Source organism: Carcharhinus amblyrhynchos, chromosome 4 (assembly GCF_965287045.1).
Source record: "Carcharhinus amblyrhynchos chromosome 4, sCarAmb.v2.hapA, whole genome shotgun sequence".
Taxonomy (NCBI): domain Eukaryota; kingdom Metazoa; phylum Chordata; class Chondrichthyes; order Carcharhiniformes; family Carcharhinidae; genus Carcharhinus; species Carcharhinus amblyrhynchos.
The window spans coordinates 77,759,975-77,881,870 of record NC_137327.1 but is presented as its reverse complement, the minus strand read 5'-3'; the positions used below and the strand labels follow the sequence as shown (position 1 = coordinate 77,881,870).

Below are 121,896 nucleotides of genomic sequence, written 5' to 3'. Positions count from 1 at the left end.
AGCATATGAGGCAGACAACGTTGGCCAAGTCACATGAGTATGTACCATGTACCTGGTCGGTGGTGTTCTCATGTGTGATGGTGGTATCCATGTTGATGATCCGACGTGTCTTGCAGAAGTTGTTGTGGCAGGGTTGTGTGGTCGCTTGTGGTGTCATGGTCGCTGTTCTCCTGAAGGCTGGGCAGTTTGCTGTGGACAATGATCTGTTTGAGGTTGGGCGGTTATTTGAAGGCAAGTAGTGAGGGTATAGGGATGGCCTTGCAAGATGTTCGTTGTCATCAATGACATGTTGAAGGCTCCGAAGAAGATGTCATAGTTTCTTCGCTCCAGGGAAGTACTGGACAACAAAGGGTACTCTGTCATGTCCCGTGTTCATCTTCTGAGGATGTCAGTGCAGTTTTGCGTTGTGGCATGTCAGAACTGTCGATTGATGAGTTGAGCTCCATATTCCATTCATACGAGGGCGTCTTTCAGTGCCTCAGGTGCATTCCTCATCACCTGAGCAGATCCTGTGTATATGGAGGTCTTGTCCATAGGAGATGGCTTCTTTAACGTGTTTAGGGTGGAAGCAGGAGAAGTGGAGCATCGTGAGGCTATCTGGGGACTTGTGGTACAGTGAAATGCTGAGGTGACTGTCGTTGATGGAGATGTGTGTGTCCAAGAATGCAACCAATTCCAGAGTAGTCCATGGTGAGTCTGATGATGTCATGATGTAGTCTTTTCAGTGATTCTTTGCCCTAAGTCCAAAGTAAGAAAATGTTGTTGATGTATCTGGCAGTGGGCATTGAAATTAGAACAAAATTTTGTATAAAGCCACTGAACACAGTAAAAATGAAATAGGAATTTAGATTGAATTATTCTTATCGAAATGTTCTTCTCTCCTAAAGTACTGTCAGAGTGGGTTTGGTTCCACAGGAATTACCAGAAAGATAATAGCACATATGGAAACATAACCCAGCATGAATTATTGTCATCAGAAATGGGGAAGAAAGAATTGATTTTAATAGGCTGTATTTAATGTTTCCCTCTTTTGGGTGTTTATAATAAATCTGTGCAACTATGGGACAAATTGCCTGTATATTCTTAGCAAGGTTTTCACATAACAAAATATTCTAATATGCTTTGCCGGAAGAGTGTGAGTTCCATTCACAAGGGTTTCATTCCCATGAATTCTTGCATGTACAAAATTGCAAACAGTGAACCTACATATATACAGAGCTGGCACAAGTGCAAGTGCTCTTTCTGCCTGGGAATGACATGTAGAGGTGAAAATTTAACATTCTAAATTGTGGATGAGTGGAGTTTTGGGGCCGCAAACCACAACTACATGTACAATTATGTTCACTTGGATAATGAAATTTGTGATGGAATGGAGATGAATAATGGGAGTTGATTGTACACCCTAGTTTCCTGGATGAACACAGCTTCAACAACATTCAAGGAGCTTGATGCCTAAGGACAAAGCAGCCCGCTTAATCACAAATCTATTCACTGCCATTGTAGCTACAGGATGTACTGCAGTAACTTGCCAAGGTTCCTTTGGCAGCATCTTCCAAACCCATGACCTCTCCCATCAAAACGGACAAGGGCAACAGGTGAATAGGGACATGACCTTCAAGCTGCCCTCCACGTCCCACACCAATTGGCTTGGAATTATATCAATGTTCTTTCCTTGTCACTGAAACTCACTCCCTAGCAGCACTACCTACCTTCGAAGAGTTCAAGAAGCTTGCTCACCGCCACCTTCTACAAATCAATTAGGGAGAGCAATAAATGCTGTTCTAAACGATGCTCACTTTCCATGGATGCAGTAACAAAAGAAAGAAAATGCTGTGAATGCTTGGTGCTGCAGCATCTATCAGGAGAGTTAACATTTCAGCTCAATGAGCTTTGTAACCACAAAACTGGGAAGTGCATGTGAAGAAGCGTATATGCTAAAAATGTAAGTATTCTGTTCAAAATAATTTTTACACTCCTGGGCTATGAAGCTGAATAGCTAAACATTGGACATTACAGGCACAACACTCAGAAAACTTAGGGAGTGACTAACACTTGTTTAACCAAGATAATACCCAAGAAGTCAAACCTTGTATCAGCGTTATAATGTCCAAATTCACCTTTAGATTATTTGTACTACTGCAGTAAAGCAATAAAGTGTGAACTTTGGTCCAAATAACCTTTTCATTTTGCAGATAGGAATGATTTGCTAATAGGAATGATTGGATAAAGTCAATGCACTTGCCAAATTAAGGACATTACGTTGAGGAAATCTGTGCCCCTAATTTAAAAAATAAAGAATTTCTTAACCTAGTTCCTCTGATGATTAGGGATGTGGCCTCAGGTCTTGACACATCTGAAGGCGTTACCTAAATATTTCATGTACAATGTTACAATACACTAGCATGGGTCAACCCTGTTCGACTACCAAACAAAACAAATTTCTGAACTGGCTCCAATGTCAACATATTTTGGAAGGTGGAATGCTGACTTTCTACTAAATATAGCCTTCCCAACAAGCTACATAGGGATAATGTATCCCGTTTAGATTAGTCAAATATCCTTGAGATGTCTCTTTGTATCTGATTAGATATTTTGGGAGCTACTTCAGATTTACTGCATTCTTTATCAATAATTGCAAATCACTCCCAAATTCCATTCTAAGATACAGCTACATGTGCATTAATCAGTTTTACATTTGTGATTATTTTATACTGAAGATGCTATATACATGTGAACAGATGGTAAAATGAGCTTGACACACAAGTCACTGATATACAGGATTGCTTTTGGCAGCAAGCAGTAAGATTCTTTTCTATTTGCTGTTGTGGCAACAAGAGAATGTCTAAAAATCCTGCAGAGAGTAACTCATCTCCTGATTCCCTAAAGAATACAGGAATAGGGCCTGGGTGGGGTTGTGGTTGGTGCAGACTTGATGCACCGAATGGCCTTCTTCTGCACTCATCTCAAGGCACAAATCAAGAATGTGATGGAATACTCTCCACCTGTCTGGATAATTGCAGCTCCCACAAAATTCAAGAAGTTTAACATCATCCAGGACAAAGCAGCCTGCTTGATTAGCACCTCATCCACCACCGCCAACATTCATTCCCTCCACTGCTTACACATCATGGCAGCAATCTGTGCTGTCTGTAGAAGGAACTGCAGCACAGTGGCACAGTTGTTAGCACTGCTGCCTCACAGCGCCATCCTCACAGTTTGCAGATTCTCCCCGTGTCTCCGTGGGTTTCCTCTAGGTGTTCCAGTTTCCTCCCACAGTCCAAAGATGTGAGGGTTAGGTTGATTGACCATGCTAAATTGCCCCTTAGTGTCAGGGGGATTAGGAGGGCAAATATGTGGGGTTATGGGGATAGCGCCTGGGTGGGAATGTTGTCGTTGCAGGCTTGATGGACTAAATGGTCTCCTCCTTCACTATAGATTTTATGAACTCACCAAGGTGCCTTGAACAACACCTTCCCTACCCACAACTGTACCACCTAGAGGGGCAAGGTCACCACCTGTAAGTTCCCCTCCAAGCCCCACACCAACCTGACTGAGAAGTATATTCCTATTATCGCATATTATATTCCATATTACCGTGAGGCAGCATGGTAGCACATGGTTGGCTCTGCTGCTTCACTGCGCCAGGGACCTGGGTTCGATTCCTGGCTTAGGTCACTGTCTGTGTAGAGTTTGCACCTTCTCCCCATATTCGTGTGGGTGTCCTCTGGGTGGTCTGGTTTCCTTCCACATTCCGAAAGACGTGCTGGTTAGGTGCATTGACTCAAACAGGAGCTGGAATGTGGTGACTTCCACAGTAACTTCATTGCAGTGTTAATGTAAACCTTACTTGTGACTAATAAATAAACTTCTTCCTTTACAGTCGCTGGTCAAAATCCTGAAATTTCCTCCCGAACAAACTGTGGGTGTACTTTCCTGCAGTGGTTCAGGAAGGCAGCTCACTACCACTTTCTCAAGGAACAATTCGGAATGGGAACAAAGCTGCTGGCCTAGTCAGCGATATCCATGCCCTGTGAAATAATTTTTTCGAAAGCTTCTGTTACATTACTTGAAGTTGTTCCTTGACGTCAGACTCCACTTCAGCCATATGCTCTTGGTCATCTCCAAAGAATGGCAAGGCACCCCCTCATGGGCCCTTCCCCTGGCCTGGCCATGGCAGGCATCTAAATGTTAGACATCACAGCATTATAAGTAGTTAATTCTAACAGTGTGATATGCTAATAAGACACAATATATATAATCACAGGAAGTGATGCAATGTCTCATGATTTTTCTCTCTCATCTTCAATCTTGTGATTAAGATGTATTCATTGTTAGAAATGTTGCAATAAATTTTGCATTTTCCTTACTTCAGCAGACTTTGCAAATATTTGCACAATTAGACAAAGAATATTACATGGTGAAAGAACAAATTTGGAAAAGTCTCTGCCTCCAAGCAGATCACAGGTTTCAATCAAGCAGCCCTGGGGCTGAAATGGCACTGAATATTTACCAGATATTGTACTGAATTGTGCCACGTGCAAAGCTGAGTTAACCCTTATATGGTGACAAAGAACTGCGAGTCAACTTGTTGGCACAATAATATTTATTCGCACAACAATTGATATTAATCACCCACACAATCAATACTAAGTTATTTACAGAGTACTAAAGTTCAAGTTCAATACTAGGCCTTTTATGTGACTGGCAAGTACGCAGGCAGATATTGGTCTTTATCTGCGTGTTGGTTTTCATAGTTCTCGGTGTAGTATAGTCCTTCAGTTTGGTCTGATACTCTAGCTCTGGTCTCCCTTCTGTCGTTGGTATGGTGGTTCTCCTCATAGTGGTAGCTGCTGATGGTGGTCACCATTGTTGTTGTTCTTGAGAGAGAGAGATAGAGAGCGCGATCTTTCCATGATGCAGCACCTTTTATCTCTCATTGGTTTTGCACCCTTTTTTGGTTATTGCCAATCAATCGATCAGGGCTTGGTCACTCTGATCAATAGAGTTCAATCAGGTGCTGCAACACCAATCTCTGGGTGTGTACCCAACAGTAAGAAGTCTCACAACACCAGGTTAAAGTCCAACAGTGTTAAAATAAACCTGTTGGACTTTAATTGGTGTTGTGAGACTTCTTACTGTGCTTACCCCAGTCCAATGCCGGCATCTCCACATCATGTGTACCCAATGGCCATGTCTGTAGGTGCTAGAGGCACACAGGCCACATACCTCCCTCCCAAATAAGGAGTTAAGGCACCCTGTGTTTGATAAACAACTCTGTTTGACCAGAAAGTGTCTATTGTCTTTGAGATGGCCTATTTCCTGTGTATTCGGTAGTCTGGAGCTGCAACCTGTTTATCTTTGTCATTTAAGGCTGCAACCTGTCTGTTTCTGTACTTGGCCAATTACGATGTGGAGATGCTGACTCAACTGGGATCTTGGGTTCATGTCACACTATCTGTAACCCCCATGACTTGCCTGAACTTGCAACATCTCACTTACTGTCCTGTGTGGAGACAATATACATCTTTTTAACCTATGCTTAATGCTATCTCCACTCACATTGTCTGCACCTTTAAGACACTTTAACTGGTGTTGTGAGACTTCTTACTGTCTTGGCCAATTATCCCAGTGAACTTTGTAAATTGCCATCTTAGGTGGCCTGTTTGGCCACATACTGAATTGGCCATGTGCAAAATTGAGTGGCAAACAGGTCAACACTCTGTTATATACAATGGGTGGCTGTAGAGATGATATACTAGACAGGCAAGGAATTGATGCAGGGAAAGGCATGGATAATTAAGTCACAAAAGCACCCTGTGTGATGGGAAAAATCACAGGTCTGAAAATTGTCCTAGCAAAGAGGATGTTGGTGGGGTTTTCGAGGTGGCCAGGTATAGCCAAAATTTCAAACAATACAAGACTCATGAAGCCAGTGTCTCAGTTTGAAGGCAGAACCTTTATTTTGACCAGTGGCCGCTAGGAGAAATCACCAAAGTGTTGGGCAACTCCCGAGATGGAATGGCTGGACCTATACAATGAATTCTGACGTATACAATTCAAAACAGATCAATTATAGGTTTTCTTATCAATTACTTCTGCCTTTCATTAGCATTAAATCAATCATCTTCAATATACATAAATCAACAATAATACCTATCATATACTTTAGGCAATCGATCTTACCTTCTGGCATAATGGTATTTCATTTATTTGTAAAATCCGGAAGCTAGCTCCTGTCTTGGCCAACCCCACTTCCTGTGTTGCCTAGTAATCTCAGATGCTAGCCACAAAGTTCAAATGAACATTCCCATGAGGTCCCCTATAGGTTACTGCCAAACCAGGTTAACACATGACTTCATGTCTGGGCATGCATCCATCTTATCTGGACAGTGAATAAGCCCAATTCATGAAATTTAATTAAGTGTTCTGAAAGTCTGCTGATAAAACCTTGCATATTCCCAAGGCTTCAATATTCTCTTAGAATATAGCTCTGTCCTAAGCCTTTCACCATTATACTTTGCCACAATCTGTCTTTGGCCATAATGAACAATGATTCTTAAAGATACATTAATATTTTAAAATATCAGCATATATCAGCAAGCTGGCATGGTGGCACAGTGGTTAGCACTGCTTTCTCACAGCACCAGGGTCCCAGGTTCAATTTCAGCCTCAGGTCTTTGTCTGTGTAGAGTTTGCATGTTCTCCCTGTATCTGCATGGTTTTCCTCAGGGTGCTCTGGTTTCCTCCCAGTCCAAAGATGTGTGGGTTAGGTTGATTAATCATTCTGAATTGACCCTCGTGTCAGGGGGACTAGCTAGGGTAAATGCATGGGGTTTTGGGAAGAGGGCCTGGGGGGCATTGTGGTTAGTATAGACTTGATGGGTTAGGATTACTGTACTGTAGGGATTCTATTCTATGAATAGAACCGATGTGTTTTAAATCATAATCATTTGTTCAATCTCTTGCCGCATTTTATATGTGTGTAAACTGCTTTCTTGTTAGCTTTTAATTCTGTTTTAAAGTCATTTAACTCAATGCTGGTAGTTCTGTCAGTGCTTTAATGTCTAATAGTTTAAAAATCTTTACTAAACTATTAAGATTTTTCCCTTACAGAGGCCAAATGCCATTTTTTCAGAAAGAAAGGTCACATTGGACCCTATAGACAGAAGAAGCCTGTACAGTATGAGCAAAAAAGGTGGTAAGATCCATGAAATAGAAGGTATCAATGATGTGGGAATGCTGTTCCTTGGAGAGATTGAGGGACCAAGTGGAGTGCTGATATCCTGGTAGAACGAAACAAGATGACTATGCTTCAGGTGAGACACATTTGTAGCAGTATTGGTTCTTTCTGATACTGAACTGTGGCTGGAAAAAGGTTCTCTTTAGCCATCAGGCATATAACTACACAAGAGGTGTAGAACTTGTGGTTATGGTACAACTAAATGCAACCCTTCAATATACAGATATAGAAATTACTGAAACCATAAATGTGATACTGAACCAGAGTAGTTCACTCTTAAGCAGGAAAGCCTGATTTTCATCTGATTTGCAGAGAAGAGGAATTGGGAAGCTGAGAAGATCACCCTAAAATCTTCAAAACTGTATTTCCACAATCTTCACTGGACTAGGAAAACTGAATGCAGCATACCATGTAATATCCAGTGTTGTTATTTATACTCAGAGAAGTTGCTCATCCATTCTTGCCAAAGGTAAAGAAAGTGATTGCCTCCATGTTGAAGCAACTTCACCTGTGACAGAACCAACAAGCTCATGCTTGGAAATGGTCTGAATGCCAAAATCCAACAGATCTATCTGAATTTTTGTAGATCTTACCCAACTGAAGTAAGTTGTCAAACCCAAAGTTCTTGTTATGTTGTCTGTGAACAACAGCATAGTAAATTTGGGAAAGGGTTCAATCTTCACAAAGCTAGATGCTAATTACGTTTTTGGCAACTACCTCTCGATGAAGAGTCTATGTTGCTTACACCTTCAGTACACCACTGGAGAGGTTTTGTTTCAAACATCAGCACCAGAAATCTTTCAGAGGACGCTGTCAACCACCTCGAAGGACTGGCAGCATGTCAAATGAACGATGTCCTGTTTGATGGATCCGCTCAGACAGAACATGATGCCTAAAGGAAGCAAGGACTTACACGCAATGTTATGATATGGCAAGTGGTAATCGCTGGGCTAAATAAATCCCAAAGGAAAACTTGATCAAGCTATGAGAACGATGTACAATGTATGTTATTACAAGAAATTATGTGCACTGAAGTCAGGAGTAAAAATTCCAATACCACTTTTGGAGATTTAATAAATGAGATTTTTTGAGTTAGTGAATGATTTATTAAATTTATATTTATTAAATCTACCATATAGTGCAAGAAACAATATTTTTCACTGTATCCCAATACATCAGGCAATAATAAATCAAATCAAGTTTTGATGATCCCTCTTTTTTCAATTAGTTGAACTTTTTTAATACCCAATTTAATCCAAAGTCCTATTCAAAGTCTCAAAAAGTGAGACATTTCAGATCCAAGCTGACAAGACAGGCTCACCACTTCCTGTCTTGGGCTTGATCTACATGATCCAAGCTGTTTGGAGCAGGCATTGCACTGCCTCCAAGGATTGATTTTATTTGCATCTTAGCCAAAAGGCCCAGATGTTGCTTTAAAAAATTGCTTGAAATGAAGTCTCAATTTAACTTCATGATTTCAACCAAGTGTAGGACGCAAAAACTATATTTGATCTTAGCCAAAAAGTTTTTAATTAGAATCATAGAAACCCAAAAGTACAGGAGGCCATCGGGCCCTTTGAGTCTGCACCAACCACAATCTCACCCAGGCCCTAGCCCCATATCCCTACACATTTACCTACTAATCTAAGCATCTCAGGACACTAAGGGTCAATTTAGCATGGCCAATCAACCTAACGTGCACATCTTTGGACTGTGGGAGGAAACCCATGCAGACACAAGGTGACTGTGCAAACTCCACACAGACAGTGACCCAAACTGGGAATCAAACCCAAGTCCCTGAAGCTGTGAAGCAGCAGTGCTAACCACCATGCCGCCTATCAGTTGATTACTATTTCAAAATAGTTGAGGCTCCAGTGTTTGGTGAGGGCCAGTTGTCCCCTTTATAGGTTCCCAGCACCTGACCTTTCATCTTTTGATTGATAGGCCTTGCACAGTGACGTCAGCACATCCGCCCGCCCCACCGTCATCGACGTGCATGCGTAGAGTGGGTTCCGCCCCGCAATCCCATTCCTCCGGGGAGCACTGGCTGCGACGATAGGTTCCGGGTGTACGACAGAGCGATCACAACCACTGGCGGGGCAGTGAGGAGAAGGTGAGCTGCTGCTTGTATTCGGGTTGAAGGCCTAAGGTAAGGAGTAGCTACCGATGTTACAGTGCAGGCATAAAGCTTTGCTTTTAATAAAATGCGTTTGTGGGTGAGATCCGGGATTGAAGCTGGTGCTGGCTCCAATTCCTGGAAATAAACAGGAGGTTCAAACGGAGTTGGATGAAAACAACAGGGTAAAGCAGGGGAAATTAATGAGAATGAATGCTATGGTCAAAAATATTTTACATAAGAGAGTATCAATAAATTGATTTACAAGAACTACAGTAAAAAAACTGCAAAATAGAATGATTTGTACGTAAGAAATTAGTCCAAAATTGTGCGGGTTAGGTTGGTTGGCCATTGCTAAAAATTGCCCCTTAGTGTCCTGAGATGTGTATGTTGGAGACATTAACGGGTAAATGTGTAGGGATATGGGGGTTGGGCCTGGGTGAGATTGTGGTTGGTGCAGACTCGATGGGTCAAATTGCCTCTTTTTGCACAGTACGAATTCTATGATTCTAAGCACACATTGACAAATCACACAGATGATGTTTTTAAATTAAGTGTTGAAGCAAAGCTAGTATTGTAAGAGTTCATGTACACATTGGATTGTTTACTACGTAGTGATATTGAAAGGACAATGTTATAATGCAGGAAAATACCCTAAGTCTCCATAGAAATACAATCAAACAAATATTAGTATGAGGTAAAGAAGTGGTCATTGAAAGGCTGACTAGATGCTTGGTGTGAGGGTTAGGCTTTAAGGAGGATCTTAAGAGAGAGAGAAATAAATTGATTGCTTAATGTATTAAGTTTCAGACTTTACAGCCAAGCTGGCTAAATCTGAGCCATGGGATTGTGAGGGCAGGGGAGATGATGTGCTAAAAGGCCATAGTTTCAGGAATGCAGGATTTTGGAAGAGGTGTAAGACTGGACGAAATGTCAAAGACAAGGAGTGAAAAGCAAATGAGGGATTTGGACACAAAGGTCAGAAGTTTAAATTCAAGACGGTGGTCCAAATGAAAATGCAGATCAGGAGCATATAGTCGTTGAATGAATGGAACTTAGCGCAGCACAGGACACAGGCAGAGCTTAGATTCAGTCAAGTTTTTGAAAGGCTGAGGATTGAAATAATCGAGTTTGATTTTAAAAGTATGTATGATGGGTCTAAACTTGGTAGGCACCAGTGGGAGTGAAGATAGTGATATTTATGTGGAAATAACCTGCATCTGTATAGCATTTGTAACATAGTGAAGTTACTTTAAATAGACAAAGATCTATTCAGGTTGGAAGCTTAGCTCAAGGTTGTAGAAAGTCTGGTTCAGGTTGAATGGTGGCAGGATCGGGTAGTGCCAACAGTCCAGAGAAATCATTGTGTGGCATGAGTTGAAGACAATGTTTATGTTGCCAATAGTTCATTCAAGGAAATTATGATTCACCATTTGAGGATGGTACAGTGGTTGGCACTGCTGCCTCACAGCATCAGGGACGGGGTTTGATTCCTGGCTTGGGTTACGGTGCAAACTCACTTAGACATTCTCCTGTGTCTGCATGGGTTTCCACCGGATGCTCCGGTTTGCTCCCACAGTCCAAAGATGTGTTAGTTAGGTGGATTGGCCACGCTAAATTTCCCTTTAGTGTCGGGGGAATTAGCTAGGATAAATGCATGGAGTTATGGGGATAGGGCCTGGGTGGGATTGTGGTCGATGCAGACTCAATGGGCTGAATGGCCTCCTTCTGCACTGTAGGATTCTATGAACCATGAACTAGATGTCAGACAGTCAGACTGACAACACCAAGCCATTGGTGGGATCAAGAGAAGATCTTATGAGATTGAGCTATCATGTCAAAAGCAGACATGTAGAACCTAAGGTTATGTTTCTGAATGATGTCACTAATACTAGGAGGTGAAATAAGGAATATATCCTTGATAGATTCTAGATGTCATCGTCAGTGGTTGAAATTGAGAATGATGTCTGTCAGGTTTGATGAGTCTACAGTTGATCGGGAGCCCAGTTCAGCATCCACAAGTTCTTCTGCGGTTAGGGCAGAAGGGAGTGAAATTTGCAACCCCAGCTTGGTTTCTTTCTCCTTCCTCTGCCACCGCCATTCTATCTCCCCTCAAGTTGCCATCGCGCCTTGATGGAGCAGGTGGAACCACAATAAATAATCTATAGCCTTCTCTTTCCAGTTAGTGGTGTTGATGCCTCTGTGCTTTAGCATGGCTTTGAGCATTTCCTTATACCTTTTCCTTTGGCTGCCCTTTGAATATTGGTCAGTGGTGAGCTGGGAGAAGAGAGCTTGCCGAGGGAGGTGGTTTCCAGACATCCAAACGCAATGGCCTGTCCGTTGGAGTTGGTTCTGTGATAGCTGGACTTCGATGCTAGTAGTTGTAGCTTTATGGAGGATATTAGTGGAGATCCGCCCATTTGATGTCCAGGATTTAATGCAAGCACTGCTGATGAAATCTCTCAAGAATCTTAAAGTGGTATTGATTGTCTGGGTTTCTCTGCAGGAAAGAAGGGTGGTCAACAACAATAGCCTTATAAACCAGGACCCTGAATATAATAGTGTGAAGGTGGGAAGAAAAGCCATTGCAGGAAATTATTTATAATGACTGGATAGGTAAGAATGGGATGATGGCAGTCTTCATGCTTTGTTGAAAGTGAGGACAAAGAACGTAAGAACTAGGAGCAGGCGTAGGCTATTTGGCCCCTCGAGCTTGCTAAAGAGAGGGTTTTAAGATGATGATTAGCAGATGACCAACAAAGCCTGGTGTTACCTTTGCAGGGTGTTTCTAACTGAGAAACATAAATAAGTATTTAACAATTACAATGCAACCTCATTTTATTTTCCCTATGTTGTTGTGTAGAAGGAAGCCTATGATTTTCAGCTATCTATTTGCTGTTCCCTCCTGGAGATTCATATGTGTGGCTGTACTCCTATTGACCATTGTTCATAAGTCTTGATATGATCTTTGCTGCACTTCTCAATTAAAGAGTGGACTGCTCCCTTACGGGATCTCTACACGGCAACGCCTCTGATAGTGCACCGCACACCAGTTTCAGCCTGGATTATGTGCTCATGTTTGGACTTATTATTGAACCCACACACTAGTGACTCAGGCAAAGGGATAATCAAATGCATTGAGATGATAATGACTTTGCATTTTGTCAGAGCACTGTGTACATGGCTTTGTGGTGAGACATTTTATAGAATTTTTCTATAGTTTTTTAATAATATAGTTGGTGTATGCAAAGAAACTACGCAGGTGGCTTTGTGGTAAAAGGATATTTCTGTAGAACTTTATTATAGTGAGCGCTTGTAATATATATGTAATGTCTGGGGGAATTGCGGTGTATAATTGTGTGTTCTGGTGAGAAATATTTTGAAGTATATCAGGCTAGAAGGAAAATTGTGTGGTTTAGATTATTTAAATCTGATCATATATACTCAGGAATGAATAATAGGCTCGTCTATAATTGAGCAGCTTTGAAAAAACATCTGATAGTATTCTCACTTACAGCGAGTTGCTGATTTATGTTTAAAGTTTATTTATTAATGTCACAGGTAAGCTTACATTAATATTTCAGTGAAATTACTGTGAAAATCCCCTAGTCACCACATTCCCGTGCCTGTTTAGGTGCACTGCAGGAGAATTTAGCATAGCCAATGCACTTAACCAGCATGTCTTTCCGAAAACGGGAGAAAACCGGAGCACCCAGAGGAAACACGTGCAGACACGGGGGGGAACGTGCAGACTCTGCCCAGACCATGACTCAAGGCCTGAATAAAACCCGGGTCTCTGGCGCTGTGAGGCAGCAGTGCTAACCTTTGTGCCACCCTGACATTTAGATAACCACTTTTTTATTGATTATATAAGTTAAATAGTGGTAGTGATATTTTTGGGATCAAACTGTAATTATGCCATGTTTTCGTGGTAAACATTAATCCATTTCCCAACCTTCCCTTCAAGTGGTTTTTGGGAGAGGGAAAAGGGCAGGAGTGAGCCAGGCAGGAAGAAAGTTTAAAGGTAGACAAAATTAAAAGATGGCCTCTAACTTATTATAATGGTGCATTTTATTGTGATAATTGTATTGTTAATTTTCATCCAAACAACAATCATGGAAAAGTCATCCTTTATGATTCTCCTTATGACTTATCTCTTTGACCAGAAACTTGAATGGCTCAGTTGGTAGCAAGCCTGTCTGAGTTGGAAGGTCCTGGTTTCAAGTCCTACTCTCAAGACTTGTTGGTTACAGATTGATCATTCACACGGCTCAAAGTAAATTGTTAATCAGTCTGCAAAATCCTTGCAGTGCTCCACACTATTTGCCAAGGAGAGAAAATAGCGTAACGTTGTATGAAACAACTTTAATCACGCCCTACTATTTCTCGATGTTGCCCAGTGTAACATTTTGTTTCTTAATAAACTTACACTGTGAAGTATCTTGGAACATTTTGTTGCATTAAAGGTGCTGTACGCAAGAACGTAAGAGAAATACAGCCCATCAAGCCTGCTCTGCCATTCTGTATGATGATGGCTGATCTTTGACTTCACTTTCCTGCCCAAGAAACTCAACAATCTGTCTAATTCCAGACTTAAATATAATTAACACTGGGGCATTCACAGCCTTCTGGGATAAAGAATTCCAAAGATTCAGAACCCTTTGAGTGAAGAGATCCCTCCTCATCTCCGTCCCTAAATGATCAATCATTACCTTGACACTGTGCTCTCATTGATTCCCCAGACAGGGAAAACAGCCTCTCAGAGTCTACTTCGTTATGGCCTTTCAGAATCTTCTATGTTTCAATGAGATCACCTCTCATTCTTCTAAACTCCAAAGAAGGTGGCCAGATTTACTCAACCTCTCATCATAGGATAACCCTCTCAACTTCAGTACCAATCTAGGAAACCTTGTTGTCAAATGTTTGTTCTGAATTTCATAGTAGGCTTGCATATGCATAGATTTCTACAAACTATCTTTAGAACATTTGCTCAATTTATTGTAAGGACAAGTAATGTCTGTGGAGTGTAGAGGAAGGCATTGTTTGCTAGATCTTGTCTTCCCTGGAGCTATTTAGAAGCTTTAGTTGTGGTTTTTTTATCTGATTACCCATTTATCCTTGCTATTTACATTTCCAGTGATGTGAAGACCAAAGAAGAACGGGCGGGAAAGGCAAAATGAATTCCATCACCATATCTGTGGAGGGAATGACCTGCAACTCCTGCGTGCAGTCCATTGAGCAACAAATTGGAAAATTACAAGGGGTCGGCAAAATAAAGGTGGCTATTGTATAGTTTGTTGAGTGCAACTACTTTCTTCCCCCCATGTTTTGGAGGATTTTGGTAAAATGTGATAAGTATTTGAAATAGAGGAAGATGCATAACTACGGAAGAGACTGTGGGATAAGGTTTGGATTGGATTTGATTGCTCCAACATGAGCTGATACAGCAAGGATAGACTGAATGATTGCAGTCTGTGCTATGAACTTGTACACTTCTAAAGGTTCTTTTGAATTCCACTTTTAAGTGCTGGTTTGCCTTTCTGTGCCTGTAATAGATGAAGTCATGCTACCTTTCCATAGAAGAGAACAGTGACCTTGGCGTTGATGCATGAACCGTCATTTCTTTAGTGCCTTTTTCTCTCTGACCTTTTGAAAACCATGCAACTAAGTTTTTTTGATTTATATGACGTCCTGACCCTTGTGACTTAGAATAGTTCTTAGAATAATAACTCACCATTTGTATTTGTCTTTAATTGAGCACTATTAGGAATAGCATTCCAAAGTCCCCTTAGATCTTTGAGAACAAAGCAAATATCCTTGCTGACTAGTACACTGAGTGCAAAAAGTTATGATTTACAAAAAAAAAATTCTCTATTGTTTTTAATGGAAATGGCATTGTGAATCCAGACTTTTGTGATCAGTCAGGTCAGTACAGGAGAAATTGAAAGTGTTTTGAACAATAATACCTAAAAATGTCAGGGACAGTTAGCTATGTAAAAAGCCTGAGGGCGGGGTGACATTAGAATTTATTACAGGCTTTCTTTAAATACTGAATCCAAAGTTGCTGGTAAGATCTTAACAATTGGTGTTTGAAAAAATTGATTTGATTTGTACTTTGGCCATGAAATTCTCAGATAATCAACTGCAAGCTATGCCTTCAACAGTCTAATCATTGTGCTTCAGAGTCTGCACTGATTGGTGCTTTTAGTATTAAAAATTAACCAAAAACCCTATGAAGCCTGTTGAATGGGAACATAGAAGCTCAAAGAAGATAACTCAAGTTTCACTTTTGTGCTTCCTTAAGCCAGTTGAACTACTTATTTAAGTTGCCGACAAAGGAATCTATATGCTGGAAATCTAGAGTGATAAACACACAAGTCCTGAAATGCATTGAGCTGTATCTAAAAGAAAATGCATTAAGATTTCAGGTTCAATCCCTCATTAGAACTAAACAAAAGAGTTATTGAGTGGCCTTTGGTTAAAAAAAAAGCTTGAAACCATTATAATGTATTTTAAACAGGCAAGCTCTGTGCTGTTGAAACTACTGCAGGATTACTGGTAATGGGTGAATATTTAATCTCAAATTCAGTTATCTAACTGGCCGGGTAGGGGGACATGGTTATTATCAGGGCTGGTCTCCTTTGGTGTACTTGAATCTATGGCAAACGTAGCAACAGGAAAATGGTCAGGGAAGGTGTCAATCAGCAGATTAGCTGCATTCATTCTAACAGCAAGAGATTTTGCTGTGTGTGAAACAAATTTTTGCTTTATTATCTTTATCTTAATATATTTGAATTACCTCTAGAATTGAAGTGGAGATAAAATGTCGCCCTCCAGTTTTAAAAAGGAAAAAATGTGATTATTCATTTACAGTAGGTTAATGTCATGGATCCTTTAGCGATAATAACCAAGATATGTAAAGTTTACAAAAACAGAAAATGCTGGAAAAATTGCAGCAAGTCTGACAGCATCTGTGGAGAGAACAGAGCTAACATTTCAAGTCTGGATGACTCTTCATCAAAGCCTACATTCAGCCTGCAAGCTGTCTTCAACAGTCACATAATGTCTTTCAGTTCCGTGGAAAGATTTAAAATTAATGCAGAATCTTATTTTTGACAATGAATGTAGGACACACTGATTAGTTTCAAATGAATGTGATGTTTAGCAATAGATCAGTTGCTCCTGAAAGATCAGTATTGATTTGTTTCTTGTGAAGTCCTGTATATTGCCACACTTTAAGAATGTAGTTATTAGTTCAGATGGTGGTCATTTCCTTATGTTTAAACAGTATAAGTAGCTGCTGGTTTAGTAAATAAACTCTCTAGGAGATGGATAATCAGATCAAATGGAGTATTAGTGGTATAGAGTTACAGGAGTTTCTTTCCTATTCAAATGGCAGTGGCCTGTTTCTTATCATATCTTTTCTAATGTTGCAATGATTCTACATATATTGATGCATAATAAAATAGTGTGTTTCAAATCATTATCTTAGCTGAATTGCTGTAGGCCCAAGATTCCACACTTGACCTATGGTGCTGTTGCTATTGTGCAGTTAACATGATGTGGAGATGCTGCTGTTGGACTGAAGTGGGCACAGTAAGTAGTCTCACAACACCAGGTTGAAGTCCAACAGGTTTATTTGGTATCACAAGCTTTCGGAGCGTTGCTCTTTCTCACCTGGTGAAGGAGCAGCGCTCCGTGATATCAAATAAACCTGTTGAACTTTAACCTGGTGTTGTGAGAATTATTACTGTGTAGTTAACAGTTGGAGGAATGTAAGTTTCTTGATTTTTTTTTTTAATCATCATCTTCAGTGAAGTTCCTTCATGTGGTGTTTTTTCTTGTGTCCACTCACTCAAATGTCATTCCTAAGGTCAGGAATATTGCTGGTTGCGGTACTGAACCCATATCAAACCTCTCCTTGTTAGAATATAAAGGTAGGCATTTGACTGTTGACACAATAATTGTTCAGAATCCTGAATGTGTAAACTCTGGCTAAGTCCTACATTGCTTTGTTAATTATTTAAAAAGTGATATTCCATCTCAACTATGCATCCAGTGAAAATTCAGTCACTTTAACCGCCTGGATGAGATAATGCAGTCACAGCAAACAAAATTTTATTTAAAAGAGATTAAGTGCATGTGGGGCAATGTTTCTCTTGTATTTTATCCTACTAATCCCTCTAATCTACATATATCATGGCACGCTAAGGGGCAATTTAGCATGGCCAATCCACCTAATCTGCACATTCTTGGACTGTGGGAGCAAAGCAAAGCATCTGGAGGAAACCCATGCAGACGCGGGCAGAATGTTCAAGCTCCTCAAGGCTGAAATCAGACTGGGGTCCTTAGTGCTATGAGGTATTGGTGCTAATCGCTGTGCCACTGTGTTCTTGGCATTAAGTGGGCAGTTCAAGGAAAAATGGTGCTCCCTGCTGGAAATTGAATTTGTTGGTTGAGAATAGGATTGGTCTTATCTGATACGTGTCCTGAATAAATAAGTTGTCACCTGTTAGTTATGCTCACTTGTGAAGAATGGCCATGTGATTAAAGTCAAAGACAATATTTTCATTGTAAAAATGTCTTTCTCTGCTGAAAAATGAGGTGAAAACAACCTGCTACTTTTTGAACTGTACTCCATGCATAAATGGAGGGAGAAAAGAGAGAAACACAAGGACCTGCCTGCATTTTATCACCATATCTGGGCTCTAATGCAAATGCTTTAACTTAACTGAAAGTGGCAACGCGGTGGATAAGGTAGTCAAGAAGGCATTCGGAATGCTTGTCTTCATTGGCCAGGACATTGAGTTTAAAAATTGGCAAATCTTGTTGCAGCTTTATAGAACCTTAGTTAGGCCACACTTAGAATATAGTGTTCAATTTTGGTCACCACACTACCAGAAGAATGTGGAGGCTTTGGAGAGGATACAGAAAAGATTTACCAGGATGTTGCCTGGTATGGAGGGCATTAGCTACGAGGAGAGGTTGGAAAAACTTGGTTTGTTCTCACTGGAACGATGGAGGTTGAGGTGCAATCTGACATAAGTTTACAAGATTATGAGGGGCATGGACAGAGTGGATAGTCAGAAGCTTTTTCCCAGGATGGAAGGGTCAATTACTAGGAGGCATAGGTTCAAGGTGTGAGCGGCAAGGTTTAAAGGAGATATATGATGCAGGTTTTTTACACAGAGGGTGGTGGATGCCTGGAACTCGCTGTCAGGGGAGGTAGTGGAAGCAGATACAATAGTGACTTTTAAGGGTCATCTTGTCAAATACATGAATAAGATGGAAATAGGGAGACATGGTCCCCAGAAGAGTAAGGGCTTTAGTTCAGTTGGGCAGCATGGTTGGTGCAGGCATGGAGGGCTGAAGGTTCTGTTCTTGTGCTGTAATTTTCTTTGTTCCTTATTTTTAAGGCTGACATCTTTTCTAACTATTAAGATTTTCCATGAACAATCAAATAAGTTCCATTTCCCTTTCCGTCGACTACAAATTGCATACCTTGCACTCACATGATCTCTGACTGCCAAGAAACTGATTTTGATTCTCTGTCTCAGTTTGGCTTGAGTTGTTCTCTGTGTAGCTTGTGGCTTTTAAAATAGCAGGTTCTGTGACTTTATAGGTGAAGGAATTATTCCATTTCCATGGTTTAAATTGATCTTTGCTCCTATTTTTCTGTCAACTATTTCCTTTGACAAGTATTGTGCCACTCTTTGTTCCTTTTCAATATTATAAGCATTCCACTTTATACCTATAACCTGAAAAGATTGCCGTTACAATTAAAATGAAAGTATTTCCAAATTGTTTTGATTTGTTTTGTTGAAGGAGCACCACAAATCAAATGCTGCATCTTTATTTGCAGCATTCCCTGAATGAACATCATTATGTCAGAATTAGTTTATGTAAAGGTTACTCTGACTTTCACGCTTTATTCAGTGTTTGTGTGCACTTGTGATGTGGCGCTGAGGCATACAGTTCAGAAAAGTCCCAAGTTGCTGGCCTGTGCTGTTTGCTGACATCAGCTAGGTTAGAGTGGAAATACTCTTTATTGTGTCCAATATCTTCAGACCAAGGAGAGGAATAAAAACAACTTCTAATTGCTCTCCAGTTACCTCTGCTATAAATTTACACGTCAATGCCAGATGAGAGAAAGATTAGGCACGGCAGTGATGGGTATAATTCTCCTTGCCTCCCTGCCCTACTCTTCAGAAATTCATCCCTCCTCAACTCCACCTCCATCTTCCCAAATCAGTTGCCCATTAATGGCCACTCTTCTTGATTCCTTTCTCGTCATCATGTCTATCTCCATCAGATGTTCCAGCTCAGATTCAATATGTGCGCTACATTTTATCCAGAAATTTCAGTTCTACCAATGACAGGAACCCTGACAGCAAAAATATATCTCTTGTACTTTCCATAAATCTGTATCCTCATCTCAATTACTCAAAAGTCCACTTGGCTTTGTTGTGTGCTTGTATTCAGAAGGATGTTTGTGGAGCACTGCAACGACTTATGCCGAGCAATGATTGTGTCTTTATACTGATTATTGAGCTCTCTTAGTGATGTTGGTATTGAATTAGTGTTTTAAATCCTGTAAATATTGCATGATGTTGCCCTTATACAATTTAGCCTGAGGATAGTATTAGTCTTTTAACCACATGCTAGTCAATCTTAAATCATCACTAAATTTAATTTTTCCTCATGAGTCATTGATTTATATTGGGAGTTTCAAATGTAGAACTTTAGCTTTGGGTTTGCTAATTAGATTTGTAGCCTCTATAACTAGACAAATCAAATAAACGCCTGCCTTGTTAAGCTTGAGGAAATGCTAGGAGATAATATTGTGACCATTGTACCCTGGTTAATTATTTTATTGCCATAAATTATAATTAAAGCATGGCTTGTAATCAATTTGTGATTCAATTATCTGTAGTTATTGACATGGAGATGTTGAAACCAGGGTCCTATTATTCCAAAAAAAGCTATTTAGAGTGACTAGTTTGTAAATTAGGTCTGTAGGGCATGAAATGGGCCTGAGATGAGATATGATGCAGTTCCTCTGTTGCAGTTTGTGAATACTGACAAAAGTCAAATTCCTCTGATTAAGGTTTTCTTGCTAGGCTGAAGTTTGAAATGTATGTTTCCATTCTTATAATTTCCTAATGATTGTGGTATTTTTCGGTCAGATCTGGTGAACTGTGCCAAATACTGATTCTGTCAATGGACTGCAGTGTTTCAGGAAGACAGCTCAGCACCACCTTGAGAGCAAACAGTGGTGGGCAATAAATGCTAGTTTAGCTAACAATGCTCACAAGCAATGAATGAATAAAAAAATTCTCTTCTGTGCGACATGTAGTTGCATGGAGCAAGCAGGAAACTGATGCTTTTTGTTTCTCTTAATGGTTCCTCTTTTTCTTTTCCCCTACTCATACATTTCTGAAGGGAATGACTTATGCTGATGCACATTTCCACAGGCAGTCACCCCTTCTCTGCCTCACTCGAGTAGAAAGTCTTCATATGAGAACTGTAAATAAACAACTTGGCGGCAGGGAACATCATAGCTGAGACCAGTCCTGCCCTCATTTCCGTGTTCATATATGCAGTTTCTGCTCTACGTTTCTAGTTGGTGATCAGGATTAATTTTTTGCTTTCACCTTTCAGCTCTCGATCTTAGTCCACAGTCAGAATTCAAGATTGAGGTTAGTGAACTCAGGAAAAAATACTAGAATTGAGCTTTCAGGAAGGAGCTAAAGAGAGAGTTTAGAAGAGGACATAAGAAGACTTTGGCGGATAGGATCAAGGAAAATCCTAAAGCTTTCTACAGGTATGTCAAGAATAAAAGATTGGTTAGGGCAAGATTAGGGCCAGTCAGAGACAGCAGTGGGAAGTTGTGCGTGGAGCCTGAAGAGATAGGAGAGGCACTGAATGAGTATTTTTTGTCAATATTCACGCAGGAAACTGTCAGTGTAGTTGAGGAGAATACTGCGATACCAGGTAGTAGACTAGACGGGATTGAGGTACATAAGGAGGAGGTGTTGGCCATTCTTAAGAGTGTGAAAATAGATAAGTCCCCTGGACTGGATGGGATTTACCCTAGGATTCTCTGGGAGGCTAGGGAGGAGATTGCAGAGCCTTTGGCTTTGATCTTCATGTCGTCATTGGCTTCAGGTATAGTGCCGGACGACTGGAGGATAGCAAATGTTGTCCCCTTGTTCAAGAAGGGGAGTAGAGACCGTCCTGGGAATTATAGACCAGTGAGCCTTACTTCTGTTGTGGACAAAGTTTTGGAAAGAATTGTAAGGGATAGGATTTATAATCATCTAGAGGGAAATAAATTGATTAGGGATAGTCAACACGGTTTTGTGAAGGATAGGTCGTGCCTCACAAACCTTATCGAGTTTTTTGAAAAGGTGACCAAAGAGGTGGATAAGGCTAAGGCAGTTGATGTGGTGTATATGGATTTTAGCAAAGCGTTTGATAAGGTTCCCCATGGTAGCCTATTGCAGAAAATGCAGATGCATGGGATTGAGGGTGATTTAGCAGTTTGGATCAGGAATTGGCTAGCTGATAGAAGACAGAGGGTGGTGGTTGATGGGAAATATTCAACCTGGAGTTCAGTTACAAGTGGTGTACCTCAAGGATCTGTTTTGGGGCCACTGCTGTTTGTCATTTTTATAAATGACCTAGATGAGGGTGTAGAAGGATGGATTAGTAAATTTGCTGACGACACCAAAGTTGGAGGAGTTGTAGACAGTGAGGATGGATGTTACAGTTTGCAGAGGGACATAGATAAGCTGCAGAGCTGGGCCGAGAGGTGGCAGATGGCGTTTAATACGGAAAAGTGTGAGGTGATTCACTTTGGTGAGAGTAACAGGAGTACAAAATATAGGGCTAATGGTAGGACTTTTAGTAGTGTTGATGAGCAGAGAGATCTCGGGGTACATGTGTATAGATCCCTGAAAGTTGGCACCCAGGTTGATAAGGTTGTTAAGAAGGCATACAGTGTGTTAGCTTTTATTGGTAGAGGGATCGAATTTCGGAGCCATGAGGTCATGTTACAACTGTACAAAACTCTGGTGCGGCCGCACTTGCAGTATTGTGTACAGTCCTGGTCGCCGCATTATAAGAAAGATGTGGAGGCATTGGAGAGGGTGCAGAGAGGTTTACCAGGATGTTGCCTGGTATGGTGGGAAGGTCTTATGAGGAAAGGCTGAGGGACTTGAGGTTATTTTCATTGGAGAGAAGAAGGTTACGAGGTGACCTAATTGAGGCATACAAGGTGATCAAAGGATTGTATAGGGTGGACAGTGAGAGCCTTTTACTTTGGATGGTGATGGCTAATACGAGGGGACATAGCTTTAAATTAAGGGGTGGTATTTATAGGATGGATGTCAGAGGTAGGTTCTTTACTCAGAGGGTAGTAAGGTCATGGAATGCCCTGCCTGCAGCAGTTGTGGACTCGCCAACTTTAAGGGCGTTCAAATGGTCAGTGGATAGGCATATGGATAACATTGGAATAGTTTAGGTTAGAGGGTCATTAGATTAGTTCCACTGGTCGGCGCAACATCGAGGGCCGAAGGACCTGTACTGCGCTGTTATGTTCTATGTTCCTCCATAGTCTGTATGGTATTGGCACATTTTAGTAAATTTTGCTTACTTCATTTGTGTCTCTATGCCAGATAAGAATGTGTGGGTTTGTAATCATATACCCTGATGGCCACGGCAGATGAAGACACTGACTCAGGTTTTTCTATCCAATTTTTTTTGAAAAAGGGACATTGAGTTTCATATTTTCATTTTGTTGCCTAACTGGTTATGCTTTCCTTATTTTAATTGAAGGTCTACATTATATTTTGGAATTCTCAGATTTGAATCTTTTTCAGATTAATTATAATGGACTTAGATTTAGTTTGATTTAGTTCTCACTTTTGATCGTTGACAGTGGTTTGATCAGTTTTCATTTTACAGCTGAATCCGGTGCTGAAGTAAACCTATTTGTGTGCAGCCTGAAACCTTGCATCTCGAGCACCGATTCCTCCTCTTTACCCAACTTTGTTCAGATTGACCTAACAACTTTCTCCTTGGTATCTTGAACTTACTTTGAAACCCCATATCTGGTCCTTTTGGGACGTCACCAATTACATCCCAACTTCTCTTCCATTGCTGCCAAAAACTGCATCCACTTGAAGGCTTATTTTCTCAAATTGCACATACTTCTGACTGCCTTTGCTCCATTCTGCACAAACTTCAACTTGTCCAGGTTGCTTTTACTAAATCTTAACCATGAACAAAGTGAATCACAACAACTGCACTCATCTGTTGCAGAGCCTTCAACATTTACATTTTGGAGCTGCAATTAAACTTGTTTGTCTTGTTAGCTTCTCTCCAAAAATCTCCTCAAAGTGTACTTCTTTAGCTACATCATTTGTTGCTCCCCTCATTTGCCCCCAATTTGGTGTCCTGCAGTGCTCCTATGGAGCACCGTGGGATGTTTGTAATGTGAATGATGTTAAATAAAACCCTGTTTGTATGGCAGTCTGCTGAGAATATTTGGGGATAGCAATGCAAAGTTGATTTCCCAATTTTTAGAAATGATTTAACAGTTATGGCTATGGATGAAAGGTTTGCAGGTTGGTTGTTTCTTAAACTTGCAATTCATAGAAATCCCGATCCATGGGTATCATTTTTTTAGGATTTTTGCTCTTGTTATTACTTTGTCTTCTTATGATACAGGTCATGTATTTTAAAAAAACTGATTTTAGAGCCCAAAACAATTATTTTTCACTTTTTACTCTTAACAAATTCCCAAAAATCCAAATGGTATTGAGTCTCCTTAATGCAGCACAAGGATGGTTTTCATATACTGAAATATATTTGTCAGCTATATGAGGATGTTGCACAGAGATTTCTATAGATGTTCTTCAGTTAATGAATTGGAATTTGGTTTATCATGTAGTTTTTAATAGATTTGTTTGGAATAGATTTTGTGCATTCTAAGACATTAAGGGAGCTCTGTGTGGAACTGACCCATACAAGGCCAGAGATTTTGGTATGATTGCTTCTGCTTTTCTGATAAGGTGCGAAGCTCAGGTGCCATTTGCCCCCCAGGTGGACGTAAAAAGATTTGATGGTGCTTATGAAGAGCAGGGAGATTTGTCTTGGGCCTCTTGGCCAGCGTTTATCCTTTGAGCAACATCATTTGATAACAGAATACTTAACCATTATCACTTGCTGTTTGTGGGAGTTTGCATTTTTTTCTACATTACAACTGTGACGACACTTCAAAAATACTTCATTGGCTCTGAATTACTTTGGGATGTCCTGTGATTGTAAAGATAGCAATGTAAATAAAATATTCCACATAAATACAAGCTTTTTTTTAATAGCTGATGACTATTTATCGTTGCTGGCTGCGTGGAAACTAGAATTGATCTTTAAACACTTGAGTTAAGGAGGAAAAAAATTGCTTCCATTTGTTATGCATTGACCTTTGATGGAAAATGTGATGGTTTTGGGGAATGGTGAGGCCAAAGCAAGACTCAGCTTTGTTGCTGTCCCTAATCAAAGAGCCTGCTCGCCATCGCTGTCAAAGTGGATATACGAGGAATAACTATCTGACCCAGTTATCAGAGCGCAGCACCCTAGTCAGTGAATTAAGGAGAGAAAAAGAAACTGTTCACATTTTTAATGGAGTTTTAAATCCAAGGAGCTCCCCAGTCTGTTTTGGATGATTCAAAATGAAGGCTTTACGTGCACCACTTCTGTCTATCCCCTTACTGCAAGTGACATGGCTTATTTACTTACAAATGCATGTACTCCTATTTGTTTAAACTTACTTATTTCAAATTACTTGTTAATGCAAGTTCAGATCTGGGTTTTTTAAAATCTTGTCTTGTGCTTGAGCTGCTTGCAGAAAAGTTGAAGTACATATTCTCAATCATGTAGTAGAATTTGAGAATTGATGGGGCTATTCTGAATGTGCTTCAGGTAACACATTTTATTTTGTTGCTTATTCAAGGGCAGGTCATTTAACATTACCACAGTAATCCGTAATTGGAGAGTTTGTGTGATGATAGCAAGGAGCACTTTTATTGGTTACGCAACGAAAAGGTTGCACGAGGTTGACATTGAGGATATAATATTTTCTTACGGATTGACCAGCAGCAGTTCAACGTTTGCCATATAGCTGAAGTGTATTTGCTTTTAAATCTTTTGCATAGCTGACATTAGTGGGTTGACTGAAATTATGTTAGATGTTAGACTGTCAGATGGATGATTGAAGTATATGTGGCTTTGTGTGGAATATGATCACCCAGCAGCCACCTTATTGTGGTAATTGGCAGCAATAAACATTGGAACAACATTGCAAACCTCTCTAAAAAGATGAAAGAACTGAAAAACTGCTATCTTAGACATTGTTGAGCTTTGTGTATGTCCTGACTGATGCTTTATTCAAAATGCTGAGCTAACATTACCTAACTCTTGCTCGTTTGTTTGATGTTTGCTTCAGAAAAGGGACCGTAAAGGAAATCCAGTATGTTAGCTTAATAGAACTCCAGTAATGAGGTTAGGTTCTCTTTACAAATCAATGCTTTTTTTTTCGTCAGACTGTGTTGGACTAACAGGGGATATATATGCTTAAAGTTGACTTTTGCAATGTAGGGAGCATTTTTTTTTTGGTTTTCCCTATTCTTGGGGTGGAATTTTATAGTATACAGGACAAAAAAAAGTATTTTGATACAATTCATTTCAATGAGATTGCAATAATCTGCTATTTCTATAAAGTAGTGAGTTAACATACAACTTTGAAGTATATTTATTTTTGATGTATTTATTTTACAGGTAGTGGTAATTGACAAGTCATTTGATTTCTCCATACTTGTTACCAAACTCAACAAGAACTCTGCAATGTTTATTTTTAATTAGAGAGGAAAAGGTTATTTTCTAAATGGAATATAAATAAAGAAGTGAAACTGGATTATTTAATGTTAACCTGAGCTTGAGTTTAAACTTGTTAATGTATTAATAACTGAGATAAACTAGGAGTGAAATTTGTGCTGTGTTCACACCATTGCACAATTTTGGGTGTGATATAAACACATCTATTTCCCTCAAACACTTTTCCCCTTACTTCAACTTTCTGGCTGCCCCCTATGAAATAACTGCTTCAAGCTGGAGTGCAGTAACGTGGGTCTGGATTCCATAAGAAATAGCGCAGCTAACTCCTGCTCCTATCATTCAGTAAAATCATGATCTTGGCCTCAACACTTTCTTGCCTGTTCCTCATAATCTTTGATTTCTCCTAGTCTCCCAAAATCTGCCTTGGCTTCAAGTATACCAACAATTGAGCCGTCATATGTTTCAGGGGCAGAGGATTCCAAAGATTCACAATTCTTTGAGTGAAGAAACTTCTCCTTCTCAGTCTTGGGTCAAGGGATCAGTTCTGGCTTCTCCAATTCAGGCAACACAATCTCTTAGCATCCGCCCTGTCCAGTCCCCTCAGAATATCACGTTTCAATGAAATCACCTCTTATACTTCTAAACTCCAGAGGAAATGAGACCATTTTACTGAATCTTTCACCATAGAGAAGCACTCTCATTCCAGGAATCAAATATAGTTAACAATTACTGTAAATCTCTGAAGGCAAATATATCTTTCCTTAGATAAGGAGACCAAAAGTGGGCACAGTACTCCAGGGATTTTGCCTAAGTACTTGGGTATCAGACAATATGCTACGTGTTGGTCAGTTGCCTGATCTTGGAGCATGAAACTTTTCTCACCTCACAATCTTGATGCAACCCTGCTAAAACATGCAAATGCGCTGGCATGCTTCATCACCTGTTGATACAGAATCTGCTCTTAATGTCCTTTAACTTGTCATTGCGTTATTAAGGAAGTAGAGAATATGATCCATTGCTCCCCAGAATCAACAAAGTTAATTTTGAAACCCTGCTAAGATTTGGTGACTTGACATAGAACTGAGACATTAGAGCCTGGAGCTCCTCTAAGGTGGCACAGTGGTTCGCACTGCTGCCTCACAGCGCCAGGAACCCGGGTTCAATTGCCAGCTTGGGTGACTGCACATCATCCCCATGTCTGCGTGGGCTTCCTCTGGGTGCTCTGGTTTCCTCCCACAGTCTAAGAAATGGGGTTTAGGTTGTTTGGCCATGCTAAATTCTCCCTCAGTATACCTGAACAGGTATCGGAGTGTGGCGACTAGGGAATTTTTACAGTAACTTCATTGCAGTGTTAATGTAAACCAACTTGTGACACTAATAAATAAACTTTTGGTTTATACAATATGCAATATTTTAACTCTTTTTAGAATATTAGGAAAGCATTTTTCACTGAATTTTCACTAGTGCTTGTATACCATGTTATTAGGCTAGAGGTGATGTTGAAAATTAACTTATTGGCAAGAATTTTATATATTGCACAATTTGTAAGTTACATTTGTTGGACAAGTTACAGATGCCAGTGCAAAAGGAGGAAATTCCTTTCTCTGCTGAAGTTATTATTTCAGATAAAGTAACAATGTTAATGTAAATAAATGATAAAATAGTTGAAAGTGTTGAAACTTCCTCCAGAAAAAAAAGACTGTGACATTATATAAATAATTGCAAGTTTGCAATGTTGCAAAGGATTATCTGACCTGAGATCTAATAAGTATTGCAGTGATTTGGGTGAGAGAAACAGGAAATGCCTAGTTTTCTTTTCAAAAGATCAATGTTATATTTAACAGGAGGCATGATAGCACTGACTGTGACGATGTGCGTGTTGTCTTTGCTGTTTGAGAAATTGGTGCAAAATCCAGAAATACATGGCATGTTCTTCAACATTTGGGAAGAAAAAAGGTTAATGTTTCACAAACTTTTTATCAGAATTGGACCCTTTGCTATTCAGGTCTCGCAAATTCAGAGTTCTGACAGGCCTGCAGCATACGGCCAGCATTTCATGCTTTCACTTCGGATTTTTGGTTTTCATTTTTTAATTTAGCTTGATAGCAGAGATAAATTTTCCAAATTAGGAGGCATCATTTTGAGATAGGCCAATTCGAAATGACTCTGAAGCAAGCTATGGCCAGAAATTTACAGCCCATCTTGCCTGCCGGATAATATCCGGCCAAAGGAAATGTTAGTTTAAATGGCTGCCTCATCCGCTGGCGGGAGACCTGCCATTGGGGAAGCATAAAATCTGGCCCATGTGTACTTCAAGTCTATGTTGATTTTCTTAAAAGTCCGAATGTATTTATTCCTTTACAAAGGCTTTTGCAGAGTTTCTCCTTTGCTTGCCCTTTCCAATTTCAGCTATGCATAAATGGTTTCAGTAGAGCAATGAAGTGATAAAGTTGGGAGGGGAAAAAAGGCTTCATTTAAATGGAGCTAAACAGTAGATAAAGAGATGCAGTAAGGCAGGCAGTAATTTTTCAATTCTTCTCTGGTTTAAGCTTCAGCTGATCTTTAATTCTTTCTGAGATGCGGAGAGATCGGTTGTGCCCATTACAAAATCGGCAAGTCTGAGCACAGAATAGGGAGCAAACCTGAGACTTTCTGGTTTATTTATCTCAGTGGCCCATCAGATGATGTGTTTATCTATTGAAAGGGCGCTGGTCATATATAAAAACTATAATCAAAAAGCTTTGTTGGGCTAAATTAAACAAAATACTGCGATGCTTGAATCTGCCAGAGCTGCTGAGTTTTTCCAGCATTCTCTATTGTTGGGCTAAATGTTACTAAGTACAAACCCAGCAGTCTGGCTTTAACTGCAAGATATTTGCAATCGCTTGGTTGTGTTGTAATGCTAAAAGTGAAACTGCAGACGTAAAGCCTGATTGAAACTGACCTGATATACAATGTGTTTGGAACTGTTTGTTCCAAATGCTTTCAAGCACTAGTTTACTTTGTTATTGGCCTTTTTTAAAAATTAATCTACAGGATGTGGCTGAAGCCAGTATTTATTTCCCATCCCTAACTGCCCTTGAGAATTGAGGTGAGCTGCCTTCTTGAACTGCTATAGTCCATGTACATACACCCACAGTGATATTAGGGAGGGAGTTCCAGGATTTTGACCCAGTGACAGTGAATGAGCAGCGATATATTAAGTTAGTATGGTGAATGACTCAAAGGGGAATCTCCAGGTGGTTTTGTTCCCTGGTGTCTGCTGTCCTTGTCCTTGTAGATGGTGACTTTTGTCTGTTTGGAACATGCTGCCTAAGGAACCTTGTTGAGTTCCTGCAGTGCATGTGCTACTACTGTTCTTCGATGATGGAGGGAGTGGAAGGGGTACTAATCAAGCGGGCTGCTTTGTCCTGGGTGGTGTCGAACTTGAGCGTTGTTGGGGCTGCACTCATCCAGGCAATTGGAGAGTATTCCATCACACACCTGCTGTCAGAGGAGCAACTATTGTCACATGACCATATGAACATGTGAATTAGGATCAAAAGCAGGCCACTCAGCTACTCTAGCCTGCTCTGCCATTCAATAAGCTCAAGTCTGATCATTTTTTTGTTTCATTTTTAAGTCAAAATGGCCACCAAGGTTGTTTGCATTGCATTTATTTCAGGACTCTTATTATTTCAATTTAGGTTTTGTTCCATATTCAATTTCAAACTTTAATTGAGAAAACTGTTACGTTCTAAAACATATGAAGTGTGAACTCGATAGTCAAAACACTATAATTGGCTAAAGTTTTAACATCAACAGATTGTCATGTAGCTGGGAATGTTCAATGTTTTACTTTCATAAAGGATAGAAAATATTTGTATCTTTTTCGCTCTATGTTTAGCAGTTGTTGGAGTTAGCTTATTTTTTTCCCTCTGGTTTTTAGCATTTCCTTATGAAACATATTAACTAATACTTTCTGTGCACAGGTGTCCCTTGAAAACCATAATGCTGCTATTGTGTACAATCCGGAGTTTCAGACCCCAGAGTCACTACAGGAAGCAATTGATGACATGGGATTTGAAGCTACGTTAATGGACACAAGTCCAATGCCTGTCACTCCAGAATCAGCTCTTCTCAACAATGAGAGGGGACTTTCTCCCCAGCCTGGCCAGCAGACTGTAAACCAAATGCCCAGCATAAATGACAGGGAGAGAAAAAGGTTACTTGATGAAAATTATGCAGCCTTTGTTCCCACCACAAGTCTCAACAAGGAAATCATTGACTTGGCTGTGGACAGTTCTCCAGTGGACAAGAGGTTGCCAATGCCTGAAGAAACTTGGACGAACCAAGGCAGTGAAATGGTAGTGAAAATGAGGGTGGAAGGAATGACTTGCCACTCCTGTAGCAGCACGATTGAAGGCAAGATTGGGAAGCTGCAAGGTGTCCAACGCATTAAAGGTGAATTATTAAAAAATATTGTTTATTTTCTTTGCACTCTGCACCTTTACTGGAAGTGGCAGGCAGACGTTTGCACTGGCAAAACCATGGGATCAATGTGTGGGTGAGAAAAGATGAACAGAGCAAGTAAAATAATGAAACATAATAAATTAACTCAGTCTAGAACAGGAGAGCAGAGTGGAGTTAAACATACAATCCAAAAGAGGTTTTGTATAATTTTACTGGGTTACAAGCAGCCACCATCAAAGGCTATGTGTTCTGTGTTTTACTCCTATAAGCAGTGCTAAATTCAATCAGCAGCCTCTTCAGGCACTTTATTTATCTTTTTAATTAAATCAGAACTGTGGTAAATATGTATGTTCAAGTCAGATTGGTTACATGTGTAAATTACCTAATTTTAGCTCTTGATCAATAGCAAAGTGCAAGGAGAAGCAATCATTGCACTGTTTGTATTCAAGAGTACAGGATCCTTTCTAGAATGATGATTCCTTTTGAAGGTGGTGATTATTTTTCTTTCCAGTTTACATGTTTGGAAATGTTATCAAGCCACTACAAATGGTGACAGTAAAGTATATCTACTGTTCATATGAATTAAAGTGTACACCCTCATTTGATCTGTAAAAATGCTTGAATTTGATGTGATTTGATTTATTATTGTCACGTGTATTAGAACATAGAACACTACAGCACAAACAGGCCCTTCGGCCCACGAGTTGCGCCGATCACATCAACCCCTACCAACCTACAGACCTATCTATAACCCTCAATCTCATTAAACCCCATATACTCATCCAGAAGTCTTTTAAAAGACCCCAGCGAGTTCGCCTCCACCACCACTGACGGCAGCCGATTCCATTCACTCACCACCCTCTGAGTGAAAAACTTACCCCTAACATCACTTCTGAACTTCCCTCCTTGCATCTTAAATCTGTGTCCTCTCGTAGCAACCATTTCAACCCGGGGAAATAGCCTCTGAGAGTCCACCCTATCTATTCCTCTCAACATTTTGTAAACTTCTATCAGGTCGCCTCTCAACCTTCGTCTCTCCAGGGAAAAGAGTCCCAGCTCCCTCAACCTATCTTCATAAGGCATGCCTCCCAGTCCAGGCAACATCCTTGTAAATCTCCTCTGTACCCTCTCAATAGCTTCTACATCTTTCCTATAGTGAGGCGACCAGAACTGCGCACAATACTCTAAATGAGGCCTGACAAGGGTCTTATAAAGTTGCAGCATTACCTCCCGACTCCTAAACTCAAACCCTCGATTAATGAAGGCCAGTACACCATACGCCTTCTTGACCACCTCCTCCACCTGCGAGGCCGATTTAAGAGTCCTGTGGACCCGGACCCCTAGATCCTTCTGCTCTTCAACACTACTCAGACTTCTGCCCTTGATAGTGTACTTGTTCATCCCATTGGTTCTGCCAAAACGGACGACTACACATTTATCCGCGTTGAAGTCCATCTGCCACTTCTCCGCCCAGTCCTGCATCCTATCTATGTCCTGCTGCAACTTTTGCCATCCTTCCAGACCATCCACAACACCACCGACCTTAGTGTCATCAGCGAACTTACTTACCCATCCCTCCACTTCCTCATCCAGGTCATTTATGAAAATGACAAACAACAAGGGTCCCAGAACAGATCCTTGAGGCACTCCGCTGGTGACTGACCTCCATTCAGAAAAAGCCCCATCCACAACCACTCTCTGCCTTCTGCAGGCAAGCCAATTCTGGATCCACAAGGCCAAAGGCCCTTGGATCCCATGCCCTCTCACCTTCTCAAGAAGTCTTGCATGGGGGACCTTATCAAACGCCTTGCTGAAGTCCATGTACACTACGTCCACGGCACTTCCTTCGTCAATGTGTTCAGTCACATTATCGAAGAACTCAACTAGGCTCGTAAGGCACGACCTGCCCTTGACAAATCCATGCTGACTATTCCTGATCATGTCAAACCTCTCCAAATGTTCGTAAATCTTGTCCCTCAGAAGCCTCTCCATCAGCTTACCAACTACTGAGGTCAGACTCACCGGTCGGTAATTTCCCGGGCTATCTCTGTTCCCTTTCTTGAAAATAGGAACTACATCCGCAATCCTCCAATCCTCCGGAACCTCTCCCGTCTCCATTGACGACGCAAAGATCATCGCCAGGGGCTCTGCAATCTCTTCCCTCGCCTCCCACAGTATCCTGGGGTACATCCCATCTGGTCCAGGCGACTTATCTACCTTGATAGAATTCAAAAGTTCCAACACATCCTCCTCCTTAATATTCACGTACTCAATCTTTTCCATCTGCTGCAAATCCATAACAAAATCTCCCAGATCAGCTTCCACTGTGAATACTGAGGCGAAGTACTCGTTAAGCACCTCTGCCATTTCTTCTGGTTCCACACAAACCTTTCCCCCCTCACCTTTTATAGGTCCTATCCCTTCTCTTCTTATCCTTTTACCTTTCACATATTTATAGAAGGCCTTGGGATTCTCCTTAATCTTACCCGCCAAGGTCTTCTCATGACCCCTTCTGGCTCTCCTAATTTCCCTTTTAAGTTCCTTCCTACAGTCCTTATACTCCTCAAGATCTTTAACCTCTCCTAATTCCCTGAACCTCTTATACACCTTCCCTTTCCTCCTGACTAGGTTTAACACAGCCTTTGTGCACCACGGTTCCCGCGACCTACCAAAACCCCCTTGTCTCATCGGAACGTTGTTATTCAGAGCTCCAGACACACATTCCTTGAATATCTGCCACCTTCCTTCGGTACTTTTCCCTAAGAACGCCTCCTTCCAGTTTATTTGTCCAAGTATCTTCCTGACTTCTTCGTATCTCCCCTTACCCCAGACAAACACCTTCCTAGCCTGCCTGATCCTATCTCGTTCCAATGCAATTGTGAAGGAGATAGAATTATGGTCACCATTTCCAAGATGCTCTCCTACCGAAAGATCCATCACCTGCCCTGGTTCATTTGCCAGTACCAGGTCAAGTACAGCCTCTCCCCTCGTAGGCTTATCCACATACTGTGTCAGGAAACCTTCCTGAACACACCGAACAAACTCCTCCCCATCCAAACCCCTTACCCTAGGGATATTCCAGTCGATGTTTGGGAAATTGAAGTCTCCCATCACGACAACTCTGTTATTATTAGCACATAGTGAAAAGTATAGTTTCTTGAATGCTATACAGACAAAACATACTGTTCATAGAGAAGAAAACGAGAATTCAGAATGCAGTGTTACAGTCATAACTAGGGTGTAGTGAAAAATCAACTTCATGCAAGATAGGTCCATTCTAACGGCAGCAGGGAAGAAGCTGTTCTTGAGTCGGTTGGTATATGACCTCAGACTTCTGTGTCGTTTTCCTGATGGAAGAAGGTGGAAGAGGGAATGTCCAGAGTGTGTGAGGTCCTTAATTAAGATGGGTACTTTGCCAAGGCAGTGGGAAGTGTAGACAGAGTCAGTGGATGGGAGGCTGGTTTGCTTGATGGATTGGGCTACATTCATGACCTTTCATAGTTTCTTGCGGTCTTGGGCAGAGCAGGAACCATACCAAGCTGTGACACAATCAGAATACGTTCTATGGTGCATCTGTAAATGTTGGTGAGACTCGTAGCTGACATGCCAAATTTCCTTAGTCTTCTGAGAAAGTAGAGGCACTGGTGGGCTTTCTTAACTATGTTTTTGACATGGGGGGACCAAGACAGGTTTTTAGTGATCTGTATACCTAAAAACTTGAAGCACTTGACCCTTTATACTTCGTCCCCATTGATATAGACAGGGGCATGTTCTCCTCTATGCTTTCTGAAATTGATGAGAATCTCCTTCATTTTATTGACATTGAAGGAGAGATTATTGTCGCTGCACCAGTTCACCAGATTTTCTATCTCATTCCTGTACTCTGCCTCGTCATTGTTTGAGATCTGGCCCACTATTATGGTATCGTCAGCAAACTTGATAATCGAGTTGGAGGGGAATTTGGTCACACAGTCATAGATGTATAAAGAGTGTAGTAGGGGGCTGAGAACACAGCCTTTTGGGGCACTGGTGTTGAGGATGATGGTGGAGGAGGTGTTGTTGCCTTTCCTTATTGATAGTGGTCTGTGAGTTAGGAAGTTCAGGATCTAGTCGCAGAAGGAGGTGCGGAGGCCCAGGCCACGGATTTTGGAGATGAGTTTCGTCGGAATAATGGTGTTGAAGGCTGAGCTGTAGTCAATACATAGGAGTCTGACATTGGTGTCTTTGCTGCCTAGCTGTTATAGGGTTGAATGCAGGGCAAGGGAGATGGCATCTGCTGTGGACCTGTTGTGGCAGTAGGCAAACTATAGTGGATCAAGGTAGTCCAGGAGACTGGAATTGATGTGTGCCATGATTAGCTTTTCGAAGCAGCTCATAATGATGGATGTCAAAGCCACTGCACGATGGTGATGCATGAATGTCCACTACAACTGAGACTTTATGTAAAAGAAAGTCCCAGAAAGGAGTCCAGTTATTTCCCGATGTGTTTTCTCCACTTGACCTCGGGGTGCGGGGAAAATGAGTCAAACAATTGTCAATCTAGACAAACATCCAACAACAGTAGTATTGACCTTGGGGCTTATCTGCAATGTGTCTCCTCCTCAGCCCTGACAAAAATATATAATTATGTATTTTCTCAGTCTTTTGTTTATTCTGTTATTTGTTTTAATTTTGTCTTGGTGCAATCCTGACTGCCAAGTTTTACTGCATGGCTTTGCATTATGTAACTGGGTGGGGATTATGAGATTATAATGCTTGATCAATGTCTGAAAATACGTAATTTCTTTAAAACAAAGTAGTGTAATGGAAAAGTATTAGAGAGAAAAAATGAAAAGTGATTAGAAATGGGAGTGTATCATCAAAAAAGAAAAGATAGATTAACATTTCAAAGGGATACTCTTGTTTAGATGAAACATTGCTCATGAAATTTAAAGATGTCAGTTGAACTTTTTTTTTGTGTGTTGTCCTTTCCTTTTCAAGTGCTGGCTGTTTTGAGGTGCATTTCCACAAGGTTTGTTTGGGCCCTCTGGTCTTTAACCAAGTGGCATTCTTCAAATGTGTGTGATAGTTGTTGGCTGAACATTGGCAGAATCTTGATCAAGGTGAATTTGGAAGATCCAGGAATCAAGCCGAATTGGATTCTGGCTTGATTTGCACCATGTAACTCTTCAGCCTTAGCCAGTGAAGAATTGTTGGAACCTTTGTTGGTTTTTCATCTCTAGTCTGAAAACAGGGACTCCAATTGGAGTTTTCAAGTCTGTTCAATTTGTTGGTCTCAGTTTGGAATTAAACTAATACTCTTCAGTTTGTGTGGCTTAGTGCTACATCTGACTTTTTGCCCTTTAGGCCACTAGGGAGAGCACAACTAATTTTTAATCTTGATTGTTGAAAAATTCATGTTTTACATTTTTTGTCTAAGTTTACATAATGTTTGAATCAATTTAATTCATATTTACCAGATGTTTCTTTTTCAATAGTTTCTTTGAGTAATCAGGAAGCCACAATTGTGTACCAAGCCCACCTCATCACACCAGAGGACCTCAGGACTCAAATTGAAAGTGCTGGATTTACTGCCACAATCAAAACCAAGGCCAAACCTTTGAAGCTTGATTTTGACATTGAGCGCTTAATAAATGCAACTCAGGTGACCAAACTTGACCCACAGGAGGTGACCAACAAACCAACAAATTTGATCCTCAGAATTGATGGCATGCACTGTGGCTCCTGTGTAACAAACATTGAGAGTAACTTAGCGACACTCCCAGCTGTACACAGCATCAAGGTTTCTTTGGAATCTAAAAGCACTACCATTCAATACAACCCAGCCATGATTACTCCAGATGCCTTAAAGCAAAAAATTGAGAGCTTGCCTCCAGGAAATTTCAAAGTTTCACTTCCGTATGAATGTCACTCTGAAAAATCTACACTCAGTGCTGCTCAGAATCCTTTGGTATCTTCACCTCAGCTGCCTGCTTTGGAGTCAAGGAAACATCGGTTGAGCAATGTGACAGTGATTGATATTAAAGGAATGACTTGTAATTCTTGTGTGAAAACTATAGAAGAAAACATCTCAAACAAAAGTGGAGTGATATCAATTAATGTTTCCCTAGCGCAGCACAGTGGAACTGTGGAATATGATCCTCTCTTTACCAACCCTGAGGAGCTGAGAGACATGATAGATGATATGGGATTTGAGGCAATTCTTCCTGGTAACTCTTTCTAATTTAACTAATTTATCTAATTAAAAGTAAAGATCAATCCATCCTAACCCACTTGATCTTAAGGGTGAAATGCATGGTTGGCTCTCAGATCAATACCACTCTTGACATACTGCTTGGAGCCATAAACATGTTTAGTGGATATGTCCCATCCTTTTTGTCTATCTATTTGGTATGAGCTTTATCCACATGCAGTACTGTTGAGGGACAAATTAAGCTATACAGTATTATTAGAATGCTGCCGCTACCCTCTTAGGTTTTACGTGCATCCCTTGACTGGAGCAAAAAGAATCATAGCTGAAAATTTGAGTTTCTGCGCAGTAAGCATAGTGCTGTGTCAGGTTATCATTTTAAGCAAGTGCAGAGAGCAAATTTTAGTTAGTAAATGTGCTGTAGATAATAGAAGTGAGCCATACAGCTTTGGAAACGCCAAATGTGAATGCCTTGTTTACCCTGGTCTACTGATCTTGATCTAGGATGCTAATAGGCACTTAATCCAAGGGCAGTAAGGATAATTTAAGGAGGGAAGAAATCAGCTGGGGGCGTATTATGTGAGAAGGGGATCAGATTTTGGTTGTGATGTCCCTCCTTTCTGTTTTAGTCAGCAATGCTCATTGCTCAGGCCCATACTTTGATAAAGGGATGATGGGAACCATACCACCTCATGAGTCCTTTAGGAAAGGATTTCTGTGCATTGTAAAAATAGGCGTTTTCCTTCCGCCCTGACCTGTAATTAACTCCAGTCCAAGAAGAGCAGACCCTATATGCCAGTGTAATATTTCCATTTCACGCCCCAATATAAGGTGCTGCTGTTTTGCTGCCACTGCTGAACTACCAAACTCTTTTGTAAGTTGTCAAGATTCTTTATGATATCATTTTAGACAAACCTTTACTTGGTTTCTAGTAGGCAGAGTGGCAGCAATACAGCAGCAGCGGTGTGGGCAAAGACATGTTAGCGGACTGTAGCTGAGTGAAACCACTTGATTGTTGATGTTGATTGAGAAAAGTGGAATAGTTACTGGCTACCTGATGAATTCACACACACATTCTATAATGCATTTTATCATAACCGAAAATGCTATGCAAATTGTATAATTGCAGCAAGTCCAGAACCTGCAGTATTACCAGCAGAAATTTTGCCGAAAGTGTCTGTAAAAGACAAAAAAATGAGGAATGGGCTATGTGAAACAGGGATGACCTACATAAAAGGAGAGTTGCTATCACAGGAGTCGGGCATCACCCAACAGAACAGAGAAGCTGCTGTGCCAGAAAAATGTTTTATTCAGATAACCGGCATGACCTGTGCATCCTGTGTGGCTAACATTGAGAGGAATTTGAAACAGGAAGATGGTAAGAACATTTGAATTGCTGCAAGCTTTTTCATATATTTAATTTTAGTTTCATTTCCTCTGAAATCTCACAAGTTGCAACATTCTATTGTGTGAAAGTAGCAACAGTGATTCCTCCTTTTTCCAGTGCCTGAAGCCACTGATTAATAGCATTGCTAGATTGCCTGCTGGCTGCAGCCTTCCTTTAGGTGATTTGGCATTTGTACAAAGAGAGCATGGAGAATGTAACATCTCTATGCTTATTCCTGTCCTCACCTGAAGCTCATAGATGAGCTTCATGATGAAGGATGGGTTTCTATTCCATGGCAAAGATTGCTGGGGTCAATACTAATGCTACTAACTGTGATCTTGACTGAGATCAGCTAACTCAGTGTAAGAAAGAGGCAGCAAGATCAACATGAAGCAAAACAACTTTTCTTTTTGAATGCTAGCTGACCTACTGTGCAATTGCAGCTTTTTGATTTTAGTTAAGACATCCAGCATTGTTTCTTTTTGTCGTCATAACCGCAGAGTAGTTCCCTGGTTAGATCTGAATTGTGTTGTGAAATCACAATAAACTCTCGACTTTCCCACATCAAGTCTTCAACCTCTCTCTCCCTTAATAGAATTTTTCTTGTTTCTCAATTTCATTATTACTTCAGATGGGATTGCATTTTTTCCATCTTTCTAACTTGAAGTAAGCCAACCTTTTTGCTCCAACTTGGCACCCATCATACAGCTTCCAGCTCTAACTCATTCTCGATCAGAAAAATCATAAAACTACATCTAAATTTTGTAATTTCTTTACTTCCTGCAACCAATAGACTTTTAAAACTTAACTTTTAATGTCCTGTGATTAAAATGACCCCTGAAGGACACAATGTGTTTCCAGTCTAACCTGAGCCAATCAATCTTGCCAGCTTAATTAAATTTAATTTCACTTTAGTATGTATTAAGTGTGAAGAGAAAAGTATTTTGTGATTCAATAAGGGGTTATAATGTAATTTTGGCTTTCAGATGACACCATTTTTGCTGATGACACCAAGATTGGTGGAATGGCAAATTGTGCGGAGGGTGTGGAAAGGCTGCAGAAGGATCTAGATAGGCTGGGTGAATGGGCCAGGAACTGGCAAATGGAATTTAATGTTAGCAAATGTGAAGTTGTCCACTTTGGTAGGAATAATGGTAGGAAGGACTATTACTTACATGGCGAAAAACTGCAGCATGCAACGGTGCAGAGGGACCTCAGGGTCCTTGTGCATGAGTCGCAAAAACCCAGCCTGCAGGTGCAGCAGGTGGTCAGGAAGGCAAATGGGATGCTGGCCTTCATAGTGAGGGGAATTGAATATAAAAGTAGGGAGGTTTTGCTGCAACTGTACAGGGCACTGGTGAGGCCGCAGCTGGAGTACTGTGTGCAGTTTTGGTCGCCGCACTTACGCAAGGATATTTTGGCCTTGGAGGGAGTGCAGAGGAGGTTTACTTGGCTGATGCCGGAGTTGAGGGGGTTGAGCTATGAGGAGAGGCTGAATAAACTAGGCTTGTACTCGTTGGAGTTTAGAAGAATGAGGGGAGATCTCATTGAGACGTATAAGATGATAAATGGGATGGATAGGATAGAGGTGGAGAGGCTCTTCCTGCTCAGAAAGGACAGTAGGACTAGAGGGCACAGCCTCAAGATAAAGGGGGGGCAGTTTAGAATGGAGTTGAGGAGGAACTTCTTCACTCAAAGGGTGGTGAATCTCTGGAATTTTCTGCCCGTTGAAGTGGTGGAGGCTGCCTCACTAAATATATTTAAGACGCGGGTTGATAGGTTTTTGATAGGCAAGGGGATTATGGGTTATGGGGAGAGGGCGGGAAAGTGGAACTGAGCCACGACAGATCAGCCATGATCTTATTGAATGGCGGGGCAGGCTCGAAGGGCTAGATGGCCTACTCCTGCTCCTATTTCTTATGTTCTTATGTTCTTAGATGACATCCTTAAGTACTCCAGTCATCCTTGGCTTTCTTTTGAATCACTTGATTAAATTATAGTTGTCTTGGTCATTTTCAATCTTTTGTTTCATTTCTATTATTTTACTTAATTAGTTTATGTAAGCATCTAAGATGATATTTGCAGATTTTAATTTTAAACTGATATAAAACTGTGTTAATTAACTTTATAAAGTAAATTTCAGAAACTTGTTTTCCAAATAATACCTTTTATTGGCCACCACAGACGGTAGAGTTCTGGTGTCAGAGAAGTGTAGTGTTTAATTTCTGCATTTGTGCATCTATATTAGAAATGTTTTGCATGTATGTCCCCTAAGGTACCGTTTCGTGGCATATCCCTGCTGTGGGCTCCCTTCCGTTTGTATATTTTCTTCCCCCCACACCACCCCCCTCTCTCTACTTAATATGACACTGAAGTTTGGTCTCATATAAGCCTGTCCCTACTGCACTAAACTTCCACACTGCATCAGTCCAATAAATATTTTATGACACTGCTGTAATCTAAACCTTGTTGCTAGACTACATTTTCTCAAACTATAGACCAAGAATTTTCTAATCACTGTCCACGCAAAGTATTTATTGTCGATTAAAATAGCAAATATTTGTGCAATCATATAAATAATGACTGTATTCTCTTTGTATGTTTCATATTGAATATTTCATAATTTTCTCCAACTCATCTAGTTTAACTATGATGAATAAGGCACACTGATTTATTTCTTTAAACTTGATGGGAGAGTAAGACTATGTTTATGTACCTACGGCAATTAAGTGCATGGATTCTGTTTATATATAGGAATGTGTCATTGGTTTATACATGGTGCTGATAATGCCAAGGTCATGCTTTTAGTTCCTGTGCAGGAGATTAAATATATTGAGTATTGTTAAAAAAAAATACATGCTGCCAAAGCTTTTTGTCTTGCACTCATTAGGACAGACTTGCAAGAATTGTAACCAAACAACAGTGTACTCTGCATGAGAAGAGAGTACTGATTGGTTGGCAAGTGGACTCTGGTAGAGGTGTTGCAGTGGAGAAGGCACAAGGGCATAATTAACTACCAAGTTTTGATTTAAATTCGAATTGGGCAGATCACCTCTTATAAATCAAGGCATTGTCTTGGGGAATGGCTGCCCTATAAACTTTTATTTAGTTGGAAAAGGTACAATGAATGGACATGCTCCTGTCTGCAAGGACAAGGTCTATTATGTGAAGTTATGCGGTTTCTGGCATGCGATGTGGTTTATTTATTGTACCTCAATTCTTGCCATCACTGTTAAAAACCTGAATTTAAAATTCATCTTGACGTTTTAACTTCCTGTTGCTGAGTTTTTTTTCCTAAATGCACAAAATACATTTTAAGCCAAGATTCATTGGTGCAGTAAATAATTTAACTGAGGTGCTACTATCTAACTTCTTGTATTTTAGTCAGAAACACTTTTAACTCGCTAAGCAAAATGTTAGCAGGATATAGATTTTGATGGTACCTATACCACAAATGTTGAAATTGTTTTGAGTGTTAAAAGCAGGAATCCCAACGCAGCATTTTAACTGACTGTGAATTTTGCACTTTTGATTCTGCCAAGGAATATATTCTGTATTGGTCGCCCTAATGGCTGGAAAAGCAGAAGTGAGGTATAATTCAAGGATCATAAAGCCTCCAGACATTGCTGAGTTGATAAATGAACTGGGTTTTGGAGCCTCTGTGCTAGAGGACTACGACGGATCAGATGGTCAGTTAGAACTTGTTGTGAGTATTCAATTCAAATATTGCTGAATTGCTCTCCATATTAAGTGCAGGAATCCCAATCACTCAAAACTATCATAGTGAGATACATGGCTACTGCCAATCTTGACCTGCGAGATTTTTAGAAATACTTTTATTTTCAAGAAGGTCAAACATTGAGGTTGAGGGAACTATTACATTAGGTCTCATTGGAGTAGTTGAACTTGCAGACAATTAGCTGGCCAAATATTGACTGTTATCTGGAGAAATGTTAGGGGTGATTTGTTGCACTTTTTTGCTAATTGGTATGCAGTCAGAGAGCATAGGTAGATGTTTTGCCACCTTAAGTGGCTTGTTCACATATCTCTGGATCTCTCTCTTCCTGAACCCCCTTGTTAATTGTATCATTTTTTATTTTGTCTCCTTATTCTTCCTACCAAAATATGCCACTTTACACTTCTGTGCTTTCAATTTAATCTGTCACTTGTCCACCCATTCCATCACTCTGTGTACTCTATCATTATAAAAAGTCTGACAACACCAGGTTTTAGTCCAACCGATTTACTCTATCATTCTCAACAGTTCACAATGCTACCAGGTTTTGTGTCCTCTGCAAATTTTCACTTGCACCCTGTGCTTCAAGCCTAGATCATTTAAAATAGAACAAGAAAAGCAATACCCTAGTAATGAACTCCGGGGAACCCCACTGTATTTGTTTCTTCAGTCTGAGAAACAACTGTTCACCACCACTGTTATCTGTCACTCAGCCAACTTTGTACCCATGTTGACAATATCCATTTTATTCCATGGGGCTTTAACTTTGCTGGCAAGCTTGTTATGTGGCACTTGATGAAACATGTTTTAAAAGTCTGTATATGTGATATTAACTGCCTCACCATTATGAACCCACTTTACTACCTTATCAAATTCTTTCACTTCTACCTAGGTGCGAGGAATGACTTGTGCCTCATGTGTTCATAATATTGAATCAACACTCATGAAAACCAAAGGTATACTCTATACATCAGTAGCTCTTGCAACCAATAAAGCTCACATCAGATTTGATCCTGGGTGCATTGGCCCACGTGATGTTATCAAATGCATTGAGGTGAGTTGTGATTATTTTAATTTTTTGTGTAATAGACTGGTAATTTTAAGATGTTTTATAAATATATTCTAATTGCTTATTGCAATATAATATATTATACATATTTCTGCATCTGTTCACCCCTGGAATGGCCTGAGAACAGGGCCATGGTGTCTGTATTTGATTTGACTGCATTTGACACAGACTCAACTGGCTTAACTCATGTTGCCTGATGAACATGATATCAAACAGATGCTTGTATTTTGTGTATAGCATTGTAAATACTGTGGACACCTTAAACATTCACACTCTTCATCATTGTTACTGTGGTATGTACTGTGATGTGCTGCACCAACTCACCAGAAAAGTTCAACAACACTTCAAATGTATGACTTCCACATAAATTATCAAACGCAACAGATACATGGAAACACTATAACCTCTAAGTTCCTCTCTATTTTACACATCACCCTGACTTGGCTGTATATCACTGTTCATTCATGGTTGCTAAGTCAAGATTCTTGAAAACGGGAGGCGTACCTACACCATAAAGACTGTAATGGTTCAAGAAGGAGGCTTGCACCTTCCTGACAACAGCTGGGAATCACCAATAAATATTAGTCCAACTAATGATAAACATCTGAATAATATGAATGAATTAAAAACTTTACATTGTTAAACATAATTTCTGTACAAATGCAGTTGATTTTGTCAGAGTGATGAAACGGACTAGTACCGTCATGTTGGAGCCCTGAATTTTAATTTGTCTGTGCAGGATCTAGGCTTTGAAGCTTCCTTAGTCAAAAAGGATCGCTCTGCTAGCCACCTGGATCATAGGGAAGAAATCAGACGGTGAGTTCTTCCACATATTAAGTTCACCTTCAGATTATTAGATTTATGAAATGTTGAAACTGAATTTGATGGACTGAACAAATAACAGAAAAGGCATTTTGAGACATGCTGCTACATCTTAAGAGTTTGAATGCAGACTTGCTTACCTTTTATTTCTGTTCACGTGATTATAATCATAGAATCACTACAGTACAGAAGGAGGCCCAGTGAGTCTACCAACCACAATTCCTCCCAGGCCCTATTCCAGTAATCCTCATTTACCCTGCTAATCCTCCAGATACTAGGGTCAATTTAGTATGGCCAGTCAACCTAACCCACACATCTTTGGACTATGGGAAGAAACCTGCGCAAACACAGAGAACGTGCAAACTACACAGACAGTGACCCGAGGCCAGAATTGAACCTGGGTGCCACTACTGCGCCACCATGCCATAAGTTGCATTTCATCACATTATGGTGCACGGTACCACAATTAGGCTGAAACTCGTGTCAAATTTTTATTTTACTGGATAATTTGGGGAATCATCTAGGTTCTTAATGTTATAACTATTGGATCTGTTAGTGTACCATTTTGTAGAACAATAATGATTTGCAACACAAAAGGAAAGCATTCAGTCCATTGAATTTGTGCCAGATCTTTGTCAGAGCAATCGGAAACTAATCCCGTTGCCTGCAGTTATTTCCATAGCCCTGTATATTTCTTGGTTTCAAATATTTATCTAGTTCTCCTTTGAAAAACGCAATGCACTGTACCTCAATTACTTACAGTGGCAAAATATTCTGTCCTCCAGCAACCCTTTGTGTAAAGAAATTTTCTCTAACCTCTGCTTGTGTCATTCTTGGCAGTGACCTTAAATTGATTTTCTGTTTGTTGTTGATTTCCTAACAAGAGAAAGTAGTCCTTCTCCATTCAATCTGTTATAACTCTTCATAATTTTGAAAACCTCTACCAAATCACAGAGCTCTCAAATGCTTTTAAATGACCACCAAATTAGGCAGTGAATTCTAGTCGCCCACCAAACTTTGGATGAAAAGGTCTTTCCTCATATCAACTCTAGTCCTCCTACCAATCACCTTAAATCTATGTGCCCTGGTAATTGACTCTTCAACAAGGGAAACAAGTCTTTCCTGTCTACCCTTTCTAAGCTCTTCAGTATTTTGTGCACCTCAATCAAGTCACACTTGATTCTAAGGAAAACGACTGTAGTCAATCCAGTTTTTCCTCATAGCTGCAATCTACAAACCCTGGCAACATTCCTGTAAATCTCAAGAGCAGTTATGCGGTGTAATGTGATCAGAACCAATACTTAGAATTCCAGTTGTGGCTTGTAGAGTTCCATCATTGCATTTTTGATTTTGTATTCAGTACCTTGCCCAATAAAGGAAAGCATTCCATATGCTTTCTTCACCACCTCGTCAACTTATATTGCCACCTTCAAGAATCTATGGACAAGCACTCCAAGATCTCTCGCTCTTAAACTCTCCATATATCCTGTTTATTGAGTGTTCCCTTGCTTTGTTTGCTCTCTCCAAATGCATTCCCTCACTCTTTTTTTTCTGGATTGAATTCCATTTGCCATTTCTCAACCACTCAACCAAATCACTGAAATAATTTTCAAGTCGGCAGCCATCGTCTCAATATCAACTACGTGGCCAATTTTTCTATCATCTGCAGGTTTCCCAATCATGACTGCTACATTTAACTTTAACTCGTTAATATATAATGACAAATGCAAAGACTCCAACACACAATCCTGTGGAGTAAGGCTCTCCATGTTAAGGGAATTATAGACGTGAATTGTGTCTTTGTGCCAATATGAGTTTGTTATCATAGATATCATAGAAACACTACAGTGTAGAAGGAGACCATTCGGCCCATCAAGTCTGCACCAACAACAGTCCCACCTGGGCCTTATTCCACTACCCCACACTCTTACCCCACTAATCCCTTTAACTTACACATCCTGGGACATTAAGGGGCAATTTAGCATGGCCAGTCAACCTAACCCGCACATCTTTGGACTGTGGGAGGAAACCAGAGCGCCCGAAGGAAACCCACGCAAATACGGGGAGAATGTGCAAACTCCACACAGACAGTGACCCAAGCCAAGAATGGAACCCAGGTTCTTGGAGCTGTAAGCAGCAGTACTAACCACTGTGCCACCTATGTTATGTTGATGCATCACCTAGTGTCTTTGAAAATTGTGGTTAATTATTCATCGATGATCTTGAATCAGTATTGTAATGCAGTATTCATCTGATCAAACCACAAGTAACATGGTTTGAACTAACTGGCATGAAGATTTGGCTGGGAACCGAGTGTATGGTGTCGAAATTTGCTGATGACACCAAGATTGGTGGAACGGCAAATTGTGTGGAGGGTGTGGAGAGTCTGCAGAAGGATCTAGATAGGCTGGGCGAATGGGCCAGGAACTGGCAAATGGAATTTAATGTTGGCAAGTGCGAGATGGTCCACTTTGGTAGGAATAATGGTAGGAAGGATTATTACTTACGTGGAGAAAAACTGCAGCAGGCGACGGTGCAGAGGGACCTCGGGGTCCTTGTGCATGAGTCGCAAAAACCCAGCTTGCAGGTGCAGCAGGTGGTCAGGAAGGCTAATGGGATGCTGGCCTTCATAGCGAGGGGGATTGAATATAAAAGTAGGGAGGTTTTGCTGCGGCTGTATAGAGCATTGGTGAGGCCGCAGCTGGAGTACTGTGTGGAGTTTTGGGCGCCGCACTTACGCAAGGATATTTTGGCCTTGGAGGGAGTGCAGAGGAGGTTTACTAGGCTGATGCCGGAGTTGAGGGGGTTGAGCTATGAGGAGAGGCTGAATAAACTAGGCTTGTACTCGTTGGAGTTTAGAAGAATGAGGGGAGATCTCATTGAGACGTATAAGATGATGAATGGGATGGATAGGATAGAGGTGGAGAGACTCTTCCCGCTCAGAAAGGACAGTAGGACTAGGGGGCACAGCCTCAAGATAAAGGGGGGGGTGGTTTAGAACAGAGTTGAGGAGGAACTTCTTCACTCAAAGGGTGGTGAATCTCTGGAATTCTCTGCCCATTGAAGTGGTGGAGGCTGCCTCGCTAAATATTTTTAAGACGTGGGTTGATGGGTTTTTGATAAGAGAGGGGATTAAGGGTTATGGGGAGAGGGCGGGAATGTGGAACTGAGCCACAACAGATCAGCCATGATCTTATTGTATGGCGGGGCAGGCTCGAAGGGCTAGATGGCCTACTCCTGCTCCTATTTCTTATGTTCTTATGACACTTGTTTGTATAGAAAAACTAGGAACACAGTATGAATAAAAAGCTTATTTTGTATGTGTGGGGTGGGTGGTGAGGGAGAGGTAGGTTTGATGTTCAAATTATTAAAATGTAATGTTTTATTTCATCTTATGAGACAAATTTTGCACAGATTGCAACAAGAAAGGATGTCACTAACTAGGGGGCAGTGATTTAACATAAGGAGCAGGAGATTTAGAGGACTTTTGAGGAAAATCTTCTTCATCCAGAGGATGGTGGGAATCTGGAACCCTCTGAAAGGGTGGTAGAGGCAGGAACCCTCACAACATTTAAGAAACATTTAGATGAGCGTTTGAAACGCCATAGCACACATGGGTACAGACCAAATACTGCAAAATGGGATAGATGGGTGCTTGATAGCTGGCACAAACACAATGGACCAAAAGGCGACTCTCTTTGTGCTGTAAAACACTAATTTGAACATCAAACCTACCTGTCTCTCAACCACCCACCCCAACACATACAAAATAAGTTTTTTGTTCATATTGTGTTCCCGGTTTCTCTATACAAACAAGTGTCCACAATCATTATGTTAAAAAGCAGACAAATCTTCATGCCACTTAGTTCAAACCATGTTACTTGTGGTTTGATAAGATGAATGCTACTAGTAAAGATTCAAGATCATCCCTGAATAATTAACCACAGTTTTCATATTTTTCCACTTTGGGCACCTAGTCCTGCAACAGTTGTGTGCAGCACAAATTAGATCCTGTATAAGGCTTGCATTTTACACCAATACTGCTAAAGTGTAATAGTGCCTTTACACACACCAATATCCTTCTGACTTTGCAAATTGAGAATTAATGGAGTGAAAATCAGTGGAGAGTACTATGAGCATTGGATTGAAACTAACCAAGCTCGTTGTAAACCTTTTTGAGCATGGTTTTGCCATAAAGTTGAGAGGAAAATGCAATCCAATTCAGATCTAATGAGCTTTTATTTAAGACTTTATATTTTGACCTGTTGATTTCTGATAATTAAAAGGCTTTTATTGTGACTTGTTTCTCTCAGGTGGAGGAGGTCCTTCTTGATCAGCCTATTTTTTTGCATTCCTGTGATGATCATGATGATTTACATGATTGTTGCAGACCATGCATTCTACAAGAGCCATCAGAATGGCTCAACTATAAATGAGCTTGAAAAACACCATGCCACCATGTTTCTGGAGCGACAGCTCCTTCCTGGGTTATCCATTATGAACCTGCTGTCCTTCTTACTCTGTGTTCCAGTTCAGGTATGCATTGTTTCTGATATGGGTGTGTTGAATTTAATTTTTAATCTGTTTCTGGATATTTGTGCATGGAAAGTGACTATAAACCTGAAATGCTTTGAAATTGAGATTCTACCATTAGCCAATTAAACATGTGTTTACATAAAAGCTTTTTTCAAGTCAACAACTTTTCATCACTTTGACCAACTTTACTTTTTCCCAGCTTCCTTTGCCCAATCGAGGGATCAGAGGCACATTGTAGCACCCTCTACCTCTGTTCCATTGCAATTATCTGCACAGATTAAAGATTAAACACGCACTTTTCAGATCTATATGATGCCATTTCATATAACTGCATAACACTTGCCATTGAGCCATCAAGAAGCATTGGAAACGTTCTTCTTAAAAATAAAAAAAAATAGAGAATTGTTTCCTTTCAACGTTCCCGTTTTAAAAATGATCTGCCTATGCAGACTGCAGCTGTGCATTTCCACTCACTGGCAACAAATATTGGCTGAGGCAGTAGGGATTCCTTAAGACAGCTGTGGAGGTGAGTTTGGGTTGAACTGTTGTGGTGTTTGAGATAGCTAATGGTAACATTCCCCTCTGAGTCTGAAGGTTGTGGGTTTGGGTTCAAATTCAATGCCAGGGTGTGTTTCATTTTAAAAAAAAGGAAACTTAATGACTGATACCAAGTGCTCAATACTGCAGAAAACACACGGAAGTATAAAAAGCGTTGGGGGTGAAATTAGAAAGGAAATTAGGAAAGCTAAGAGAGGGCATGAAAATATTAGCAACTAAAATCAAGGAAAAACCCAATTTTTTTTTTAATTGAACAAAGGGCAAGAGGATAAGTATACAAAGAGTAGGACCTATTGGAGTCCATTTGCATAACTTGTGTGTGGAGGGTGAGAACACTGGTTTAGTTTTTAATGAATAATTTGCATCTGTTTTCACAAAGGAGTGGGACAATATAAACATTGTCTGCATTGAGAACGAGTCTGAAATATTGGATAAGGTTAACAGTGAGATGGGAAGCATTAAGAAGGTTTAACATTTTTGAAAGTGGATAAGCCCAAGGCCTAGATGTAATATATCATCGACTGTTAAAGGAAACAAGAGAAGAAACAATCGAGGCTCTGACCATCATTTTTCAATCTTTTCTGGCCACTGGTTCAATGCTGACATTATATGATTAAAAGGTGGAAAGGGTTAGACCACATAATTACAGACCAGTCAGCCTAACCTTGGTGGTGGGAAGACTATTGCAAAAATTTTGAGGGACAGGATAAATCTTTACTTAGAATCTATTAAGGGAAGGTCATGTCTTACTGGCATTGCATTTTTTGAGGAGATATTGAGAGTGGATTACGGTAGTGTGTTGATTGTAATCTGTATGGATTTTGACAAGGCTTTTGATAAGGTGCCAAATGACTGGCATGAAAGTAAAAGCTCATAGGATCCAAGGCAAAGTGGCAAGATGGATCACAGAGGTAGAAAGCTGAAGGTAATGGTTGTGTATGGAAGTGGAGTTCTGCAGGGCTCAATGCTTGGTCCCTTTTTGAGGTATATGTAAAGATATATTAATGATTGGACTTGAATGTAAGAAGTATGATTGGGAAGTTGTAGGTGATATAAAATTGACTGGTGGCCTCAGGAAGATAACAGTGGTGTAGTCGATGAGACAGAATACTGAGAAATGGAGCTCAATCGGAGAAATGTGAGATAATGCATTTGGGGAATATTAACAAGGCAAGGGAATAGACAATATATGGTTAGATATTGAGAACTGTAGGGGAGCAGAGGGGCCCTGGACTGCATGTCCATGGGCCCCTGTAGGCTGGCCAGGTTGATAAAGTGGTAAAGAAATATTACAGGATTAACCTTTATTAATTGAAGCATGTTAATATAAAAGCTAGGAGAGTGTGGTGGAACTGTATAAAACAGTGGCAACCTGCAGCTGGAATAACTTCTGGTTATCGCACCATATGAACGTTATGATTGTACTAGAGGGGGAGGATTTATGACGATGTAGTCTGGAGGAGAGATTGGATAGGCTAACATTGTCAACTTTGAATCAGAGGAGGCCGAGGTTGGAGTAAAATTATGTTTAGATAGAGTAATTAGGAAGCCTCTATTCCCTTTAGGGTTGCATACCAAGGGACATAGATTTAGGGGAAGAGGTAGGAGGTTTTGAAGGGATTTAACAGAAATTTTATTCAGCGAGAGAGTGATGAGGTTCTGGACAGGTGGTGGAGGCAGGAACCATCATAGGATTTAGAAAGTACTTGGCTATGCACTGGAAATGCTGTAAGTCAACAAGGTTTTACACCAAGATTTGTAAAATGGGATTAGTTTGGATGGCTTCTTGTTAGCTAGAATGAACACGATAGGCTAAGTAGCCTCCATCCATGCTGTGAATTTCCTATGTGTATGACTTTTTGTTGGGGGTGCCATTTTTTAGATGCAATGTTAAACCATGGTCTCATCTACCTGATGTATAAGGAGAGATTGGTCAGTTAGGGTTGTATTCACTGGAATTCAAAACAATGAGGGATGACCTCAGAAATCTATAAAATTCCAACAGGAATAGACAGGGTAGATGCAAGAAGGATGTTCCTGATGGTGGACGTGTCCAGAACCGGGGGTCACAGTCTGACGATACAGGATAGACCGTTTAGGACAGAGATAAGGACAAATACTGTGCTATTTTGAAAAAGTAAGGATACTCTCCTTGGTGTCCTGGCTAATATTTATCCTCGATCAGTGGAACAGAAACAGATTATTTGGTCATTATCTCATTGCTGGTTGTGGGACTTTGCTGCGCACCAATTGGCTGCTGCATTTTCCACATTTGATTTTAGCGCAGTTCCAAAGTGTTGAAAGGTAGCAAACATAGCCATAGAAAAGGAGGACAAGAGAAAGTGGGAGAGTTATAGGCCAGTTATTCTAACACTTGTTGTAGGCAACATGTGGCCATCTAAAATAGGGTTATGATGACAAGGCACTTAGAAAATCATAATATGATTAAGCAGAGTCAACAAATTTATTGAAGGTAAATCATGTTTGATGAATCTGTTTTTTTGTGGAAGTGATTTGTACAATAGAAATTGGAGAGTCAATCGATGTCATATATTGGATTTTTCAAAAGCGTCAATAAGGTGTCACAAAATTAAGACCCACGGCATGAATTGTGACTTGATTTGTGGAATGAAAGCAGGGATAAAAGGAAAGTTTTAGGGTTAGCAAACCGTCACTAAAGTAGAATCGCAAGGTTCAGTTCTTGGACCTGTTATTTATTGTTACATTGATGATGAGATGGAGGGTAAAGTATCCCAGTTTGCTGCTGATACGTAGTTAGATGGGAAAGTAAGCTATAAGAAGGACACAAAGAAGTGACTGAGAAACACATATGGATTAGTTGAGTGGCTGTGAACATGGCAGATGCAGCACAACGTAGTGAAGTGTGACGTTGTCCACCACAGTAGGAAAACTAAAACAGCAGAATATGCTTTGAATGTGAGAGACTTGGAAATGTTTGCATTTAGAAGAACCTAGGTGCCCTTGTTCACCAATCCAGAAAGTTAACATACACTGTGTCAGTGCAACTTTTCTGAACGACAAACAATTTTTTGTTACCAATGGATTGGAGTCTGGGTAAGTGAATCTTACTTCAATTATGTAGAGCATTGATGTGGCCACACCAGGAGTATTGTGTGTGATTTTTGGTCTCCTTATCAATGGAACGACATATTTGCCTAGGAGGGAATGCAACTAACGTTAGACTGGTTCTGTGATTGATGGGGTTGCCCTTTGAGGAGAGTTGAATAGGCTAGGCTTGAATTCTCTGGAATTGAGAAGAATGAGAGGCTTGACCAGGTAGTTTTTCCTAGCTTGGGAACCTAGAACATGGGCTGACTGTCTCAGAATAAGGGCCATCCATTTAAGACTGATATAAGGAGAAATTTCTTCACGCAAGAAAGGATTGTGACTCTTTGAATTTTTCTACCCTATGTGCTGTGGATGCTCAGTCATTGGGTATATTCAAGACAAAAACCGCTTAGATTTTTGGGTATGAAAGGAATTAAGGAATAGAACAGTGGATGATGGAGTTGAGATAGAAGATCAGTCATGATCTTTTTGAATGGCAAAGCAGACTCGAAGGGCCAAATTACGTACTACTCCTATTTCTTATTCTCTTAATACAGCGGAGTCTACATTCCAAAAAGATTCAATTGCCTATAAAGTACTTTGGGGCTTCCTGAGGTTGTAAAAGGCACTGTATCAATGCAACTTTTCTTTGTCCTTCGTGTTGTTATTAATTGGGAAGAGGCAATGCTAATGGTGGCTGAGAATTTTATATATTTTGTTGTTGTGCAGCCTCAACTCTTCTGGATATAAGTTTTTAACTAGAAATTCTTTCAGTTTGTAGGTGGATGGTACTTCTATATTCAAGCGTACAAGGCACTCAAACACAAAACTGCCAACATGGATGTGCTGATAGTTCTAGCTACAACTGTTGCTTTCTTGTATTCCTGTGTAATTCTGGCCATTGCTATGGCGGAAAAGGCCAAAGTGAACCCCATAACTTTCTTCGATACGCCTCCGATGTTGTTTGTCTTCATTGGCTTGGGCCGGTGGCTTGAGCACATAGCTAAGGTGAGAAAAGAAAAGCCTAACTTTAATAGCATTATGATTTGGTTTCTTCTTGTATTAGTTGCCTACTTTCCTCTCTGTCCCGATAATGCAGGTACTAGCTTGGGTGTATATACAATATGGCTGAGTTTCAAAATCTCACTCAACTGACCAATATTGATGAGTGAACTTTGACAAGCTCTGTGAGTGGGGTGACGCTGTGACTGAGCCTGAAGATGTCTTAACCCAAAAATCACATGCACACCTTAAATCTGCTTAATTGCCTCAGAATGGCAAAGCCTGATTAATGTTTATTTTTTTTCTTCTGGTACTGAGACAAATTGCTGTGCTGTTGACAGAATGGTGCTAAGCTGAGATGTGGAACTAAATGTGTTAATTTTTGGCCTGTGTTGTTCACCAATTCCCTGGGCCAGCAACGGGGTTTGTAGCTTGCAGTCAGTAGAACCTTGGCTCACGTGTTTCTCTGTAGGTGGCTCAGATTGATTTCCTGTGGATGTTCTCAAGAGGTTTATGGAAATCATTTGGTTGTGCTTGGCAGCCTAAAATTGAAAGAGCAGCAGCACTGTCGCTCTGTCATCTAACAATCAAATTATTTTGTTTTTAATGTATATGCTGCTGCCCTGCAATTGAAAAGAGCTGATTTTTAAAATTGTTGTAACTTTTCTAAATATGTAATTTTAAAAATTAGATTAATAAAGATTGTTTTTGTAGAGCAAGACGTCGGAAGCACTTGCGAAGCTGATGTCATTGCAGGCAACTGAGGCAACTATAGTGAAGATAAATGAGGATCATTCCATTTTAAGGTGTGTGGTTTTATATAAAAAAAATTTAACATGTATAATACTCATTAAATGAACAAATTTATCTTGCCCCTGACCATTATTTTGTGACACAAATTGTATTTCATTGTTGCACAAGAATAATTCATTAATTTGTTTGGTCAAATTCTGACCTGATTATTATCATTTTCTTGTCTCGTTAGTGAGGAGCAAATCGACGTGGAGTTGGTGCAACGAGGGGATATTGTAAAGGTGGTTCCAGGTGGAAAATTCCCTGTAGATGGCAGAGTTATTGAAGGGTATTCAATGGCAGATGAATCTCTGATTACAGGTAAGGACAGAATAACATTCTACTTCGGCATTTCAAAAGGCAAGCAATGTAATATGAGTTTTCAGGGAGTGCAGGTTGGAAGTGCACTCAAAACATTTTTTTGCACTCTGTTTTAGTTTGTAAGGTGTCTAGGAGATCCAGGCAAGGTCCAAGCATCTTTCAGGTTATTCTCCATGCTTCATTAGTAGCAAACAATGTAAAAGGGGCATGGTAACTACATTGTTACATGGAGGAATATGTATTTGATTACTGGAGCTATTTGCAGTTACATAACGTTAGTCTCTTTTGCGCTCTGTTTTGTTTGTAGGTGAAGCAATGCCAGTCACTAAAAAACTGGGGAGCAGTGTGATTGCAGGCTCCATTAACCAGCATGGAGCTTTATTAGTTGAAGCTACTCACGTTGGTTCCGAAACCACTCTCTCCCAGATTGTGAAACTTGTAGAAGAAGCTCAAACCTCTAAGGTAAAGTCTTTGTGCTCATTGTTTCTGACCTTGGTAATCCATTATGGGGATTTTTTTTTGGTGGAAGGTAGATCTGAAAAGCAAACATTCTAAACATTATCTGGAATTTCTTTTTAGTTTTGCTTTTCAAATTCTTTCACTAATTTGTGATCAATGTTTTTCATTTATTTAAATCCCGGGCCTTTTATCTCTCCTTCTGATTTGAGGCCAATGGGAATCATTTTAGAGGAAAACGCTGTCTACATATGCCGCATTTGGATATGGACTGCTTCAGTATCTGATGAATTGTTTATGGTGCTGAACAATGTGCAATCTTTAGTGAATATCTCACTTCTGACCTTATGATGGAAGGAAGGTCATTGAAGTAGCTGAAGATGCTTGGCCCTAGGGCATTCCTGAGGTGAAGTCCTGGAGCTAAGATGACTGACCTCCAACAATCACAACTGCTTTCCTTTGTGGAATGACTCCAACTAGCAGAGAATTTTTCCACTGATTTCCATTGTCTTCAGTTTTGTTAGGGCTCCTTGATGCTGCACTCGGTCAAATGCAGTCTTGATTGCAAGGGCAGCCACCCATATCTTACCACTAGAGTTCAGCCGTTTTGCCCATGTTTGCAATAAGGCTGTAATGAGGTCAGGAGCTGAGTGACACTGGTAGAATCTAAACAAAATGAGCAGGTTATTGCAAAGCGAGTGTCATTTGGTAGTATTGTTGATGACCCTTATCATCACTTCACTGACGATTGACAGTAGACTGATTGGGTGGTAATTGGCTGGGTTGGACTTGTTCTGTTTTTTGTGTATAGGATATACCTGGACAATTTTCCACATTGTCAGGCAGATGCCAGTGTTGGAAATGTACTTGAACAGTTTAGCTAGGTGCGTGGCAAGTTTTCAGTACTATTACCAGAATATTGTCAGGGCCCATAGGCCATTTCTTGATATCATGTGGAGTGAATCATATTGGCTGAAGACTGGCATCTGTGATGCTGGGGATCTCCGTAGGGGGCTAAGATGGATTATGCCCTCGGCACCTCTGACTGAAGATTGTTGCAAATACTTCAACCCTATCTTGTGCACTGATGTGCTGAGTTCCCCCAGCATTGAGGATGGTGATGTTTGTGGATCTGCCACCTCCTCCAGTGAGCTATTCAGTTGTCCACTGTCATTTACAGCCGGATGTGGCAGAACTGCAGAGCTTAGAACTCATCTGTTGGCTGTCTATCACTTGTCGCTTATATTTGGCACATGAGTAGTTGCGTGTTGTTGCTTCAGCAGATTGACACCTTATTGTTATGTACTATCTTGGCATGTCCTCCTGCACTCTTCATTGAACCAGGATTGATCCCCTGGTTAATGGTTAAAGTGGTACATGCCTGGCTATGAGATGACATATTGTGCTGACTACGATTCCACTGCTGCTGATGGCCCACAGCACCTCATGATTGCCTAGTCTTGAGTTGCTAGATCTGTTCCCAATCTATCGCGGATATCACGGTGGTAATGCCGCAGAACACAGTGGAGATTCATCTCATTATGAAGATGGGATTTGGCCTCCACAAGCTCCATGTGCTGCTCGCTCCAACCAATACTGACATGGACAGATGCATCTGCAACAGGCAGGTTGGTGAAAATGAAATCAACTGTTCTTTTGCCTCTTTTTAGTTTCCCCACCACCTGCCATAGACCTATCCAGTGGCTTTGTCCTTTAAGAATGGGCAATAAATGTTGGCCACCCAGTGACACTCATGTCTCACAAATGAATTTAAAAAAAAAACTCAACCAGCTTGGTTAGTAATGGTGAGACTGAGCCACTCTTGGTGGAACTGAAGGAAAGGTGCACTTCTGCAGTGAACACTGAGAGATCTTTCCAGAAATGGTAAATAAAATGACTTTTCAAAAGCTACTTGGAAAACAATTAGTCTTACTCTTGCCCTTCCCAAGGTAAATAAAAACATTGTAGAAATGGGAAAGCTGCTCTTTATTGTTCATCTGTTCAGGCTTTGGCTTTTTATGGCCTTGGCCACAAAATTTATTTGTTTCTTATTTGTATCATTCCTTTGTTGCTATATATCTGTATGTCATTGCTTAGTATAGGATAGGACTTTTGTCCATCATTTGTTCCTGACTTAGACAATCTTGTGGGATTCAGCTGATTGTCATAACTTAGGGAGATGCTGGAGCTCTTTACGTCCCCTGCAAGTTGGTCATTTGCAATGGAGTGGAGAGAGGGATATTCCTATGATACCTTGTAATATCATAGCATGCTATCAGTACCAACTCAAGGGTTTTTTTGTTGCATGTTAAACTTGCTGATTTATCATTAAAGGAGAAGTAATGGAAAATATATCATGTGATATAATATTGATATCTACATCTTGATACCTTCTGCTATATTTGGGCAGATTTATACATTGTGTATCATCCAGAAAATCTTTGAATTGGTGGCAAAGGATGGAAGAATATCCTCCGCCCTGACTGCCACCTCCCATTCACCCAGATTTAGATGATATTCATTTCTCTAGACTATTTTAAGTTTAATACAAACTCCACAATTTATTATGTTCATTTTTCAGGCCCCCATTCAACAGTTTGCAGACAAGTTGAGTGGATACTTTGTCCCTTTCATTGTTGGGGTTTCTGTTGCTACTCTGATTGCCTGGATTATCATTGGATTTTTCAATTTTAACCTTGTGGAAGAATATTTCCCTGTAAGTATTAGCATTTAAGCAGAATGACATGCTTGGAAAGTTGGTGAATATAGATGATTCAGTTTGAAATCAGAAATGTAGTTATTAAGACTAGAACATTGCCGATAGCTCATTTGGTGATGCAAATACCAACATTGGTCCGGGTATTGTTGCCACGGATGCAATGTTGAATGATTGTGTGGACCTTTTCTTAAGGTTTAGGGGTGTCAACACTCCTGATGATTTGGCTGATAATGTGAAAGTATGATGGAGGCATGCACATCGGAGTATCCCAGGCTTTGCTCTATCTGGCTAGTGTGTTAAAACTGATATGAAGGCCAGAAATTGGTGACTGTTCCACTGATTCCTAATATAACTTCAGTCGAATTCATGCAAAAAAACTATACACTGGGTCCCAGCTTTGTGCCCAGCCTTTCTGGAAAGCCTTGATGAGATCACCCCATTTAATAAGGTGGCTATCATAATGTAGTAGAATTGCAAATGCCTGAGTTTTTGAACTGCTTGATTATCCTGGAATGCCTCCATTGGTTGTCATTCTCATAGCTAATGACATTAATGATACTGGTCATATTAATTTGAGAAATGAACCTCACATCCCCATGTTGGAGATTATTGTTTGGACTCTGGGAGATCTTAAAAGACTTGTTACATAAAAGGTGCCCTGCCACCCCATTTTAGAGGTGATGGAAGCAAGGCACATTAGCAATATTTAAGAGGCATTTGGATGGGTACATGAATAGGGAGGAAATAGTGATTCTGAGTGAGGACTGAAGGTTTTGGGCTTAGAGGGCTGAATGGCCTATGTTAGTGTTGTACTTTTTGTTTTGTTTTCTTTCTACTTTGTTATTATTATACCTGCCAGTTGAGACTGACTTGACTGTTTTTCCTTAGGGTTACAACAAAAGCTTGTCTCAACCAGAGGTGATTGTGCGCTTTGCATTCCAAGCCTCTATTACTGTCCTCTGCATCGCATGCCCCTGTGCATTGGGATTAGCAACACCTACTGCAGTGATGGTGGGAACTGGAGTAGGTGCACAGAATGGCATCCTAATTAAAGGTGGGGAACCATTGGAGATGGCACACAAGGTAGGCACAATGAAAAACTGTAATGTCAGGACAAATGCTGTATAATTGTTGTGCATATATATAAACTAATATTAGGTGTTAAATCTTGTGGATTTTCCTGCTGGAGTCTGTTGTCCACTGGTCTTTGTTAGGACTTCTACATCTGGCATTTATTTTTCTACAAACAGAATTCAAGTGCCCTATAAATTTCTCCCATTCATATAGTAAACAGCAAAAAAAGCAGTGGGGAAAAGAACTTTAAAAACGGGACATTTTGAAATAATAATCAGAAATGAATTAGGTCTGTATAAATATTTTTCCTCCATGTTTCAATGAAGTCAGAGGAAAAATCATCACAGTATCCTTGCAGTGCATCCCTGATACGTCGAGTTCATAACACTGATACATCCCCAATATATGTGACAACAGCTTGTATTTCTATAGCACCTTTAACATAATAAAACATACCAAGGTTCTTGGATTATAAACTTAAATTTGATGCAGGTGATATTTGAGCGAATGACGAAAAGTTTGATCAAAGGAGGGTGGACATACAAAGAGGATTAGCGAGGGAATTCCAGTCCTTGGGGCCAAGCAGCTGAAAGCACAGCCCTTAATGGTGGAGCAAATAAGATCAGGATGCTCAGATGAATGTGAATATCTCCAAGGGCTATAGAAGTGGAAGAGATTGCAGAGCGTTAGGGAGGGATTGTGACATGGGATATACAAACAAGGAAGAAAATGTTTACATTATGGTACTGCTTGTCCAGGGGCCAGTCAGGTCAGCGAACCCACAGATGTTGAACAGGACTTAGTGCGATAAGGGCTCGGGCAGCAGAATTTTAGCTGTTTCTTGGTTAAGATTGTCTACGTAAAGGAATTGTTCGCTGCAGTTAAGTAAGACAAGGGTGTTCTTTTGATTTGGATTATTGAGCTGCTCTGTAGTGGTTCTGTAATATTTTAATGTTGTTATTTCAAGAACCCCACAAAGTCTGAGCATTATTGTGAAACCAATTTCTGTGCAAGCTATTGAAAATTCTTTATAATTCTATAATTTGTTACATGCTTAGATCTGCAAATCATGTTACCTCCAGTCTACTTAGTCCACAACCAATAACCTTTCTAGAGCAACAATGGCAGAAGTCTATGGAGAAATTGATTTAATTTTAACCACAAATGGTATCTGACCTGGGAGAAACATGGGAAGATGGGAATTGAGTTTACTACTTTTCCAATTAGCATAACAAGAACCTTATTTTCATTGACTTCATCACGCCAGTCCTCTACTTTGATACTCTACCACAGCAAATTTGCAGTCTCCTATTAGCTTGGTATTCTAGTTGAAATTACTACCACAGGGACTTCTTTTTTGGCAAAATTAAAATTGGCTTTTTAGGCTGAGCGTTCTGAAGTTAAATACAGTTAAGCAGTGGATTGGATTGGACATTACTGTATTGACACTGATGTTTCAGTACAATAATAAGGTTTCTGTCTTATTCAGATTAATACAGTAGTTTTTGATAAAACGGGAACAATCACGCATGGAACACCCCGAGTGATGAACCTGAAGATGTTGTCAGAAAGTAATTACATATCTCAGAAGAAGCTGTTGGCCATTGTTGGCACTGCAGAAACAAACAGTGAACATCCATTGGGTGTAGCAGTAACCAAGTACTGTAAACAGGTATAATCCTCTTTTATTCATCATGTCAATTCACCATGAGCAAATTTGTGATTGGCAGGTTTTTTAAAATCAGAAATCAATCAGTAGAACTAATAGTTTTGCTGTACTTTTGGACTGGGAGCATGTTTTCAGTATAAAATATCCCTTATAAATGAGAGATGCAAAAGTGGGAAGGCAAGCAGGATGCAAAATTTTGCATAGAATCCCTACAGTGCAGGAAAAGGCCATTCAGCCTACCGAGCCTGCACCAACAATAATCCCACCCGGGCCCTATCCCTGTGACCCCAAATATTTACCCTGCTAATCCCCCTGACAAGATGGAGTAATTTAGCATGGCCAGTCAACTAACCTGTATGCCTTTGGACTGTGGGAGGAAACCAGAGCACCCAGAGGAAACTCACGCAGTCTTTGAATATCAACACGTATAAGTTACACACCTTTTAAAAAATATTCAGTTTTTCTATCCTTAACCTTCTATCCAAGATGAATAACTTCACACTTCCCTACATTACACTCCATCTGTCACCTTGTTGCTCACTGACTTAACTTGCCTCGATCTCTTTGCAGCCTCTCTGTGTCCTCCCTTTCCACTTAGCTTGGTATTATCAGCAAACTAGGATACATTGCTCTCTGTCTCTTCATCTAAGTCATCAATATAGATTGCAAACAGCTGAGGTCCCTGTATTGAGTCTTGTGGCATCCCACTATTTATTGCCCATCAGCTTGAAAAAGCCCCATTTCTGTGCACTTTTTTTTTGTGAAAGTTCTTTGATTGTATAAATGCAGCCATTAGCAGACTATAACCACAGTGTATATTGGTAAATCTGCAATTCTGTGTTATCTCATTTTCCAGGGTATGATTGGAAATATAAAACTAATTTATTGATGATGTAAATTACTAGTAACATATCAAAGTGATGATTTCTAAGGATACATAGTATTGTACAAATTGTGTATTGAACTGATTTTGAAAGCAGCTGAGAGATTCAGGCAACAGTTGAAGGAGCTCCTGGTCACCTGTGCTGATCTGAGGAAGGATGTTCTTGCTCTCGAGGAAGTGCAGCAAAGATTTACCAGACTGATTCTGGGGCTGGCAGGACTGATGTATGAGGAGAGATTTACTAGGTTAGGATTGTTTTTGCAGGAGTTCATACGAATGAAGGGGGATCTCATAGAAACTTATAAAATTGTAACAGGACTTGATAAGATAGATGCAGGGAGGATATTCCCAATAGTGGGGACATCCAGAACCAGGGGTCACAGTCTGAGGATTCAGGGTAGACCATTTAGGATGGAGCTGAGGAGACATTTCTTCGCCCAAACAGTGGTGAGCCTGGGGAATTCATTACCACAGGAAGTAGTTGACACCAAAATATTGAATGTATTCAAGGGCTGGATATTGCACTTGGGGGGTGAATGGGATCAAAGGTTATAGGGGAAAAAGCAGTATTAGGCTATTGAGTTGGATGATCAGCCATGATCATAATGAATGGTGGAGCAGGCTCAAAGGGCCAACTACCATTTGAGCCTGCTGCAATCTGTGTTTCTCGGTATCATGTTAGCTTCCTTAATAACTGTGCCCAGTGTGCTGTTTTCCAAATCTTTGGCTGACTGATTACCTGTGGGTTTCTTTGTGTTTCACACACTTATTACAAGAGGAAGAGGGGATAACAATGAAAGAAAGTGGCAGACGTAGTAGCTCACAAAGTAGAGCAAAAATAACTTTCTTTTCCCCCAATTCAGGAACTAGGTTCAGATGTGCTTGGCTCATGTTCTGATTTTCAAGCAGTTGCTGGCTGTGGTATCATGTGCAAAGTCTCCAACATTGAATCACTACTCACCAAAAAGAATCTCGAGGTTGAGCACAACACGGTGCTGATTCAGATCAGTGAGAGAAGCAGTGGCGATGGCTCGTCACATCCTTTAATTAAAGAGCCCCAAGCAGAAAGTAAGTGACTTTTCTTGTCTGTTATAGCATAACGAAACATGACAAGTGGTGCGATGTTGATTCGGATGACTTCTTGTTAATGTGCGCGTTATTGTGGCAATTGTTAGGCAGGGGTCAGGAAGTCCCCGTTTTGAGAGAGACAGTAAATAAGGACTTTCCCTTTCCCTTGGACATCTGCCAGCAGCTTGCTAGAAACAGTTCTTGTGAGTGGCCTGAGTATGGGTAGTCATAGTTAATTAAAGTCAATGTTGGAAAACTAGGGCTATAGTCAAAGCTTTGATATTTTCTGGTGTATAATATCATTTCTGTTACATTAGTGCTTAATCCTCGTGCTCTGATATCGGATACCACTTGCCATGATAAATGAGCATGATTTAGTTTGTATTGAAAACGTTTAAATTATTGGTGTATTCGAATTGTATTTTACAAAATTGTTTTTACCCTATTTCTCTTCTTGTGGAAAAATATTACCAATGTGTTTTAGTAGTCACCAGTCTATTTCCTCTGTTTTCTTTACTTGGATCTTTTAAAATAATGAACTTAGTCATTCTGGAAACATTGCTGTGCAGCTGTTAGGGTACCAGATCAGAAACGCAACAAAATCACAGAATTCAGTCCATCGAGTCTGCACAATGCATGAAATGCCCTGATCTGTCCACCTAATCCCATTTGCTAGCCCTTGGCCCATAGCCTTGAATGTTATAGTGTGCCAAGTACTCATCCAAGTACTCTTAAAGGATATGAGGCAGCCCACCTCCACCACCCTCCCAAGCAGTACATTCCAGACTGCCCCCACCCTCTGAGTAAAAAGGTTCTTCTTCAAATTCCACCCCCCCCCAAACCTCCCACTTTTAACTTTTGTCCTCTTGTAAATGACCACTCAACTAAGGGGAATAGCTGCTCCCTATCCACTTGTCCATGCGCCTCATAATCTCGAACACCTCAAACAGATCGCTCCTCAGTCTTCTCTTCTCAACAAGTTATGAGGACGTTATGGACCCCAACAATTTTTCTGTTTTGGCATTAATGTGTGGATCGAATGGTTCACTCCAGGCACAATTCTAGTGACAAACCACAGAGCTTTTATCAAAACAAACTTTATTTAATAGCATATTTTAACTATAAAAATGAATTTGCTAAACATTTAACAATTGGAACAATACTTAAACATGATGAGATACAATTCTTAACTGCTATCCTATCGCTGAGTTCCAATCAAAATGTCCCTTATAGACTTAAACCTATCTTTATAATTAGTTAGCAAAAACAGACATACTTGCTTGTGACTTAGGTTAACAGTCCTGGAGCTTTCAGAAAGCCCCTGAAGAGAGAGAAACAGAGACTCACTTGTTTCTTCCAGCAGGTTCAGGTAGCAAGCGCTTGTATTATAAATAAAAACGAAACTGGTCTTTTCTGCAAGCTTAGCTCTTCCCATTAAGAGCATGGCTCTGTCCCTGCCAATCAGCCTAATCAAAACTTGCATGACTCTGCATATGTACTCTAAAATCCCAGGAGAAGCTAAATAAACAAAAGGTCCATTAACTCTACAAAGAAACACATTCCCAGCTAAAATCAGTTACTGTCCTGCATTCTCAGCAGAAATTGACTCCTGCAATAAAACACTGCCTTTCAAAGCAGCCCCACGTTACGCGTAAAATATATCAAAATAGCACAGTATCATTACGCAGCAATTATGGTGAGAATTATGGTATTCAGTTCATTACTTACATTTTTGCAGATCAGTTTAGTGTTTCAATTTTCTCCGACACAGATTCAGGGAACTCTCAGATCTTTTCAGTACTAATTGGAAATCGTGAATGGATGAAGAGGAACGGTCTGCATGTCAGTAATAATGTGGATAGTAGCATGATGGAACATGAAAGCCGGGGACAGACAGCGATACTGGTCTCTGTAGATGGTAAGAACATGAGCAATTTCTAATTTCAATTAGAAGTAATCTACCTTGGAATCGAAGCAGGAAGGTGTCTGTGTATGGAAGTTTAGTGAGGGGAAAGGATTGTGTTTGACTGTGAAAGTGTAGGTGATTCTGCTTTTTCTACTTGCACAACACTAAACATTGCTTGGGCAAGGTAATGGAAGTCTGTTGAATTATGTCCCCAACAAATCTTAAGAACATAAGAACGTAAGAAATAGGAGCAGGAGTAGGCCATCTAGCCCTTTGAGCCTGCCCCGCCATTCAATAAGATCATGGCTGATCTGTCGTGGCTCAGTTCCACTTTCCCGCCCTCTCCCCATAACCCTTAATCCCCTCTCTTATCAAAAACCCATCAACCCGCATCTTAAAAATATTTAGCGAGGCAGCCTCCACCACTTCAACGGGCAGAGAATTCCAGAGATTCACCACCCTTTGAGTGAAGAAGTTCCTCCTCAACTCCGTTCTAAACCGCCCCCCTTTTATCTTGAGGCTGTGCCCCCTAGTCCTACTGTCTTTTTTGAGCGGGAAGAGCCTTTCCACCTCTATCCTATCCATCCCATTCATCATCTTATACGTCTCAATGAGATCTCCCCTCATTCTTCTAAACTCTAACGAGTACAAGCCCAGTTTATTCAGCCTCTCCTCATAGCTCAACCCCCTCAACTCCGGTATCAGCCGAGTAAACCTCCTCTGCACTCCCTCCAAGGCCAAAATATCTTTGCGCAGGTGCGGCGCCCAAAACTGCACACAGTACTCCAGCTGCGGCCTCACCAATGCCCTATACAGCTGCAGCAAGACCTCCCTAGTTTTATATTCAATCCCCCTCACTATGAAGGCCAGCATCCCATTCGCCTTCCTGACCACCTGCTGCACCTGCAGGCTGGGTTTTTGCGACTCATGCACAAGGACCCCGAGGTCCCTCTGCACCGTCGCCTGCTGCAGTTTTTCGCCACGTAAGTAATAGTCCTTCCTACCATTATTCCTACCAAAGTGAACCACTTCGCACTTGCCAACGTTAAATTCCATTTGCCAGTTCCTGGCCCATTAGCCCAGCCTATCTAGATCCTTCTGCAGACTCTCCACACCCTCTGCGCAATTTGCTGTTCCCCCAATCTTGGTGTCATCAGCAAATTTCGACACCCTACACTCGGTTCCCTCCTCCAGATCATCTATATAAATGGTAAAAAGCTGAGGCCCCAGCACCGACCCCTGGGGCACTCCACTAGTCACCAACCGCCAACCCGAATAGCACCCATTGACCCCCACTCTCTGCCTCCTATTTGACAGCCAATCCTCTATCCACGCTAACACCCTATCCCCAAATCCATGCCCCCTTACCTTCTGCAATAACCTCTTGTGAGGTACCTTGTCAAACGCCTTCTGAAAATCAAGAAAGACCACATTCACCGGCTCTCCTCTATCCACCGCCCTAGACACATCCTCATAGAACTCCAATAAATTTGTCAGACACGACTTCCCCTTAACGAAACGTGCTGTGTCTGCTCTATCAAGCAATTCCCCTCAAGATGCCTCGCTATTTCCTCCTTGATGAGGGATTCTAACATTTTACCTACAACAGACGTTAAACTAACCAGCCTATATTTCCCTGCCTTTTGCCTGCCACCCTTCTTAAACAACGGCGTAACATTAGCCGTTTTCCAATCTTCCGGCACTTCCCCAGAATCCAGTGACGTTTGGAAAATAACCACCAAGGCATCCACTATCACCTCCGCCATTTCTTTCAGAACCCTCGGATGCATTCCATCCAGTCCTGGGGACTTGTCCACAATCAGTCTCTCCAGTCTGTCGAGCACCGCCTCTCTAGTAACAATAATGTCATTGAGACCCTCCTGTCCTACCATCTTTCCATCGCTAACACCCGGCAAATTATTCACGTCCTCCTCTGTGAAGACCGAAACAGAAAAGTTATTCAAGGCCTCAGCCATTTCCCCATCCCTACCACTAAGTCCCCCCTCTCATCCTCTAAGGGTCCAACGTTCACCCTAGCCAGCCTCTTCCTTTTTATAAAAACTCTTGCTATCCTTTATTATATTAAGCGCTAGCCCAGCTTCATAGTTTCTCCTACCCTTCTTTATCAACTTCTTTGTCAATCTTTGTTGACTTTTAAACCTCTCCCAATCCTCTTCTCGCCCACTACTCTTAGCTACTCTAAACGCCTCCGCTTTTAATTTAACACTTTCCTTCACCTCCTTTGTTATCCATGGCTTATTACCTCTCCTCCTACGGTCCTTTTTAACCATCGGAATAAATTTCTGCTGAGCACCAAGAAAGCTCTCCTTAAAGATCCTCCACTGCTCCTCAGCAGACCTACCTTCCAACGCGCTCCCCCAGTCAACATTTGCCAATTCTTTGCTCATCCTTCCGTACTCCCCCCTGTTCAAACAAAGGACGCGTGTCTGGGAACCCACTTTCTCCTCCTCCATCTGCACCAGAAACTCCACCATACAATGATCACTCTTCCCAAGAGGATCCTTCACCACAAGGTCCCTAATTCTACCCGCCTCATTACATAACACCAGATCCAAGATAGCTCGCTCCCTCGTCGGCTCCAACACACACTGTTCAAGGAAACTATCCCGGCAGCATTCCAAGAACTCCTCCTCGAGTCCACCGCGTCCAACATGGGTCGACCAATCAATATGTAGATTGAAATCCCCCATAATTATCGCCGTTCCATTCCTGCACGCTGCATTTATTTGCGCATTAACAGCCCGCCCCACCTCCAGATCATTATTTGGGGGCCTATAGACGACACCCACCAGCGTCTTCCTCCCTTTGCTGTTCCTAATCTCCACCCACAACGATTCCACTTTCTGCTCTTTGGTTCCTATATCATCCCTTGCTACCACCCTGATGCTATCCTTAATCAGCAGAGCTACGCACCCACCACCACCACCGCACCCCCCCCCCCCCCCCCAACCCCCCCGCCCCCAACTTTTCCTCCCGCCTATCCTTCCTAAACACTTGATACCCCTGGACATTCAGCTCCCAGTCCCTGTCACCTTGCAGCCACGTCTCTGTAATGGCCACCAGATCATATCCATTTGTGCTGATCTGCGCCACCAGCTCATCCACTTTATTCCGAATGCTTCGTGCATTTAGATAAAGTGCCTTCATCCCAGCCTTCACCTGGACCCTATTTGCCAGAACGCCACCAACCATACTCACGCCCCCTACTCCCTTTATTATTGGGACATCCTCGGCCTCTTCCCTTACCTGTACTGTCTCCTTAACTTTAGACCCCGTAATGTCACCTACCCTCGCACCCTCCCCCCCAATTAGTTTAAAGCCCTGTCTACAGTCCTATTTACACAATTCGGCAGGACTCTGGTCCCAGCATGGTTCAGACCAACCCCATCCCACCCGAACAGGTCCCACCTACCCCAATACTGATGCCAATGCCCCATAAATTCAAACCCATTCCTCCCACACCAATCCCTGAGCCACCCATTCACTTAATCTTATCAACCTTACGCCCGTCTGCACTCGGTTCGGGCAGTAGCCCAGAGATAACCACCTTGTCGGTTCTACTTTTTAATTCCATTCCCAGCTTTTCATACTCCCTCCCCAGATCCTCAGTTTGCATTTTGCCTACGTCGTTGGCACCCACATGTACTACAATGACCGGATTCTCACCCTCCCACTCCAGGTTCCTCTGCAGCCCAGATGTGACATCCTGGACCCAAGCACCAGGCAGACAACACACCCTTCTGTGCACTTTGTCATTGTGACAAAGGACAGTGTCAATACCCTTAACCCCACAGTCCCCAATTATGACTACGTTCCTTATCACCTCTTTGCCTATATCCTGCGTCTGCATCACTGTACTGTGTGCAGTTTGCTCACCAACCTCACCTCCCTCGTTCTCATTCACACTGGAAGCAAGAACCTCAAACCTGTTATGCAGATTGAGAGGCTGAGGCATCCGGTCCCCTCGCTCCTCCCTCCGGTCCCCTCGCTCCTCCCTCCGGTCCCCTCGCTCCCGCCTCCGGTCCCCTCGCTCCTCCCTCCGGTCCCCTCGCTCCTCCCTCCGGTCCCCACGCTCCTCCCTCCGGTCCCCTCGCTCCTGCCTCCGGTCCCCTCGCTCCTGCCTCCGGTCCCCACGCTCCTGCCTCCGGTCCCCTCGCTCCTGCCTCCGGTCCCCTCGCTCCTGCCTCCGGTCCCCTCGCTCCTGCCTCCGGTCCCCACGCTCCTGCCTCCGGTCCCCACGCTCCTGCCTCCGGTCCCCACGCTCCTGCCTCCGGTCCCCACGCTCCTGCCTCCGGTCCCCACGCTCCTGCCTCCGGTCCCCACGCTCCTGCCTCCGGTCCCCACGCTCCTGCCTCCGGTCCCCACGCTCCTGCCTCCGGTCCCCACGCTCCTGCCTCCGGTCCCCACGCTCCTGCCTCCGGTCCCCACGCTCCTGCCTCCGGTCCCCACGCTCCTGCCTCCGGTCCCCACGCTCCTGCCTCCGGTCCCCACGCTCCTGCCTCCGGTCCCCACGCTCCTGCCTCCTCTCAGCAGACCCCTCTTGTTCCTGACCCTTCAAGTTAGCCAGTGTAGGGGGGGGTGGATGTCTCTTGCACCCCATTGACAATGGCACCCTCTCTCCCCCTGATGAGCCTCAGTGTCTGAAGCTCAGAGGCCAGCTCATCTGTCTTGAGCTGGAGCTCCTCCAGCAATCTGCACTTACTGCAAACATGGTCACTGGGAAGGACCCTGGGGTCCACCAGCTCCCACATCATACAGAAACAGCACATCACATGCCCCTCCATTATTCACTGTAGTAGTATTGAAAATTTCAACACGAACTTACCTGGCCCTTTTTCTCCCCAGCCCTTTGATCCTAAGCCCTAATAGCTCACTCTGCTTCCCTCTCACTCCGCTGCCCGCTCCGACGCTGCCTGCTGTCTACACCAGGCCTCCTTTTAAACCTGGCACTGTTTTAAAGCCTGCTCACCCACAAATCCCTGCTGTCCACTACCTTAGAATTCTTAAAGCGGTAAATACAAAAAGCCCGCAAAAATGCTTTTAAATGATTTAAACAGTTCTACAAGGTAAGTTCTTACTACGAAAGTGCTTTAAACTTATTTAAACAGGTTTTTAACAGGCAATTTCTTATCTGACTCTCTGCTCCCTTACTTGTCTGCTCCAGCAAACAATGGAAAGTAAATTTTCTGTCTGTCACCTTGGTGTTTAAAAAGCATTTTCATCAGTTATCAAAATCATAGGATATGTGGCACAGATATAGGTCTTTTAGCCCAACCAGTCCATATCAGTGTTTATGCTCCATTCAAGCCTCATCCCATTGTTTCTCATCTAAATCTGCCATTGTAGTGATCTTTTTCTTTGTCCCTCAAGTACTTGTCTAGCTTTCCCTTAAATAGATTTACACTATTTGTTTGAACCACCCATTGTGGTAATGAATTTTACCCATGTGTTTAGATAATGTCTTTATCATAGAAAAACATCCAGGTTCTTCACAGTGATGTATTCAATCTCTTGAATACTAAACTTTACCAGACAACTACATTTTAAAATGTCCCTTAAATCAAAGTAAAATAAATTGAATAGTTCTGAAAAGGGAGTAGTGAATTCCTGATAAACGCTTCCACTTGGAGGAGTGACCATGTGACTTCAGGTTACTAAGGATGAGAGTTAAGAAGGGCTGAAAAATGAAGTAGAAATCCATCAAGGTAGGTGGTTGTTACAGTTTTGAGAAACCCTCTCAAAGAAACTGACAAGACGGAAGAAAAAAGCTGCTGCTGAGAAGCAAATACAAGAGACTTTAATTCTCCTGGAAATACAGTCACAGGCCAGGAATTTAGCGTGGTTGGTGCTGGTTTCCACGACTGGAGCCATTTTACGAGAGCCCAATTTCCGGTGTGTTCAGCCTGTCACCAGAAATGGGTGAGATGCAGGTTAATTTATTGAAATATATTTTAAAAAAGTATTTACATGTTATTAGCAAGTCCAGCACTCAATCACCTGGACCCGCCCCCCCTTTATGACCTCGCCAGGAAAGGTTCCCGCCAGCGAGGAAGAGATGAATGGGGAGCAGTTGACTTGGCCTTGCTGGTGGAAGTGGAAGCCATTGAGGCAGAGGCAACTGGGGGGAGGGGTGCCCCTTGGGCAATGCCAGTCTGGCATCTGGACAATGCCACTAGGCAGTGTCGGGGTGGGGCTAACGGGGGAGGGACACTGGAGGCGGGAAGGGGCCTCCTGCCACTCTGCAGCGATTGGTGTGGGAAGGGAAGGGATCAGCGATCGGTCTGGGCGGTGTGGGGCTTGGCAGAGGCTGTATTTACGGCCGCAGGCCCCCCCAGTTGCAGTGGAGGGGAGCTGCTTCAGGCTGCCTGCACTAGTGGGGACCTAACAGCTCTCTCTCTGTCATGTCAGACCCCTGCTACTACTAATGTGCATATGCAGCATCAGAGGCCTGCATATTTGCACTACCTCCCCCTGCAGGCTTTCAGTCTCATTAAGCCACATGCACAGGTTTCTGCAGTGAACAACAGGCTTGGTCAGAAATTTGCAGTCAGAGTGAACATAGAACATAGAACACTACAGCACAAACAGGCCCTTCGGCCCACGAGTTGCGCCGATCACATCAACACCTACCAACCTACAGACCTATCTATAACCCTCAATCTCATTAAACCCCATATACTCATCCAGAAGTCTTTTAAAAGACCCCAGCGAGTTCGCCTCCACCACCACTGACGGCAGCCGATTCCATTCACTCACCACCCTCTGAGTGAAAAACTTACCCCTAACATCACTTCTGAACTTCCCTCCCTGCACCTTAAATCTGTGTCCTCTCGTAGCGACCATTTCAACCCGGGGAAATAGCCTCTGAGAGTCCACCCTATCTGTTCCTCTCAACATTTTGTAAACTTCTATCAGGTCGCCTCTCAACCTTCGTCTCTCCAGGGAAAAGAGTCCCAGCTCCCTCAACCTATCTTCATAAGGCATGCCTCCCAGTCCAGGCAACGTCCTTGTAAATCTCCTCTGTACCCTCTCAATAGCTTCTACATCTTTCCTATAGTGAGGCGACCAGAACTGCACACAATACTCTAAATGAGGCCTGACAAGGGTCTTATAAAGTTGCAGCATTACCTCCTGACTCCTAAACTCAATCCCTCGATTTAATGAAGGCCAGTACACCAAATGCCTTCTTGACCACCTCCTCCACCTGCGAGGCCGATTTAAGAGTCCTGTGGACCCGGACCCCAAGATCCTTCTGCTCTTCAACACTACTCAGACTTCTGCCCTTGATAGTGCTTAGAGAAGGGCCTAAAAACAGGCCCAAAAGACAGATCTGAAACTGTGTGTTTCAAGTCCACCCAGTTCTTAGACAAAAAGTGTTAAAATACCGCCCAAAGAGTTTTACAGCACAGAAAAAGACCCTTCGGCCCGTCGTGTCTGTGCTGGCTATCAGGCGCCTATCTACTCTAATCTCATTTTCTAGCACTTGATCCATAACCTTGTGTGCTATGGATTTCAAGTGTTCATCTAAATGCTGCTTAAATGTTGTGAGGGTTCTACCTCTACCACTCTTTCAGACAATGAATTCTGGATTCCAATAAAAGGTTTTCCCTCAAATCTCCTCCAAATCTTTTGCCCCAACCTTAAATCTATGTTCCCTGTTTATTGATATCCCTAGTGAGAGAAAAAAGTTTCTCCCATCTGTGTCCCTTGTAATTTTGCACACCCCAATCAAGTTGCACACTCAGCCTTGTCTGCTGTAAGGATAACAACCCCAGCCTAACCAGCCTCTCTCCGTAGCTGAAATCCTCCAGCGCAGGCAACATGCTGGTGAACCTCCTCTGCACCCTTTTGAGTGTAGTCACATCCTTCCTATAGTGTGGTGACCAGAACTCTGCACAGTACTCTAGCTGTGGTATAATAGCTCCATCATAACTTCCCCATTTGTGTATTCTATATCTTGGCTAAAAAGGCAATTATTCCATATGCATTCTTAACTAGCTTATCTACCTGTCCTGTGGTCTTCAGGGACATTTGGACAAACACCTAAGTTCCTTCTCATCCTCTATACTTCCTAGCACCCTACCGTTTATTGCATATTCCCTGTTCTGTAGGAGAGAAGTGAAACTCTATTGGAAAAATAATTGAAACACAGCTGACTAAACTTTTTAAAGGAGTTGGTTACAGGAGTCTCTGAAATTCTGAGTTGTCAAGATTGTCATGACCTAAAGGGGAGGGATTGTACCTTGTTGGTGATGATATCCAGTAAAGCTTGGATGGATTAGAACGATTGTTGAAGAATGCAATGCAACTATTAGTCAAGGATTTTCTCAAAACAGATAGCTGATCAGGAATGCCAATTTGGCACAACAAACTAAATAAATCAAATGCAATCACATTTACAATTGTAATATCAGGCTTTAAAACTAAAATTAATTCTTTATCATTCCACCTCCCCCCTCCTCCTCCATAGTCCACCACGATTTATTTCACTATTGTTTCCTTTTGTTTGAAAAAACAGGAGTACTGTGTGGAATGATAGCAATTGCAGACGCTGTGAAGCCAGAAGCAGATTTGGCTGTGTACACACTAAACAGTATGGGCCTAGAAGTGGTTCTTATGACTGGAGACAACAGTAAAACAGCCAGGACCATTGCTGCTCAAGTGAGTCAATTTTTAAAAAATTTTCACTTATATTTCCCTCAAGTGGTGCTGACAAGTGTTGATAGCCATTGACTTCACTCACCTGATAAAGGAACAATGATCCGAGAGCTTGTGATTCTAAATAAACCTGTTGGACCTGAAAGTGGTGTTGTGAGACTTCTTACAATAGCCATTCAGAGCCTTGTCTGATTATTCAAGTGCAACCGTTGAAAATTGGTTTTGGCATGCTAGTTAACCATGGGAACATCATTGACTAGCTCAATTCTGCCTTCACCTGGCAAGTTAACTGATTAACCCATAAGTCCGGTTCCCCTTCAAACAACTGATTATCAAGTGGCATGGGCAAAGATACTTATTAGCGTGGTGCTTGGTATGTTTTTTTGAAAAGGGGGAAGAAAGAAGCGTGGGAAAAATGACAAAACTGTGTGAACAAGATGATGTGCATATTTTGTGGCTCATGTAAAAGATGATTGCCATAACTTGATTTGATTTATTGGCTGTGTGTCAGGTTGGCATCACCAAGGTGTTTGCTGAAGTCCTGCCCTCGCACAAAGTAGCGAAAGTGGAACAGTTGCAGCAGCAAGGGAAGATTGTGGCAATGGTGGGCGATGGTGTGAATGATTCCCCAGCGTTGGCAATGGCTGACATTGGAATTGCCATTGGTACAGGCACGGACGTAGCCATTGAAGCGGCTGATGTTGTCTTGATTCGGGTAAGAGTGTCAATATTTATGAATGTTTCCTGGCTTTCTTCCACTAAATACTTGATTTCCTTGAGATTTGTTTACCTAGTTTGAAGTTGATTACTTGCAACTGTCTACTAATCACCTACTGTAGATGGGATTTTCCTCTTGAGGCTATGTATTTGCTCAGACTAAAGCTAAATACAAAGACTCAAAATGCAGTGTACTGATTTTGAAGATGTGACTTTATTTAATCGAATGGGAGAATGATATGAGGAAGCCCTGCACTCAAGCTATAGAATGCGGGCAGCCGGATATCAGTCTGGAAAACAATGACCCCGTGATGGCAATTATATATTTACCAAATTATATTGCCCACCTTTTCAATGGGCATTATTCAGTAAACGTTTATACAAATGAGTCAATAACCTGTCATTAATTCCAGCCAATAATAATACACATTGGGATTTCATTTGTCATTAATCAGAGATGTTACCTCCCTTCTGTTGCCCAGCGATATGGGACGCTGGACATTGAAATGGGAGAGTAATTCCCACTGAATTGAATCCACGTGACTGTCGTCCGACCCTGAGAAATTCTTTATGTCCGCTCGCCACTTGCGTTATCTCACGGAGTTGTATGACCCTATTCGTAAGGCTAGCATTGGTAGCCATCTTGTTCCCGACCACTGCTGATAACATTACTGCTTTCAGTTAATCTATTGTCTCTTACCTTTTTCACAGGCCTGTTGTATTTTAACACTGACTGAAGTTTCACAAAATGTAACCAAAAGCAAAACACATCCATCTTGTAAATTCAAAATACGTGTTTTAAATGAGAAATATTTGTTAATCATATAGATCTATCTTTTATGGTACAACCCTGGCTGGCTTATGTTCCCATAGTCCAAGATCATTCATTCTAAAGTTAGTGTTGTGTTAGTGTTCCTAAATCTATGGCTGTGTGTTTATTAACCTAATTAACCCCCCTCCCCAACAGTTCCCCCTTTTGGCCATTGATCAAGGACCAACTAAGGCCACTAAATCGGTGTATCTAATTAACTACTCTTAGTCCTTACGAAGGATTTCGACTTTCAAATTTCTCCTCTTCTGCCATCACTGATGATGTTCCTCCAGTGGACTTAGAAAGTTCTGCACTTCTATATTTGATCAGGTATACAATTACTACTGACACTAGGATCACAATGAAAATAATATAATCCCTTCCATGGTCGATGTTCCCAGACAGCCTATCTAGCCTGAGAGCCAACTACCCAAGGTAAATAGTTCAGGGTCTTTGAGTTTCTCCACTACCTCCTTGATGCGTACAATCAGATTAGTTATGTTTACTGAACTGTCTGGTGTGTAAGTGCAATGCTGATCCAATTACTGCGCATATCACTCCCTTGCTGCCAAGACACAATTCGATGCCATTATAATCCCTCTGTATGCATGGCAACCATCACAGCATTGATCTTCGCAAGGACAGTTTCTGTATTGGCAACTAGTTCCCAACAATTATCTGTCATATTGTTCTACCTACTCCATATTGGGGAAATTTTATACCGAAAACCATTCTCCTGTTATAACTCGCCGACATCTTGGCAGACAAGGGAGTTTCTACACGTGCAGAGGTTTCTTTAGGACAACAAGATCCCTCCCATCCAACAGGGAGCCAAGCGGAGGTTCCATCTCCCTGAATCCAATAGACCATTTTTAATTGGATTTTATGGTTCACTAAAGCAATATGATATATTACATGACTGGCCATTACTGGGTGGGTTCAGGCGTAGCATACTCCTTGGACTTGCTTTATAATGGCTTCATTTACCCCTAAGGTTTTCCCAGAACCTTCAACTTCTCTGTGAAATAGATTTCTCTCAGTGTAGGTAGTGGCTGCTTTAAATCTAGACTAGGAGCTGATCCTATTAAATTATAAACAAGTGTGTACCCCTACATATAGCCTTCCTGCACAGGCCTCACTGTTGTGAAACTACTCCCTTACCTCCTAACTTAAAAATCTGAATATGTAATGTCCTCATGTGTGCCAAATATAAGTATTAGCCTGTGTTTCCTGAGGAAGATGTTGAATGATCTTAGATGCTGGTCCGGTTTGAGCCAATATCCGCATATTCAATACCAGAAAAATGGAAATACGCACGTTCTTCATAAAATTGCCGCAATTCTCCCTTTGAACATAAGAACATAAGAAATAGGAGCAGGAGTAGGCCATCTAGCCCTTCGAGCCTGCCCCGCCATTCAATAAGATCATGGCTGATCTGTCACGGCTCAGTTCCACCTTCCCGCCCTCTCCCCATAACCCTTAATCCCCTCTCTTATCAAAAACCCATCAACCCGCGTCTTAAAAATATTTAGCGAGGCAGCCTCCACCACTTCAACGGGCAGAGAATTCCAGAGATTCACCACCCTTTGAGTGAAGAAGTTCCTCCTCAACTCCGTTCTAAACCGCCCCCCCTTTATCTTGAGGCTGTGCCCCCTAGTCCTATTGTCTTTTTTGAGCGGGAAGAGTCTTTCCACCTCTATCCTATCCATCCCATTCATCATCTTATACGTCTCAATGAGATCTCCCCTCATTCTTCTAAACTCTAACGAGTACAAGCCTAGTTTATTCAGCCTCTCCTCATAGCTCAACCCCCTCAACTCCGGTATCAGCCTAGTAAACCTCCTCTGCACTCCCTCCAAGGCCAAAATATCTTTGCGCAGGTGCGGCGCCCAAAACTGCACACAGTACTCCAGCTGCGGCCTCACCAATGCCCTATACAGCTGCAGCAAGACCTCCCTACTTTTATATTCAATCCCCCTCGCTATGAAGGCCAGCATCCCATTTGCCTTCCTGACCACCTGCTGCACCTGCAGGCTGGGTTTTTGCGACTCATGCACAAGGACCCCGAGGTCCCTCTGCACCGCTGCCTGCTGCAGTTTTTCGCCCCCTAAGTAATAGTCCTTCCTACCATTATTCCTACCAAAGTGGACCACCTCACACTTGCCAACATTAAATTCCATTTGCCATTTCCTGGCCCATTCGCCCAGCCTATCTAGATCCTTCTGCAGACTCTCCACACCCTCCGCACAATTTGCCGTTCCCCCAATCTTGGTGTCATCAGCAAATTTCGACACCCTACACTCGGTTCCCTCCTCCAGATCATCTATATAAATGGTAAAAAGCTGAGGCCCCAGCACCGACCCCTGGGGCACTCCACTAGTCACCATCCGCCAATCCGAATAGCACCCGTTTGACCAAGAGTCGAAACTTGTGTAATGTTAAATGAGCAAAATTCAGGTATATCCCACATTACAATCACTTGATGTGGTCTTCTTTTCATCAATGTTTGGTGCAGCCCTGTTGTCCTGCTGCTGGGATGTGGACTTGGGCTTGGTTTTTCTTTTTTCAAGAGCTCTCACAACTCGATAAAACACAAGTCTGTTGCCTCACAGCATTAGGATAGTTCCTTATCAATTCAATCATTCCTATCTCTTCCCCTCTAATACCTCCGCCTTCCCTGATTATTTTGCACTATTATCTGACTTAATTTAGTTGCTAACCTACACATTCAAATTACTCCAGCTAGGTTCTCAAGCTACTACAAGATACTTACCACTTCAGGATTACTCATTGAGATATGGTTTTAACTGAGTCCAGTGTTGCATCGTGGGCTGGGCTTTTCATCAATGAGGGTACATGTTTGTCCTGCAATGAGTACATTGAGGGCCTCCCCACTTGACCCCTAGCCCATTCCTGTCTATCGTAAGTTTCACCATTACCTTATCCCCTGGTGTAGGTAACTTAGGAGTGTCCTCCTCTGCTGGTTTTGTCCAGTTGCTGTGCTGCTGCAGGATAACCACCTGTCTTTTAAGAGAGTGTAACTAATTAATTAAATCTCTTGTGCATTGAAACACTGTGCTTTGGCTGATTTCAAGTTTTCCCCCACCCAATATCGCACCTTCTGGGAGGCGTATTGCTCTTCTGTCATCAGTTCAAAAGGGATTAACCATGTTCCTTGAGAAGGCAAAGCCTGCACCCAGTTGTGTTTCCTTCCTGTAAAATAGTATTGGCTGGACTTTTCTTCTGTTCCACCACTCCTTAACTCTGGGGGTGATATGGTGTGTGAAATATTTGCTTTATTCCCAATATTTTACAGGTTTCTCTTAAAACTTTCCCCATGAAATGGGTTTTCTCACCTGAATTTAGCTGAAACGGCATGCCCCACGTGGGTATTAACTTATTTACATATCAAAGCCACTGTTTTGACTGTAGCATCTCTGCATAGGAATGCCTTTATCCACTGAGTAAACTGATCAATAATTACCAGGTAACAGGTCTTCCCTTGCACTCTGGGTAAGAGCCCTGTAAAATCCCATGTCCTTTAGGCCATGGTTGATTCCCATCTTGACCTTGCAGGGACAACCTGGTTTCACTAGGGTGTGCACTGCAGACACCTTTGACAAGATGTGCTCACTGCCTGTGTGTGCTAATCCAAGATATGCCTCCAATAAGGTCTGTTGTATTACTTCTGGGGTTGTTCTGTTTTCCCTTCTCCATATGCTGTCTCGACCTCTCTATCCTCCATGTTGTTCCCATTTTTCTTCCTCTGATGCTTGTTCCTCTATCTGTTTCACATCAATGTAGGGTGGCCATTTCCAAATTTCCAAAAAGGAGGCCATTGCATACATAGTCATAGGTTAGCATATATATACAGTGCGTTTCAAAAAGTTTTTTTATAAAATTTAAACTGTATTGCAAAAACAACAAATGCAAACAGATGATCGCTTTAGTTACTTATTAAATAAAAATTCTAACATGATACTTCTTTTGCCTTTATAAATACAGCAAAATTCAAAATCCAGCAAAAACCAAACTTCTAGATGTTGGTGTTGAGACAGATTTCAGTGCCCTGAACCACACAAAGTTCTCATGAAGGTACAGCAAGCAATTAGGAAAGAAAACAGCTTGTAGACCTTTTTTGCAAGAAGATTGAAGGATAGAGAAGCTGGGTCCCATGATCAGGTATTGAGAGTGTTTGAACAAGGGACCCTTATACAGTGCTTTTGAGAGACTGCACCTGAATCACTGAGCAATTTTGGTACCTGTATTTAAGGACCGAGATCTTACATTTTTGGTGGCACAGAGAAGGTTCACTAGATTGGTGGCAGGATATGAGAGGGTTGTCCTATGATGTGGGATACTGGATAACTTGGGTCTGTATTCTCTGGAATTTAGAAGAATGAAGCAAACAGGGTTAAAAAGGGAAATGCACAGTAGAAATGGAGGGTTGAATTTAATGCCCCCTCCCATGGTGAGTTTGGTGGTGAGACATTTAATTGGGTGGTAAGGTGCCAGTTGGGGACCTTGTCATCTTCGTGCATTTCCCAATTAGTCTTGGGCAGGAAGGCTCATTGTGGAACTTTGTTTCCCGCTGTCAGTTGAGGCCATCAAAGGGTTTCATCCTACCCAGCGCTGAGCAGGAAACCTGCAATGCTCAGGAAACCTGAGCAAACCTTGTCAATGTTATGTGTGGGCTTTCCGAGACAGTCCTGCGTTTAAAAACACTCAGTTCCTGATAAAGGGATCCTGCACCAGGAAGGGGCTTCTGTTGAGAAACCCATCTCGCCCTTACCTCTGAAATCCCTTACCTCCCCCACTCCCTTCCCCCAACCCATGATCCCCCTCTCCTTATCACCTACCTGCAGCCTGGGTCTCATTGATGCTGGCAGTAGGTGGGATGCATTACCAGCAGCAGTCACCGGCTTCCCAGTGGTGCTGCCAAGCAAGGAAGAAGGCCAGCAGTCTTGGTGGGTGGGACATCCACCCCCCTGAGGTCTTTGATCCTGGGGAAGGCTGACTGCTGGTCTGTGACGTGCCTGAGTGGAACAAGATGCTTTTCCAAAAAGAGGTGACAGGAGACTCTTGTCAGTTGTCCAGCCAACTAGTGAGACCTCCAAAAAAGGAGGATAAATTAACGTCCAGCTCAAGGTGGTGCTGGACAGAGTGCTCAAAAACAGGACTGTCTGGCCTAAAGCTGGGCATCTGGCCTCCCTACATCAATGTCTGTGACTTCCCTGGCTTGTGCTGCTGCCACATTTGCTGTTTGGATTCCTTCCAAATTCTGTTCTAACAGGTTGTTAGGTACCTTATCTGTTCTACTATTTCCTTCTTAGGCCTGGGTGGAAATCCTCCGTATTTTTATTACTCCAGCTCCTGAGGGACTGTGAGCTGCCTGAAGTAAATTCCTGATTGGACATTCATGCTGGATATGTCCCCTGCTAGATGTTACAAACCCCCTTCTTCCCCAGACTGTCACGTAGTCATGGACTACGTGTATCAGCTGTCTATGAACACATTTACTCATTTTCCTTTATCCCATTCTAAAGCATTGGTCAAAGCTAACAACTCTGCTACTTGTGCTGAATTGCTTCCTGGACTTTGTTCTCCTGCTACCAGTGTTCCTTAGTCATCCCCCATGCAGGGTTGGCCATTGACATACTTCCTGGCTCCATCTACATACAAATTAATCACTTCCTCCCTGGTGAATGGTTCCTCTGCTAACCCTTCGCTCGGTCCTTCTGTCATTTCTGCTTTACATTCATGCTCTGTTAATCCTCCTGCAGGATTTTCTCTCACATATCTGCTGATCTCTACATGTTTGTCTCCTGGCAAAAGATTTACCTCCCACTTTGAACGTCTTCCATCAGAAACGCTTTCTAATCTCCCTGCTTCTAAAATCTGAACGATTGTGTGTGGGGCGTAGAGAATTATTTTTCCCATCAAGATAAGTTGCTTGGACACTCTCTCGGCCCAGGAGGCACATATTAAAGCCCTTACACATTGATGTATTCTCCTGGCCACTGAATCTACCTATTCACATGCTGCTGGGTTACTACTGCAGCTTGTGCTCTGTCGCTGTCCTGATATGTGAAATAGCTCGGTAAGATCTGGTAGGCTCAGGGCTTGGGCTCTTGCCATGGCTTGTTTTAAATTTGAAAAGGCTTGTGCTTCCGTCACTCCCCATACTACTTCCCCACTACTAGTTTTTTCTCCCTTAATCAGGTCCTGTAAAGGTTTGGCACGTAAAGCATAATCCTTCCCAAAATTCCTGCTACTTTTGAAAGGCTCCAATATTTGTCTTACCTCTTCCTGATGAGAAGTCTTTGAACTTAAAATACAACCTTCTTGTGGTCCTCTGGAACTCCTCTTTCCCTCCCCAACTTCTACAACATAGTAACATCTTTGAAACAGAAATCAAACCTTCCAGTTTGGTTCTGGGCAGTAACTTATTTTGGTTGCTCGTTTATTTTCTTAAATAACAACATCATTTGTGAAGAATTATCCCAAGCTCAGAAAACAGTGTTGTGAGCTTTCAACTGTCCATTAGTGTCTATTTTATCTTTTTTTTTTAAAAGCTTGTTCCTTCATCCATGGCTATCACCCAAACTGCGATTTCCTTTTAAATGTCTCTTTTTATTACCATTGTTGTTCTCTGCATTCACCAGATGAATCCCACCTTTAATCCTGTCCTACTCCATCTACTATCATCCCTTCCATGATGTCTCTTTTGTTATCCTGTTCATTTCCCACATCTCATCTGTACCTCGCTTACCTGTTCCTTTCTTTTAAGTGATCATTTATTCCACTGGATCATTTGTCTTACCTTTCTTATTACAATCTGCCAATCGTTAAACTCTCAGTCCCATTCTATCTTATGTAACCCTTCACTAAATGCCTGAATGCTCTCTCTCCCCTCTGCTATGTTTTGATTCAAGCGCGTGATTTTACTATTTAAAGGCTACCACAATATCTTAAAACACAAAGATTCATTTTGTTTGGGACAGAATGGGTTAACTCTCTACTCGTTTCAAAACGGGGCATAGTATATTTTCACAGCCCGACGTCATCATGTCAAAACCCCGTACTCCTGAATCAAATGTTAATTCCTATCTTTCCAATATTAAGATTATCCAAAACAAAATTAATCATGCTTTTAAATATCTCAATTCTCAAGCATACTTGCTAAAGACAATCACACTCTCTTCACCTTCTTACAACTTTTTGCACACAACATTTTGCGTTTTTAGACCAATGCAGACACAAAGAGCCCAAATCTCTGTTAAATTCTCATTTTTTTTTTAAAGAATGACCTTGACCATTGATCATCCCAAAAAATCAGGGGATTCAAGACTTTAATATCTTTCTTTGATTTTTAAATTGTCTGCATTAATCTTAATTCTGCTGTCACCTGCCATTCCCATGCATCCAAACGAGGGTGCCCTTGTTCTCACCCACAGCTTGTCTACCGCTCTCACTCTGCCCAAACCAGATTCCGTTCTGCTCTTATTTTTTAACACCTTCCTTCCCTCTGAGAATTTCTCACTATTAACTCTAGCTGTCTTTCCTCTGTCGTCTCCACAGGCTGCCAGATCGCAATCTGTTGCTCTGCTGTGCCCCGGCTGTGCCACGCAGTGTTAACCCCTCGAGTCTTGCTCTAAGCCCACTCGAAACCTTCCCAGTGGGCATTATCCAGTAAACGTTAATACAAATGAGTCAATAATCACCCTGTCATTAACTCCAGCCAATAACAATACACATCCTGACCTCATGTGATTTCATTTGTCATTAATTACGGACATTACTTCCCTTCTGTGGCGCAGCAATATGGGGCACTGAAACGGGGGGATGTTTTCCACTGAAATGAACCCACATGACTCTCGTCCAACCCTGAGAAATTCTTAGTCTGCTCGCCAGCTGTGTTATCGCTTGGAGTTGTGTAACCCTATTCATAAGGCTAGCATTGGTAGCCATCCTGTTCCTGACCAGTGCTGAAAGCATTACTGCTTTGTGGAACTATTGTCTCTTATCTCTCCCACTTGGGCCTGCTGCATTTTGTCACTGACTGAAGTTTCACATAATCCAATCAAAAGCAAAACACATCCATCTTATATATTCAAAATAATGTTTCAAATGAGAAATATTTGTTTATAATACAGAGCTGTCTTTTATGTCAACAGCTGGTTACGTTTCCATAGTCCAAAATCATTCACTCTAAAGTTAATGTTGTGTTGGTAAATTATGCTTGTGTGTTTGCTAGCCTAATTAGCCCCTCCTACATCGCCATTAATTGCTAATATTATTTGATACATTAGGAAAGATTGCACAATAACCAGTAGCCATTCAGATTGAAATATGTGCAGTGCACTTTTGATGATGAAGGCAAAACCATGTCAGCTCCCTTCACTGTCAAAGTGACTTCTAAACTGATGGTGAACTTCGCAGTAGTGACAGAAGCCACTTCTTTCCCAGGAGAAACCAATTTTAGGATAACAATGGAAATGCCTGAGAGTGGACATGTGCTGACAGATAAGAGAATGAGAAAGAGTGAAAAATACTTTCTTTTAGTTACATTGAGTATACATTGAGTCATCTAAACACTGTGAATACAATTTTTTCTAATGTTCATGCCTAGTTCAACTGAACTACTGAAGTTTAAAAAAAAAGGATGTGTTGCCATCAATGGCTGGACATTTTAAGGAGTTTTGAGTCAGCAGTTTACAATTCTTGCTGCAGGGTCCCTACATAACAGGAATGCAAAATTTGTATTTTGTTTATTCCTACTGTCTCCAGCTATGTTTTCTGGCTGTTTCATTCTCTCAGAATAATAAGCATTAGCAGTGCTGGAGGACCTGTGCCATCTAGTGGCATGAATGAATTATGTGGTTAGCAGCAAGAGAGGAATTTGCAGAGATGACTGAAGGCATGGTTGAAAAAGAAAGCTTTTTTGAGAAGGTGTATCATATTGGGAAGTGACTCAACAAGGACATTCCAGAATACAGGACCAAGATAGATGAAGACTCAGCTACTGAAATGAATGGAATTGAAGTGGGAAGGTAGCAATGTTTAAAGATTGAGGATGAGCACTGATACAGGATGCAGATGCAAAATTGTGCAAGGCTTCAGTGTAATCTGAGACTGAAGTTCAGGCTTTTGATGGGATTCATCTGCTGGTGAGTGAATGATAGTTGACAGGTGCAGGAATGATAGAAGAGTGGAATTTGGCAAGGGAAAAGAAACTGGGTTTATGTGGGATCAACCACGAGACACGAGGACTACGTGCATTAAAGAAGGCAGTCACAAATGTGGCATGTTGTAGGAAGCAATGGAAATGGGTTGTGATGCCTTGGTAAATCAGACCTTGAATGAAAGAGTCAACCTTTGAGAAGGGTTTCCTTTGCAAAGAATATTTATGGCTGGGCACTAGTTATTTTTTATGGGTAACAGAGTAGAATCCCTGTGTGCACTTGCACTTATTTTTTCAAAAATAATATAAGTATGAAATCAAAACAGTGCCAAAAGTACTCAACAGGTTAGGTGACACCCGTGGTGAGAATTAAAGTTTGATATTGATGTCCTTTCATCAGAACTGTTTTCATTATAATTTTCATCATAGAATGAAATTATAATATTATGTGATCCAGTAGTTAAGGTCGAGATATTGTCAAAATGTTACCGAACTAGTAATCTGGAGCCCGTCGGTTTAAATGTCATTGCAGCATCTTACAATTTGAATTAACCTTCAGTTAAAAAGCTGGAAATTAAAGAAAAGGCCAGAATTAATAACAGTGACTATGACACTGTTAGATTGTCATCAAAACCCCATTGGTTGATGAATGTCCTTTTGAAAAAGGAACCAGCTCTCTTTACCAAATCTGACTGATATGAGACTCCAGTCTGACACCAATGCCTTTCACTCTTAACTGCCCTTGGATGTGACCTAACAACACACTCAGCTGCATCAAAACGCAACAGAAAGCAGACAGGTAATCAAGAAAGCAGACGACATGCTTGCCTTCATTGGTCGGGGCATTGAGTATAACAATTGGCAGGTCATGCTGCAGCTGTACAGACTTTAGTCAGGCCTCATTTAGAATATTGTGTACAATTCCAGTTGGCACACTGCCAGAAGGATGTGGATGCTTTGGAGAGGGTACAGAAGAGGTTTACCAGATGTTGTCTGGTCTGGAGAGAATTAGCTGTGAGGACAGGTTGGAGAAACTGGTTCTCACTGGAGTGACGGAGTTGAGGGGTGACCAGATAGAGGTCTACAAGATTGAGTGGCTTGGACAAAGTGGATATCAGATGCTCTTTCCTAGGGTAGGAAAGTGAAGTACTAGGGGGTCATAAGTTTGAGGTGTGTGGGGAAAAATTTAGAGGAGATGTGTGAGGCAAGTTTTTTTTTATACAGAGGGTGTTGAATGTCTGGAATATGCTGCCTGGGGAGGTGGTGGGAGCAAGTACGATAGCGGTATTTAAGGGGCAACTAGGCGAATACATGAATAGGATGAGAATGGAAGGATACAGACTCTAAGTGCATACAGTTTTAATTTAGGCAAGCATCATGATCGGCGCAGGCTTGGAGGGCCTGTTCCTGTGCTGTAGTTTCTTTTTGTTCAGTTCCTTCTTGGAACAATTTGGGACGGGTGTTAAGCTGATGTGCCTTGCCAACCATGTCCATATTGCAAGAACAGGATTTAAGAGTGAAATGAAGTGAATCTCAGCACCCCTCCTCCTATACAGTTGTTCTGTTTTTGGTTGAGAGCAGCACAGGATGTGGCAATGATTTTAACCAACTGACTGATAATCTGCGAAGACCTGCTGTTGTGGCACATATTTGAAATCTGGACACAGAGACAGCACTGTAGAGCCAAACAGAACATGAGGTTTTACCAGATGCGTTCACAGATCACTCCAAGCGTGGCAAGAACATTATGGTAATGTTTTCTTTCTTCAATCTTCTCTGTTCCACAGAATGATCTCCTTGATGTAGTGGCAAGTATTCATTTGTCCAAAAAGACCGTCCAGCGAATTCGGATAAATTTTGTGTTTGCTTTAATATATAATATTGTTGGCATTCCCATTGCTGCTGGTAAGTGTCATCTGCATGTGTTCAGTTTTTTTTTTAAGTTTCCTGATTAAAGTGTGTACAAAATAAAAACAGGCAGAAATGTCCTGATTATACAATAAGACACACATTATTTAAGCCTTTTTGACTGAGAAGTGGAGGATGTACAAAGATTAAATACTTTTGTAACAAACTTTATTCCATGAATGAGTGGGCATTCAATAACTTGCTGGTTGCATGGGGAGATTTCTGTTTGTAAAGCTTGAATCATGCTGCGGTGGTTTGTCTAAAATTGTTGGCCCTGAAGCTCCACGTAGTGGCAATCAGCTGGAGTCCTGTGGGAGGTGGGGAGGGCCAGTACCATAGTTAACCAGGAGTTAGAAGTGATTTTAATTTTTCTAACTTTTCCTGAGTAACCATTTTGGTCAGACAACTATAACTATCCAAACTTTATGATTTGTATTTTACTTTTGGGTGGTTCTGATTGCCAGGCAATTGCCTGTTTTCACAGTAACTTCTTTACAGTGTGAATTTAAGCCTACTTATGACTAATAAATAAACTTCAGTGGGAAGATTGAACTTGCTGGGCACTCCGGAGGTTATTACGAGCCAACTGTTTCAGGGTTACTTCCCCTATATCATTCCTTTATAACTATTCACTCTGATCCTGAAGATTAATTAATTACTTTGGCACGTGAATTGCCCCCCTCACCGCCTCTTTGTATCGCAGCAACTTTATCTTATCTGCAACCTTCAGCCTGATCAAGGCATCCTGTAGCTTCGGCAAAGCTTCTGGCCTTTCAAATTCATGATTTAATGACATAATCCAGCATCTTATTTGTCCTGTTTCGACAAGTCAACTAACACTATCTCTGTTTTCTTTGGCAAGCACTACCTGACTATGGAGTGACAATTTAACAATTGCAGACTGATTGCACACTTCAACATTCAACACCTGAATAAAACCGTTACATTTAGTAATCACTACTGAATATCTCATATTTTTCGTGCTAATTTTTCCTCCTTTTGTTCTTTGTGTGGACCACAACTTTAAGCTGGCCACTGTCAACAATGGATTTAAAAAAAAAGTACATATGGAGATATGCCTGGCCCAAATGAATACTTCCCTAGGCACTTAGAATCAGCAAAGTATTCTTAGTATTCACACATGATGTACTACATAGATCCCTATAATTTGAACCATTATATTTGTGTGAAAAGGTAAAAAGCTTGTAAAGTTCACTTGTTGAGTTATGTATTTCAGTACAAATATGAAAGTAGATGAATTCTACGCTTTCTCTGATGGAGGCTACATTCTTTGCTTTTCAGGTGTCTTCCTACCTGTTGGATTGATATTACAACCATGGATGGGATCTGCTGCAATGGCAGCGTCATCTGTTTCTGTGGTGCTTTCTTCTCTATTATTAAAGCTGTAAGTCTTTGCTTCTTTAATCAAATATTCTAGTGGATAATTGGTCTGAGGGCTACTGACATGGGGAGAGGTAGAAATTAACCAAGTAACTCCAATAACACCTATTGAGCAATGAGTAGGTGTTGAATACGGGCAACCTCGAAGTGTCATTTGAAGAGTGATGAGTAGAATGGTGGCTAGTAGACTGCATCCATGCACAGTAAGTGCATACTTGAGGGAAGCTTCAGAAGAAATGTTGATGCATTTCATTGTTGAATTCTGTTGTTTACATAATTTTCCTAATTATATTTATTTCCTTCAAGCTATTGTTTATGTCACCCACTTTTATAGCATTGTAATCTCTTCTTTTTTCTTTTCAGTTACAAGAAACCTGATCCTGCCAGGTTAGAGAACAGAGCTAGGAATCGCATGAAGCAGAGGTCTCTGTCAGACATCAGTGTGCATATTGGTATGGGTGAGGCTAGGCGGGAGTCGCCAAAGCTAAGCCTGTTGGACCGAATAGTATACTACAGCCGAGCCTCCATTAATTCCCTCAGGTCTGAAAGGCGCTCTGTGACCAATATCCCTCTACATGATCCGGACAAAAATAATCTCCTTTTGGGGAGAGATGAGGATGATGTAGTTTGAGCAAAGCCCTGGTTGAATGCAGGAGATTTGCAAGATCTGTTCTCCTGACTACAGTGTCTTCTCAGCCTCTATATCTCACATGTATAGGAGTCTCATGGAGAAGCAGAGGATGGGGCAGATGTGTGTTTTGTTATGAGCTAGTATACTTGATACACTACTATATAATTGTAAGTTATCACTTGTTATCAAGCTTTTTGTTTTAACCTTTTCTGCTTTTCAGACTCCTGGCAATCTCACTTTCTGCACCCAGGAGGGAAAGGATATTTCAACTAACAGTCTCCTGATTTTTCAACTGTGCATGAATTATGAATCCCTATCCTCCATGATCAAACGGCAGGAATTCTGATGGGCATGTTGAATATCGGTTTTTCTTGCTCTCATACAGAACTCCATCTCCATCTAGAAGCCCAACTAGGAAACCTTTAACTTGCGCCATTGAGGGCAGGCGGGTTTTGAAATAGTGCCTATGGCACCCTATCTTATCTAGTAAGGACCAAATTCATCCTTTTGAGCTGATTCCTAACTGTTCCAAATTTCCATGTCCCTATATTTTTCTATTAATGAAAGGGTAATGCAATATGTAGGACAAGCCAAAGCGACCTCAGAAATCCCAGATTCTGTAATAATGGCTGAATCTGATAAACGGGTAATGTGTTGTGATTAACCAAACGTAGCAGACGTACAACATGATGGAGATGCTATTTCAACAGAAGCTGAGCAGTGAGTTCTGTTTGTTCTGGCAAGATCATACTCTTGCTGTGATCTCAAATGGTATCTTGCTATTGAGGTTCCAGATTGAAAATTATTCTAAATGCTGGATCCATTTTCCAAACTGTTATGCAAAAGAAACTTTACTGAACAACTTTAAAAATGCTGGTTAGCATTTGTCATTGTATCTTACTTGGAGCTGTGTACAGCTTTATCATTTGTGTCTAAATGAAGGCTGAGTATAATTGTTACTAAACGGAGCAGCTGTTCTTCTACAGCATCGTCCTTCTGCCCCACACCTCACTCCCTTCTGAATTTTTTTTTAAAACTTTCTTATTGATGCCTGGAATATTTTTTAAATGAGGAATCAGTCTATCCATGTTGGATGGATTCTTACAGAAAAGATTAATTCTACAATAGTTTTTAGCAACTGCTATTAACAGGATTGGATTTGTTGCTCTGCCCTTCCCAGCTGCTTCCTGAAACAGACAGAGTAGAAATGACAGTTTAATTTTAGAGAAAAATCCAAAATTTGGAAGGATATTTGTCACTAGGGAAATGAGTTGTGATTTTTTTTAACATCACTTGTTTTGTATATGCTTAGTGCTGTAACTGTATCATGGATTATAGGTGTAATGTTAAAGTGTCTGTTGTATCACAATGAAGTACTTTGTTTCTAGTTTTGCAGAAAAATGAAAAACTTAAGTTTCTTCCCAAGGGAATGAACTACTTCAGCAAATCAATAAGACTGTAAAGTTAAAAATCTTTAAGTTAAATGCAATTGTAAAATGAATGTGTCTCCGTGTTTAAAAATCAGGTCACTCCAGTTTTGTATAATAAACTGTGAGAGATGGTAGAACTTCTAGAAAACACCATTCAATCTGCATGAGTTTTATGCTAGCTAGCTTGCAGGATCAAACCGCCATTGAACCTTTCATCTCATTGGTGCTTTGGTCTCATGACAACGCTTGTAGGCCTTGAAGCAATGGAAAGATGCAACCTGTGCACTAGGTTCTATGATAATAGTTATTAATAATTGTTATTTCCCCCTGGTTTTTTTTAACCTGCTGTGACTTGATCTGTCATTATACAAATGCTAGGTGTCAGTTACAAATAACACATCCACTTTGTTTATCCTCACAATTTATTCAATTCATGGACTGCTGAGATATACAATTGCTTCACTTTGAGTTTTGTTCGTTGATTTTCTTCTATCATATCAAGTGCTTTTTTTTCCCTCGCTACTATACCATGCATACATTGATCTTTGGACACCCTTCTACCTAATAATCATTTCAAGTCGTAATGTTCAACCAATCTTCAGTTATCCTATCGTCGTGAAGAGTAAACAGATTTTTTTCCCACTATCTCTTGTTTTCTAAGGGTGCTGACTTTAATATTGGGATATTTGCTGCTCTTTGGTACCTGACTTGTGTGTGTACTCCTACAATGTGAACCTAAACATTATGTGCCAGGGCCATATCAGTTGAGCCCTGTCCTACCAAGGTACAACTTCTACATACACATTTTGCAGCAAGGACCATGAGATAATGTTAAGGAAAAGCAATCATTACTGACCTTCTGACTTATGTCCTGTGCTCAAGCCAGAAGCGTTTAGACTATTTCTACATAACTCTAAATAACATGATCTAATTCATCACAGACCAAGATTGAACCCAAAATCCAATTGATCTCTCAAACTCAAACTGGATATTAAATGAGTCCACTGAGTTACCAGTGCAGAAATGTTGATACTAAACTGCAAGAAATTATGAACTTCTGCAAATTATGCAAATGCTGCACTACTGTCCCAAAAGAACCACCAGATATTCAGTAAGGTGCAGACGATAATGATCTTGTTTTTTTTAAAACCTTCATACAATGACATTGTGACATTTAATAATTCTATCGGAGTATATGGTAACTTGTAACTGATATTAAAGGAATAGTAGTTAATTATTTTTCTAGTAGAATGCAGAAATATATATATTTAAATCCACAATTTTATTAATGTTACAAATCAATTCTAGTCATTTAATATGTTAGCATCACATCTGCGACTATAGGTGCAATGATAATTGCATTGCTAAAGTCAAAAAGAATGGATATTTTCTATTTAAAATGGTGATAGATGCTTTGCTTAAGGGGTTCCCACTTTTTTTCATTCTCTCATAACTGTGAGATCATTAGGTAAAAGGGAGAGATTCAAGAAAGGAGAATGTAAATCCCCAACTAAGAAACAGATTAAAATGTATTTATAAAATAATGGTAAATGAGATCAGTGGTTTTAAACTTGTGTAATCTCATTTTTAATGTATGAAATTATTGAAATTAAATTAGAAAATTGCAAAGTTGGAATGTTGGTGCTGATTTTGGTATTCCTCTCAGTAAGAAATGCTTTGGTTAAAATTAGAGGAGCTCTGTTGCTTTGGTTTTCTGTTTTAATGCCGGAATCATCAATGATGTATCCAAGATAGCAATGCAGCAGATAGTTTTCAATTGAGGATCTGCTATATTAACACTATTCTTGTCCTACTGTTGACTCAATGTTTATATATTTATTTGCTTTTATCTTTTTAAGCAGCTGGAACTGAAACCTCGAATTGGTTTCTTACCTCTTACTGGAACATTAGGTTATTTACCATTGGTACTTAAATATATCAAAGACAGTATAAAATGATTATGTCTGCTCTGTTGTAGTATAAATGGAATACCTTGCCAAAGAGCCTTACCTCCAGTCTGCTCACAGGAGCTTGGAAGGTTTTATTTATTAATCTAGTAGGAAAACATTCACAGCTACATCAATTTCCAGTCTCTTGCACTTTGTATCCATGGTCTCAGACACAAGCTACGAGCGGATGTGGAAGGTCATGTTGCCAAACTTATTATGTGTATCTCAGAAAATAATTACTGTCCCTGATCACAACCTTCAACTGTCTCTTAAATGACTGAAACAATTTTTTTTTCCCCAGGATTCTACCCAAAAGAGCTTTTAGTGCATTCATATTGTCAATGAAGAAGGACTCCCTGATATTGGTTCTAAATTCTCCCCCTGCCATTTGTTTGAATTTATAGCTCTTTCTTCTTTTAAGACATACCTCAATGTATGTTCTGGGCTTCTTTTCTAAGGCATTTACTTATTCTTCTGCAGCGTTGTCTCTCAAGGCTGAAGAGGGCATCTCCCTCAAAATAGTGTTTGTGTACATATCAATGTATAAAGGAATCTTTAAGTTGCTTACTTGCAGGAATCAATTTTGAGCCAATGTATGTCTTTTGGACAAGTTTAACTGATTTTTGTTTAATTTGACACTTTATATAGTTCAAAATAAACCCTTCACACTCCCCATCAAGTTTTAGGGTGAAGTTTACACATATGTGAATGCAACAGAACTGATTCCAAATACTTCATTTTTCCCAACACTAATTTTTTTGTTGAGCGTGTTCTTTCGACATATTGTAAAATAAACTCAAATGTTCTCCCACTGATCTGAGAATGAATGAATAAAATAATGAATTAAAATGGGAACGAATAATCTCAAACAAATCATTTAAGCATTGAATTGTCCTATTTCTGAGTAGCTTAAGTTGTAACATTCTTGTCCTAAAGTGAGTTTTATAAGCATCTAATAATTATGCAATTAAATTATTATTACTGTTGAATTTATTTATGTATTAAATAATAAAGCTTCTGTTATCTCTGGGGGGAGAATATGTGCCTTAAATATAAGGTATGCTTTGAGTGTTTTTTTTAAATAGACTTAAGGGATGTACTTCAAGAAAAATGTTCATCGTTTCATCTGGTTGTACCCCATTTTCAGCCCTGACGTTTTGAAATCTGAACTTCAAGCAGTCAGACTATTCCATTCTGAACTTGTACAGCAATGAGAAAATGTGTTTGTTCTGGTAAAATTGATAAAAGCATTGGATGGTTTTGCCCATAAATGTGGTGGGTAACCACTTGAACAATTCTACAATTAAAAATGCCTTGTTTTGCCTTTGAGACACTGATTGTGACGCATTTATTGATATTTTATATTCTATTTTGGAGTTGTTGCAAAGTTGATTTTGTGAAGAATGTAAGGAAAATGCTCGAGGGACAAAACATTGTGTGACCCCTTTAAAAGCTGGTTTTGGTTTCAGTGCTTGGAGGTTTAAAATGCAAAATACATATAGAGTCCCAGACTGAATCCAAGGCCAGACAATAGGGTTGCCTTTGTAACGGGCTTCAGACATTTGAATGTTTGGATTTTGCCCAATCAATTTAAAGCAAGCATTCAGCTACAAAGAACTGAATTTGATGATGCTGAAAAAAATCAGATCAACCTTACTAAATGGAAGTTGATAGGTCATCTCAGGTCTAAAGGAGAGTGCAAGAGGAAAACAGGAGTTAGTATCTGCCACCTCTCAAGTCGAGAGAGAGTGCAGTTCTCCACCCTGCGGGGTGACCAGGATCGGGGATGTGATGGATGGCGGAGGAGCGGGCTGGATGAACCCTCGTGTGCTGGCTGAGCGCGTGGGGGTGTCCATCCGGCATGTGGCCAAAGCCACACAAGACCTTAGGACGGTCGTGCTTGGCTCCGAAAGTGCACGCGGCTCAGGCGTGCGGTGGGATCCTGTCTGAGCGTTCCCCTGTTCGGATGGAATTCCACATTGGCCCGAAGCCCAGACCCCCCTCCCTGGGCCAGGTGTCTCACAGCATGAGCCGTCTTGTGGAAATGTCCTCCGTGCCTTTTTCCAGCACGCGGAGGTGTTTCCTGTACAGGCTGCTGCTGCACACGTTCCACTACTGTGTCCTCGCCTGTTGCCCAGATACACCTTGGCGGGCCTTGTTGCCGCCGGGCGGTGGAGGTCCCCAATGGAGGTCACTCTACAGAGGGATCTCCCCCAATTACATTGGGGACCTGGGGTGGAGGCTGCTGCACGCAGCAGTGCCGCACGATCATAGAATTCATTGGTTCATGGGCTCCCGCGACTGCCCTTTCTGTGGCCTCGTGGGGTCCATGGACCACGTCTATGTTTCATGTTATAGATTGCACACCCTTTTTGATTTTCTCAAATACCTTTTATTGATGTTTTGTTTGCACTTCAGTCCCATGCTCCTGATCTACGGACACCTGGTGTGGAGAGGGGAGGGGAGGGATGCCGGTCTCCTTGTGAACCTGCTCCTGGGCCTGGCGAGACGCACCATCAATAGGTCCAGGCAGCGGGCGATTGGGGGGGCTGTCTATCTTGACTGTCTGCCCCTCTACCGCAGCTACGTTCACAGCCAGGTGTCCCTGAAGAGGGAGCATGCGGTGTCCGCGGGCACAGTTGATGCCTTCCATGCCCGCTGGGCACTGCAGGGGCTGAGGTGCGTTATAGACACCGACAATCGCATTTTGATTTGATGTGTCTTAAGTTTCCTTTGTACTTTTTGTTCAGGCTATTCCCCTTCCTTTTGGGGAGCTGCCCCTTTTACTTTGTCCTAATGTAATTTGAGTTTGTTTACTTGGTTTGACCTAAAAGAGGCTCCACCTTGCCAGGTGTATATATCTCTTAAGAGAATGCTCTATCTAACCAGTGAAAGGTACCAAAATCTAAAAGAATTTGTACACAGGGAATCCACAGAAGAACTCAAAGTTTCTGAAAGCCACAAAATCCGGTTGTATTTTTTGAGTGACGGAATTGTTATATTTTTGGTTAATGAATGAGTATTGCATTTATTTGAACAGCATTCCAGTAAAAATCTTATTTGATATGTTACTTGTTTAGTTAAAATTCCCTGTTAGTTAAATTGTTAAATGTTCATTTTAAAGTGAGTGTCAGGTATTTTTATTAGTTACCCACTAAACATTACTGAAGAACAGTTAAACTTCCCACACACTTTGCAAAGGTGAGGCATTCATCTGGGGGATTTGGTGTTTGACCTTAAAGGGGAAATACCTCTGCATCATAACAGAGTAAGTTGAGCTAATTTTGTTTGTAAACTAGCTGCTGCAGTAGTAGCTGAAGCTTATGTAAGAGTCAAGAAATTATGGACAACATGTTTCACGAGTGGAAAAATAGCCATTTCAACACTTCTTGAACAGCACTTTACAAACCCATGACCACTATCACCTAGAAAGACAAGGACAGTAGACACAAAGGAACACTATCCCTTGGTAGTTCCCCTCCAAGCCATTCACCATCCTGACTTGGAAATATATTGCCGTTCCTTCACTGTTGCTGAGTCAAAATCCTGGAACTCCTCCCTTAAGGTACTGTGGGTGTACCTATACCACACGGGCTGTAGCAGTTCAAGAAGGCAGCTCACCAACAATTAGGGATGGGCAGCAAATGCTGGCCTAATCAGCGATGCCATTGCATTTATGAGTTTTTAAGAATCACTTAAACATGCAGTTTTCAAGTCACTGTTAGTGCAGTTGGTGAGCACTTTATTGAACTGGGTTGCAATGCAATTTTTTGTATAGATTGTCAACATATTGGATAGAACTCTCCCATGGCTCCACTGGTAGGTTAAATGGCGGGCAGGGGTGGTGGAGAATTTGGTGGGAATCCAAAAATCACTTTTATACCAGTGCAAATTTTCTGTGGGATCTTCTGCTAGTGCCTGCCATGGTGGAGCAGGAAACCTGCTGAAGCCAGCATGAAACTGATAGGATGCAGGCAAAGGCCTGACCAGGATCTTCCAACATGCCCGATCCTCCACAGCACCTGTGGGAAAACACACTGGTTCATAATGTACCTGGAAGAATGTGGAAACGTGAAATCAGGACTTAACCTGAGCAATGCATGGGGCTAAGTCTGGAGTTCAGGATGATGGCCATCTGCACCCCAGAGCATCACAGAAATGTGGGGGGGGACCATCCACAGGTGAAACTAATATCCAGCCCCTCAGTTCCTGGAGAATCACCCTGCCACAGAATTTGGCATAAAACACCCGCATTCATAATTAGTGAAGTTGGGGACCAGAAGATATGCTGTGGTTTCCTGCTGATCTTCATGGCGGAAAACACCCCTCAGTCCTGCCCCTGCATGGGACTTAATCCCAGATGGGAGAATTCCATCCTTTTGAATTTGCAAGAAGCATAACCAGTTTAGCAATGTGCAGGATAGTGGGTGGCACCAATGGATTGATGCATCAACTTTCAGAATAGGAGTGAGAAATACAAGGAAAATAACTGACACCATTGTCTTCAAGAGTAGTACAGAGATCTGCTAGGTGTGTGATGAAATGTTCATCACTTGCCAAAAAAGATGCATCCACAGTAACTTAATTAGTTTTGTTGGCCTGTCACTAAATTAACATTGATGTTGCAAGCTTCATTGCTTATTTTTCAGGCTATGAGTGGATTTTGGTATGAATCCAACATGGATGTCAACTTAAGAGGCTTCATGAGCGCTCAGTGCGTATCTTCTGTAAAGATGGTGGGAGGAGTTACAAAGACGATCATTTTAAATAACAATGGGCAACATTTGATCACAACTTTGGGGAAATTCCTAAAACAAATAAAAGTATAATTTTCAACAGTGCATGTTTTACTAATGGCACACCAGAGGATGTTTTTTGACTCATCTTTTCCATCATCCAACCTGGAAGTATTCAATATATTTTTATTAACTTAATACACCACTTGTTAAAATTATGGACAGAACAATATCAACTAAGCAATAAGAATGTAAGAAATATGAGCACAAGTAGGCCATCTAGCCCTTCAAGTCTGCCCCACCATTCAATAAGATCATGGCTGATCTGAAAGTGGTTCAGTTCCACTTACCCAACTGCCCCACTTAACCCTTAATTCCCTTATTGATCAGAAATCTATCTACTTGTGACTTAAACATATTCAACTAGGCAGCCTCCACTGCTTCAATGGGCAGAGAATTCCAGAGATTCACTACCCTCTGAGAGAAGAAGTTCCTCCTCAACTCTGTTCTAAACTGACTCCCCTTTATTTTGAGGCTGTGTCCTCTAGTTCTTGTTTCCTTTCTAAGTGGAACAAATCTCCCTACCTCTACCCTATCTAGCCCCTTCATTATTTTATATGTCTCTATAAGATCACCCCTCAGCCTTCTAAACTGCAATGAGTACAGGCCCAATCTACTCAATCTCGCCTCATAAGCTAACCCCCTCATCTCCGGTATCAGCCTGGTGAACCTTCTCTGTACTCCCTCCAAAGCCCATATATCCTTTCGCAAATAAGGGGACCAAAATTGCACATAGTACTCTAGTTGCGGCCTCACCAGTGCCTTGTACAGTTGCAGCAAGACCTCCCTACTTTTATATTCCATCCCCCTCGTGATAAAGGCTGATATTCATTTGCCTTCTTGTTTGCCTGCTGCACCAGCAGACTGAGTTTCTGTGATTCGTGCACAAGGATCCCCAGGTCCCTCTGCACCGTAGCATGTTGTAATTTTTCACTATTTAAATAATAGTCCATTTTACTATTATTCCTTCCAAAGTGGATAACCTCACACTTGCCAATGTTATACTCCATCTGCCAGATCCTTGCCCACTCACTCAGCCCATCCAGGTCGCTCTGCAGACTTTCCGCGTCCTCCACGCAATTTGCTTTCCCACTCATCTTTGTGTCATCAGCAAACTTTGTTACCCTACACTTGGTCCCCTCCTCAAGATTGTCTATGTACGTGGTAAACAGTTGAGGCCCCAGCACCGATCCCTGCGGCACACCACTAGTCACCAACTGCCAACCAGAAAAGTATCCATTTATTCCAACTCTCTGCTTCCTGTTAAGATAACCAATCCTCAACCCATGCTAACACTTTACCCCCAACTCCGTGTACCTTAATCTTCTGCAGCAACCTCTTATGAGGCACCTTATCGAACGTCACATGGAAATCTAAAAACACCACATCCATATGTTTCCCTCTGTCAACCGCACTCATTACATCTTCATAAAAGTCCAGTAAATTTGTCAAACACGACTTTCCCTTCATGAATCCACGCTGCATCTGCTTGATCGAACCATTCTTTTCTAGGTGTCCTGCTATTTTTTCTTTAATGATGGATTCCGGCATTTTCCCAACTATGGACGTTAAGCTAACCAGCCTGTAATTACCCGCCTTTTGTCTACTTCCTTTTTTAAACAGTGGCAAAACAGTAGCTGTTTTCCAATCAGCTGGCACTGCCCCAGAGTCCAGTGGATTTTGATAAATTACTACTAACACATCTGCTACTATTTCTGCCATTTCTTTCAGTACCCTGGGATGCATTCTATCCAGGCCTGGGGACTTGTCTACCAAGCACTACTTCTTTAGTAATAGTAATTGTTTTAAGGACCTCATCCCTTACAGTCCCACGACCGTTAATGTTTGGTAAGCTATTTGTGTCCTCTACCATGAAGGCCGACACAAAAAACTTGTTTAAGGTCTCGTCCATTTCCTCATTTTCCATTATTAAATCTCCCTTCTCGTCTTCTAAGGGTCCAACATTTACTTTAGCCAGTCTTTTCCTTTTTATATATTTGTAAAAACTTTTACTGTCAGTTTTTATATATTGCGCTAGTTTAGTTTCATAATCTAACTTTCCTTTCTTTATCACTTTCTTAGTCGTTCTTTGTTGTTTTTTAAAGCTTTCCCAATCTTCTAATCCCCCACTAGTTTTGGCCACTCTGTATGCATGGGTTTTTCATTTAATACCCTCCTTTATTTCCTTCATTATCCACGGCTGGTGATCCCTTTTCTTATCTTCCAGTGATAAAGAAAGAATGTATTTTTGCTGAGTGCTGAGAAAAATCTCCTTAAAAATCCTCCACTGTTTCTCAGCAGTCCTACCAACTAATCTGCGCTCCCAGTCTACATTAGCCAATTCTGCTCTCATCCTATTGTACTCCCCTCTGTTCTGGTTTGGGACCCTACTTTCTCATCCTCCATCTGTATTAGAAATTCAACCATATTGTGATCACTCATCCCAAGAGGATCCCTCACAAGAAGATCTTGAATTCTACCTGTCTTATTACACAGGATCAGATCCAAGACAACTCACTCCTTCGTAGGTTCTGTAACACGCTGTTCGAGGAAACTATCCCGACAGCATTCTAGGAACTCTTCCTTAAGTCCACTGCGTCTGACTTGAGTCAACCAATCAATATGCTGATTAAAATCCCCCATGATTATTGCCGTTCTGTTTTCGCATGCATCCAGTATTTGCTTGTTTATAGCCCACCCCACCTCAAAGTTATTATTTGGGGTCTATAGACCACACCCACCAGTGACTTTCTCCCCTTACTATTCCTTATCTCTACCCACACCGATTCCACATTTTGCTCCTTGGAGCCTACATCATCTCTCACTACCACCCTGATGTTATCTTTTATTATCAGAGCTACCCTGCCTCCTTTTTCTTCCTGTCTATCCTTCCGAATTGTCTGATACCCCTGGATATTCAGTTCCTAGTCCCGGTCACCCTGCAACCACATTTCTGTAATGGCCACTAGATCATACCCATTTGTACTGATTTGTGCCATCAACTCATTCACTTTGTTTTGAATGCTATGTGCATTCAGGTAAAGTGTCTTCATGCTAGCCTTTATCTGGACCCGATCTGTTGAAACGCTACTAAATACTCCTGAGCCCTCGACTCCTTTAACTATTTGAATGTCCTTAACATTAACCTGCGCCCGTACCCTCTCCTTTACCTTTGATTTTGTAATTCCCCATATCCCTGAACCCTTCCCCCCCCCCACTATTTAGTTTAAAGCCCTATCTACAGGCCTAGTTATACGATTTGCCAGAACTCTGGTCCCAGCACGATTCAGACGAAGACCATCCCATCTGAAGGGGTCCCATCTTCCCCAATACTGCTGCCAATGTCCCATGGATTTAAACCCATTCCTCCCACACCAATCTTTGAGCCACGCATTCACCTCCTTAACCTTATTGACCCAGCACCAATTCGTGCGTGGCTCAGGTAGTAATCCAGAGATTACCGCCTTGTTGGTTCTGCTTTTTAATCTGGCTCCTACCTTTTCGTACTCCCTCTGCAGATCCTTTGTTCCTGTTCTGCCTATGTCGTTGGCACCTATGTGGACCACGACAACTGGATTCTTACCCTCCCACTCCAAGTTCCTCTGCAGGCCAGATGAGATATCCTGGACCCGAGCACCAGGCAGGCAACACAACCTTTGGGATTCTCGATCGTACTCACAAAGAACAGTGTCAATGCCCCTAACTACACTATCCCCAATTACCGATACGTTTCTTTTTACTCCCTTCATTTCAATGGCTCCCTGCACCATGGTGCTGTGGCAGTTTGCTCATCCTCCTTGCAGTCCCCGTTCTTGTCCACACTGGGAGCAAGAATCTCAAACCTGTTGTACAGATTCAGGGACTGAGACTCTTGGAACTCTGCCTCCTGCATCCCACTTCCTGCCTTCTTCCCCCCACTTCCTGCCTTCTTCCCCCCCACTTCCTGCCTCACTCGTAGCCACCCCCTCTTGTCCCTGACCTCTGGCTGAATTAGTTAGTCTAAGGGGTGTGACTTTCTCCTGGAACAAACTGTCCAGGTAACTCTCCCCCTCCCTGATATGTCGCAGTGTCCGAAGCTCAGAGTCCTGAGTCAATGTGGCTAAAGAACTGGTGAAGGAAGGAGGAGTGTTTCAAACAGAGGCCAGGGGGTGGGTCTTGACATCACCGGGGAGTGGGATGTGATGTGTACGTGCAGGAAGCTAATTGGGATTGTTACTTAAACAAGTGAATATTTTTCCAAGGACAATGGAAGTTTATTGGCACATTACCCCCATCCCCACAGCATCTGAGGCTCATCAACTGCTGGCTCTGGCTTGCAATTGCATGATTCTCTCTCCTGGAAACTGATATGAGTGGCGCAGTGGTTAGCACTGCTGTCTTACAGCTCTAGGACCTGGGTTCAATTCCTGGCTTGGGCCACTGTCTGTGCAGAGTTACATGTTCTCCGTGTCTGTATGGGTTTCCTCCCACAGGCTGGAAGACCTGAACAGGTGCTGGATTGTGGCAACCAGGGAAGTTTCACAGTAACTTCATTTGCAGCCTACTTGTGACTAATAAATAAACTTCTACTTTAACTTTTAATATGTCATGGATGGTGCTGGTGATGAAGAAATAGTTGCTGTCTCGCTTCTCCATTTTGTCTTGCCTGTTCCATTCATCTCAACAGCAGGCTCATTGCAGACACAGAGTAGGCTACTCACCAGCAGCCTTTGTGCTTCTTTTCATTAAACAACTAAATCAACAAAAGAAACTGCATCAAAGTGAAGTTAATGTAGAAGATCAGTGGGCTCAAGGGAGGTATGTGGCTTACACCTACTCCTGCTTCTTATATTCTTCAGTGCACGTGTATGTATATAGAGAAAATTATAGCACAGGAGCAGGTCTTTCAGCCCTCCAAGCCTGTACCAAACATGCTGCCTGACTGAACTAAAACCTCTCCCCTTCAAGGGACCGTATCCCACTATCCCATCCTATTCATCTATTTGCCAAAACGTCCTTTAAAAGTCACCATCGTTATCTGCTTCCACTAACTCCCCCAGCAATGAGTTCCAGGCACTCACCACCCTCTGTGTTAAAAACTTGCCACCTACATCTCCTTTAAACATTGCCCCTCACACCTCAAACCTATGTCCCTTAGTAATTGAGTCTTTCACCCTGGGAAAAAGCTTCTGTCTATCTACTCTCCATGCCTCTCATAAACTTGTAGATTTCTATCAGGTCGCCCCTCAACCTCCATCATTCCAGTGAGAACAAACCAAGTTTCTCCAACCTCTCCTCATAGTTAATGCCCTCCATACCAGGCAACATCCTGGTGAATCTTTTCTGTACCCTCTCCAAAACCTCCACATCCTTCTGGTAGAATGGCGACCTGAATTGAACACTATATTCCAAGTGCGGCCTAACTAAGAGTCTATAGATCTGCAATATGACTTGCCAATGTTTAAACTCAATGCCCCGGCCAATGAAGGCAACCTTGCCGTATGCCTTCTCCACCTGCGTTGCCACTTTGTGTCCTGTGTATCTGTACACCCAGATCCCTCTGCCTATCAATACTCTTAAGGGTTCCGCCATATATTGTATAATTCCCATCATCATTAGGCTTTGCAAAATGCATTAGCTCTCATTGGTCTGGATTAAACTCCATCTGCCATCTCTCCGCCCAAGTCTCTAACCAATCTACATCCTGCCGTATCCTCTGACGGTCCTCATCGATATCCGCAATTCCACCAACCTCTGTGTCGGCCACAAACTTAATCAAACCAGTTACATTTCCCTCTAAATCATTTATATATATGTTACAAATAGCAAAGGTTCCAGCACTGATCCCTGGGGAACACTACATGTTACAACGCTCCATTCAGAAATGCATTCTTCCACCACTTTCCTCTATCTTCTGTGACTGAACCAGTTCTATATCTATCTTGCCAGCTTGCCTCTGATCCCATGTGATTTCACCTTTTGCACCAATCTGCCGTGAGGGATCTTGTCAAAGGCTTTACTGAAGTCCGTGAAGACAACATTCACTCCCTGCCCTCATCAATCGTCTTTGTCACTTCCTCAAAAAAAACTCAATCAAGTTAGTGTGACATGACCTCCCCTTCACAAAACCATATTGCCTCTCACCAATACACCAACTTATTTCCAAGTGGGAGTAAATCCTGTCTCGAAGAATCCTCTCCAATAATTTTCCTGTCACTGATGTAAGGCTCACCGGCCTCTAATTATTTGGATTATTTTTGCTTCCCTTCTTAAACGAAGGAACAACATTGGCCATTTTCCAATCTTCTGGGACCTCCCCTGCAGCTAATGAGGATACAAAGATTTCTCTCAAGGCTCCAGCAATCTCCTCCCTTGCTCCTCTCAGCATTCTGGGGTACAACCCATCAGACTCTGGGGATTTGTCTACCTTCTCAAGAAGCCCAATACCTTCTTTTTGATCTCAACATGACACAAAATATCTACACACACTTCCCCAGATTCATCATCCGTCAAGTCCTCGGTGAAAAGACTAAAGGAAAGGTTAAATAACGACACAGGGCTGGGCAGTGTGCTTCACGCATGAGAAAATCAATGTGCAAATCAGTTTGCACATCTCAACAGTATACTTCAGTGTACCCCTAAAAGAAAACCAACCGGTGGCAATGTTCCAGCAATTCTTTTCATGTTTAACTACTGGTAGATTATTCAGCTAAGTATAATCCTAATTTACATTACAAACCCATTTTCTCACAAAGATTCTGACAAAAGGCATTGAGAGCAGAATGTGGTGTTACACTTAGAGCAAACAGCAGTGGGAAATGTGGCTGATTCTCCCACTTCTCCAAGTCCGACCCTATGCTGTTGATGCCATTTACAGTAACTTCATCAACAACTGAAATCACTTACCAACGTTCGCCAGCGATTGAAACCGTGATCTTTCTAGCCTCCATTGTCTGTTACCACATCAAAGCTCCAACCACTAATACAAAAAAAAAACTCCAGATGGTGGAAATATGAAATAAAAATCGAAAATGCTGGAAAAGTCCAGCAGGTCTGCAAGGATTTGGCATTGGATTTGATTTGATTTATTATTGTCTCATGTATTAGCATACAGTGAAAAGTATTGTTTCTTGCATGCTATACAGACAAAGCATACCACTCATAGAGAAGGAACCAAGAGTGTGCAGAATGTAGTGTTGCAGTTATAGCTAGGGTGTAGAGAAAGATCGACTTACTGCAAGGTAAAAATCTGACAGCAGCAAGGACGACGCTATTCTTGAGTCAGTTGGTATGTGACCTTAGACTTGTGTATCTTTTTCCCAAATGAAGAAGGTGGAAGAGAGAATATCTGGGGTGTGTGGGGTCCTTAATTATGCTGGCTGCTTTGCTGAGGCAGTGGGAAGTATAGACAGAGTCAATGGATGGGAAGCTGGTTTGCATGATGGATTAAGTTACATTCACAACCTTTTGTAGTTTCTTGCGGTCTTGGACAGAGCAGGAGCCTTACCAAGCTGTGATACACCAGAAAGAATGTTTTCAATGGCACATCTGTAAAAGCTGGTGAGAGTCATAGCTGACATACCAAATTTCCTTAGTCTTCTGAGGAAGTAGGTGGATGGGATTTTCTTAACTGTAGTATCGGCATGGGGGAACCAGGACACCTTGATGATCTGGACACCTAAAAACTTGAAGCTCTTGACCCTTTCTACTTCATCCCTGTTGATGTAGACAGATGTGGAGATGCCAGCGTTGGACTGGGATAAACACAGTAAGAAGTCTCACAACACCAGGTTAAAGTCCAACAGGTTTATTTGTAGCAAACGCCACTACGTTGGACTTTACCTGTTGGACTTTAACCTGGTGTTCTGAGACTTCTTACAATGTAGACAGTGACATATTCTCCTTTACGCTTCCTGAAGTCGATGACAACCTCCTTTGTTTTGTTGACACTGGCGAAGAGATTCTTGTCACCTCGTCAGTTCACCAGATTCTCTATCTCATTCCTGTACGCTGTCTTGTCATTGTTTGAGATCCAACCCACTATGGTGGTATCGTCAGCAAACTTGAAAATTGAATTGGAGGGAATTTAGCCACACAGTCATAGGTGTATAAGGAGTATAGTAGGGGGCTGAGAACATAGCTTTGTGAGGCACCAGTGTTGAGGATGAGGGTGGAGGAGGTGTTGTTGCCTATCCTTACTGATTGTGATCTGTGAGTTAAGAAGTTCAGGATCCAGTTGCAGAGGGAGGACCTGAGACTCAGGCCACAGAGTTTGGAGATGAGCTTACTGTGAATAATGGTGTTGAAGGCTGAGCTGTTGTCAATAAATAGGAATCTGACACAGTGTCCTTGTTATCTAAGTGTTCCAGGGCCAGGGAGATGGCATCTGTTGCAGACCTGTTGTAGAAATAGGAAAACTGTATTGGATCTAGGTAGACTGGGAGGCTGGAATTGATTTGTGCCATGATTAGTTTTTTTATTACACTTTGTAATGATGTCTGTCAGAGCCACTGGCCGATAGTCATTAAGGCACGCTGCTTGTTTTCTCTTAGGTACCGGGATAATGGTTGTCTTTTTGAAGCAGATAGGGACCTCAGATTGTTGTAAAGTGAGGTTGAAGATATCTGTGAATACCCCGCCAGCTGACCTGTGCAGGATTTGAGTGCTCGCCCGGGTACCCCATCCGGGCCAGTTGCTTTTTGTGAGTTGACCTTTGAGAAAGCTTCTCTGACATCTGCAATGCTGACCCCAGATACAGGTTCATCCAGGGCTTCCAGGGTGGAGGGCATGCTCTCGCTCACCTTTTGCTCAAAACGGACGTAGAATGCATTGAGCTGATCAGGGAGAGGTGCGTTGGAGCTGGTGATTTTACATGCCTTCATCTTGTGGATCTTGCCATTGTCGGCGCGGGTCGGTGTGGCTAGCCTGGGACACTGGTACTGAGCATTTGCTCTTGGATCTGGCACTATCTCCACAGTAGCTGCCAGACCTGCTGAGATTTTCCAGCATTTTCTGTTTTTATTATATATATCCACTCACATACCTTATAATGAAGAAAATTGTTCTGAAGTTTATGAAGCAAAATATATCACTGAGCTTTTTGGAGGTGATAAGGTGCTAGATAACCACAGATATTTATTTGTTGTTTTCAGTTTGAACTTGCTGCAGGTTTCTCTGGATGCATGAAGAACTGAAATAATAGCAAAAATATGGTTCCCAGATGTGGTATGAAAGAATTAAACACATAAGAACATAAGAACATAAGAAATAGGAGCAGGAGTAGGCCATCTAGCCCTTCGAGTCTGCCCCGCCATTCAATAAGATCATGGCTGATCTGTTGTGGCTCAGTTCCACTTTCCTGCCCTCTCCCCATAACCCTTAATCCCCTCTCTTATCAAGAACACATCAACCCGCTTCTTAAAAATATTTAGCGAGGCAGCCTCCACCACTTCAACGGGCAGAGAATTCCAGAGATTCACCACCCTTTGAGTGAAGAAGTTCCTCCTCAACTCCGTTCTAAACCGCCCCCCCTTTATCTTGAGGCTGTGCCCCCTAGTCCTACTGTCTTTTTTGAGCGGGAAATACATGCTCCAATTATAAATAACAAGTGAAATATTTCCAGTTTCATCGACAAAATCAGTCTGAGTAATGAATACCTTAATACTATTATACTGAAAATCAGTATAATCTTGTTTGGGGAGTGCTACTCAGAAAAAGACACAATAACGCGTGAGATTTTGAACAGCTTTTGTGATATTTGCTCAATGATCAATAAACCAGACCAGCTGGTTCCAGATTCCTTTCCCAGTCACCTGATTTCCATCCAGATGGTAAGTATTATATTTATGGTTTTCTTTAAAACCTTTTCTCATGAATGGCTTGAGTGCACTGAAAGTGTATATTTTATTTTCTGCCACATGATGTTGGCATGGGCCAAAGCAACTTGGTTGAGCAACCATTTACCATCTCAAATATTCACTCCGTACACTGCGTACACACAGTAGTAACAGTTTGTACAATCTACAGGACGCACCGCAGTAACTCACCAAAGTTCCTTTGACAACTTCTTCTGGTTACACAACCTCTACAGACTAGAAGGACAAGGGCAGGAGATACAAAGGAACACCATCTCCAAAGCGCACACACACCATTCTGATTTGGAACTATACCATCCTTCCTTCACTGTTGCAGGATCAAATTCTCTGTGGCAGTACCATGGATGTACCAGCACAAGAATGTTCCTTGTTTCAAAATGGTGTCTCAACACCACCTACTCAAGTGCAATTAGGAACGGACAACAAATGCTGGCTTTGCCAGTGATGCCGACATCTGTTGAATGTTAATATAAGCTTACTTGTGACACAAATAAACAAACTTTAAGCACTTTGTGAAAGAATAAATAAAAACCCGTATCTCATTACACAATAACACAAGAAATAGAAGCAGAAGGCCACCAGACCCTTTCAGACTGCCCTGCTATTCAATACGATCATTGCTGAACTATGCTGACCTCAGCTCCTTTTCTGTGTCATTTTCCCATAGCCCTCTATTCCTCGATCTATCAAATATTCACCTCCCATTTTAAATAATCTGATGATCAAACTTCCATTACCCTTTGGGGCAGAGAATTCCAGAGATTCACCACTTCCTGTGAGAAGAAATGTCTACCCAGTTTTAAATGATCTATTGAATTTGAAGCTATGTCCCCTTGTCCTTGATTCTCCCATTAGTGAAAACATCTCATCATCTAAGATGTCAAGCCCCCTCAGGATCTGATATGTTTAAGTAAGGTCACCCCTCACTCTTCTAAACTCCAATGAATACAGACCCAGACTATTTAGTCTCTCTAGACAGGACAACACTTTCATCCCAGGAATTAGCCTGGTGCATCTCCTTGTTACTATATCCTCCAATGTTACTATATCTCTTTTTAGGTAAGTGGTCTAAAACTAAGTATTCAAAGTGAGCCTCACCAATACCCCGTACAAATGCAATAAAATCTCCCTATTTTAAACTCCAACCCCTTTGCAATAATTAACTCCTATTGTAAAATGCCTATTATGCAAGCAATTTTTAATTCTGATAAATGGGTTGTAACCTGGTAAGATGCTTCCAATTCTGATACCAGTGAAATCTCTCAACTTATCCAAACTGTTCAATCATCTTTCACATTGTTCTGTGATGTTTTCAAATGTATCGTCAGTATCGCTCCTTCAATCTAGCTTCCTTTCTTCTCACATTATTGAAATCACCCAGAGATAAGAAACACACACTCTGTGACTGATGTGTGTTACCCCTTCCTGTTCACTTCAATCTCTCTTCAGTTCTCACCAAAATTGACTGTTGCCTGTCTTCTATTATCCATCTCCATACAACTGCTTCATGGTTCCATTCCTACATCTGCCAACAAAGAGCAATATATCTCCAGCAACATATTTTCCTACCATTTCAGAGCAACTTCTAGAGTTGCCCAAGGATTCACTTGGTCCCTACCTTATCATCATCTATGTGTTGAAATTTTAGTTTATTCCTTTCACAGGATGTCGGTGTCACTGGCCAGCATTTATTGTCCATTCCTAATTGCCCTTGAGAAGGTGATAGTGAGCCACAATCTCTAGCCGCTGTGATACAGGTGTACCTATAATGCTGTTAAGGAGGAAGTTCTAGGAATTTGATCCTTGGTGTCATCATTTGCAGATATGGTGTCAGCTTCCATATGAGTGCTTGTCAAGACAAAGCTTTATCCCTCCATCACTTCGCTGAACCCTATGATTGCATCTGTACTATCAGACTGCTGTACTGGCATTATTCATGGATGGCTTAAAGTTTGTGAAAATGAACTAGGAAGACTTGACTTCATAAGAATCATAAGAAGAAGGAACAGGAATAGGAATTCAGCTCCTTGAATCTGCTCCGCCATTTAATATGATCATGGCTGATCTCATCTCAGCCTCAATTCCACTTACCACCATAAGCCCTTCAAACCCTTACTAATTAAAAACCTATCCATCTCTTCCTTAAATTTACTCAAAGTCCCAGCACCCACCATGCTTTGGGGTAGTGAATTTCACAGATTCACCATCCTTTGAGAGAAGTAATTTCTCTTCATCTCTGTTTTAAATCTGCTACCCCTTATCCTAAAACTGTGACCTCTTGTTCTAGATTGCTCTACAAGAGAAAATATCCTCTCCACATCTCCTTTGTCATTCCCCCTTATCATCTTGTAGACCTCAATTAGATCACCTCTTATTCTTCTAAACTCTAGGGAGTTTAGGCCTAAACTGCCCAATCTCTCTTCGTAAGTCAAACTCCTCATTTCTAGAATTGATCTAGGGAAACTCCTCTGAATCACCTCCAATGCAACTACATCCCTCGTCAAGGAAGGGGATTGAAAATCTACATAATCTTTGAAGTACAGTCTCACTAATGCTTTAAACAGTAGCAGCAACATGTCACTCATTTTATATTCTATTCCTTTAGCAATAAATGCTAAGATTCAATTTGCCTTCCTTGTTACCTGCTATACTGCACATCAGTTTTCTGAGATTCATGCACAAAAACACCCTGATAACACTGCACTGAAGCACTCTGAAGTTTCTCTCCATTTAGATAATTTGCCTTTGTGTTTTTCCAACCAAAATGGATAACCTCACACTCATCTATGATAAACTCCAACTGTTATATTTTGTCCCATTAACTTAACCTATCCACATCCATTTGTAAATTTCTTATTTCATTTTTTCAATTCACTATCCCACCTATTTTAGGGACATCTGTAAATTTGGCTTGGTACCTCCTATCCCTGCATACAATTTATTAATAAATAATTGGGACCTGAGGGCCGAACCCTGTGGCACCCCATCAGTTACATCTTGCCAACCCAACAAAGACCCTTTTATCCCAACTGAATGCTTTTTGTTGATTAGACAATCCTCTATTCAAGCTAATTATCCCTAACCCCATGTGAATTCACCTTGTCTATCAACCTTTTGTGTGGCACCTTATCAAATACCTTCTGGAAATCCACATATACTATATTGACAGGATCTCCATTACCTAGCTTGCTTGTTACATCTTCGAAGAGGTCAAGCAAATTAGTCAAGCATGACTCATAAAACCATGCTAACTCTGATGGATTACATTTTGACTTTCCAAATGTGCTGTTATTACTTCTTTTATAATTGATTCTAACAGTTTCCCAACAACAGATATTAAACTAATTAGCCTATAGTTTCCTACATTTTGCCTCCCTCCCTTTTGAATATTAGCATTTCTTTAATCCACTGGAACCATTACTGGATCCAGGGAATTTTAGAATATTGTAACTAATAGATCCACTATCTCCAACACCATTTCTTTTATGGTTCTAGGATGTAGGCAATCAGGCCCTGGGGACCTGCCTGCCTTCAAGTCCAATATTCGCACAGTGCTTTTTCCCTCATGATGATGATGGTTCTAATTCCTCCAATTCTATAGCCTCTGCATTTTCTGTTACTATTGGGAGAATACTCATGTCTGTAGCTGTGAAAAGTGAGGCAAAATATTGATTTAGTCTGTTTTTACATTTTGTGCTAGTCTCTGCTCTTCCTATTGCTTTCTTAATGACTCTTTGTTGATCTTTAAAAGCTTCTCAATCTTCTAGTATGCCACTGGCCTTTGTAATACGGTCTACCTTAGATTCGTTCTTTATGTTATCCTTAACTTCTTTGCTTAGCTATGGAAGTTTACCCCCTTTCCCCCTACCTAGCCCCCTCCCCCCACATTCTCCTTACTAACTTTCTTCCTCTCTGGAATATATTTTTGTTGGGAATCTTGAATATCTCCTTAAATATCTGACACTGTTCATCAACTATCCTACCTCATAGTCAACTTGCCCGGCCCAATCAGTCCAAACTTGTTATCATGCTGATGTAACTTCCTTTGTTTGAATCTAGACTGCTAATGCGGGACTTCAGTTTCTTGTCCTCAAACTGAATTTGAAATGCTACCATGCTATGATCACTTTTCCTTAGAGGATCCTTAACTATGAGATCATTACGTAATCCCTCCTCATTCCACAACACCAAATCCAGAGTAGCCTGTTCCCTGGTTGGTTCTACAACACGTTGGATATCTTACTAATTTGAATATTCCTGTAAATATGCACCTAGCTTTGTGTCACTTGCAAATTTGGAGTTATTACATTTAATCCCCTCCCCTTAATGCCAGATCCCAGTAATCCCAGATTTCTGAGGGAGATATGCAAGGAAATTACTGGACTTATAATAGAAATTTTTTGTTTCCATGTTGGCCACAGGTGAGGTCCCAGAGGGCTGGAGGATAGCAAATGTTGTCCCACTATTTAAGAAGGGTAGCAAGAATAACTCAGGTAATTATAGGCCAGTGACTTTGACATCAGTGATAGTGAAATTGTTGGAGAAGATTCTTAGGGATAGAATCTATACATATTTGGAACTGAATGGTCTTATCAGTGATACGCAGCATAGTTTTGTATGAGGGAGATCATGTCTCACTAGTTTTTTTGTGTCTTTTGAGGAAGTGCCAAAAAATAGTGATGAGGAAAGGGTTGTGGATGTTGTCCACATGGACTTTAGTAAAGTCCCTCATATTAGGTTGGCACAAAAGGTTAAATCACATGGGATCAGGGTGAGCTAGTTAAATGGATTCAGAACTGGCTTGGCCATAGAAGACAGAGGGTAGCTATAGAAGTGTGTTTTTCTGAATGGAGGTCTGTAACTAGTGGTGTTCTGCAGGGATCAGTGCTGGGACCTCTATTGTTTGTAATATATATCAATAAATTGGAAGGAAACTTAGCTCTGATTAGCAAGTTTGCAGATGTTACTAAGGCTGTTGGAGTTGCGGACAGTGATGAAAATTGTCAGAGAATATAGCAGGATAAAGATAGGCTGGAAAATTGGATGGAGAAATGGCAAATGGAATTTAATCCAAATAAATGTGAAGTGATTCATTTTGGTAGATTCAATTCAGGTGGGAGTTATGAAATAAATGGCAGAAGCATCAGGAGCATAGACACACAGAGAGATTTGGGAGTACAGGTCTACAGATCATTAAAAGTGGAAAAGGTGGTGAAGAAATCATATGGCATGCTTGCCTTCATTGGCCAGGGCATCGAGTATAAAAGTTAGCAAATTATATTACAATTACATAAAACGTTGGTTAGGCCACCTTTGGAATACTGTGTCCAATTCTGGTTGCCACACTAACAGAAGGACTTGGTGACTTTGGAGGGAGTACAGAAAATGTTTACAAGGATATTGCCTGACATGGAGGGTATTAGCTAAAAGGAGAGGTTGAATAAACTCTCCAGGGATTGTTCTCCCTGGAAAGACAGAGGCAAGGGGTGACCTGATAGAAGTTTATAAAATTATGAGTGGCATAGATAAGGTGAACAGTTGGAAGTTTTTTCCTAGGATAGAAATGACAATCACAAGGGGGCACAATTTCAAGGTAATGGGGGGAAAGGTTCAGTGGAGATGTGCAGGGGAGGTTTTTTCACACAGAGGGTGGTGGGGGCCTGGAATGTGCTGCCAAATGAGATGGTTGAGGCAGATATGTTAGCAACATTTAAGACTTATCTGTACAGGCATATGAGCAGGTGGGGTACAGAGGGATACAGGTGGTTGGTCTGGAAAAACACCGTGATTGGCACAGGATTGGTGGGCCAAAGGGCTTGTTCCTGTGCTAAATTGTTCTTTGTTCTAAATCATTAATATATACAGTGAATAGCTGGGATCCCAGAATTGTTCTCTGTGGTATCCCACAAGTCACTACCTACCATTTGGAAGAAGGCACATTTTTCATACTCTTTGTTTCCAGTCTGCAAACAGTTTTCTATCTATCTCAATACATGACCCCCAATCCCATGTACTTTAATTTTACATGTTAATCTCTCCTGTGGGACTTCGTTGAAAGCTTTCTGAAAATACAAATAAACCACATCCACTGACTCCCCCTCATCAATTCTGCTCATTATATCTTTGAAGAATTCCAATAAATTTGTCAAGCACAATTTCTCTTCCATAAATCCATGCTGACTCTGTCCATTCCTGCCACTGTTTTCTAACTGTTCTGCTATAAGATCTTTGATAATGGATTCTAGAATTTTCCTCACTACTGACATCAGGCTTACTGGTCTACAATTATCTATTTTGTCACTAACTCCCTTTTTAAATAGAGGGTTACATTAGCTACCTTCCACTCTGTAGGAACTGTTTCAGAGTCTATAGGATTTTGAAGATGATCACCAATGCATCCAGTATTTTTCAGGTCATTTCCTTAAGTACTCTGGAATGTGGATTATCAGGCCCTGGGGACTTATCAGCCTTCAATCCCATCAGTTTTCCCAGCGCCATTTGCCTACTTATACTGATTTCCTTCAGTTTCTCCATCTCACTGAACCCTGTCTTCCCCAACAATTCTGGTCAGATTGTTGTGTCCTACTTTGTGAAGATGGAACCAAAGTAAGTATTCAATTTCTTTGTTTCCCGTTATAAGTTACCCTGTTTCTGACTGTAAAGGACTTACATTTGTCTTCACCAATTTCTTTTCTCCTCAGATAAGCCTGTGCTGCCAATTGCCTCTGAAATGAGAGATGGGAACTACTGTTATCAGCGTACAATTATATGTTTCAGCACCTCCCTGGGGCTATAGTTATAGTCCCACTCCAGAGGAGATGAGACTTTTATCACAGGATTTGCATGACTCCCATCCAGGGCAAAGTGGGATGACGGCTCTAACCAGGAGTTATCTCTTGTGGACGGGCATTGATAAAGAAATCAAAAAGATGGTTAGTCAATGCTCCAGTTGTGAAGCTGAGTAGGCCTTGCTACCACCGACGAAATGCATCCATGGAAGTGGTCTGGTAGATCCTGGACAAAAATACAAATCAACTTTGCCAGACCATTTATGAGTGGTATGTTTCTTATAGTAGAATACGCATACTTAAGTGATTGAATGTACAATTAATGAAGTTCACCACAGCCATGACCACCTTTGGCAAATTAAGGAAAATTTATGGCATTCTGGAAATCTTAGAGTTAGACAGTGGCACAATGGAGGAATTCAAAAAATTTGTGAAATCAAATGGAAATTTACCATGTTAGGTCAGCACCTGACCACCCAGCCTCAAATGCGCTAGCATACTGTGCGGTACAAACATTCAAGTCATTGATGAAGAAGGCAGTCATTAGGCCTCAGCCCCTATATATGGCCAGTTCTTTGGTACCTTACAGCACCATGCCAAACAGGATCACGCCAGCTGAGCTATTAATGGTGCACTGTTTAGAGATACGGTTGGATATAATATTCCAGATTTGGTGAGCAAGGTGGAGGTCAGAAAGAAAATCATGATTCAAGAAAAAAATGACAGTTTTCCAAGTGGAGGATTCAGTCATTGTCAGAAACTTTGCAACAGGATCAGCATGGATGGCTGGTAAGATTGTGGAGAGAACAGGATTGGTCTCTGATGTTGTGAAGGTATAAGGCTGTTGTCTCAAGATACTGGTAGCCCACCTGAAAAAGAGAGCAGGGCCTGATACACGTGACCAACAGGCAATCCCTGCAGTAAATTCAAAATTGCCAGGATTGGTTACAGGCATTCCAGTTGTAATTGGACCAACCGGTGGTTATAGTTACTGAGGAAACAGCAGCTACAAAGGAGGATCTTGACCCCAAATTGATGAGTTTGCCTTTTGCATCCATCCGGCACGATTCTTCAAATTCTGAAGAACCTACCACAGAACTGAGGTGTTTTACCAGATCAATTAAACTTATGATGAGTTTTTCCCTGGGCTATTCACAATGCTCTTGTGTGTCCATGCTAATGGTGTTCTTTTGTTTCCTGCATAGGTGAATTCAGGAGTTATGGCGGGGGAAGATATGTGGCAACGTGGTCACTTTATGGAGACATTCCTTGAAGGCCATCTGATCAGGCCAGACCCTATGGACAGTTGAGGCAGGAACCTGAAACAAAAGGGAGCAAGAGTGCATATACCACTTGTTGTAAGTATTTTTTATCATTGGCAATTGTTACTTTGAGTTACAACGAGTCATCCTCGATTTATTACAGCATAGTTTCAAAGAAATGGCAGGAAAATTTTGGGTTTTTGGATTGGAACTTGTTCCTGAGGGAATATTATCCATGTATTTAAATGTTGAAAGGGATACATAACATGTTGGCATACATAACTCATTTCACTTTAACTATAATCACAAGACCAGATTGAGGGATAGAGTCCAATGAAAAATCAATTGATATATTGACAAGTAATCCATTAGAAAGAAAGAGTTGAATAGACACCAGGCAAAGGAAGGGATTGAAGCTTATAAAGTGGGGGGCAATGTCCGAGTAATATTATCGCTAGACTATTAATCCAGAAACTCAGCTAATGTTCTGGGGACTCAGTTTTGAATCCCGCCATGGCAGATGGTGGAATTTGAATTCATTAAAATATATCTGGAATTAAGAATCTAATGATGACCGTGAAACCATTTTCAATTGTTGGAGGAACCGATCTCGTTTACTAATGTCCCTTAGGGAAGGAAATTTTCCATCCTTACCTGGTCTGATCTACATCTGACTCCAGAGCCACAGCAATGTGTTGACTCTCAACTGCCCCTGGGCAACTAGGGACAGGCAATAAATGCTGGCCAGCCAGTGATGCCCATGTCCCACGAATGAGTTAAAAAAAAGAATATGGATAAGACCTTGCCTTACCATTTGAAATGTCATTCCTGAAAATCTGACTTATCTCCGGGGTAATTTTACAATGGTTCTAATTCTTGAAAATGTTACCGGTAATTGTTTGCCTTTGCAGGAAGTACGTTCAGGCAATCCGTACAATCCACAGGGCATTACCATGAGTAAGGTTAATGAGAAAAGTCTGCAGGAAATATCAATTTCTTCTAATAAATCGACAATTAAGTGAATTCACATAAAATCTGCTTGAACATCACTGAACAGAAATATCAAACTATGTTAAAACGTGTCACTCCTTGCACATAATTGTACCATGTCAAGATTTGCCCATTCAATTTTATGTCTCTTCCTGGTATCTGTCAATATCACTTTACAGTCATGATCAGAACACTTGGAGAATCACACATCAAAGCTGCAATATATCAATGCATTGTGAAGGTCTCTCACTGGAAACAGCCATAGAATCATAGAGGTTTAGAGAATGGAAACAGGCCCTTTGGCCCAACTTGTCCATGCCTCCTTTTTCTTAAACCCCTAAGCTAATCCCAATTGCCTGCATTTGGCCCATATCCTTCCATACCCATCACCTGACTTTTCTCCCGACAGTAACTGTGGGAGATAATTGATTCGCTCATGTCTGGACAGATGTTGGTTATTGTTTTGACCTAGGTGATTAGTTTGTTTAATACCCCAGCCATTAATTCCTGAATGGTCCAACCTCCATCTTGATGAGATAGGAAGAACATTTTCTATTTAGTAATCATCCTGCTAGACTTTCTGTCTCTGCCTGAAAGGTAGCTTTATAGAAATGCAAAAGCTGAAAGCCAGTAAAGTTACAGTAAACCTTTGAGCTAATTTTTGACATCAGCAGGTGTTAAAATCTATAGGAGATGTCCTTGCAACACCTTAATTACAATTTAGCCAACTCGTAATTCTGAAGGGCAGGATGGTGGCGCAATGGTTAGCACTGCTGTCTCACAGTGCCAGGGTCCTTGGGTTTGATTCCAGCCTTGGATGACTGACTGTGAGAAGTTTTCAGGTTCTCCTTGTGTCTGTGTGGGTTTCCTCTCACACTCCAAAGATGTGCAGATTAGGTTAATTGGCCATGCTAAATTGCCCTTTAGAGTCAAAGAAGCTAACAGAGTAAGTAAGTGGGTTTACAGGGATAAGGCCTGAGTGGGATTGTGATTGGTCCAGACTCGATGGCCAAATGGCCCCTTCCGCACTGTAGGGATTCTATGAACACTCGGTAACCTTGAGCAGCCATCTTAAATTTGCTTTTAATACGCCCCTTTAAAGCAGTTCAATATATTTCAATGGAATTAAATCATAGCCAATGGAATTGAAGATTCACATCATACACGCACCTGCCACATTATTGTGACTGCGGAAAAGTATGAAATAATTCACAAGGTAGGAAGTAAAAGAAAAAATGATTTAAAATAAAAGGTACAATCCTAAAATGGGTGCAAGAGCAAAGAGCCTGGATGTATATGTGCGTAAGCCATTGAAGATGGTAGGACAGGTTGAGTGATTAATGAAGCATGGAGTTTCTTAGACTTCATCAATAGAATGCAGGAGAAAGGAAATTTTGTTGAACTTGTATAAAACACTAGATCGACTTCCATTGACTTTTGCATCCAGTTCTGGGAGCCATATTACAGGAAGGATATGAAAGTATTGGAGAGAGTGCAGAGTAGATTTACAAGCATGATTTCAGGGATGAGGAACTTGTGATGCAAAGATAGATTGGAGAAGATTTTCTGAGAGAAAAGAAGGCTGAGAGGAGATCTGATAGAGGAGTCTGGACAGAGTAGATGGGGAGAAATCATTCCCACTGATGAATGGATTGAGAAAGACAGATTTAAAATAATTGGTAGAAGAAGCAAAAGTAACATGAGGAAAAACTTCTCCAATGCAACAGGTGAAGGACTGGAATGCGCTGCCTGAGAATGTGGTGGGGGCAGATTCAACTGAAACATTTAATAGGGAATTAGAACGTTATCTAAAAAGAAAGGAGAGCAGGGTTATGGTGAGAAGATGAGAGAATGGCACTAAATGAAATGGTTATTTGGACAGTCAGTGCAGACATGATGGACTGAATGGCATTCTTCTCTACAATAACATCGTGTTTTTCTGAGTTTAGAAGAATGAGAAGTGATCTTATTGAAACAGGCAAAATTCTGAGAGGCCTTAACAGTATAGGTACAGAGAGAATATTTCACATTGTGGGGGAGTCTAGAAACAGCCTCATAATAATGGGCCTCCCATTTCAGCTGGTGGTGAGAAGGGATTCTTTTCTCTCAAGAGGGTTGTTAATCTTTGGAACAGAGATAACCCCCATGAGGTCCATGGGGAATCTTCCCAAGGGATTCATTGTGTATGATTTCCCAAGGTAACAGGCAGTGGCTTGCTAACCTTTTTATAAACCAGACCCAGGACTGGACCCACTGAACTACTTGTCCCAGTGTGTGTACACCATGGTCATGGTTTTACTTTGCATCCTGTGAATAAACTATGTTCCTTTTCAGTCAAGCTTTCTGTTATTACAGGAATTCTATACTCCAGAAAGCACTGAATATATTCAAGGCTGAGATAGACAGATTTTTCATATACAAGGGAGTCAAGAGTCTTGGAGGAAAGAGGAGCCAAGGCTACAGTCAGGTCAGTTATGATTTTATTGAATGGTGGAATAGTGTTGAGAGGCTGAATGATCCACTCATTCATAAATTTATGTCCTTAAGATTAGAATTTGTGAAAAGCACACAAACAACCTGGCACAAACAGGAAACAAAATGCTTTTGTTTTCCTTTTTTAAAATCCTTCTTTCAAGCATTTCTCTTCTGTTCCTTCTTGTTTTCCTAATTCCCTGACCTTCACTCCTCTCCTCTCGCCTTTCTGCCTCCTGCACTTAATCCCTGAATTCCTGGGGACTATGAAACCTGATGTGTTTCAATACCTTACTCCTCCAAAGGTTTGAAACTCATTCCGTATTAGGCTTCACGAATTAAAACTGAGAGTACCGTCTGTTCGGGGGAAGCCTCCCTTAACAACACTGTGTCGATCTGTCCTCGTCCCCACCACCGCTCCAACCCCGTCCCCATCTCCATCCTGTACTCGTCCCCACCCCTAACCCCATCCCCACCCTGTCCACCTCCCCATCCCCACCCCTGTCCCATCCCCACATTATCACTGTCCCCACCCTGTCTCATTCCCCACCCCATTGCCATCCCCACCCCCATTCCTGTCCCCACCCCCACCCCTACCCTGTACCCACCTCCCGTCCCCATCCCTGTCCCCGTTCTAACCCTGACGCCTTCCCCACCCCAGCCTTGTTCCCACCCCATCCCCACCCCCATCCCCGCTCCCGTTCTGTCGTCCGCCCCCACCCCCCGTCCCCGTCCCCGCCTCCATCCCCATTCCCCACCCAGCCCCCACCTCCGTCCCCACCCCCATATTCTATGGAGAGACAGGAAACAGATGGCAGCAGAGGTCAATATTAAGGGACCATTTTTTTCTGTCTCTTTTGTGGTGTTAAAATCAAAAGTTGATCCTTCTAGGAAACTATTTTATTTCTTTTTGTAAACCGTGCTTCAGAATGAACAGAAATGAACACACGTTCAGTGAAGGAAGATAGCAATCTATTTTGAAGTTGCAATTTGTTTCTTTCTGAATGAGTGGATGAAGATGGGAGGAGGGGAAAGATAGAAATTATCACTAACTTAATGGAGCAAATACGCTCTGGTGCATTGTTCACAATTTGATCATCATTCAAGTAATGTTATACAGCGACATCACTCAGGACATGAACAAACCAAGCAAATACATAGCAGCCCAGAGGAAATGTGATAGTGATTATCTCAGTCTCTTTCTGGTTAAAGGAGTGAACAGACCTCTTGGGAAGAGGCTGAACAGATTGGCAACAGGAGCTTATTAGGTGCATTTTGCACACTTCCTGTAATTAAGCAAGCTATTCAATTTAAACCAGGTGAATCTTTCACACTGCAACTCTGTATCATTTAGAGGGACTGCTTTAGAGATTTCTAGATTTAATGGCTTAATATACAAATATGTACAAATATGCTGCAAACCTAATGGAGCCTAATTCTAGCCATTTGAAACTGATTTCAAATGTCTCCTGTTCAGTCTCTGTCTTGCAGTCAAACATGTTAAATAACACTTTCTTCACAGTTACATTACTTGAAACATTATTTTAGTCCCAGCACAAGACACACAATTCAGAAAGATGGACAATATGAGAAAACAACTGTACCCTTTCTAACTACAGTAGCTACAAAATAAAAAGACCTTTGCCGAGAAAGTTACATCAGCCCTTAAATGCTAATGAGGTAAAGACATGAGTTACTAGAGCGGTAATGAATTGCAGACGTACATTTACAGACATGAAAACCCTGAAAGAGGCCAGGTTCACAGGAGAGAACGGGCATTATTGTTTGTGGAATGTCTCAGTTCTAACTATGTTCACATTCACAATCTAGCTTTGTGAAAATAAAAACTAGCCAATGTAATTTTTTTATCACTACATTGTCAACTGACCAGTTTATAAATTAGGAATTGTGATAGCTGATTTTGCTTTTAGATTAGATTAAACAACTCCATCTTCCATTTTTTAATCAGGCCAAGACTATCGGAAAAATTACACTCATTGTTGTGGGTTTAGGAGCTCCTAATGAAAGTGGCCTTAACTAGGAGAATTCAATCTGAATTGAACACCAGTTTCATAATCCAAGCATTCACCCTTGAGCTTTCTTTGAAGGAGTATTTGCTGGAATCAACCAGATTTTGGAGGTGTGGGGGGAGAGAGGGAGAAAGAGAGAGGGGAAGGAATGGACGATGATCCCCACAGGACTTTGATGGGTGGGCTGATCATCAGGGGTATCAATGATCCAGGGAGTTAACACAGAACGTGGAACTAGAGAATTGCACAGGAAAAATGGAAGCTTTGCTTCAGTTTTGGAAATGCTCTGCTTTATAAGTTAGAGGCTCTAATTTCTTCCTTTCCACACAGAAAACATATAATCAGAGAGCAATTTGTGCACATTCATGTCAAGCATTCCTCCTTGTTTTGTGTTGAATGGAACATTTGTTTGTATTGTATTGTGACAGATTGGCATAGCAATTTTAAGCAATTGAAGGATAAGAAGAGAAACTCAAGAGTTAAATGCAACTGTTGCCCTGGCATATACAATTGGCTGTAATTAAATATTGTAAATGAGCATTGACAGATAGCACTTCCAGAGGGCAATGGGAGGGCATCAGAAAGAAGTGTCAGTTGAATGATGGAAATCACAGAGCAGTTGGAGATCAGTGAATATGAAGATGGCACAAGGCCAACAAGTGTGACCATGACAGCAGATCTGCTGGTAGGAATAGCTATACTCAGCAGCAGAATATTGAAAGAAGCAAACAAAATGAGTTCTATCTTTTAATACCTCTAGAACAGGCCACTTAGAAAATATACATGGATTTTTCATATGGTATTGCATATAGGGAGTTAGGGGTCTGAAGTTCATTTATTGAGACCTGATTTTAACTCTGAGTGAATGGACTTTGAGTTACAATTGGGCCTGTATGTATGATGTTCAGCTGCTCTTACACTGCACAAGAACTATCTGTGAGAACCCAGGTTATCATACTGCTTGTACACTCTTCAAGAATATTAGTGGCACAGTGGTTAGCACTGCTGCCCCACAGCACCAGAAGCCCAGGGTTTGATGCCCAGCTTTGGTGACTGTGGAGTCTGCACGTTCTTCCTGTGACTGCTTGGGTTTCCTCTGGGTGCTCCAGTTTCCTCCCATGGTCCCAAAATAGTGCTGATTAGGTGCTTTGGCCATACTAAATTCCCCCTCAGTTTACCCGAACAGGTGCTGGAATGTGGCGACTAGGGGATTTTCACAGTAACTTCATTGCAGTGTTAACATAAACCTAGTTGTGACACTAATAAATAAACTTTAAACTTGTAATTGCTTGTAAATCTCAAGCTGTAGCTCAATTATCAGCTTTCTTTCTCTTTTTGGAGAACAGTTTTGTGCGTATAATAAACCATGGCATCTGGAGTGCGAACTGTACACGAACTATGTCATGGAGTCATAGAGGTTTACAACATGGAAACAGGTCCTTTGGCCCAACTTGTCTATGCTGCCCTGTTTTTAGCACTAAGATAGTCCCAATTGCCTGCATTTGGCCCATATCCCTCTTTACCCATCTTACTCATGTAATTTGATTTGATTTAATTTATTATTGTCACATGTATTAACATACAGTGGAAAGTATTGTTTTTTGTGTGCTACACAGACAAAGCATATCGTTCAAAGAGAAGGAAACGAGAGATTGCAGAATGTAGTGTTACAGTCATAGCTAGGGTGGAGAGAAAGATCAACTTAATGCAAGATGAGTCCATTCAAACGTCTGACAGCAGCAGGGAAGAAGCTGTTCTTGTGTTGGTTGGTACGTGACCTCAGACTTTTTCCTGAAGGAAGAAGATGGAAGAGACAATGTCTAGGGTGCGTGGGGTCCTTAATTGTGTTGGCCACTTTGCCGAGGCAGCCGGAAGTGTAGACAGAGCCAATGGATGGGAGGCTGATTTGCGTGATCAATTGGGCTACATTCACGACTTTTCGCAGTCCCTTACGGTCATGAGCAGAGCTGGAGCCTTACCAAACTGTGATACAACCAGGAAGAATGTTTTCTATGGCACATCTGTAAAAGTGGGTGAGAGTCGTAGCTGACATGCCAAATTTCCTTAGTCTTCTAAGAAAGTAGAAGCTTTCTTAACGATAGTGCCAGCATGGAGGGGGGAGCCAGGACGGTTGTTGGTGATCTGGACACCTAAAAACTTGAAGCTCTCGATCCTTTCTACTTCATCCCCATTGACGTAGATAGGGGTATGTTTTCCTTTACATTTCCTGAAATCAATGACAATCTCCTTCATTTTTTTGACATTATGGGAGAGATTATTGTTGCTGCACCAGTTCACCAAATTCTCTATCTCATTCCTGAACTTTGTCCCATCATTGTTTGAGATTCACCGACTATAATGGTGTCGTCAGCAAACTTGAAAATTGAATTGGAGGGAAATTTGGCCGCACAGTCATAGGTGTATAAGGAATATAGTAGAGGGCTGAGAACACAGCCTTGTAGGGCATCGGTGTTGAGGATGATTGTGGAGGAGGTGCTGTTACCTATCCTTACTGATTGTGGTCTGTGAGTTAGGAAGTTCAGGATCCAGTCACAGGGTGAGGAGCAGAGGCCTAGGCCACGGAGTTTGCAGATAAGTTTCACTCTAAACAATAAAACAATAATAGTGTTGAAGGCTGTGCTGTAGTCAATAAATAGGAGTCTGACATAGATGTCCTTGTCATCTAGGTGTTCCAGGGTTTAGTGCAGGGCTGGGGAAATGGTGTCTGCTGTGGACCTGTTGCGGTGGTAGGCAAACTGTAGTGAATCCAGCTAGTCTGGGAGAACCATAGAAACCCTACAGTGCAGAAACAGGCCCTTTGATCCATCGAGTCTGCCCTGACCACAATCCCACCCAGGCCCTAGCCCCATATCCCTACACATTTACCCACTAATCCCTCTAACCTACACATCCCAGGACACTAAGGAGCAATTTTAGCATGGTCAATCAACCTAACCCGCACATCTTTGGACTGTGGGAGGGAACTGGAACATCCAGAGAAAACCCACGCAGACACGAGTAGAATGTGCA

The 121,896-nt window shown here is 41.5% G+C and overlaps 1 protein-coding gene across 1 annotated transcript; it reads left to right on the top strand.

The window, feature by feature from the left end:
- The first annotated feature begins 9,311 nt into the window (after positions 1-9,311).
- LOC145342132 (copper-transporting ATPase 1-like) lies at positions 9,312-92,003 on the top strand. The gene is made up of 23 exons (XM_080187386.1): positions 9,312-9,389; positions 14,494-14,634; positions 30,227-30,698; positions 36,185-36,916; positions 38,027-38,275; positions 41,827-41,990; positions 42,913-43,074; positions 43,829-43,905; positions 48,225-48,447; positions 52,849-53,082; positions 53,791-53,882; positions 54,062-54,189; positions 54,497-54,651; positions 57,227-57,361; positions 58,253-58,447; positions 59,928-60,110; positions 61,854-62,058; positions 63,830-63,976; positions 72,504-72,646; positions 73,155-73,358; positions 85,143-85,260; positions 86,566-86,668; positions 87,028-92,003. The coding sequence occupies exons 2-23, from the start codon at positions 14,533-14,535 to the stop codon at positions 87,293-87,295; spliced, it is 4,491 nt and encodes a 1,496-aa protein (XP_080043512.1). The 5' UTR covers positions 9,312-9,389; positions 14,494-14,532; the 3' UTR covers positions 87,296-92,003.
- Positions 92,004-121,896: the final 29,893 nt, after the last annotated feature.

Coding starts and splice junctions, on each gene's coding strand:
- LOC145342132 (XM_080187386.1), top strand. CDS start 14,533: ATGAATTCCATCACCATATCTGTGGAGGGAATGACCTGCAACTCCTGC. Junction 53,083..53,790: donor GGCTTGAGCACATAGCTAAG/GTGAGAAAAGAA, acceptor TTGTTTTTGTAG/AGCAAGACGTCGGAAGCACT. Junction 57,362..58,252: donor TTGTGGAAGAATATTTCCCT/GTAAGTATTAGC, acceptor GTTTTTCCTTAG/GGTTACAACAAAAGCTTGTC.